The sequence below is a fragment of the Colossoma macropomum genome, unplaced genomic scaffold, assembly GCF_904425465.1.
Source record: "Colossoma macropomum unplaced genomic scaffold, Colossoma_macropomum, whole genome shotgun sequence".
In the NCBI taxonomy this organism is placed as follows: Eukaryota; Metazoa; Chordata; class Actinopteri; order Characiformes; family Serrasalmidae; genus Colossoma; species Colossoma macropomum.
In genome coordinates this window covers 18384948-18500600 of record NW_023494799.1, presented here as the reverse complement: position 1 = coordinate 18500600, position 115653 = coordinate 18384948, and the positions used below count along the sequence as shown (strand labels likewise).

The following is a 115653-nucleotide window of genomic DNA, read 5'->3' as shown; positions in this document are numbered from 1 at the left end:
CAATAAAACGCAAATCAATGGCGCAGAGAAGACTCACAGTGTCGTACTTTCAAAAGTTTATATCAGTAGTATTTATTTCCACTATAATAATATTATAACGTGTGATAAGGTCTTGTCACAAAGACTAATTCTAGTTTAGGATCCTGCATGCATAAAAAGCACTTTTGTGCAGTTTTGAATTTGACAGCCTGCGTTGTCTTTATTATTTTCGAATTAAGATTCAGTTGGTTCAGTGGTCATTACGCATGGCTAAATTCGTTTATTTTAAAATTTAGTTATTTTCTACAGGCGCCTTAACATCTTGGAGTGGAGTGTCTGCGAGTCAAGTAGCGCTGGACTGACCTGCCATGTGCAGCGCTCTGCCGTGGACATGTCCGGGACTGAGGGGACTGTTGGCTCCGTGCTCCCCTCTGCAAAGCAGCGCGTCCTCGCGCACAGAAAATTCATCTCCCGGCAGAAGCTGGCGGCCGCATGCAGAGCAGCTGAAACACTCGATGTGATAAACGCTGTCCCGAGCACGCATAACCAGATCACTGCTGCTGAAACCCAACTCGCATTTAGCGCACTTTATTCCGAACAGTCTATAAGAGAGAGGGGATATACAGTGTGCTAAATCTGTGCCGTCAGCAGGTAAGTACCGCTGTTTACGTTTCTTACGTAAACTGTTAAGAACACTGCTGAGAAAAAACCTTTCTAATAATTTTAAATGTTTATGTCGATATTACGAATACTGATCTTGACATAATTTGTGCAATGTGTGATATTAATATTAACCTTTGCAAGTGCCCAACCTTTTATGCTACGCTCATAAGGACATTTAAGCAATTAAAAAGCATAAAAATTATAAAGATAATAAAATGTTATGTTAATTATGTATCACACATTTCCATTCACTCAAATAGAGCAAAGTGAACACTTACGGAATTTGGTAACTCAACATCAAAAGAATTGCAATTAATGTCAAAATATTTTGAGTCTGTATGTCAGACATACAGGTTTTACTTGGTTAATTATTTCGATTGTTTCGTCAGCTCTAATATAGGTGACTTTCAGGATTTTTCAGCAGCCTACCTTACGTAATCTCTCTTGCAGTATGTTTTCCCCTCGCGCACAAAGCAGGTGCAGGTCTCGTCCAGGTACTGGCTGCACTCGGCACATTTCAGGCAGGCTGCGTGCCACTCCAGGTCTGGGGAGACCCGCAGGATGTACTGATCATGGATCTGACTTCCGCAGCCGACGCACATGGCCAACCCAGACTTCTCTGCGCACGAGAACACACACATACACACACATACACACACACACACACACACACACACATATATACACACACAAAGACGCGCACGATCAGTGAGCGTCACCCATACACTGAGTTCTGGTTTTGCTGGTTAACTTAATGTTGCAAACCACAGAGTTGATTCAGAAACATAAACAACATGTGCAGGGCTAATCCGCGGCAGATTTAAACGGTTCAAGTCCACCAGCGAATGAAGTCGACAAAGCATTCCTTAAAACAAAATCCCGCAGATTTGCTCATGCGCGCACTTTACTTACTTTTGGAATGATCTCCCATATCATCCAGAAAAGAAGAGCTGAATATTATATCCACCATACAAAACTACTGAAATGAGCTCGAGAGGAAACGAAGAAACTGAAAGGGCTTCGGTCCTGGCTGCCTGACAACTAGAGTTAGAAGTGGAGAGAGATGGAGAGAAAGAGAAGGAGAGAGTCCCCGCAGTCTTCTTTTTTTAACACCCGTATTCCGACGAGTTACGCCCCCTGCCATAGGATTGGCTAGTAGCTTTTACTCGCAAACAGTCCGCCTGGCTAGAATTGTGTCCGGTCCTACTACTAGCCAATCCATGCCCAGGTGGTGGGATTTGTCGAAATACGGGTAGAGGAAAAAGCTATACTGTCCAGCACAAAATTTGACGTCACGCTTTCAAACAGATTCAGCAAAACGGGGCAACAGGCATCCAGGGACAGTCTGAAGTCAAGATTGATGACGCACGTCGAGCACGCTGAGGCAAAAACATATCGTGTTGCTGTGAAACGTTTTCTACGTTAGTACATCAAACTCATTGAACGCAAGCGTACGCTGGGTGGGGAAAATGGGCTGGAACTTTGTAAGAAAGAGCAGCATTTATTCGATTTGAATTCCAGCGATGTTATTAAGCCTACACACGGACTTTGAGTATTAATGTTTGTGTGTAGTGTGAATCATAAACATCTGCCAATTAGTTACAAATTCAATTTTTTCTACGTCTGCAATTTTGACTAAAGCCTGCTCTCCTTAAACACACACAGGATGACATCTATTGGAGAAATAGACAACTGCATGTGAAATGGGGAAAATGGCAAATAAACCATTTTTTCACAAATTGTGTGGGCGAAATAAGACGTCAAAATAACTACCAAAAATACGACACATGCACAATACAGTATGTAATAAGTAATGTTAACATATGAAATGAGAAATAGAATAGAAATCATGGTTTCTCATAATGTTTCTGCACAAAATTGCTTTTGTAACAATAATTTAATAGTGGTTTAAACGTATTCCAGTGGGCTTTTTTTTAGCTATCATGAGGTGCAATCTGTCCTCATCCCAACTTGTTTCTATTTTATACTGTTGTTGTTGCCGTTCAACTAGTACTTCATATACATTTCGGAATACAAGGTTATCTTAAGTGTAAATAAATTTGTTAATCAGCAGGGGTGGGTAGAATAGCCTGAACCAATACTTACATAAACATTGTTACTTCGGTGAAAAGACTTTTTTTAAAAGTTAAAAAAAACATTACATAAACCAACTTTAGTAAAAGTATAAAAATAGCAGATAAAAAACCTGCTTACACACTGGGTCACTTATAGAACTGAGGTCGAACGTCTCATCTACCAGCACAGAAACTATGGTTTCTTAGGCGTTGTTATTCTATGTTTGATGCACTTTTGGTCTAAAATAAATCGATCGATCTCAGAAATCCAGGTGCAAAATAGTACAGATTCTGTCACCAGCAGTGAAATTGAGCACAGAATAGCAATTAGTAGTAAAATTAGAGTAAAAAGTAGACTTCCTAACACACATGCTTGAGTATATGGAAAAGTTCAATTAAAAGTTTTGACCTGAGAACATTTAACTCGTATGTAAGCAATTACTACTCACCTTTCTAGTGAATATGTTAGCTGCAGCTTCTACATATCAGTTTATTCATTAGAATCTAGTTTAGGCTACTCTTCATCTATCATAGTCTGTATGTCCTATGTGCACATAGTTGCTACATAAACCGTTGTAATGGCATGCTGCACATGAACCTCAGTGGCCTAACATCTGTAACGTGAACTGCTTTATTTTAGACACATTTTAAAGATATTCTTGACCGAAACACCGCAGACTAAATAACAAACGCAGAGAAATGCAGATTGAGGAGCTGGTTGGGCTGGACCAGTATAAAACATTGAATAAAACTATATTTTATCCAAAGATAATGTGCAAAACGAGATATTTAGGTCTAAGCTGCTACTGCTGCTGCTGTTGATGATGATGATGATGACGATGATGATGATGATGATTATTATTATTATTATTATTCCTTGGTCTATTATCGCAATGTTGTTCTACTGTTACAGTAGGCTACTGATGTCATCGTGGTCGGTTAAATTACAAACAAGTGATACATTTGTAATTTGTGGTTAGATTAGTGGTTCCCAATCGTAGTCCTGGAAACCCCATGCTTCAGGTTTTCCTTGCTTTACACACCTGATCCAGATCCAGTCCGGAATGATAAAGGGGAAGTCCACCGGATTTTGCAATTCAATCGCTTACTTGTAAATAAAATCATTTAGAGGGTTTATGTCAGATGATGCCCGCCATAAATGGATTTAAAAATACACCGTAAGCCAAAATCTTCCAAAATGTGAAAACTATCGGAAAGCAATGTCTTAGGCATCAGGCAGCGTATTCATAACCATTTTATGTAATAATTTGAGGGAGCTTTTAGAGTCATTAAACTCTACGGACGTCTGGTTCCCATCACCACCACTGTAAAGAATTCTGACTTTAAGTTTTTCATTCAACATTTTTCACATCAAACCACCCTGTATGACTTTTTTACGTCTAAACAATTGCATTAATAAGAAAATCGGTGGAAGTGCCCTTTCATTAGTTAGTGAATTGAATCAGGTGTGCTAGATGAGGCAAAGCACAAAGATGTGAATAGTCTGGCTCTCCTGGATTTGGATTGGGAACCTTGAGTTAAATTGTTCAAGAAATAATGTAGCTCAAACTCCAGGGGATGGGTGCCTCATTCATCACGCGGCTAGCTGTCAAACGGCCAATCTCGCGATATCAACGCGAGACTCCCGCTCCCCTCGAGACATTTGTCAATTTGCACTGTGTGCAGTATATAAAGCGATTAGTAAACACAGTCTGAGGCAGTTGGCAAGTGTGGTTCGTGTTTCTATTAACACCACCTCCGTTTGTCTACATTGCCGTCATGTTTTGAAGGCCTTTCAGCAGATTTTACGTCATTCTGAATGTAGTAGCCTTTGACCGACTGGAGTTTAGACAGCTGGGATTAAGTTAGAGTTCGTTTAAGGACACCCTCGTTCCGATGTCGTATCCACTGTAGCAGCCTGCAGGGATTTGATGATCAATATGCCATAGCTAATCGCATGTGTGTATTTAATGCTTCAGTCTCATTTAGAAGTTCCTTGTCATGAAAATTTTGTAAGTCGCGCAAAAGCTGAAAACTGCGGATATACTTCAGCCTGGTCTTTAAATGTAACAGATGTCCGACTGCTGCATTTTACATTATCAATTGAAAATAATTAATACAAATATAGTATGCAATCATTAACATGCTGCTATCCTTTGAGGCTTTAGATAAGTTCAGTGTTGGCTAGCCGACCAGTGGCTTGGCTAAAACTTAATAAGACTTTATTTGACTTTGTAGAGCACCCACAAATTTGTCTCACTTGAATAAATCACTAACAAAGGTGTTATACATGATAACAAGCACCTGATGTGAGATTTACCAGGAGTTTAAGGAGCAACATTTTTGTCTGCCTCTCAATTTTTGCAGGCAAGTCTTCTGCGCCATAGTCAAAGCACATTGGTGGTGACAGAACACAATGATGACAAGCTGACACCCATAACCCTCAGCCACTCAATGCCTTGTTATGAAGTATTTTTTTTTTTACTTCAAAGTTTGCAGCCCAGGTCAGTAAAGTAATAGGGGTGAACAAGATTCTGGTGGCAAATAACCATGCTTATGAGGGTCTGCTACCAGGTCTGCTTATATTGTGCTGTGTTAAGAATTTGCCTTTCATTTTTCTATGCTAGTGTTTCTCTCAGTGTAATTTTGACCTTGTAATCAGGTTCCATTCATATTCCAGAGGAGCTCACACCACCAATTTTGAAGCAGTTTTGCTTCACACACATCTGTGCTGGAGCCTCTGCTTTTGGGAAGATGGGAATACAATCCGATCATTAGTTAAATGGTTTTCCAAAAAGCATATCTTGGTTGTCCTCATTTGTCATTATGAGGACAAATTTTGACAATTTCAGTGTTGTTCTGTTTTATGATATTGCTTCATTCACTACAACTGTCTGCATAATCGTCTTTTTGTTGCCACCATTTCTGATGTCATTGAGATAAAATCTCCTGACACATTTGTCTCAACTATTTACATGGGTGTTCTACAAGTATTTTTGAAATACACCATAAAGGATGGAGTCAAAATTCTTGTCATTGGAGTCCAAAAAGATCACTCAAATCTGTGTTTTGCTGTTGTTGCAGTGTTGTATGCATGTGTCCATATTTAAAAGATAAAGACCAGTCAAGTGTAGATGTTTACTTTTTCAGGGAATGCTCTGAGCACAGTTAAGTACAGTGAGAAAATAAATCAGTGGTCCTTTGCTCTGACAGTACATTTTCAGTTTTTTTGTCTGTAAATGTTTGCTTAAGTCTTCAAACCCCATGTGTTTTGGAAGCCCGATAATTGCCCAGACAAAAGCATTCCTAACAAGGACTCAAGCGTCTCATAATTGGACAAAAATTGTTTTTATCTATGAACAAGGGGTGTAGCAATGAGAAGGCCTGGACCTGCCTAGATTTATCACAGACTTACCCAATCAAATGGGCAAAGAATATTTATAAGCTGAGTAGTATTATGGCTATAGTATTATGGCCAATCAAATTATTGCACTCTTCGCCAAGCTTCACCTTCTTTTCTCAGCCTTCCGGTCACTGCTTAGCAACTGTTGTTATCCGTCATTGCTTCATGCTTCAGTTCTTGATCAGCACAAAAGTGTTTGAATTTGAAGCTCCAATTGCTGTTAAAAGATGTAACTAGAGAGTGTTTAAAAGTTAGATTCTGTTTCACATAGAGTATCTTGTTTTCTACCATTTGAAAGCCAAAATCAAATTTTAAAATCCTTTTTTTATTGGAATTTTATTACTAACAATACTCTTTTACCAGAAAAGCTGACAGGAGTTTTGCGAAAAAGCCAAAGGCAACAGCTAATGCTATTTCAATGCAACATTACTGAGAAGTAAGACATAAATGGACCATTGGAATATTTTTCATTCTCAATGTGGCAGTATGCGTTTGCCTATGATTAGGTTTAGGTTTTTTATTCCTTTTAATTCTTTTTTTAATTCTTATTTTTAAATTCTTTTTTAAGTCTTTGCACATCTCAGCTATCTGATTTTAACTTAGTCATATTGTGTTGTCTTTACTGGGCAAACATGCCTGTGGTAAGTGGACCCATGCTTTATAAATGTATATGCCATTGTTTTCTATCACCTTAGGGTGGAAGTGTTGGAATAGGCACTGCAGATGCCTGATAAAATGATATTGCCTGACGTTCGTGTGTTTGGAAATTGTATCTACTAAGTTGGCCTACTATGAACCATTAAAGTAACTGCCACATTTTCTAGATAAACAATGTTATCATCTTTAAAGATCACTGTTCAGGCTATGAATCTGAAGAAATGAAAACTGAAAAATATACTACAGTAGTTGAATAGATAAAATCATAAAAATGTATAAATCAGGAAAACCTGATGCATACTTACCCCAAAGCACCCAATATTAATTAAACTATGCATTCAAACAGCATATTTCATATTCGTCATAAAATATCTGCATAACATATTGGTTTTGAAAAGTTAGAGCAAATGAGCTTCAAATAAAAAAAATGACTGAAAAAAAATGTGTCAGAATCATTTGCAATCCAGAAAATATTATTTTCATAAGCTGTAAAAACTGTAGATTTTTTCAGAAAGAGCAAGGACTGCAGTTCAAACTTTTTTATTTATTTGTTTGATTGTTTGACTGAACTATATACGTGTGTTTTATGACAATAGATAACTTCGTCTTAATTAATTGTTGAGGATTGAAAAATGGCGACAACTTCAAGCTTATCCATGACCTGGCAGGCAATATGAACGCTGCAGGTGAAGATCATAGAGTTCTGTATGTACTTTATTTAAGACCTTGCTCTAGTGACAAAATGTCCTCACAATAATGGAGAAACATGAAAAATGTAGTGTTAGGAGGTGAGTGGAGATAATTTGCTTGACCCTATGTGGACAAATGCTGAACATATCATTGTGTGGTTACTATTCGAAAAACTAATAGAGGCAAAATATTTGTATTCTATTTAGGTTTAATGAGTTTGACTTGGATGTTTGGTTATATATATTACAGTATTTGGCAATAATATTATACAAACCCCTGTAACTATTTCATGGGAACAGATAATACTACAATAATGTGTTTTTGTGGTATAGGAGCAAGCGCTGTCAGTGTGGAATCTAATATCTGGCCAGTAGCATAACAATAATAGCTTTCTTTCTCTATATATTCTGACTGCAGTGGGCGCTTTCAAAGCTGCTGTTGATGCAGGCTTTGTCCCTAATGATTTGCAGGCTGGACAAACTAGCAAGACTGTGGCTCCTGTCAGTATATAGGAAATGTATATGTAGGAAATGTAGGAAAAGCAAAATAATTATGAATTTTTCAGTAAAGAAGACTGCAGTAGAACTGTTTAAATTTGTTGAATTAAAGTGTTTATTTTATTTGTGTTTGTCTATGTACTGTAAGTCTACACTTGTGTATGTGCATTTGTGTGTAGCCTTCACATGTGCACTGGGAATACCAAAGCATGACTAAACATACGTATATTTACCACAAACAACACAGATCACAGACAGGTGCTGCTCTGTGTCCTACTGTAAAAAATGACTTTCTAATTTCATTACTTCGAACTGAATAAGCTGAGAAATGTGTGATCCATGGCACTATCCGGTGGGGATGGGCCAGCTGTCAGGGGCACACATTAGCAGAGTTTAAGCGTGGCTAATGGCAGCTTTAAGTCCTAAATGATTTACTACACTCATTATAGATCAGATTTAAAGTGCACTGTGTTCAGCCAGTCCCCAGGACAGAGAACAGTGCCAAGACAATCTGAGTTCTACATCCTCAGAGTGTCTTTTCACACCTATAACGTTTAACTTTATAATCCAGTACAATTTACAAAGAAACCACTACAATTATGAACATTACCTAAATGATTATCATACATACATACATTTGTTTAAAAAGCTTAATTACCTAAATAGGTTAAAAGTTTTCTTTGTTTGATATTTGGAAGTACATTATGCTTTGGCAGCCACTCAAAATGACTGAAGAGAAAAAAAATCAGGTCCTTATGCACGCTGCTCTAAAAGTAGAACCATGCTGAGAATGTATAATTCATCATGGGTTCAACTTAATGCAGCATTCACATAATAATTAATATTAATTTTTGATCACTGCCTGTGGGCATTTCTACATTGTTAGCAGAAGAAACAAAGCCATTAGTACTCTATCTGTGTAGCTGTCTGTCTACACTTTTATTTTACAAAAGGTCTGAGCTTGTCTCACTGCTCTTTCCAACAACATAGCTTTATTAAGAGATTTAACAAATATGTGTGTCACTTTAATGAAGATAACAGCACCTCAGCCTGCTGCTATGAGACAGCCTGTAGTCTCATTACTTCATTTAATTGTGCACAGATCAACTGGTTTTTATTTACAATTTAGTGGGCAATTATACAGTCAGTAAAAAATAACCTACTTTGTATAAAGTCTACTGATTTTTCTACTGCGATACGGAGGACAATGTGAACCAAAATATGACTTATATCGCTTTACAAAAAAAACAAACAAAAAAAAACACTTGTTTTCTCTTGATGGTCCATGATTCAAAACTCTGAAATTAATTTGAGCTCATATAAATTTTATTTAACATCCCTTTGATTTTTTTTTTAATCTTTCAGTAGCGCTTATTTAGGCACATTTTTAAATAAAGGAATTAAATGTTCTAGCTATTTGAGGTTCTGGGTGCAGTCTTTCAGTCTTTGTTAAAATATTTATGTCTCATGAATAGCTTCATAATGTTTTTTGCAGTCTCAAAATTCATGTCAAATTGCAAAGTAACAGTAGTTATTGTAATATTTAATGGAGCTGCACTATAAGCAATAGCGGTGAGGCAGTCATAAATAGCCTCAACAAGGTTGCGCGTTCCAGTCTTAGTACTTAAAAAGACAAAAAAATTAAAGTTCAGAGACATGCAAGACATGCAATGTTGCTTTTTTCGCCTTGTTTTTGGTCAGTGCACTTTTTGATAGTGGCTTATCTCTAAGTTGTGACAAAATGAATGTTTATTGATGTGCCTAGATGTAACATATTCACTGTCTATTTACTGAAAATGGAATGTGTTCTACCTAGCACATGAATGGGCTCCTCTATTGGGAGAAACTGAAGAAGCATGTATGATTCTACACAGTGGGTTTTTTCCCCCATATTTCGTGCGGAATGTTCATGTTTTTACTCCTGAACAAGTGGTTTGTGTTAATGTTAAGTGATCCTCATTAGTCATCAATTAACTGTTTACTTTTGCCAAATAATTTGTCAGTTGAAAGACTATTTTGTTCACACCCTCTCTGTGTTTGCCTTTGGAGATGCTGAAAACTGTTGGCTACTGTCAGCACAGCTGTTTTGGCAGCACAATGGGGCCACTGATGAACAGGCTATGCAGTTCCTCCTACTGGCTCTTCAATGTCCAGCACACAGCATGGCAATGAGCACTCTGGGAAAACTGACCAAGTGGGGGCAAATCGCCAACCTGCTTGTCTGTCCGTTCACTCAGATACCCATATATTTTTAACCTGGGAAGGGGCAAGTGGAGTTTACACAGAAAGTTGTCAGTGCTGTTAGTGAGCAGCTGGGGAGCAAGGCTGTGTGAGGCAGAGTGGAGTGGAAAGAGCAGCTCTCACTCTGGATTATACGGCCCAGCTTTTAACGCCATGTTCACAAATTGATGCTGGGCTCCTCAGGGGCTGCAGCAGGAGCAGTAAATGGCTCTGAAATATTCATATCTGAGTGCATTTAGCTGAGAGCAACTGATGGGCTGCTCCCGTGAGAGGTTATGGGGAAGTGCTGCTGGGCTGCAATCCGGGATAGACCCACACATACATCAGTACTTTCCTTATGTGCTTGTGGGAACTTCAGAGGCCTGGTCAGAGTGCATGGTCAGAGTGCATGGTCCAGTACAAAATGTAGTGTGTGTGTGTGTGTGTATGCCATGGTGTGATATTGAGTGGGTTGACAAAAGAAATGTAAAAATACATCAATGCATCATGATGCACTGATGTGAGGGCAGTGATTCAAAGTCATTCATTATAATTGAATATAGGGTTATTCGCTAAAGTATGTGCTCAAATATAAAATTAAAATAAAGGTGTGGTGTATTGTAATCTTGTTGAAATTTGAAATATCATGACACGTTGCATACATTTGCTAAAAATCTAATTAAAATTAAATTAAACATTGTGAGATTGGAGATTTGTGCTTCTAGTCAAAATATGCTGTGTTATACATTAATATATTTCCAAAATTTAAATTTCTAAAGTTGCTGCAAAATTAAGTAATTGTGTCATTTGGTTAGTGTGGTTACAAGACTTATGTCACCAGGAAAAATATATTTTGCTCTTATGTTGCTCTTATGTGGCTCAAGAGACTTGATGGTAAAAAAAATACCTTTGGAGAAATAGCTTTAGACAAAAAGGAGACATAAAATACTTATGACCCATATACTCAAAGCATCAAAACTGCAAAGGCTCTTAGTCTTAGATAAGAAATTGAGGTCATGTCTTTAGATGCAGATAAAAATGAGTGTTATTATTTAAACAAATATGAGCACCATGTGTGACTTTATTAAGATCTCGACTAAAATTCAAGAGGCAGAGATTTCTTGGGCCTTTTCAAAGGAAAAGAACAGATATATTAATGAAATCCCCTTTTTGGGTTGTCTTTCCTATGGGTTACTTACCGTCTTTGTTTTGATTTGCAGGAACTATACTTTGCAGTGGGCGTATCAGAAGCCATTCAACACCTTGCTGGGATAAAGGACAGTAAGGTAATATTAGCATTACTTTGATTTTGACTCATACAACTTTCTTAAACCATTTGTTTAATTTTTAAGACAGAGATCTGTGAAATGACAAAGTACAAATTTTCAGTTCAAACGAATGAAGGTTTGTTTTGGCCAATGCGTTTTATGGCAAAGATTTTATCACAAGTGCTGGCAGTTCTGGTTCTGCGCACATGCATTGCCTGTGCATGTTTGGTATGGCTCCAGCGTTATGAACAATGTTCACCTATATATTTATTTTATATTAATATTGTTTGTATTTTTACTGGATTGAATTACAAAACAATAAATGTCCACTGAAACTTCACGCTTAGAGAACAATAATTTTGGAAGAACTTGTCAGAAAAATTCCTGGTGTAGTTAACTTCACAGCCACTTAGTCATTAAATACACTGAATGATGATAATGGTGAAAAAGGCAGAGCTCTGATTTCATATAAATTCAGGGCAAATCCTGCTTGATAGTCTTGGATTCTTCATCTGTACACCTAACCCACTTCACCAACAGGAAGCTGGTGGGGAGGGAGTGCCTGTCCGCTCAAAAAAAGGGTTTTATGTAAATGCAAAATGTAAAAACTCTTTGTTGTCATGGCAACAGTCTCTTGAGTGGCTTTTCTCTTCGAGCAATTTCACTTCAACGTGTTGCAGTGCACTTAAGAAGAATGTTCTAAAAGGCAACCTAAGAAGCTTTTTAAGTATATCTATAATTTATTTGCATTTTTTTCCTCTGGGCTCAGATCCATCTGAAAGACTGTTTGGGGTCAAATGAATTACATATTTCACTCATCTAATACAGTGCTATAGTGTGCAAAAATGTATGGTCCTTACATGTTTTGAACATGTAATATCTTTTATTGACTCTGCCTTCAAAATCATCTACAACTACCTGTAGGATTCAGAATAGTCACAGTAGCTATGTGAGCAATTCTTATTTTTATTATCTGGTCCTCTGCAAATGAGAGAGATATGTTGCACTGAAAAATGTTCATGTGCATATGCAATGAAATTCATGCTAGTTTTCTGGTGGTATGCAGTCGCAGTCTCATAGTGTGTTTTTAGGTAGACCAGTGAAAACTGCATTGCCATAGTATATACAAGAAAACACTAAATATGTGAAGCTTTAACCAAATAAAGTCTAACTCTGGCAAAGAATTTGGTCTTAGTAACATTATCCATATGTGTTGTGTTTAGGAACACATGGTGTAGTAGTAGCAATAAGTAAATTATCCTTTTAATGTTAATCAATGTAATTAATGTAATTAAATTAATTTATGAGACAACGTACAAGTTGACTTACAGTACTGACACCACCATGCGCTACAGATATAAATTATTTGCATAGCTATGGAAGTTACAAAGGCAGCATGTGAATATAAAAAACAGTAATGGAACTAAGGATTGACTGTAGGGAACATCATAGAGTACTGTGCTGCTTTTTAAGTGAGGGTATATTGTTTCCATACAAGTATGTACAAGTATGTGATGCATCGCTTAAACACAGTGCCAGAAAGACCAGTCAACTTCTCAAGTGAACTTTTCATGAACAATGCATGGAAGAATAACACCACTCATTAAGAAGTACAAAATTGAAGGCTGACTCCATTAAAACTAGTTTCTTCTCTTTTTCAGGCTAGGGAAATATTGTGAAAAAATCTATAAAAGTTTTTTTTTTTACTTACAAATAAAATAGCTAATCTAATGCAAGACTCTTGTTCTTATTTACTTGTATTCTTTTGTTTAATTTTATTATTATTATTTAGATTTTAGATTTCATCCCATGTGAAGAACCTTTAACCTTGAGTGTTTGGTTTAGAGACATTTAAGTTTTCAGTTCCTGTAGTACATATTCGGTATGTATAATTCTGTTGTGACACACTATTGTTGCAATTAATAAGGATCCTGAAGCCCCATCTTCCAGGTCACTGACTGTGGCTGTGTGGCTTTTCCAGGTGAGACATTTTTATTAAAATTAAAATATTATAGATATTCTGTCAGCATCTTTGTTAATGTAATCTATCAGTCCACACACTCAGTCACACTAGACAAAATTGAGACCCTTTGTAGTGTCTCCCTTTGGATTAATGCTGGTCCACATAATATAGTCACATGAAATGTGCATCTTTACAGCACCGAGGCAAACATCAAATTAATACTGTAAAAGTAAAAGTTACAGTTTATGCATTTTTTATTGGATGCAAGTGTTTTAATGAGTTCATGCAGTTGTAATACATTTAAAATCGTAGCCTCTGTTTGCTGTTATTGAAGGGACAAAATTACTGGGTGTCTAATACTCAGACCAGAAGTATTCAGCTGCTCTGTTGACAATGGAACACATTTTCTGAATGCCACTGTTACACCAGCTCACTGTCAAAAGCACATTGAAAATCATCTTAGGTCATTCCTTTAGGCAAGTGCTCTGGATAATATATCAAATAAGGAGAGCTTCTGATATTACAAAGATGGAAACCACAGATGAAGAATTAATGTAATGTCATCATAAACAGGTTTCTGGATACATGTCTGACATTTCACAAGATGAATAATAACATATTTTGGTTTCAATAGTTCAAAAACTAAAATGCAAAATAAAAAAGAACACTCTTGCTCTTTGCTTTAATGATATCTTTCTCTGTGGTAGTGTTAAAGCCATCTTGGTTGCAGTGTGAAAGTGTAGTGGTTAATTCCACTTTGTAGAATAGGCCCCGGCACTCCAAATGTAGGTTTGGTCAATGACCACAGACACATCAACGACCCAGAGACAGACTTAGTCAGACGAAACATGTAAACCGTCTCCCTTATGAATTCTCAAACGTCCATTATTCCACCCAATGGTAATGTAGCTCTGCTGAATTATTGAGGTCCTGGAATGGGAGGCTTGGGCTCAGTTTTGTTTGTGTGTGTGTGTGTGTGTGTGTGTGTGTGTGTGTGTGTGTGTGTGTGTGTGTCACAATGGTAACATTTCAAACAACTGGCTACAATTTGATGTTAGCTTTCAGGCTGAGTTTTTTCCTAGGCTGTCCCTGAAATGACAGAAGCACTGAAGAAGCTCACTCTAATTTCATATTTCTGAAATGCCCTGAAATATATATTTTTCAATCTAGTCAGTAAATATACATAATCATACATGCCTCATATACTATTGCTGTATAAAGGGTTTAATTCTAAAACACATCATATATTGACTATTTTCAAGAATTTTCTCTTTTTCGTGATATACTTTGTATGTACTGGGCTTTACATATACAACACATATCAATGCTATATATTAATAATGTGTTTTCCATTAAAAAAAATATTTTCCATTATACATCAGTTGTTATTCTTTTCAAAAACTCATTGTATCAAAAAATGTTGCAGATGGATTTACAGCATTTTGGAATTAAACTCTTCATAAATACTGTTACTACGTATACATCATGTAATATTATTATAGCTGTTTAAAAATTAAAACATACTTCCCAAGTGTTAATTATCATACAGATTTATCTGATTGATTGAATTAGCATTTCAACTGCTTGTATCATTAGCTTTCAAGCTTCTCCTTAAGTCCCCTCAGACAAATTTTTCTCAAGGCATCTCTCAACACATAGAGATAGAGCAAAAATATGAATCGTCTGGGGTGCCCTGAGGATCAGTTTAAGAACTTCTGGCTTATGTGTATTTTGTAAATAAACTTAATCATGATTAGGCCATTACAAAATATGTCTTCTAAGTGCATTGGTCAGCCAGTGTTACATGCAGTTTTATCAGAACCAGCTGCTTTTGAGCGAGATGCTTTCCTTTAATTATAACTGCTCCACTGAGCAATCACAGTTAATGGCACAAAGTAGCACTAGAGTGCTTTAAACATGGTGTATTTGCTCTAGAATGTCTGAGTTGCTTTTAATTAACAATTACACATGCAAATAGTTGAATGCATTTAATTAGAAACAAAACGGTTTTAAATTAATGATGGCTAATTAGTGTAATGCTTATTAAAGAACATCCAGAGAAGCAGTGGTATGTTTCTGTTTTGACAGCTCCTTAATGATAATAGACCTAAATAATTCAAATGTTTTAGATAGATATGCAAATAGGCTGACAGATCACGAAATCCTATTGTCTTGATGTCCTCATGGAGACTGAAATGCTTTTCTCATGCTATGGCTAACCTCTGCATAATTAAGCATCTAAAAGGGCTCTTGAAATAGCAGAGAACATAACATCTACACAAAAATGCATCTTAAATAACTGGTATGATGCCCATCATTAGTAATAATTATCACTAACATTTTCCTTTTAGAAAAAAGATTTTTTTTAGATTTCCATTCCAAAAATAGTCAATTAGATAAGTCAAAATTTGTAATTGACCATTTTTTTGCTCTCTCTGTGATTACAAATGTTGGGAAGTTTGGAAGTGTTATAATCAAACACCTAGCAAAGGTAGAAAGGAGAAATGTGAAGATGTACACAGATAAGAGGCAAAAATAGACGGATATGCATAGACTTTATCAAATCCTGTTTAATGTGACCATCTATTGTCTAAAATGCCCCAGTAGAGTATTTTCTCCCCAAGAGCAGTCCAACTCAGCCAGGGAAGTTAATTTATTTCCCTGCCTGAAATATTTAGCATCAGCCCATCCCAGCAGAGCAGTAAGAAGACCACCTAAAACACCAATACACCAATCACAGTCACTGTCATAATGAATAAAACATAAGGAGTAGCAATACACAGACTCTAATACTATCAAACCAGGGTATCCCCATAGAATCAATGGTCATGTTGCATCTTAAGTCAATAATACTTTAAATATATTTTCAAGTTCTGTATGTTACTTCATAAAATGTTCAACAAAATTATTTTTGTTCCAGAGAAAAACACTTCTAGCACAACATCTATGGTAGACTCTGTATGGAGAAAACTTGGAGAAGAATTTCAACCAGACTGCACTAAGAGTACAGTAAAGCACAGGAGGCAAATATCAAAGTCTGGGGCTTTCTGTCTCACAGTAGTGTCAGTGAGCTTCTTTAATGGGATCATGAACTTAGTAGTGTGTACAAAAGCATTTTGGATGCACATCTGCAGAGGTCTGCAAAGAAAATGCTCAATCTGAAAAATACCAGCTGCCGTTTGAAAGAATACTTTGCCAAAAACAAAGTGTTGGAATGGCCTGTTTAAAATGAATGTATATACTGTATTTATGTGGAAAAGATGTACAGATTTCTGTCAATGAGATTCACTGCAATACCTTTTCCTTGTAAGATCTATCAGTAGTTTTACTTACAGAACAATAATAATATTGAAAGTCAGAATTGTGCACATGCATATTTTTTCAGATGGTGTACTTAGTGGAAAAGCTATAAAATATCCATATCCATACATAAAAGCACTCTAGGAACTGTTACAAGTGAAATCCATTTTGTTCATGAATGCACCGGAATCCTCTTCACATTGAATAGATAAAACGAATACATACTTCCAAAACTTTTTTTTTAGTTAATTTGTTCCCGAAAGCCTTCTTTTTAGCCTCCAACGAAATGTCCTTTGGACAAAGTGACCTGTCCCATGTGTTTGACCCACAAAATCATTCCTCTTTAAGAGACAATTGTTCCAGAGCACGGGTCAGTCCATCTTGTTCTTGAAATTGCTCTCAACATGGAAAAAGCCTTACAGGGTGAGGTTTAGCATGTTCTGTGGTGGCCTGAGGGCAATAGAGTGCAGGTTGAACTCAAGTGCCCAAACAGAATGTCATTTTAAAGTGCTCACCAAGACTCCATGTTCTGCCAAAACGCCACATTTGTTCCTAAAGGCCAGATTTAGCAAGGTCCTTTGGGAATGTGCATGTATGGCACGACTGTGGCTTATGCGTGTTTGTGTTGCATGTGGCTGGAGTGGTTGGCAGGTGACAGGGACAGATGTTTTTCACCATATTCTCTCTGTGGAATGGAGCCTAAAGCTCCTGTGTATCTGTTAGAGTTTATGTTCTAGCTGAGGGAATGCTCAGAATGAGGACAGCTATAGCAACGGGGCACTGGCACAATCCTAAAAGCATTTCTGCCTGAATCGATCCTGGGGCAAGCCGCAGTCTGACAGCTGCCCTGCTGCAAGAAAGCCCTGAAATGGCTCCAGGGCTACCTCAGGGCTACCTGACCACAGTTACAGGAAAAGGCGTGCATGTTCACATGGATCTGATGCTGTGTGCACTGGTCATCCTTTTCAAATACAGCCATTGTTATTTTTTGTGCTGAGGGCTTTCTGACCTCAGTTTTGGTTTCAGCAAGTGAAATGCAGGATTTGTTGTTAATGATATAACCACACCTTTTTAAAGGCAGTTAAAAATGATTAAAAAGTACAACCATGTAAAAAATCACCATGTATTTGTGAAATATTTGTGATTACTTATCAATGCAATTGGACAACTGCAACTTTTGACATTAATAAAAAAGGAATGCATTTAGCTTACTCAATTCAAATCTTTACACCACATCCACACAGAGATGTGATTAGGTTTGACTTCTTATGAGTTCTTCATTTTTCAGCATCAGGAAATGTTACAAAAAGCCCTGCCAATTAAATATAACATTTTCAGTATTTAGTGTGCCCTTTGTTACCCTTTGCCTTAATCATAGCTTCCTTTCTTTTTGGGATAATTGCTTTCAGTTTATTTATTATTATTATTTCTGAAATGCATTTGCATGCTTCCTTTAAACACCTCCAAAGATCAGTCTTAGAAGTTGGTAGCTTTTTTCTGCGTCTCATGATTCGAGTAATTCCAAATACATTCAGTAATGCTGTGGTCTGGTCTCTGGTGTGGCCATTACATTGTTCTAAAAACAACAGCGGCTTCTTTGTTTGACAGATATGTCTTGATCTTCTCAGCAGATTGCTTGCAGTGGTTATCTTGCTGTAGAATGATTTTCCTCCCAATTGAACATTTTTGAAAGGGTATTGCATCTTGTATTAAAATTTGTTTGTACTTATCAGCATTTGTGATGTCTTCAATCAAAAGAAAATCTCCAATTCCAGATTGGAAGCTCCAGAAACGTAGACTGATTTTCCACCATGCTTAACTAATGGCTGTATACTAGACATGTTTCAAAGAGCCTTTCATTGCTTCAGTAGACATACTGTTATTCTTCTGTTACTTCCATCTCAAGTTTAAACTCACCAGTCCATAAAACCTTACTCCACAAATGCCAAGTTTCGCAAATATTCTTCTTTTTTTTATCCTATCTTTTCTCAGTAACAGCTACTCATCCTTTCAGACCTTCACTGTTAAGTTTTCTCACTGTGGAAGGGTGGATTGAAACACCTGTGCTGTGGATTTTTTTTCAGATCTGAAGCAAGAGTGGAGCTTTATTTTCTCCTATCTCAAAGATGAAGGCTCCAAGTACTGTTTATCTGATGGTAATAGTTTGGGTGGCCTGCCTTGGGTGGATCTCATATGTTTAATTGCTGCCTGTTTGTTTCCTCTGTCTTACCTACTCTAGTCCATGACTCATATTCTGCCATCTTTAAGAATGTATCAATTCTTTAAATGCACGTGGCTGAATCGAGGAGAGAACAGGCTTCCAGAGCCAGGGAACACACGTGCATCCTATGCAGAAGTGGCATTTTTAAAAATGATGGTTACTCTGAGAACAATATTATTAAGTAATAATAGTATTGACATACTTTAGATTTTGCAGTTACAATGAGTCCTTCAGTAAAGACTAAAAGTTAAAACCTGTCTTGCACTCGAATGGGCAACAAAGTCGTATTTACAACTGGTGAACTCGGGATTCTAGAGGACTGAATGAAGGCTGTTGAGGGCTGAATTTCAATAATGGTCACGTAAAAAGTCAGCTGATTACAGGACAGGAGTTTTTTATCATCAGATCCGTTATGGCCAGCAACATGATGAAAGTGACTATTACCTGAAGAATATCTCATTTGGAAAACGCCTGTATCTCTTTAATTGTGCACACTTGTTTTCCTTTCCTCTCATCTCTTTCTTGTATCTAGCTCCTACTTCTGAGAACAAAAGGCTCTTCTTAAACTCTATAATACAATTCAGAAACTGAATTGTTTCCTTCTCTTTCATAGACAGCTCTATACTAGGTTTAATGTACAATAAAGTCAATTGGTCACAAACAACTGTAAAGTGTAATATATTCTTGCTTCTCTGCATTTAAAGGAAGCCACATAAACAACAAAAATGCACTGGATTTACAGTATGTTTAATGTAACTGTTTTCTCACAAGAAAAAAATCAAGACTGTATTTCCATTTTTTTTGTTCTTTGAGAGATTATTCAAAGCAATTCTTTAGAGGAGAATGGATTAAGAATGAATCTGAAAAGGTTTATATCTAACATCTCTGCATGTCATTTTAGGGATTTTTCTCTACAAAAAGTATAAAAATACAGTAAAACAAAACTACAGTCCTTATGTGTCTCTCGTTTAGTATCCTATTTCAGAAAATTCAACTATACAGAGGTGTATTTTTTTTAAACAGAACCTGTCAGAAAATGAAAAAACAGAACCTGAGGCTTTAGTATCTTGTCTTAACACTGCCATCTGTTGTTGGTGCTTCCAAGTGGCCTAAAGACACTGACTCATTTTACTGCGTAGACAAGACAACAATGCAGACGTAATTGAAGCCAACCATTCTTTGTTTGGAAGGAGAATGTACAGTATAGCTATATAAGAGTAACAAAAATAGCAAAGTACATAAGAGTTTGCAAGTTTAACATTCTGATTATTAGTGAATAATCAAACACTTGTATTAGAAGAATCAACTCAACCCTGAACTAAGAAAAAATGGTTCTGCTTTCATAATTAAAGCTGTTTAGTTGAGTATATAACAGTGGAATGCTTACAGTCATTATTTAAGTGCACTACTGTATTTTAAGAAGAAAAACAAGTTTTCCTATAGAAGAAAAATAAGTCTCCACTAGCCGATTTTGTTCCCAATTTAACTGGGAAAATATTTTTTTCTTGCTGAGCAGAAGCATGTTTTTCTAACATATGGGGGTTCCAGAGTAAATTCATTTTAGGCTAATTCTTCAGAACAACTTTCAAAACAGGCTGACTTTAAAAGCAGGTAATTGGATAAACTCTGATGAACACCTAACCATTAAAAGTTAGAAGGAACTCATAGTGACTGGAAAAATAGCCATGCCCTATGCACGACATAAAAGATCAGTCCAATTTCAAGGCCAGGGTTAGCACCATGCAAATCAAACCGTCTTTCTGTATATCAAAACTGATCTTATAGACAAGAATTTACATGTTTAGTAAATTAAAGTAGCACAATTAGTAGCAAATCAAAAACTACTGACAGAATAATTGAATCTGCTCTTTTGCTTAAATAAACATCTCAGCCAAACCATGTCCTGAGACAGTGAAATGTTCTTTCAGACAGGGTCAGCATCATCCTAGTTTGTGCATGCACGCACATCACCCAAGGTGCACCAGGCTCATAACAGTGGTGTAACCATGCTGCAGTCCATTGGCATCCGTTTCACTCAGCGTGTAGTTTTCTTTCACGATGCGGTCACAGCCAATCTCTCCATTTCCAAAGAAGCCAAAGAGTGGCACGCTGGGGAAAATCTTGTGAAAGGTGTCAGCCTCAACATTGTGCTCATTATTGTAGTGGTTATGTCCACGGGCCACGCAAGCAAACATAAAGCCAATGGTGTTTCTCTCTGGGATGCTAGCCGCTTTAAGCCGACGGATGGTGACTTCAGCTGCTTTGGGGCTGCTAACGTCCTGGTCCAGCAGCACAGAGGCACCCTGAATCCTGGAGCCACTCAAGGTGAGACCCACCACACCAAATGAACCTGGAGAACAGCTGTGCACACATGTCCACCCTCTTCACATACTGAACACTTATCATATTTAAATTTATGCAGAATGTTATCATCTTTAACCTACCAGTCTCTTTGCTGGGTGCAGGCCTTCTCCACATGACCACCAGCGATGAGCACATTACTGTGGGCCAGAGGCTCCAGCAGTTTGTTAAGAAACAGAGCAGCTCCAGATTTGTAGGCATGATAGCCAAACAACAGCACCACCTTCAGGTCAGGGTTTCCTATCAACCCTACAAACGAGAAAATACCAACTTTCAAAAATACTAGACATTGCTTCAAATATATAGATATTTATAAACATTTTGTGTGGAGCTTTCTTTTGTGTGCTAATTCTGGAGTATTTCATTTTTTCAGTTTTACCCCAAGAATGATTCAGAATCAGTATTTCTTTTTACCTTATATAAGATCAATATCTACAAAATATCCAGAATAACTGTAAATTAGCATTTGTACTTTAAGAGCTTTATGAACACATATCAGTGTTCAGTCTGTATATCTTTTTTGCTACATAAGATCACCTGCTTCCTCCAAAGAATCCTGGTTAAGGCTCTTTTTGCAGAAGTGAAATGGCCGGATCTGAACCCCCTCCATAGCAGGAAAGAGAAGGCTAAAGCCAGCTTCGCCCTCCATGAACTCCTTAGGGGAAGTACAGGGCAAGCCAGTGGGAGTCACTGCAAAAGAAAGAAATGATGAACTACCACCCTGAATATCTTTCACACAAGTAGTGACAAGACACAGCAAATAGGCATGGCTTTTATATGCATGCCTGGCTCTCAAGTTTATAAAACAACACTAGAAATCTGGCCTAGGTGTAAAAAATTCATTGTTAGATGTTTTAGCATGTTGCCTAAATAACTTTATATCATACTATAAAGAGCATAAGGAGGAAACCTGACACCAAAATCTTTTACTATTCCATTCCATTAAAACCATAATTTATAAAATTATATAAAATTATTTTTATTTTTTTACTTTTTTGTGAAAGTACAATATGAAAGACAAAATAATAGTCTTTAATTAAATACTGTTTACCTATTTTTCTATTCAAAGCTCAAACTTTCCAATCAAAGCAAATATTGCATTGAGAATTATTTTGGCAAAAACAATTCAGCAAAATGGTCAAACCACAAAGCAAGGGACTGGAGTGAGTAACTTACAAACAATTCCTGGGGTGACGATGCATAAAATGTCACAAGACTTGGGCAGCAAGCGCCTCAGTCTGTCCATAGCATCCAACTCATCCTCATCCTGACACTTCCTTGCTAAATTAACAGAATATAGGAGATATAATCAATAATCTTAAGCTTTATTATTACACACATATATACACACAAACACACTGATCAGCTATAACATTAAAACCACCTCCTTGTTTCATTGTCCATTTTATCAGCTTCATTTGCCGTTTATGTGCACGTGGTATACACAAACACACAGACAACATCTCACCTTTTTTGTGTCTGTAAGAACCATTATGTCCATTGAAATTTTCACTGTCTACCATTAACAGCGCTGTCTGGGGCAGCAGGTACACGGTCTGCAGATATAGGGAGACAATTAAAAATCAGGAATAATTAAACAAAGTTTAAGCATAGACTATGTGATACTATCACTTGATTTTCAGTAAAGCTGAAAAAAAAACATGTATAGAAGTGCTTCAAACACAAAGAGCAACAGTCAATCTGAACAAATGTACTCCGGTGCAGTAATGGTTCTATTTATGCTGTTAATGTTTGACTGACAATATAACATGAAAAGTAACAAGGGTGTTTAAGAAATTTAGCTGGAAGGGAACTGGCGCACATCATAAGGCAAACATACAAAATGATTTTAAAAATGTGTTTTCTTGTTATTGTTAAACTAAAGATGGCAGGTTTAACACAAGTGATGGTCCAAGGATTTTTTAAGTAAATGTCACTATTATGACTAGCAAGACCACAGACATACAAGAGCCATCTGACCTCCAAGCCTTCTTCCATAATTCCCAGAAGAATATGTTCCTCATATCGGGACGTGCCAAAAGCAGACAGCCAGCTCATTTTCTGCTGGGTTTTCAGGACTCTGCGTGCACAATTCCTCCATAACCTACTAACCCTGAAAATAATGAAATATTGATCGCATCACAAGCTGTTAACTTGTATTAAAATACTACTGGCATGCACTGGCTACTGTGAGTATACAAGAATGAATACTACTCCTTTTGTCACCAACTGGGTAATATGAATACATTTTACTGTAAATCCATGGCAAGGTATGTTTGTTAGCTTTGATGCGTAATATCACAGAAAATGCGTTATTCACGCACTGAAATAAACACGTTATTACTTTTACTTTCGATACCAGCTAGCCAAGCAGGTTAAACCCGCGTTAGACAGAGATAAATACTTCAGACTATCCAATGTTCAACCATAGTATTTTTTGGGTTAATTCAATTAAGAACCACGTACACCTCTTTTAACATTTTATGCACTACAGTGCGGTGGTTATGTCCTTTTAACACCTGCTATATAAGTTAAATACCCTAACAGCACACACGCGCGCGTTATTTATACTGTGACCGAGCAAATTAACGTTAACGTTAGTTACCAACACACACCAGATACACAAACAAAATGCATGCATGACGAATAAAATACCATGAACAACTTAACTGTGGGCAACATTTCCTACTATTATGTTAAGTGTGATTTTTCTGAGCGGTAGTCGGTTAGCTAGGTTAGCTAGCTAAGTAGCACTGATATCAACCCAATTGACCAGCTAATGCTAACGTAACGCTGTTTTAAAGATTTACCTCGCTATCCGGAGGAGAGCTTTAGTGGGTACGAAGGTCAGTATTCTCTCCACGACTTCAGCAACATTACTGAGAACGTATCCAGCTTTACTTTCAGCTAGAATGCTTGATGAAGCGCAGTCTTCCTCCATTTTTGGAGTACAACTGTTTAAGATGTGACGCCTTTGACAAAGGCGGAAACGGAAAGAGTGCCTGTCTATGTGTGTGGTTACGTAGCTCTTTGTGGTGACCGCAGTATGACAGAAAACATACAGTTCTGAACATTTAACACGGTATACCACGACTAGCTTTTATTTGAAAAAAAAAAAGCAAACTTTCATTTTGGTTCCTAAGGTGTAGGTGATGGCTCGGGAGTGGGCAGAGCATGTTTTACACAACAATATAAATCGAATGGAAATACATCTAGAGTGCATGGGGATCTACAAGGAGTTTTTGAAATAGACTGCTGGGTTTGACTGACCGAAATTCCACAGTTGATTTCAGTATGAGATAAACACAAATCTTATTTTCTTCTATATCCATCCATTATTCCTTATGTGAGATTTGACTATCTTGCCGTTATCATTATAATATATGGATGGGTAATATGACTATATGTTATTGTATTGTGAGAAATTACATCTCAATACACTTTTCTAATCATAGATAATATCATTATTAATAGAACACTGACCAACTGCATGTTTCAATAGCCTACTAAGATAGCACATGGTTTTGTTTAATTGGATTTACTGTAGCAATGTATGTAGAACAAAAAGCATTGCACTCTTTTTTTAAATGTGGCATTACTGTTCCAACTTATCAAAAAAAAAAAAAAATTCATGTTGTGTATTGTAAAAATGCCTTCAAGAGGGGAACCGTCACAGCCCTCTACGCCCTCATAGAGGGCATAAGATATTCTAAAAATAATATTTTAAAATTCAGCAGTTCTAGTTTTATCTGGGGCGGTGGGTAGCGCTGTCGCCTCACAGCAAGAAGGGCCTGGGTTCAATTCCCGGCCAGGTGACCAGGGTCGTTTCTGTGTGGAGTTTGCATGTTCTCCCCGTGTCTGCGTGGGTTTCCTCCAGGTACTCCGGTTTCCTCCCACAGTCCAAAAACATGCAGTCAGGCCAATTGGATGTGCTAAATTGCCCCTAGGTGTGAGTGTATGTGTGTGAATGTGTATGTCTGTCTGTCTGCCCTGCGATGGACTGGCGACCTGTCCAGGGTGTGTCCTGCCTTCCGCCCAATGACAGCTGGGATGGGCTCCAGCGCCCCACCGCGACCCAGAAGGATAAGCGGTTTAGATGATGGATAGTTTTATCTGACCATAATTTGACAATCAACATCTAAACAAATACGAAACAAATACATCCTTCAAACCTGCCTTTTCATTTTGTATTGGAATGGGAAGGGTTAAATTAAAGAAGCCCCTTTGTCTCCCCCTATCAGAATTGTCTGCTGTTGCTGGAAAGAACGTTGGTGATTGGTGGTCCAGCTATAAATTTACAGAGAGCCAAGCAATAGTAAATCAGTGAGAGACCAATTTCAAATAACAGCAAAATTGACCAATCATATCTTCCCTCTTTGGGCTTTGTTATCTTTAATTTTATGAAGTTCCACCTGCTGTGGGGACACAAAGCTAGTGAAAAAAGCTAGCCAGCTTGTTGGTTCATGATGGAAGTCGAGAGTAGTGTTACCAGGTGAGGAGGATATTGTTGCAAATTTATTATCCACACTGTTTTCAAGATTAACTTTAAATTAAAAAGTTGGAGTTATTCAGCAAAGGACGACCTACACCAGAGTTTAATGTGGTGCAAAAAAAAGGCTTTTGAGAGTCATTTTGACAGCAATCACACCACGATCGATACTCCTGGATGACAAGATCGACCAAGGAGCAAAATCTCTACAGCTGGGTCTGCTTCCTGTTTGGCACAGAGAGTGGGTTTTGGGCCAAAGATGGATTTTGTGATTTAGGAAGTTTATCCAAGTCAGCCCATTGCCGTCAGAATGCCTGAGTCAGAGGGCCGAGGTTTAAGAGTCACGGTTTACTACTGATGCCTTCAAATATCACTTTCAAATTTTTCCATATGGCCGACCCCTATTATCATGTATAAGATTACTCTGATGTCTAAGAGACTCAATATGCCTTAGTATACATCCATTTCATCACAGTTTAGGTATAGTAGTGAGTAGTACTCTTCCAACCACCTGAAGAAACACTTTATTTTATGTGAGCATGAAAAAGAAAATCTGTTTCATAATATCTAATTGAAAATCAAATTAAAAGTTATCCACATTCTGTTGAAAATGCCAGTTAAAACCCATGACCTACAATTTTTGTTTTTAAAAACAATCAGTAAAGCAGAACATATACATGCTGCAAGCAGATAAAACAAAAAACACATCAAATGTACTGATATTTATGTCTTACTTTATTTATAGTCACCTTAAAAGTCTCAGGCCAGTACAATCAGATGCAATCAATTGTAAACATAAATTTTGTAAACCTGAGGAAAGCTTGTCTGCATGGCCTACACAGTCTTCCTGAAGCTTCACATTAAGATTTCTGCATCTTAATGTCAACTTGTCCATTAGCAATATAATATAGGAATATAGGATAATTAGCAATATCCTTTTGAGCGCCTGATTATACTTAATTAGACATGCAATTATGTATTTAAGTGCTATTTTATTGTGTTCTGAAGTTGCAGATCACCTCATTTTGCTGACAAGCAGTCTTTATGGAAACACAGTAACACAACACTGAACATGACCCTGATGTTCAGTGAATTGGACCTGTGTTTGTGATGTTTTTCTTGTAGGCCAGGCTATTCCAAAGCAGCACTGGGCCACATAGAGCTGAAGATGAGGCCTAAGCTCCTCTGAGAGTGAAGGTTACCATGGATCATGGTACTCTGGGAAATGTTGTTAAAGTAGGACTGATATGATATTTAATTCATTGGGATAATATGTATGGCTGTCGATAAGATAAAGGCAATGCAGAAGCAAAGTAATTTTGGCAAAGTAATTTTGTTACTGTTATTACAGTAACAGTACACCACAGTGTATTCAACTGAAAAACATCCCATTTAAACTGTTTATGCAAGTGTGATCATTTTTACATCTCTCCAATTCACAAGCCATACATTGTAGTGATCTTGAACCCTTAGAAGACTAGATTTATTACTATCATTTTGCTGTACTTTTGAAATGTAATTACATAATGTACATTAGGTGTGGGCAATACGACAATATTTTATTGTTATCGTGATAAATTATGTCACAATATGCTTTTCTTAGCATATCGTGGATACCGTCAGTACTTAACACTGACTAAGTACATGTTTTATTACAAAGTGAGTATAATTATGCCTGTTTAATTGGATGTAATGCAGCACATTTTCTAGAACCATTAATAAAAATCATTGTAGTTGTAGATTTATTATTATTATAGTGTATTTTATGTGCAATATTACAGGTTCTTTATTGTCTCTTCAAACTTTTTAAATCTCAAAAAAACTAAATACTGTGATGCATATTGTGTATTATGAAAATGTCTTCAAGCATCATTTTTTTGCCATGTCACCCACCCTTAATGTATTAAATTATACAGTTATGTAATGAATTACATTTACATTCAAATTACATTCTGAATTGGCAGCTTCTAATCTGCACTTCTGAATTTTCTGTTTGTTTTGATGTCAAGATATGGCAAAAACATAAACGTAAACAAAATGTTCTCTTTGTAAAACAAGACTGTACGCACAACAATAACTTTTCATCTAATTCAAATCATATCTCCTCTTCTATTTACAAACACAAATGTGGTGTCAACTGAAATATTAGCAGCATTCACAATTATCTGCTTGTTTCAATGAGCTACAACTAAGAAATAATTGATATAAAATTATGCCATGCTTTTGTTATCGCCAGCGATAACAACAACATCTAAGGGTTAAAAATTGCACTACAACAACAGCACAATCTTTAACAGTGAAACTGAAATAACATCTTTGCTTGCCTTGAATGTCATTACACACATTCTTTTAGTGTTTGTGTCTACAGTGTGTCTGTAATCCTCCTTGATCTTGCACAGTGTTGGACACCATAATCACGCAGCGCAAAAAACTCCAGCATAAGGAACACAGTAGTAAATCTCAGTATATAGTCTACTCTAAATTTCAGTCTTCATTCAGCACTAAACTGAGTTCGTGTGAGAGTACTCGGTTTTTCTGAAGCTGTTGATAGAAGCGGTCTGCCCGATCAGAAAAGAGAAAAGAGAGAAACATAAGAATGGAGGAAGGGAAACAAATGAAGTGTGAGTGAGAGAGAGAGAGAGAGAGAGAGAGAGAGAGAGAAAGAAAGGTGTTAATAAATGCATTGACATGACCTGATATCTGAACACATCAGAAACTTCAAAGTAGGGCTTTCGCTATCGACAGCTCTACTTAATCATGGACAACTGAAGATAGCAGCAGACATTCAAGTGAAATATTCTTTAGTCTGTGTGTTGCAGTTCTGCAGTTGAAATAATAATGCCTAACTCTGAAAATGTGTTGCCTGCTGAGCTGGCAAATAGGCTAACTTGCTCCTCCAGTAATATTCAGAGTTAGGCTTCATTACAATTTACAATAATTTTTAAAATTCATATTCACTTTTTACTTTATGGACATGCAATTTTTTAATTTACATAACTAAATTAATTTTGTGAGAAGTTGCTGGTAATGGTTCCCTCTTTTTCAATGATGCACACAAAAATTAGTGCTACTATTTCAAACCGTTGATAAAGTAAGTGCAATTTTAATAAATTAATCAGTTTTAATCATGTAATTGTGACAGCCCTACTTCAGAAGTTATTTTATCTATGGTCCTTTCTTTCCTACAGCACTTGCAGCAAACATCAATTAAGTTTACAGTATAAACTCTATGATATTAAGATAGGTGGACACAAACTGTCAGAGCAGAAAATGGAATATAAGGTGGTGAGAAGAGCTTTTCTGGATTTTATTCAAGCTTCTCAGCAATAAATTAAGGACATAAGAAAGAACTAAGACAAGCTAAAAGAGATTGAGCAAGTGGGGAGCTTACACAGATGGAAGCAAGTTTTTTTTATTATTTTACAGAAAGCAAAATAACTCAAAGTTCTGTACAACAGATGGGACATCAGAGCTGGTGCTCCATCCCCACTGAGGAAGGTGTGATGGAGGAAAGCAGCGCCAGAAAGTAGGAAAGGGACAGAAATGGTGAAGAGCAGGTGCCACTCAGCCAGCGCCAGGGGCCACAGATGAGATGAAAACAATTTATCTATGTGGATGACAGTGGGAGAAAGAGAATGTGATGGAGGACAAAAAAACAAGCAAGCAAGGAAGAAAGTACGTAGCATGCACGTGTGTGACAGTAAAACGTTATTTGCACCTTCAAACAGCTAATGCAAATATAGATATATATAAATTATATATTACATTTCCTAGAAAGTAACTACATTAATTAGACCTACATTCATACTGCAGTGCAGAAGTCAATGGCATGACACTTTCACATTCAAACTTTATGCAACTTTGATTAAGAAATGAACTAAAACAGAACGTTATACTGTGTTAGTGGGAGATGGACAGAATCCGATCAATGGAGCGCAATAAGACAAGAAGAGTAAGTACACACATATACACACACACACACACACACTCATAAGGTGGTGATATTTACATGGAGGTCATGTCGTTGAGGGCATGGTCCAGCTCCTCACTGATGGCTTTGTACTTGAGTTTCTGAGCATACAACTCATCTACAATAGCCAATCAAGAGAGAGCAGCATGTGGGGGAGTGATGGAAATCATGATATGGTAGTGCAGGAGAGAGACATGGATGAAATGAGGGGACACACAAAGAAAGGAAAACAAAGAGATGAATTGAAACAGAAAAAACTTGAAGCAGAAATGAAAAGGAAAAAATAAACAGCCTTATAGAAATGTTTAAAAGCCATGGCTGTGTCATTGTCTTTACAATGGCATATCAAATTAAGTACAGAAGTGAACTACAATGCTGCTGTATACCATTCCATTTCATTTAAAACCCTCTGCAATGTCTACTAAGCTAATGAAATGCTAAATTAAGAACAGACCATGATTATGGGAGTATGAAGAATATGAATAAGGCAATGACAACATGTGTTCAATGCTGCATTATACTGGAATATTCTGGATGTTTATCCATTTTGAAGTGAGTAATGAAATGTGTGGTTTTCTGAAATAAAATAATAACTTAGCCTGTGTCAAAAGCATTACAAGCGAGAGATATGTGGAAAAAGACGTACCCTCAAGATCATCAATAGTCTTCTCAAGCTTGGCAACTGTTCTCTCAGCGAACTCAGCACGAGTCTCAGCCTGTGGCACAGAAAGGTATATGAATTTACAACTATGTATTACTAATGTCAGATCACATCAGAATAGGCCTTCAAAGTGTGCAAAGAGGATGACCATAATGAAGACTGCAATCTCTAATGACTGCAATGAAAAAGGGAACTACACAGAAGACTTTCCGAGTGAACTTCATGTAAAGAGCAAATCAACAATGTTATTGGCTTTGTTGCCTGTTGCATATAAAAAGATCTGGTGCACCTCCTTTGATGTTTATGATGACACAATCACATGTCAGAGACTATGAGTAAACACACCTCCTTCAGCTTATCTGTCAGGACCTTGATCTCCTCCTCATATTTGTCCTCCTTTAGGGAGTACTGTGGACAGAAACAACCAGATGGAGGGAGTAAGAGGATTGTCTACTGTCGACTCACAATAACACACAAACATGCATTCTAAAACACACACATACACACACACACGCACACATACACACACACACACACACACACACACACACATCAACTACAAACACTCAGTCCTTCTACCGCACACATAGCCTTACCTTCTCAGCCTGGGCCTCCAGAGACTTCAGGAGGTTGGTAACTGTCTTCAACTCTTCCTCCAGCTCAGAGCACTTACTGGTGTACACAGAAGGGTGGAAATAAGAGAGAAAAGGAAAGAATAAAAACACACACATTGAGCTGCATCATTCTGAATGCTACCCTATCAGTTACAAATAAAAGTCCTGACCGCAGCTTCTACCTTTATTAGTGTCGCTGTTATATTAAAATCTTAAAACTCCATTTTTCTTCTATTTTTACACATCTGTTAGTGTTTGACAACACAAGCTTCCCTTTACATTGTGACGTCTTATAACGAATAGACCAACAACAATGGTCAAAAATAACTTCTTTGTTGAACAAAATCTTGTTACTTTATTGTACAGTATGTTAAGAAACATTATTCTTTCTCCTATAAAGTTTCCATTTCAGATAGATGAGAAGTTAAGCAATACGTTTACACTGTAATGCTTAAAACACATGCCCTGCTGGTGGCAGTTCTTATTACATGTTACTTGTGGTTTATTAGACTACAGAAATCTTGTGGTACGTTTATGAACATCTTACCCCTCATTAAGCTCAGCACGCTCCTCTGTGCGCTCCAACTCACCCTCAACAATCACCAGCTTACGTGCTACCTGCACACATATGCACAATCACAAGGGCAAAGGAATAAATTACATAGTCAGCCAAAAAAGTAGTCAAAAACCAGAAGTTAAAAAATGTGTGGGGTGGGTTGGGTGAATTAGCTCACCTCCTCATATTTGCGGTCAGCCTCCTCAGCAATGTGCTTGGCCTCCTTCAGCTGGATCTCCTGCAGCTCCATCTTCTCCTCATCCTTGAGGGCCCTGTTCTCAATGACCTTCATGCCTCTGAGAGACAGAGAAACATACAACAATGCCATCGCTTTGTTCCACGGTATGAGAAACAGAACTCATTTGACACATACAGTACAAATCTTTATACAATACACACCTCTCACTCTCATCAGCAGCCTTCTCAGCCTCCTCCAGCTTCTGCAGAGCAGTGGCCAGACGCTCCTGGGCACGATCCAACTCCTCCTCAACCAGCTGGATACGTCTATTCAGGGAAGCCACGTCACCCTCAGCCTGAACACAGAACATCAGATTTGAATCAGTTCAAACATTATCTCTCTCTCTCTCTCTCTTTCTCATACACTTACACATAACTAGACAAGTCACTAAAGGTTAGGCCTATGCTAAACAATGGGATGATTTTTTATAAATGGGCGAGACACCTGTGGGCGTGCTTTTTTTTTATTTATCTGAAGATTCAGTTTATTGGGCCACGTATTACCAACAAACTATGAAAGGTAACGAGCAGCTATGTGTCGTTTTGACCATTTGTGTCAGCCCATAATAAATACGAGAGAATAACAATTTTTGCCATTAAACCCCACCACGGCCACTAAAAGGTATTCTGAATTCAAGGTGGCCTATAATATGCTACAATTTCCATTGGAATGAAACAGAATACTAAAACGAACTTAAACAGGTATAGGGAGCTGGCTACCGCGATTCGCCGCCACACTGCATTCTATGAAACGTGGAATATATGTTAGGCTACATATAGCAAGAACTATATCAACTGCCAGTCTACAATGTGGCCACTGTGAATTTAAGGATAAAATTTGTGTCATTATCTGTACTGTATTCTCGGTGAGATTCGCTGCTAACACGCTTGACAGCTAGTCCACTAATGGACTTAACGACATGAGCTCAGGCTTAACCGATTCTCTCGCCGCCCGCTCAACGATGAGCTCCTCTTGCAGTCTGGCGGTCCGGTTTTCGGCGTCGTCCGTCAGTTCTTGCAAAGATTTGATTTTCTTTTTGACCGCTTCAAGATACGTCGCCCCTGCCATCCCAGAAAGCGGGTCGATTCGGACGGATATTCGGCGGATGGCTCGTCCAATCGTGTACCAACGCCTCACTGGAAGATGCTGCCTCTAATGAGGTGCACCAGATACCGGAAGTTATTTTTTCCCCCACTCGTATTCCGGCCAGCTGTCAGTAAGCAGAAACTGCAGGAGTTTGTCGGAATACAGGCGTGAAAATATAATGCGCCTGTACTATTGTTCGTTTGCCCAGATAATGATTGTACGTATATGGACTGTTTTAGACAGAATTGCTTTTTAAAAGTTTGGCATTAATATTAAGAGGGATCAATTAAACAAATATTTTAACACTATATAAATACGCTTGCTAGGTTATATAAAAATCACAGTTCACTTTTAGGACAGCAGAATGAGGTTTGACACGACTAAGCTATATATTACATTATGTAATGCAAAGTTATTCAATACTCTCTAATTTGAAATGTACAGAAATGTTTTATAATGGTTTGCTCCATGCGTCCATACGGCAATAACCAATTTATGAGGTCGCAGCGCCATCTAGTGGTTCAGTGGACATGTTGCTTTAATGTAGTCAAGCTTAGGTTCATACATGATCATGAACATTGCAATATTGCCGCACATAAAATATTAAAACAATCATATTTGTACGACGAATAGTTGTTTGTGTTTTTAAATTGGAATTCAAGCTGAAGATAGATGAATTACTGATACTGTGACTAGTTATTTAAGTTATTTGGGGCCTACTGGGTTATGTCACTCTGTGCTGAACAATGCGCTGAAGCAGTCTAAAGCAACTGTATCCGGAGAATCAGAGATGAAATTCTACACGTACACACATTTAAAGCTCATGGCTTATAGTAGGGGCCACAGTCGACCCCACGAAGACCCGATACCTTATAAAGCGCTGTGCTAAATTTAACACCTAACAGAACTGCACATATAGCAGTATAGTTTTTCCTGTTGCATCTTGCTATCCATATACAAATGTGGGCCTATCGACTATCATTTGGGATATTACATTATTCAAAGAAAAAAACAGGCTAATTTACATAGGTGTGTGGTGGGACTGTCTGAACTGTTGTTTTTTGTGGGTAAAATAAAGTCATGTAACCGATAATTCGTCAGAAGTGTGTGTTGGTAGGGCATGTGGTGAAACTTTCCCTTATGGCGTTCATAACTTCAGACACATCAAAGTGCCTGTAAACAAATGCCTTAACTTACATCGGTGGCTTTCTTCTCAGCCAATTCCAGTTTCTCCTGAGCATCCTTCAGAGCCTCAGAGTATTTGTCCAACTCGTCCTCAGTTGCCTTCAGTTTCTTCTGCAGTGCGACCAGGTCGTCCTCCAGCTGAGGGGTGCGTTCACAAAGGGCGCACAAACAGAAAGAGAAAAACACATGGCGCTCAGAAAAGCTTGCAGCCGCTCTAAGGACAGTGTAAAGTTCATTTTAACATGGTGACCATCGACACACATAATTACACCTTCCCTTAATTTCTATATCCAAGTCGATGCGTGACATCATACATTCTCTGTATGACGCGTGCCGGTGTTCAGTTACTTTTGCCGCGTTCTGTCTGCTAATATTAGCCTACATTAGACATTACAGTCCAACTCTCTCTAAAATAACTGCCAGCTATGAAATTCAGCAAGAACTAGCGAGTGCGTCAGTTACAACATAAACTGCACTTCACAAAAAATGAAGAAATGCCATATGCAAGCAGAATAGTTCTTCCAGAAACATGCACATCCAAAAGTTTGACACATTTTCTCATAGGCTAGTTGCAGTTTTGCACAGTTTTGTTTCTTTAACGCAAGCTTCAATCGCTCATCTCTATGTGAGTTGTTCGATGCTATGTGCACCGCTATCTGTAAGAATGCCCTGGTGATGCCGACCTGCTTGCTTCTGTCCTCTGATGCCTTCTTATCTCCCTCGGCCTGCTCTGCTCTGTCCAAGGCATTCTCCTTGTCGAGCTTGAGCATCTGCATCTTCTTCTTAATGGCATCCATGGCTGGTTATTGTTCAGGCGGCTGCTCTGAATGACACAGGGGGGGTAAACTGGTTGGAGAGAGGCAAAGAGGATGTGTGTGTGCCGAGCTGAACGCTGAGCTGGAGTGCGAGCCCACTCTCGCCCGGGAGCTGTCAAATATGTGCCTTCGCACAGGGCTACCAAGTTCCCGACGGACACCCAATACTTTTTTGGGCACGGCTCCTGTAGGTTTCTGATTTTTTTTAAGGAGCAGTTTAGCGATTCGCTGCGCAGAGACATTTGACCGTTCATATGGCTATATATGGGATATGCGGGCCAAGACGCACCCCTTACCCCAAGACGCCCTGCTCCTATTTCTACCTCCCCTACACCCCCACCCTCCAGCCCACAAAACCTCGGAAGGAGAACGTATAGGCCAAACGTGGAGAAGTGCGTTAAATTCACATGGGCACGACTTATAATTGCTCATCATTACTCAGTTATTGTGATAGCTTTACAATTACATCGACACACGTCATTAACCTTTTCAAGTAGGCTAAGCTTTTAACTCGTACCTCAAATCTTAAACTAAAAAGTACATGAAAAATGTGGAATTGGATATAACATCTTTAATCTGTAAGATATATTTGAAATTATCTCTGGAATGATCTCTTACGTGTCTTATAAAAAAAACTCTACAGGCTATGTGATATGTTTTAATTACCGTTGATCTATGTGAGTGTATATGGTTTAATTGTTAGAGGTTTATTTACATCTGTGTTATAATTTGATAGGAGTTCCCTTCAGTTTACTGAACCAGTGTGATTCCCCGGTTGGCAGAGGTTTTCAGATGTTTCATTCAGACTGACCGCCGGCTTGTAAGCGATTATAATGCGCTTGTTAACATAATTGTTCTCCGGAGTGGTGTTACAGGCTAATCATCACCGCATGAAGAGGCGATACAGAGCAGCCATGTCAGAAAGGGATGTAAGTAAGCCCCTTGGGCATTGTTCACAATCTGAAACGCATTAGACATGGCTGCTCCTTCGCAGCTCTGTGTCACCACTCTCGTCGGGTTTGCACCAGGCCTTCATTAACGGCTTAACTTCAGCAGCCCGCAGTTGGGGAAGCCGGCCACGGAATGTGGTTCAGCTGGCCGCCAGATCACACACAGCGCTGCCCCGCTTGGTCAGGCTTATTACACCACTGCCACCATTCCAGTCAGGCTGGACTCAACAAGCTACAAAACCTGTTAATTAGACACAAGCTGGAGATTTAATGTGCACACGACTGCATGACGAAGTCCTAAATGGCTCGGCCAGTTGGGTACGCAGCTAAAAATTAGGATGGCTCGTGTATTGCCACTGAAAACGTATCAGAGCGGGAACTCGAGGGAGCTTTTCAGTTTCTCTCTCCATGTTGTCGGAGATCAACCAAAACAACAGCTGTAAAGGGTGAAAAGCCGAGAGAAAGTGACTTTAAATATATTTCGTCGATCCTTCTGCTCGCTTGTGTTCAATCAGGTTCTTACGTTACTTTACGGAGTTATTTTTGGTCGCGCTTCCTTGGAGCAACACCTGCCTCCCTCTCTCTTCGTAGCAAGACCATCAGCACTTACAAGCACTGGATCATGCGCTTGTTTCAAAATGCAGTTTGACCCACAGAAATTACCAGTTGTAGCAATAACGTAATAACGTATTTAGTTGAAGTTATATAGCGTTTTGCATTGTCTAGAAGTGTTCAAAATGACAGCATTTTACACATTTGAGTGAACTTATCCATTTATAACATTAATATTCATTTATTAACATTAACTTATAACATGCACTCTGTAGGAGTGAAAGGTCTTGGCACAGTGGTATTAATGTTTGTTTCTGTTGCTCTAGTGCTGAAAGATTTCAGTCTTTTGTCATGACTGGACTAGACTGCCCCAAATCACCCACAAACAGTGCAAGTGGGCACACAGCTTGCAAAATCCTAACATGAAATCTTGCCAACACTGGAGAAACCCCTCTGCTTGTATCTGGCACTTCGACCTGATAAATGCCATTGGACTAAGCTCAGCTTTCCCTGAATGTTACAGAGCTTTAACTGCCATTGTTGGCATACCCCAGGGTCATGTTGACAGTCTAGCGATTTAACAACACTAGCACTACCAGGGCACTGGTCACAACGGAGTCAGAATATGGAGAACAGCTAGATGACAGCCTTCGATTAAGTTGTATTGTGTCAGGGTACCAAAGAGAATTTATTGTGTGCATCACAGAATTTGCATTTACGTGTGTAGCTGAAATGTCCTGACACTCAAACAGAATGATTTTATATCATACTGACTACATTCAGAACATGTAGGTACACACTGAATGTTACAAGAATTAAAGGCAATCAGCAGACGTATGTATGTGTTGTTCAAGCCGTACAGAACTTGTGAGGAGATATTAAGATGTGTGCTGTTGTCACCGCTTAGTAAGTTCTCTTCATGTTAATAACCAGTATGATAAAGAGGCATAATAAATGCATACTCATTATACCATTACACCACCTCCACCAGCCTGGACTCCTGGACTGTTGATGCAAGTCAGGTGGGTCCATGGATTCATGCTGCTGGCATCAAATTCTGACCCCATCTTCTTTGTGCCTCAGCAGAAGTCAAGATTCATTAGACCAGGCTGCATTTTTTTAGTCTTCAGCTGTCTAAGTTTAGTGAGCCTGTGCCCACTGAACCTCAGCTTTCTGTTCTTCGCTGATAGAGGCAAAGCCAATGTGGTTTTCTGCTGTTGTAGCCCATCCAACTCAAGGTTTGATGTGTTCTGGGATGCTTTTCTGCATACTATAGTTTTACAGAGTGGTTATCTGAGTTACTGTAGCCTTTCTGTCAGCTTGACTTAGTCTGGCCATTCTCTGTCGACCTTGCTCATCAGCAAGGTGTTTCAGTCCAAAAGAACTGCTGCTCATTGGATGTTTTTCCATTTTTCCCTAATTCTGATGGTTGATGTGAACAGTACCTAAGGTGCTAGCCTGTATCTGCATGATTTAAGGCATTCCAAAGGCAATGCCATATGATTGGCTGATTAGATAACTTCATGGATGCGTAGGTGTTTATATAGGTGCTACTCTTATCGTTTTCGGCATTTGTTTGGTCAAAACACTAAAGCTCAAAAATGAAAGGTGTGAGCAACGGAAAAGCAGTCCAGGAACAGAAACAAGATAATAGAATGGAATTATTCCATAAAAATGAGAAATACTAACTAACTGTGAATGGTTGAAGGGGAGCTGCATAAAAATAGATCACTTTCACAAATATATAAAAGTAGTAGTAAAAGTATACTCTGAGCAGCACAAACCCTTCAAAATTACAAAATTCAAAATTCTGAGTACATGCAACTGACGCACTGACAGTGTAACTAGAGTTTTACCGAGTCAACTCAAAACCTTTTGTACTCTCCACCAACATGTCAGTTTCATCTACTTTTATTCTCCCTCTGCTTGTCTGATGGTGCTCAGAGACCATAAAGTAAAACTGATGACTCATTAAGTCAAGGCAAGGTCTGAGAACATTCTCTCAATAAATTAAACACTGTGCTGTGGGAGACACTAATAGCAGAGATCTCTGCTACATTTTTAAAAGATGTCATCCTCAGGAGGCCCAAATTAGCACCCCCCACCCCCAACTCCCTGTTCTGCCTGATATAGCTGGACAGCTTTCTGCTGACTCAGGCATACCAGCCTTGCCTCTGCCAAAAAGAGAATCTTAAAGGGACACAGTCCCCGATCACTTAGGCTCCTGTAGACGCTGCCTTTTTCAGATGATCTCATTTCTTTTTTACAACACAACTGGTAAGCTAGTGCCTTTTAAGCCTTGAATTTCTGGAATTAATTTAGTCTACATATAGATCACTTGGACAACTCAGAAGCATACCTCACTGTATACTACAGCCCAATAATTATGAAAATTTGGTAACCAATAACAATACAGATTTTAAGCAGGAAAAAATTGCAGTAACATCGGCTGAAATAATTTAATAAAGTTGCAGGCTTTATAGTGCGTGTTATAATTTTCATTTGTCAGCTGTGAATTGCCAAATATAATTAGCAGTTCTCAAATGTCACATTTTTTAAACTCAAACAGCAGAAAGCCTTTATTAACATAAATATAGCACTGTGAGGAATGAAGCTTTGCATAATTCTTAACTGTTTTGTCAGTTGCTGTTTAATAGCTCTTACTTTTTAATCTTTTTTTGTGTCACCTGTTATTCTCATGATGGATGCATTTTACATGTTTCTGCTAAAGTATTCTCAGAAATGAGTGTCTTTCCTCACATCAGAGATATTTATTCATAAAATTTTAAAACAAACCACTTAATGTCTAAACTTAATTGTGGGGTTTTCAGTGACATCGAAAAACCAGCAGGATGTTATCAGCCAACCAACATACTGGTCTGACCCTGTATACCCCCATTTCACCTGTAGTCTCAGAAAACCTCACAAGAGACAATTTTCATGTGAATAGTTTCATATTGCCACTTGGCACCAATACCTCTGTAGTTAAGTGTCCAACAAAGAAACTAGATCATTAATATTTTCACATAATTTACTTAATAGTTTTTGCACAATATAAAAATCAGCATTTATTCTATACTAAAATGAGACAAAATAAAAAATCTATAGGGCAATGCTAATGTCTGTCAGTGCCCCACTGGGGTTACTAATAGTATTTACTAAGCACTAAGCTAACACTAATGCACAAATTCTTTTTTGGCTGTTCTAGATTAAACACATACATTTGAAGCTTGTAAAAGACTTGGAATGTATTTTATTTAGACTGTTACAGACATTAACAAATGTTTCCCTTGTAAGCTGCAGTTTCACAGTGGGTTTCAGTAAGGCATAGAGCTGCCACCTCTGTTTTCCATTTCTAAATGACTTCCCCTCCCCCTTACAAAATTAATCCCACATTGTAAAACCAATTATGATTGGTTGATTTCACTGTCCCTTCCTAGTAATATCAGCAGTTAATGTAATGGGTAAGGCACACTTGCTGCTACTAGATCTGCATACCCTGCCTGATTTTTGTCAGGCATTCATGAAATAAATTACATTTACTGCCCATAACATGGTTATCTGGTGAAACACATCTCTCTGAGCTAATATGATGCAATGTCATGAAACAGACAGTTATGCAGGGTACAGGGCTGTGCCAAAAATTGTAATGTGTAGGCATATATGCAGCTCTTGAAGGCCTAACAAAGGGAAAGCTAGCATGACTGCATCTACCTAACTACCAAAAAGATTAAAAGTGATTGAACAAATTTCAGTATCAAGATTTAAACAATGAAACAAAAAAATAATAGTATCACTACAATACTTGCAGAAGTTAAATACAACAAGCATGATGATTCTATTGAATAAAAATGAACATAATTGTAGACATGCACAGATAAATGCAAGAGAAATCATTAGGCCTTCTCTGAAGGCCAAGAAGGCCCTGAGGCTCCCCCATGTATACATCTTTGTATACTGTTTCTTCTTCACAAGTAGACCTAGCTTGAAACAATGACACTTTTTTTTTGGATGGCTTCAGAAAGGAAAAATGTCTGGTGTTATATTCCACTACAACTGGTTGTGGCATTAAAGTGATTTGCAGTTCTTTTCATAATTGAAAAACAAAACAGACAAAGCAGTCAAGAGAGAAGCGCTGAACTAAGAACAAGTGACTGCCAGTGTAACAGAGGAAGGTCTGCTTGCAGGAGGTCTAGCAAGACACCAAGACACAAAAGCAACATATTTTGAAATTCTTTATTTTCAGTAAATACCTTTTCCTGCAGTCAGATAAATATTTTACGTACATCATTTCAATTCTGTAATTTCATTGTAGTACTCTTGTAACAATCCCACTCTGACCAAAAAATGAAAGACACAAAACGTGCTCATTTTTTCTTATTCAGTAAAATGTGTTAATGCATCTGGATTAACACTCGCTTGGCTTACTTGTTGATTTCTTCTTTGTCCTTTAAAATATTTTTCCTGGTAGTGTTCACCCCTAGAACTGTTATTTTGAGTGCTATTCTAGGACAAGCTGTGATATTACAAGTGAATGCTGAATTGGTTTCAGTTTAGTATGAAAGAATGACTGCCACCAACCAATCTTCCAAGACATGGTAGTGTTGTACAATATGGACTGCCCATTGGACAGACTGTTACTCTTAGACTCACATTAGACCTAAAGGCAAAGGACTCTAGACCTCCAATCTGAGAAGAGTCATGGAGCATGCTTAAGGAATGCAGTACAAAACTGTGCTGATTTAATGCATATATATAATATACATACCCATTTACATGTGCATATGCAATATACCTTCATCGTGTGATTTTTTTCCATATACTGAAAGAATCTAGGAAGTAGAAAACACAGAACTGTTGAGCTTCATCAAAAAAAACAAAAAACAAAAAAAACAGGTGCTACCAAGCTTAAAAGACAAGTTAGAAATACACAGGCTCTTGCAAACATATTTTAGTTGACTAAGAATGTTTTATTTTGCAGTTTTCCCTCTGTTGCTATAATTTGGAAAATGAAAGCTAAGGCACTAAAAGCTAAGCAAACAATAAAAAGCAGAGAAAGATGACAGAGAAACTTAAGCAATGCAGCATTGAGCTACATCACAACTATCCAGGCCTGTAAGTAGACAGAGACAGTAAAACAAAAGATAACATATACCTAGGTCTCAATATGAGGAAGAGGCACTATCACTACCAGTCTCTAGTGAGCATAAAAGTATGGCAAACTAAGTCTGGTTTAAAACTAAAATGAACCATCAACATGTTCAGTTGCACTTTGACCTAAACAATTTTTTTTTTAAGTTGAGAGATTACAGACAGCCACATGCATTCTGTTTTAGCATTTTCAGTGTATAAGTTACATGTGGATGTTCTGCTAGTGGTATGAATTCATTATAAAAACTTCTAAACATTCAAATAAAGTGGCTGTAGAGGGCACAGTACCAGAGAGTGAGCCACCTTTCTGCATCATAGTTTTGTAGCATGTCTGTATATTTTTTTCCTCTTTAAAAAAAAACAAAAAAAAAACATTAAGGATAAGAAAAGGTACTTCAGCTTCACATGTTTACAAAGCTTTAACATTCACAGATGTCAAGATAGAGGCTACAATCTGACAACAACATACTAGAGGACTTCTTTCATCAGATTCTTTCATCAATGCACAAGATGATGTTGAAGGTGTGATCCTTTTAGCACTAAAACAAAACAGACAAGGCCCTAGGCTGATCTCCACCGTCTCATACAATCAGTCTGATTAGCCTCAAAAGATAAACCAACACATTTCTCATGCCATCTTTAAACGTTCTATTAGTTAAAAGTATAGAAAGCCATATTTTACTTGCAAGTTGCACATTAGTGGCTAGCTAACGTTTTTATGGCTAGCCATGTGGCCTAGGTTGGCTCTTTTGTCACTGTAACTGTAGCAGACAAAAGCCATTTTTATGGTTTTAGAGTAATATGTACATGTATTCATATTTAGTGAAGTTTTTTTAAATGAAAATTCTACTGTACTTATGCATCAAAACACCAGTTGTCGGCCTCACATTTGAGGATCACATTTTGTACTTGACCTGTTTGTAGTCAAAAACGACATCAAGTGTTCCAATGAGAACAATCCTTCAGTGCTGTTGTAGGACACATTATTTATACTGTATTCATATAGCCCTTGTAAGTTTGGTGCTGTTGGATGTATTTTAAAAAAGAACAAAGATTTTTCAAACATTCATTGCTGCACCATATACAGAAATCAATGGTGTCCATCTTCAGAAGTTCATGTATAAATATCATCACCACACACACATAGGGACTCACACACACAAAAACTAGTTGGTGGCCATTCAGTCCTCATCCCCTCTAAGCTCGCTGGGCAGAAATTTGTACTGTTGTTGTCTAATCTGAGCAAGCTTCTTCCTGGCCTCTTCCAACTCTCTCTCCTTCCTCAACATCTCTTCCTGTGCAGCAATAATCTGAGGGGGTTACAGGGAACACACATCACAAATCTAATAGCACTTGAAAATTACTGTTCATGGTTATTAGCAGCAGATAGAGATAAGTACACCTGGCAATTAACGGATGAGTTGAATAAAAAAAAAAATTGTGCGGGAACCTGCCCCCTCCAGGACCAGAGTTCCCCACCTTTGCTTTAAAGTAAAATATGTACGATAGTGAGTTTCACCTGAGCAATTCCTCCGACAAACTTGGTCTTGACCACCACATTTTCGTCATCTGCCTTGTCAAAGGCTGCTTTCTGAGCAGCTTTTACCAGATTATCTGATGCTCGCTTCACTGCGTTGCCTGCAGCCTGTGTACAAGACAGCATAGGAATGTGGACCATGGAATTTGAAATTTGATTTAATTGGTCATCAGGTCATCAGCATAGTTATTATTAACCTTTATTTTTACTTTCACACATGTTCATAATGTAAACAGGGCCCCTGCCCTCTTGCCCTCTGTTTTGGTGAAGTAACACCAGAGGGTGCCTCCGTGCGGTGCTAACAATGAAAAAAAAAATGTTAATTAAGTAAAACTCATTCGCTAGAATGGTACCACAATGCAGTGGGAACACTTTCCCCCACACACCGGAGATCAGAGTGTTATTCCCTGCCTTAAAATGGATGGTGTTACCATATTACTGGAATTTTCGGTTTAGCAATGAGCCCTTTAATGATTCCCTTTTTTCCTCTTGAGCCCTCGCCCCAAAAAATCCTGCGTCCTACAATGCCATCCAAATATCTTGACTTTGTGGAAGTTTAATGGCAGTAGTTAGAAGTTGAAGTTTTAACACATATAAACTAAATTCTAAAAATAAATCAAAGACACAGATATTTAATGAAACAAAAGACTTTCTTTTGAATCAGAAACATTTACAACACTTACAGATTTTCTCTTTTAGCGTGTGCATGCGTGCAAAATCTGTGGGACTATTAAGTCCACAAGCTGGTCATGGGCGGGAGCCAGGAGGTGTGCATGTGTGTGTGTCTGTACCTGTAATCTCCTCATCGCCTCAGAGTCCTGGTCAGCTTTCACTTTGCAGGCCACCAGCAGTTGGGCGGTGGATGCAGCTACCTGCTTGGCTGAAGAAATGAGCTTCTCCTCAGTGGCATGGCCTTGCACTGACGCATTTGCGGCTTCACACAGGTTACTGGTTGCTGCTGCAACCATACGTGCCTGAAACAGCGTAGAAGCGGAGCTTCAACAAATGTGCATACATGCTTTTACTTGAGCACATTATTTTTAATTGGGATTAGGAATGATTCAAGTCTGTCTGAATGTAATACTATTATTTAAGCTTTTCAATATTAAAAAATGTCTCATGATGCTATTTGAACTCACAGCTGAGATGAGTCCTTGTGACCACTGGCCATCGTCCTCAGCATTAGCAGGGATAGAGCCCACCTACGGAGGACATTAAAAGACAAATTCCACACAAATTTTGCACACTGCACATGCATATCTTAAACACTGATAATGCAATCAGTGAAAAGGTAACAGCAGCTATTCATTGGTCTCTCTCCCTCTTCAGATTAATTAGCTATGTTGTGTGTTTTCAGAGTGTGCATGTGTTGTTACCTTGCCCTGTGCCACAAGCTCTCTTTGGGCAGCTGAAGCTGATTTTACCAAGGCACTAGTTGCTGCAGCAATAGATTTGGCTGCTTCTAAAATCTGCTCCTCAAAGTCCAGACTCTCATCAGCTTGCTGCAAAGAAATTGATCTTAATTTAATGCAAATAAAAATAAGGAATTCCAAAACCACAATGTATTCAAAAAGTGAACTATAGTGTTGATTTGGTATCAACCAAAATTTGGTATCAAATTCTTTGTTAATTATTTCATAATTCAATTAACAATTTGAATATATAAACAATATACTTCCAATTAGCCAGTCAATGAACAGCAGTTTGGTTTGAATTCACTGAAGGGAAGTTGACATTCATGTTCATTCATTCTAACCAACAGTTCAAAATACCTACATATGCATCTTATTGGCAAACAGCTGTGGACAACTCGGGGATATCTTTTCTGAGGGACCATACAATTGGTTATTTAAAAAAGAAAACGCAGAATAAGGATCTTATTTTATGTATAAATAATAATGAAATATACAGTTATACTGCAGAGTCTGTGATAAAAGACATCTGTAAACGTAGACAGCAGACAGGATGGGACAAGATTGTCAAGATATGCATGTTAATATTATTTTTTCGATACAGGGGTTGCTGCGAAATGATACATGTTGTGAACTGAATACAATTAGATTTCATGCTATAATCATCAAAACATCAAAGGGGAAAAAAACTCTCAGAACTGTAAAAATGGTTTGGTTAGCCAACCTTTGGACAAAGCTGAAGTTCTTATTCACCAGCTTTTTATTCAAATTTACTGTTCCCCTTCTTAAATGTGCAGCAATTACATTCTGGCATCTCAGGAAAATTAAACAAAGAAGCTGACAAATACATAGCTAACTTCAGCTTTGTCTACCCTGAATGGTTGATTAGTCAAGCTGTTTAAAATGCTGATTGGAGAGAGCAAAGTTAAGCTGGAAGTGTAATAATTAAAGATAATTATGTTAGCATTTCTTTTATAATTCTGTATGGAAAATGTATAATAATGCAAAAACAGCAATTAGTATGGCATCTTGAAATTTGCATAGCGTTACACCCCTATGAGAGACTGTATTAATGTTTGATAAGTATAGCTGGACTGAATAACAACCTAATATACCAAACATATCAGACAGAGCCCTACACAGCGCCCCATCACTGGCATAAAGCATCTGTGTGTGTACCTTTGGTTTAGCTCTAGGTTTCAGCTGCTCCAGTTTTTTGGCAGCTGCTTCAATCGAGGCCGCAGCTCCCAGTAGCTCTGTTTCAGCAATCACTGTAGGATCCTCTGGGTCTACCCACTCAGTGCCTGAAAAACACACACACACACACACACACACACACACACACACACACACACACACACTCTGAGTCTATATACTTCAAGCAGCCATCTAACAAATCTGGATAATTACTCTGAATGCCAATCATTACTTTCACATGCAACAAAAAAAAGCATGGGATAAGAGATGACTCCATCACAAAAACTTGAGATGAGAAACAACATATGATAGGAAACAGAAAAACAATTAATGTGATGTCATTCAGATGACAAATCTGCTGTTCTTTTCCAATCAGTACTCTGTTTCGCTCACATATGAGGTTAAAGGCACTGCAACAATGTCTTTGAACTTCTCTGCAAAAGAATTTAGGCAACAAGAAGTGCAAACCAGAAAGTCCATATCCTTAGCACAATCTATACCGACTTTACAAAGGTTTAACTTAGTTCTAAAAATGCTTTATCTGTTGACCTTATACATGAACCAAGGATTCATGTCAAACACATAGTCTAACTCTTTCTGCCTATCTATGAGAATAGAAACATCATTCTAAAGAAATGATAAAAGCTATTTTCTTAATGGAGTGATAAATAGTAAGAGAGATGATGGTACAATAATGAGATGAAAACGCAGACTTGTGCTGGTCTGAACGTTACTTACCCTCATCTGGTGCAAAAAAAGGAGACACAGCAGTCTTACTCACAACAAACATTTTGGTTCCTAACTCTATAAGAGAGTACAGGGGGTCTGGACTAGGGCCCAACCGATATGAACATTATGTCATTAGATGATACAATTTTATATGGCTCCATTAGTGTTACTTAAACTGTAAACTGACATGACTGTCAGTTGTCAACTGTGAAATGTCAAATTTCACTGTCAGTTCCTCATAGTCAAATTCCTTTTTGTTCACTATGATGGTATTTTGTGCACAGGTGTATTAGTGCAATCTGTATAGCTGTAAGCTGAGAAATTGCTTACTGTCAGCTTAGTAGTCTATGCAAAGATGGCACAAGAAAACATAAAATCATTAAAATGAGACAAATGAGACATTCAGAAGTGTGTTCATTACAATAGAAAATCAGCCCCTTACAAACGTTTTAGTCCAACCGCCAATATCTGCCGATACCCACAATTCCATCTAACATTAATATCAGTCAAGCCCTAGTCTGGACCCACATTTCTGTAAAGCTGCTTTCTGACCATGTCAGTTGTGAAAAGAACTTTAAAAATATTTTTTTTTTCAAATGAATTATGTTTGTTCCTGCCTTTCATAGCTTCTGCTGTCTGAATGAGTTCAGTAACAGCTCCTGCTACTCGTTTGGAGAACACTGCCAAGTGCTGCTTCTGCTCGGCTGTGGGCCTCTGAAGGACCTACACACACAAACAAAGAAACTTCATAAAGGATCAACAATATGTATGTTTTTTGTGGTGTTCTTATGTATGCATATTTGTATGGACCTGCAGAACTTGCTCTAGTAGTTCTACATATCCATTGGTGCATTCGGTTCCATACAGAAGAGCTCTGCTCCTGACCTCCTCACTGACCCCATCATGATACGCTGCTTGCTGTGGTGGACACACAAACAAAATATTTTGTAACACACCCATGCTGCAAAATGTAACTGAAATGTAGGTACACTTAGTGGCTACTTTACGTCTGCTTGGTTGGTACACCTTGTAGACTACAGATCAGAATTTTTTCAATAACTATTTGTTTCTTATGATCTTGTAGCCCTTCAGTAGTTGCCAGTTTCTGAACAGTGTTAGGACAGGCTGGACATTTTTCGTTGGTGAATGGTTCTCAACCCAGCAGTGACACTGAGGTGTTTAAAACCCCAGCAATGGTGCTGTGTCTGATGAACATGTACCACCACAACACACTAACATTTCACTACCATGCCAATGTCACTGCTGAGCTGAAAAGTGTACTCTAACAAATAATATCTGGTTGTCTTTGGTGGTCTCTTTCCAATCCAACCAGCAATATTTGGATCAAATTGTCCTCAGCAACAGATGGGCTACTACATTTATAACTACAAAGTGCAAATGATGCGTGACAAATGATAGGAAAACCCTAAAAAAATAAAGAGAGACATGTTTCAAAATTAGTGAGATATGTTTAAAAACAAACAAACAAACAAACAAACAAACAAAAAAGAAGAGCTCTGACTGAAAGTCAATGCAGGATGTGATCACACTGTGGCAGCACAAACAGTCCATCCACAAATTCACAGAGGGGGATATTATAGTAGAACTGCAGTGCATAAACTCGATAAGGATATAAATATATAAACTTAAAAGACAATGCGCCTATTTGAGAGTTCATTGGTACAAACATTATATGCATTAGTATTTTAGAGTATATTAGTCACAATACTTTGCTGACTATAATAACTATGTAAATCATCCAATTAAACAATTATGGGAGATAGATGGACAGATGTGTTCATCATCATCATCATCATCATCATCATCAAAAAAAAAAACATTTGAGGGAATATCTTTCAGAAGCATGGAGTTTCATCCCTCCAGTACAGTACAAAGCACTTTGCAGCTGTTCTGGTGACTCAGTGTGGCCCAACACCTAATACACTTCATTTTGTTTTTCCCCTTAATTTGTCACATGCTTAGTTGGTGTACCTAACAAAAAGGTCAACATATGGAATAAAATATGCACAACTCTAACAACACACACCTTGCATGCTGTCAGCATGTCTGCGATAACTTTGCGGCTAAGGTTAGCTGTCGAAATTACATCTTCCTGTCTGGCGGAGTTTCCAGCAGCCACAGCTTTAGCAGTTGCTGTGGTGATGCCCTTGGTCATCCTAATGAACTCCTCAGGAGTGGTGAATTTCCCTGGAGTGTCTTTAGACTGAAAAACCTAAACAGGGCAAAACCAAGTCACATTTCTCACTCTGCACAAAACAACTGTTAACGGTCAAATGTATAAGGACCACAATATATGCAAAAGTTAGGCAGAATCAGCAGACTGCAATATATAGGCTATTCAACACTTAAAAATGAATGTCACCAAAAACGCAATCTGATTTCAGGCTTGATAAGAAAGAAAACCTGGACCTAGCTATGTAAAACACATTAACAGCAGACTTAAAAAGAAGAATAAATGGTGGTACAAAGAGCTGTTTAAACAGTTGTTAGCATTAGCTGGCTAGTTATCACAGCTTCACAGGAAAGGTATCTTTGAGAAACTTGGCCGAGTTTCAAAGGAGCTTCAGCAGGACCCTTCACATTATTCAACTCAAGGAAAATTTAGTTTCATGTAGTGTTATTAGCCCTACAACCTTTTATAATTGAAGCAGTGGCTGCATTTTGTGTGTGTATGATGCTCGTACAGTGAGTTCTTGTCTAATACACTCAATGGTGGCCTCCAGTGCTCTGGTGCCTCTAGTAGCCTCGTCTTCCACTGCTTTCACGGTCTTCAGCAAAGATGTCACATTAGTTACCATCACCTGTTACAGCGTACAGGAGGGAGAGGTGCATTAGAGCAAAATAGTCACTGCTAATATATCTTTACACCTCAGTCTATTTACAGTTTAAAATTATGCAGATTATTTAAAAATGCACAAACAGCACACCACCAAAAGGACAATGGTCATGATTAAACATAGAAACCCACATAGATTACAATGGATCTAATTCTAAAGTCATGCAGGACCATTTTAATTAACAGTTAGTCATCACTGCCAGCTTTTCTCTACATCAGCTAGAGCCTGTGGACAGGCAAAGAGAAATATGATTAATAACTATAATGCCAGGCAACTAATTAACAGCTAAGTGGCATGCACACACCCTGGAGTGGCCTCTCACTAGCACATATTTATTCATAGCTGAGTTAAAGAGTAATTCCACTCCTGCTGAGTTTTAAGAGACAAGTGGGCAAATCACAGTATTCAAGGACAAAAGCTGCACTCCTTCAGTAAGAAGTGGAAATCATAATGTATTTTCCTTCCACAAGAGGACATATTTCTGAGTGAAACACTGTGGTAGTGAGTATTTCTGCTCATCAATAAATGGGTATTGTGAGTGGGGGGTGGTGGTGAAACATCATATTATTGATCAATATTATTTTTCCCTGCTCACGGGTGCAAGGTGACGCAGGCAACAGTCAGAGAACATTTTTGAGGTGGACAAAAAAATCAGGAAAACAGAAATTTTGTCATTTAAAATGGTATGATGTGATGAATCATGCTCAGTATGACCAAGGACGTGAACTACAAGTAAAAAGGTCAGTTTTGATTTCAGGTTGACATCAAATAAAATGTAGGCCATTAGAAAATGAGCTGTCAGACTAATCACTAATATATGGACTCTATCGGCATGTGTATGCATTAAGTACCTTAGCTGCACTTTTGAGCTGGAACATAGATGAGTCATCAGCTGCTTTGCCTGCTGCACACTTGGTGGCACCAATGAGTTCAGCTAAAGCTTTGGCAACATCTTTCACTGCATTGAGCAACACCACCTGTAAAAAGGAGACAGTGTTGCCTCTCACAAACATTTCTTTCTCCCTCCTGTCTTGCAACATGTCTCTGAATTCATGAGTTCAATTTCAATTATCTTAAAATAAAATGTAAATCAAATCCGATTTAATCTCTCTTTTGTCCACCTGAGTCTCGGGGTCATCAGGGCCGATGCTTGCCGCTCCCAGTTTCACCACATCAGTGAGCTGTGTGATGGTCTTGGCTGATGACTGGGCTGCCCGGGCCAGCTTCTCCTGACCAGATGCAGCACCAGACACCAGGTTCTTGGTGTCCTCCACCAGAGCTTTAGCCGTCTTCAGAATATTCTCTCTGAAAAACACACACAGACAATACTTCCATCTTTAAGAAAATAACTGGAAAATTAGATTCCTGATTTTATGGTGTTTTAAAAATCTGTATTTCAATGAATGGGAGTGACTGTGTGTTACCTATGCTCAGCAAAGGAATCTGTGTCAGTTTCAGCATTGAGTGTGCTAGCTGAGGCAAACATGATGGTGGTGTCAAGGTCAGCGATGATGCCGGACACAGCACTAGCTGCAGTAATGCATGCCTGAGTGCCCTTATTACCAGCCTGTAGCACTGACAACACCATAGAGACCTCACACACACACACACACACACACACACACAGAATATTAGACACAAGAGTATAAATTTCATAAAAGCAATTTTTTCGACTGACAGCAGTTTACAGTCATTTTATCACCAATCCTAATTAAAAATTCCATGTAACTGAGAAAGGACAGTTTGAGTTAAAGAGTGCTTACTGACTAACATGATTGTTAGTTGTCAGTTAAGAGTTCAAGTCAAACAGTCAAATATGATTGTCAGTCAAAGTTAAATTAAGTATTAAAATATTGTATATATTGTGATGTAAGGGTTTCGTTGGATTCTGTTAGTAAGATTTGTTTTTCCCAATAAGATGTCTCCACATAAAGGTTTGTTACCATGTTATTGATGCACCATGTTATCCTCATGCTAAACGTTAGGTTTGGATGCATGTCACATGTTTTTTGCTATTTTAGCCATGGCTGTGTTTTGTGTTTAAGTTTACCAGTTCAGCCTGCAAAGGAGAGCTTGGCAGTTAGTGTAAAGATTCGTATCAGAGATTGAATTAATGAATCCTCACAAATTCTCCTCATGTTAGAGCAGTGAGCAGTAAGATCAGTCAAATAAAAATATTCACATCTCAAAACTGATACATTTGGGCAATGTTATAATCAACCAATAGGGCCTTTCAAGGGAGTTGGGACTTGCATGTGAGTAAAGGGTTTGTGTGTATAAATGCGATTTGTGAGCATGTAAATGCCTGTGCTACCTTTTCAGTGACGACTCGTGCATACTCAATGAGTTCTCTCTTAGTTATGGAGTCAGACGGGCAGATCTGTAAAGCTCCAGCTTTCTGCACTAACACAAGGCAGCCATGGCCCAGCTCCTGCACCCGCATCTTTATTTGCACTCCAATCTGCATAAGCAAAGTGAAATCTGTGACTACACACTGCTGTTCTCCAAAACAGCATATACATGTTTAGTTTGACACCGCCCTTTACAATCAAATTTAAAACAAACAAAAACAAAAACCAGGGGTTCATTATTGTCCTTACAGCCATTAGCATGTAATAACAACAACAACAACAATAATAACAATAATAACAACAAAAACAACAGCACCAACAACAGCAACAATAATAAAAATAATAATAAATAAGAGACCTCTTCAGGCTCTGCTGTAGCCGCAGCAAGACATCCTTGTAGTGCAAGTTGACTGTAGTCTCCTGTGACCTGAGATGCTAAACTACCCAACTCCTCTGGAGCACTCACTGACTTTGTCATCTAAGATGAACACAGGGAGAAGAATGAAAAAAGAGCAGGAGACATTAACAAAAGTCATAGTCTGTACATAGTCTGAATTGGTGACTGAGAGCTGCTTACCATCTCCTGCGCAGTTACAGCAATGGCTTTGGAATACTTCACCATGGTGGTCTGGTAGTCCACAAAGGAACCCTCTGGCTCTGGTGGCGTCCCCTCCCCCAACTACATAAACAAATACACAAACAGTTCAGCAACATGATAAAAAAAAAATACACATTTGCACTTACGGCTATATTGCTACATATTGTGACTGCAGAACACATTGTAAAATATTACGCATTAGTTAAAGAAGCCTGAATTATTCAAACTAAATAATATACTTTATTGAATTACATTAATGATTAATTAAACACTCCTCTGCAACAGTTATTGGTCAAGATGTCGACAGTGAAAATGATTGGTTGGGGGTTCATTTGCATACTTCAGCCAATATCGTGATGACAAAAACAATATGATGTGTAGCCCTAACAATCAGCATTTAAATTAACAAAATCCATCATAAAACTTCTAAAGAATCACTGGGGCCATTTAAAGAAGGGCTATTTATAATTGCTAATGGTACATGTGATTATTTGTTTTTACCTTGCCCATGGAATCAGCAATGGAATCCACCATGCCACCCACTATGCCCACCTCACTGGCAGCCTCATTCAGGGTCACCATTAAGTCATCGACAGCCTCCCTCATCAGTTGGGTTGCCTCTGCTATGGCATCATGGGTAAGAGTCGCCTGCTATTACACACATCAGGGAATACATCATGCTTTCATGTGCACACACAGGTGTTAATCATAGTTTGAAAACTGAATCATGAAACCTTGGCGTCATCTTAAATTATGAGCTCTGTTTTAACCCTAATATCAACGCAAGCACACAAGTAGCTTTTTATCATTTGAGAAATATTGCTAAAGTTTGGCCTTTTTTATCTCTGAGCCATGCAGAGAAATTTGTTAATGCATTTGTTACAAGCAGACATGACTACTGTAATGCTCTTCTTACTGTGCTTTCCTAAGAAAACAATATATTCTCTACAACTCGTACAAAATTCAGCAGCATGGATCCTGTCAAAAAGAGAGATTATATCACTCCCATTTTGAAAGAACTGCATTAGCTACCTGTATTTTTCAGGATAGATTTCTGCTCCTAGTTTTTAAGGCTGTAATTGACCTAGCACCTGTGTACCTCACAGAATGTCTGTCTATGTTCCAACATATAATCTTTGATCTGCAGATACTGTCCTTCTGCAAACACCTTCCGTAAAATACAGAAAACGTGGAGAGACTTCTTTCAGTTATTATGCTTCTAAACCTTCTATTAGACAGCTCAGCTCACATAAAATGTATCTTTTTAACTCAGCATTAAGCAGCGTTAAGCACTTTTATTAAACAAGTTAACTGTAGTTTTTAGGTTTTGTGAAGTTGAAATTTAGTCAGAAGCCCTGGCTTAGCTGAATGTGCTGAGATACAGGCTCATGGAGTGCATGTTTGTCAGTAGGTGCTACCAGGAGAAAATGGTCAACAACCTTCCCCCTAAGATTCTATTTTAGTTCCAAATTGCATCTAACATGCCCCACCCCTTACCTAACGCTACGCATCTGATTCAGCCAATCAAGGACTTCTAAAGCAGTTGAAGAAGTTAATTAGCTGGACCAGGTGTGGCAGATTGTGGTTGGAACTGGACTCTGCAAAAAGGCAGATCCTCAGGACCATCTCTTACCACTGTTCCACATGGTAGACATGTCATGCTGAGTATTTTTTCTTTTGTTTTAACCATAAAATCTGCCTCACATTTGAAGGTATGACACCAACCTGAGGAATATCAATATGTGGGTTAATGCACATTCAATGTGTTTCAATTGATTCAGTGCATATTCTACATTTCAAACCTTTGGGTTCCCACCGCCTTCCTTGGCAGCATAGAGCATCTGCAGGGCAGACTCCGCTAGGGTCTTGGTCTGATCTAGAAGGTTCATCTGCTGCTGGTGGTGCATGATTTTAGAGGCCATGCCCACTGCTGCACTGTGCAGAGGCTCAAAGTAACTAGCAAGCTGAGATACCTGTGGACAGACACAGACACAGACAGACACAGACAGACACACACACACACACACACACACACATTATATATACATATACATTACACCTACACCAAACAATTTATTACACTGTACACAACTATCAGCTCCTTCAAAAATGAGAATACATGTATCTGTCATCCTAGATAAAGCACTGAACCAAAGTACACTTCACACTGTAGCAGTCATTCCGGAGGAATGATAATTCATACTTATAAAGGAGAAGGGTCTATAAGCACCTTATGTCCCAGCTGTGCTGCCTCTCCTTTGGCTGCTGTGGAGATGGGCTCAATCAAGTGACCCACTTCCTGCACTGATGACATTAGTTGCTCCTGCAAAGCCTGATGGGGTACAAGTCTTTTGAGTATCCACTGAGAAAACGCATTCTTATGTTACAGGATTATACGTTTTGTATTATAGGTCTGTATTTTTATGATATTACTCTAAGGCTGATGATTATTACCTCCAATGAGATGTCCTCTCGGGTGGGTAGATTTTGACTAATAGCAGCAAGGGAGGCACGCTCAATATCTCTGATACATTTATTAATGCTGTCTATTGCAGAGTCACACTCCCTCTGACCAGGAGCCTTGTCCCTATGAAACGCACATACAAGTAATACTTGTATATAGGATATATATATATATTTTTTTTTAAATGAAAGGTGCTGAAGTGTATGTTTCTGTTTGCTACCTGATAGCAGTGATGAGGCTTTTGATGGAGTCCGACACAGTACGTGAATGGCTAGCAAGTAAGGACCATGTGGGAGGGTCTTTAGGGTTCATAACCAAGGAGCGTGCAGTCTTTAGGAGCTGGGTGGAGCTATCCAGCATGGACCGTGCTGATTGGAGGATTGGCTCCTGTGCAGCAGACCCCTAAAGTTTAAGGGCAAATGGGGTGTTATGGTTATGACCTTGTAGTGTTTTAACAAATTGATAAATATGCTATTCATTACGATGACACGCTATAAATGTTCCACAACATGAGAAGAGATGGCAGGGCTGATCGGTTATGTATTGGTATCGGGCAATTTTCAAATATGCAACCGGCCAATATTTCTCTACCTCAGCTGATCCTGAAAGCTGATCATTAACGATGAGCCATATTTTCCTGATATGTAACTGCAGCACCTTTTAAGCTGGAACAGAAAAATTCGAACAAGAAGCTGGCAAATAGAAAGCCAACTAAAAAATTTTCCCTTAAGTATATTATATATTTGGCTCTCATGTGACTGTAAACTCAGTATTTGAACATAATAACTAACGTGATTTGTTGTTAAAGCTTTAAAGATTAATTTCTGTTAACAAGTTAGCATCCAATCTTCAGGAGGACTGCTTTGTCCTGTTAGCTGTGCTGGTTGCATAGGCCACAATTATTTCAATGATTGCGCTAGTCTGAGGCGCTAGAATGTAACTGCTGCACGATTCAAGAAAATTCGGACAAGAAGCTGGCAAAAAGGAAGCTGACTTCAGCTTTATCGAGAGTTGAAAGGGATAAGAATGTTTCTCTGCTTGACAAGCGGGTAACATTAACTTAATTTTGCTGTTGCACAGAATCAGTAGGTCAGGGTTGTTTGGTCCTGTTTGCTAATGTTTGTGGTTAGCTTTGCAGTAGCAATTGTAGCGACAGTTTGCTAACCCACAACCTAGCTAAAGTTGGTTACATTACTTGCTATATCACTCTATATTGCTCTAATATTATATCATGTGTACATGCATTTGTCCGCGCAACATTTGTGAAGGGTTTTATGGCCACGAAGATCTAAAGTTTCGGTTGCCTTGGAAATGCATGTTCATGAATTTTTGGGGCAGAGCTACTGTATTTGATATGCTGTTGATAATTCCTTCTGTGCCTTTAAATGCGGCATCCAGCTCCATCCTCTATTGGTATCGGCTTATGGCGGATGCAGATGCTGAAAGGCAATTGGCATCAGCTCCAAAAACACAGATCAGTCCAACTCTAATGAGAGCCACAATAAAACCAAACACACCTCCCTGCTTATTAGTGCAGGAACACTGGCAAACTCTGGGTTAGAAGCAAAAGTAGTCAGATTGTCCACAGCTTCAATGAGGGGAGCTGTTGCAACACGGCAATTTTCACGGTTCTCATCAGAGAAATCCCCATCAAGAGCCTGGGCAGAGAGAAGAGATAAGTCGGAAATTAAAAAATCATTTGAAGATTTATAGATTGTCAGTAGTTTTAAAGTAAACAGTGTAAAACAGTGGTCACCAACCCTCCAGCCAAAGACTGTGGCTAGAACTAGACTCTGCTGGAAGGTAAATTTCCAAAACCAGGGTTGGTGACCACTGCTGTAAAAAGTATTTCCTGGCAAAGGTGGTACCTTAATAGTTTTGACCAGGCTGGCTGTGCTATTTGCCACCTCTTTGGCTGACTGGACAAAGTGACGCTTGGCAACAGGGTTTGCCGTCTTAGAAGAGGCCAGACGACAGGCGTTACACAAGGCTGAAGTGTGTTTTGCCACAATAGTAGCAGCAGAGAGCACCTACAACGCGCACACACACACACACAGACACACACACACAAAATAAACTGTTTCAGACCAAGAGATTTTGCTACAAGACTATATACAAAGACTAAGAGGATCTGCTCTTCTGCTTTTTGTGTTGTTTCATGTATTCATAACCCATTATCCATGTGCTACTGTAAGTAAGTCCCCTTAAAGATTAATAGTTATATCCTCTCTCTTTACACAAATGCACATAAGCAGATGGAAACTCACTAACTGAAGCTCTCAGGGTTTTCCAGTCACTTTAGTAGCAGAATGATCATGCAATCAGCCACTCAAGTGTCATGGAGCCTACTGAGCTACACTGCTCTTTCACATGGCCAGTGCATGGACAAGGAATGACATTCCCTTAACAGGACCTCACAGTCTGCTCTCTTGTACAACATCTGCTCTAATCCTTACCTGAGAGGGACTACTGCCTGGGTCCACGAGGTTCTGACAGGCCATCTGGATTGCCTGATTGGCTCGAGCAAACTGAACGGGATCCACTAAGCCCTGATGACCTGTTTGGCTGTTAGGATCAGACACGCCTACTAGGTATGAAGCCTATGAATAGGAGAATAAATTAATACATACAAACATAACATAATATCAATAAATTATCACAGTATGTAGACTATAGTATGTGACAGTGAATCCAACATCCTTGAGAACAGTTGGTGAATTATTTTGTACTATGATTTGCAATTTTTTTTTTATCATTTTAAAAAGGGAGGCTACAGAGGGTGTAAGCATGCTAGCAGGGACTTTCCTTTTGTTGTTTTGCTGTATTCTGGATATTGTGTGAGATGTTTTCAAGGAGTATCAAATCTGTAGTGCAGAAGTGCTTGGGTGCTTTTAATCCCTACTTGATATTCAACATTAACAGGAATAAACAGTGTTTTTAAATTAAAACTGGGTAAAGTCTTAGACTTTGACATTTCGTTGTACGCCTTTTCTTCGTCAAAATTCTTGGCTGTTTTTCTCTTTTAATTGTTATTAATGGCCATTTTTGGCCCAACATTTTTGCTGACCGAAATTTTAGTCCTGACTGAAGAATACCTTTATCAGCACTACAGAAGCAGAGAAACACCAATGATTTGCAGTAGTACACTAAACAGAGAAGCATCAATAATTTGCTGAGTGAAAGATGGCAAGATGTGACGTTCCTTACCTGTCCAGCCGCCTCAGTCAGCCCACATAAAGCTTTAGAGGCCACAGCTACACAATCTCCAAAAGCTGGAACATCTCCTGTCTTACAGTTGTGGGAGATACCAGCCATAGACTCACCAAGGACCTATATGTCCAAGCGTGCACGCATACGCACCCACACACACCCACCCACCCCCACCCACACCAACACCAACACCCACACCCACACCCACACCCATACAAAATGCATAGAAAGTTAGTTTAGCATCCTATTAACCTAAAATATGTATATGCCAACACATGAATTAGCGTACCTTAGAGCTCTCCATGACACTCTCAATGCAGTCAAAATACGAGAGATCATTGACTGGCTCATTAGGATTGTCCAGCAACCCCCTCACAGCCTAGAAAACATGCACAAGAAGTTTGTTTTTCTCTTTTATGTGGTTTACTCATGGCGTCAAGGACCTGAAAGTTAACTGCAATCTAAGTCAATTCTAGGTTCTTTAGATTGTTTTGAAAGAACAGTTTAAAATCCATTAAATTTAAACAGTAGTAAGTTTCCTTTCTGAAAAAGCTTTCTGTCTGATTAACATTTACTGTGTTCTGTTACCTTTGGTGTTATTTAAAGAGAAGCAGAACAGAAAAAAATAGTTTAATTAAAAGCTATTTTAGTTTTGTAAGACATTCTTTTAGCATAGAGTTCCAGTACTCAGGAAGCATGAGTTCATTAACTGTATTCATTGATTAATAACAATTTTGTCAATGTCATCCAGCACTAAAACAGAGACAGCAAGAGAGGGGCATAAGGTAAAGTACCTCCAGCTCTCTGAGCGCACTGTCACACTCCTTCTGCCCCGGGACTTGCTGTGTACACAGATTAATCAACTGGTTAACGCTGTCAGTTACAGACCTGGTGCAAAAAAACAAAGCAAGCAAAGATAGTGGCCTGAATTAGCACATATGTTCAATTAGAGGTCAAAGGAGGAGATTGGGGTGGCATCTCAGGTAACCAAGAAAAAGAAAAACGTTAAAAGTGTACAGCTTCACTGAAGTTGCCCATCAGCTCATATCCAATGGCTATACCATTTTAATGTAATCTTTTCTCCAGGTCTTTTATTAGGGGCTCACACTGCTGGCTGCACGTTTCCATTAACAAACCAAACAAAGTTAGCTGGCAGGTCAGAAGTCAGTCTTCCAGATCTCTGCACACTTCAAATAGGCATTATTATAAATCTGCTTTTGTGTGGAGTGTTCAGCTGAGACTTCAGTATGGTTTAACTTAAGTATGGTTTTAACCACTTTATTTATACAGTAACTTTATTAAACAGAGTACAGTAAATAAGCAAACCCACCTAAAGTCTAGAATTTAAAAATGTTTTCTTTAATTTTGCCATGAGCTGTTTGTCAAGGTGATTTAGTCTTTTGTTTAGTCCCAGAAAAGATTCAGAGCAAAAAGGTATGAGCTATTTGGCTTTATAATAGCCAAATATATTTTAAATATTTATACACATCATCTCGTTCATACACTACCATAGGAATTTTTAGCAGAGCGATTAAAAACAAATCTTTAACACAAATTGGAAAGTTATGTTTAGGCAGTGCAAAGGCAAAGAGCTCCCAGAGGTTATAGGGAACTATGAACACTCTCATACACACACACCCCTTCCTACCTACCTGGCGGCAGCAGCAAGCAGGCTCTTGGCATTAGCTGCTCCAGGGTCCACAGACAAAGACTTGGCAGCCAGCAGGAGCTTACTGGAGGCCATGGAGATGTTCTTCAGATTTCCAATCACCTGGAACTGGTCTTCCTTACTCTATAAAACAAAGCAGTGCTTCTGAACTAAAGTTATTCTTAATTCCACAGGAAACACACACACAGCTCTTATAATGACACCACAATATTTTAGTGACTTCAGCAGTAGGTCTAACGAGTGTTTTAAATACTTTCCTCATGAATGTTGGATTTTGTAAGCATTAGCAGTTAAATGAACTGCTGATATAACTGACTGGCACCAGTGTCATGTCTACCAATGAATTCAAAATCAAAGCCTGCAAACTGGATTTAAGGTGACCGAAACATAAGAAGGATACAGTAAGAAATCCATGTCACATCACTGAACAGCTTGTCTAATCAGGCATTCAGTTTCCAACTCTCAGCACTACCTCTCAGCATCTGAAGATAAACCAACTTGCCTGTGTGTGGCCAGCCATCTCAATGCCAGCATCCAGAAACTCATCAAAGTCTTCGCTGAACTTTCCAGAAGCATCGGCAAGCTGACTGCTGGTTCCTTTGGAGGCATGGACCACATCACCTGCAGACTGGTTTAGATCAGCTGCTGTTTGATTTAAATCACTCTGAGCTTCCTGGAAGGATTTACTGCAAGGAGGAATCTGAAAAAAAAGACAGCATGTCAAATAGCTGAGTGAAGTGTAGTGCATCTAAATCCTTAGGTATAACACTGCAGTAGGACTGCTTTAAATATCATCTACACTGTTTATTCATAACTCACTGTTTCCATCAGCAGTTTTTTGCTGGCTTCACCAATGTTCTTCAGAGCCATGTCAACATCCTTCTGCCCTGGAAGGCAGTTCACACACGCACTGAGGGAGTGAGACACAGACCTCGCCACCTAACACACAAATGGAGAAAGGGAGCTTGTTCTATTGGCCACAGGTAAAACAGAGAATAACTGACCTTTTCTTTGTCCACTAAAAAACAAATGTGTCACAAAAATATAGAGAATAGATGGTATTGGTCATATTTAATAAAACAGACACATGAAAAAAAAAAAGATTGCTTTGTCTATAGGCTTAATTGGGCTTCTCTGAAAATCAGCACTTTATAATCTGGCCACACGGTGGCACTGAATAGTTTTGCTGCAGCGCCCACTGACAGTTAAAGGAGATAACTAAATCTGACATATTTTGATCACTGTGCAAAAATGTAACCAATGAATCTCATTTTGTAGGCTCACATTTGTAAACCTACATAGTGCTTTTCAGACACTCTGATGCTTATTTTACATGCACCTCTCAACTCAAGCTTAATAACACTGGTCAAGACAATTGACATTGCAATAATGTCATCAAATTGCTGATGTCTTCAGAAGTCTACCAGTCACCTAACACAGCAATAATAACTAAAGCAAAGAATAATTGTGTTTTTAACTAATATAAATATATAATAGTGATATGGTAATGTGCACCTGTGCTAGTCTCTGTTGGCTCTCAGTATCACCGGGGGCGACCAATGCCTGTTTGGCCTCCGAAATTAACACTGTCGAGCCATCCATGACCTCACGGGCAGAATCCAACATAGCTGAAGCTGTTGCTGGGTCAGACGTCGCTGCAGCCACACCCCTCGCTGCCTGTGCAAGAGTCTTTAGAGCCTGAGCAGTCTCTCTAGCAGCAACCCCTGTGGTTATTTTGCACATAAAAATACACATGGTTAAGAAGAGTTACATTCATATGTAAAATACAGGTTCTCAGCTGAGTGTGTGTTTATTACCTGTGTAATGTTCATTGCCCTGGGCAGCACAGGTAAGCAACTGAGCCATTGACGATCCAACAGCTTTAGAGGTACTGCCAAGGTCCTGGGCACATTTCTCTAACTACAACAAAAAACATGCATCCAAGCAGAGAAGCAGAGATTTAATTAAATGCCTTTTCATTCAAGATGCAAGCATAACCAATAAGGCTCCACTGACTGATTCTCCAGGCAGAGGCTTGAGCTGTTGCTTGATGGCAGCCATCTTGGCATCCTGGAGCTCGTTCCTCAGAGTCTGTACAGCAGTGAGGGCAGAGTCTATCTCCATTGAACCACAAGCTTCATAAGCCTGGACAAAAGAGGCAAAAAAACAAACCCTTAAGCAACACATTAACGCAGATAAATTTCATATTCGAACAGGCTAAAAGGGGTAGTCTGGATAATAAACCCAATTCACCCAAGGTCTAACTATGAAACCTGTTTGACTTTATTTCTGAACTGTTTTTGAAACTACAAAGAAGGGGAAAGAATTTACTTAGATTTAACCTAAGCCAGGACATTCTGGACTATGAGTGAACATTGTGGACAAGCATGGACTACTTCCCAAAAAAATGTCTTGTTTCAAAACAACGTGTCTTCAGCCTTGTAGCTGGAACTTGAGCTGACTGCACATGCATATATTAGGAAAGAAGGCCTAAAAGAGCACAGGTACCTTTTGGGCAGCGGTGCGGAGTTCTGCCAGGCTAGTGGCCAGGTTCTTAGCACACTGGCCCAACTGCATGGCTGCCGCCTGATCCCCCACTGTTGGGACAGAAGACTTGGCTGAGGCCACCATCTTACTGCCAGGCTAAACAGGAGAAAAACAAAAGGATTTATTACAATAAAATCATTTATCTGAATGAGATGAGGTGTTGTACACACAATAGTAAATGAAGCATAGGTTAAAGACAGAATGTGTGATGCTAGCTAGATCAGTGCTAGGGCCCTAGATAGAGAACTGGGTACCTGGAGGAAATTTTGGCTGGCAATAATGAGGGCAAGTTGGGCACTGCCATCTTCAGGTTGGCCCTGACTGTTCCGCACACCCTGCACCAGCTGAGGAATATGGTCAGCTACAGCCTAAACACAGGTATGCACACTTTAATGAACAGTAGCTTTAGTATTGTAGCAGTACTAGTACAGAAGTAGTATTGGTATCAGAGAAAATCCTGTCAAAAACACATCAATATGAACTGTACAGCCAAACACATCCTAATTATTGAGTTCAGGCGTTTCAGCCACAGCCACTTCTAACAGGTGTATAAAATCAAACACATAGCCATGCAATCTTCATAGACAAACACTGGCAGCAGAATAGGTCACACGGAAGAGATCAGTGACTTAAAACATGGCATTGTCATAGGATGCCACTTTTACCACTAGGCAGTTCATTAAATATCTGCCCTGCAAGACAGGCACAGTCAACTGTACGCCCTATTATTGTGAAAAAAAAGCATCTAGGAGCAACAACAGCTGACCACGAAGCAGCAGACTGCGCAAACTCACAGAGCAGGACCAGAGTGCTGAAGCCTATCGTCTATCCTCTGTTGCATCACTCACTACAGAGTTCCAAACTTCTGGAAGCAACATCAGCACAAGAACTGCATGTCAGGAGCATCATGAAATGAGATTCCAAGGCCAAGCAGCTGCACACAAGCCTTGCTGTGTGCAATAATAAACGTCAGCTGGAATGGTGTAAAGCATGCTGCCACTGGACATTGGAGAAGTGGAAACAAGTTATGTTCTCAGGTAATATGAATTACGCTTCACTATCTGGCAGTCTGATGGACAAATAAGGGTTTGGCAGATGCCAGGAGAACGCTACCTATTGGAGTGCACAGTGTCAACTAGGGGTGGGAATCTCTAGGCACCTCATGATTCGATTACGATTCAGAGGGCTGCGATGCGATTATAAAACAATTATCGATGAATCTCGATGCATCTTTTTTTTCTGTATAGCATTTATATTTTCTCACTGTGTGAGCTCAAGTTTCGAGTTCAAGTTTCAAGTTTATTTGTCATTTGCACAACATGTAGGACATTTATGCATTGAAATGCTTGCGGTGAGACACAGGTAATCACTCTACAGAAAGTAAATAAGTAAAAATAAAATACAAGAAAAACCAACTGAAATATATTAAATATACACAAAATATACACAGAATATAGAGACAATATACATTTTAAAGTGACTAAGTGACTCTGTGTTATTGTTATTTAAAGTGACTTGGTACTTTTAAAGCAAAGTATTTGTCATGATCCATAATGAATTTACTTCCAATATCTTTTTTAATAAAACAAATGAAAGTGATGTGGCAAGTGAACTAGAAGGTTCTCATTCAGTGCTCTTGTTTGGAGCACGAGAAGCTGCTGCTACTCATCTGCGATAAAATGCGCAGTTACAGTGAAATAAGATCCTGGGGTGATGGATGTCCACGCAGCACATGTTACAGCTATTCTACCCGTTTTCTTTAGTGATTTTATAACTTCGGTTTTGGTCTCATTGTAGAGACGGGGGGGATCGCTGTATCAGTAAAATATCTTTGAGACGTAACGTGTGCAACATAGCGCGAAAGCCCTGTTTCGCAACGATGGAGAACTGGCGTGCAGACTGCAGGTCACATAGCAGCGATACGTTATTCGCATTTATAAGCAGAGCAGTTGGTTTCCTGGTACGTTAAATCTGCAACGAGAGACTGTCAAACAGTAAAAAGTGGCGGAGCTGAAGTCAGCTTCTCTTTTGAATTTCCCCGTTCCACCTTAAATGGTGCCGCATGTACAAATCGGCACCTCAGTTAGAATTTAAGGTGGAATGGGTAAATTCGAACAAGAAGCTAGAGAATAAGAAGCGACTTCAGCCTCGTAAAACAGTCGAACATCGAGAGACATTTAACTGATCTACTTCTGAGGAAAAGTTTTCTGGCGGAAATGGGAGGAAAGCGGCTATAGCTAAAGCTTAAAGCAGAGCGAAGTAAATCTGCGTTTTTGTTTATATTTTTAACCTATTCTAGGACATTATCACGTACTGAGACATACTGGACACTAAATGCTGCGGCTCCCAAGGTGGTTTGATTTTTGTTGAAAGGACAAAATGTTAATATTTGGGTTGTGATTCCTGACCTAACCTGGCTTTTAATGTAGAGGGTGCCGGTCGGATTTCTCACTCATCCAGTGCTGTTTTTGTTATGTGCCGCCACAGACTGACCAGGCGCTGCACTTACCCACTTACAAGTTCCGCCTTTTGCGTTCCGTCAACATTACGTTATAAATTAAATATTTAGAAAATCGTTGTTTGACATTTGTGATTCAGAATCGTTCAGGTCCGCATCGCGATGCATCTAAGAATCGATTTTTTCCCGCACCCCTAGTGTCAACATTCAAGTTTTGTGGAAGAGGGATAATGGCCTGAAGCTGTTTTGCTTTTGGAAGCAGTTTTGCAGAGTTTGGGCTAGGCCCCTTAGTTCCAGTGAAGGGTAATGTTTATGCTATAAGATTTCATTATTCTTTATATGCTATAAGATTTCAAGTTTGACCCCAATTGACCATGAGATGACACTACGCAACAAAACGTCCTATTAATTGTAGCTGGGATGGGAATAAATGACTCCAAATCATACCTTACACTGAGACTGACAGTTTATCAAATACATGTTTTTTAATTTCTTTAAAGTCTAAAAAAAAGTCTTAAAAAAAGTTACAGTTGTACCATCAACTGATAAAATTTGGAAAATGGATGTTTTCTATGGAAGCATATCAGTGTCAAAATTAAAATGAAAATCTAATAAGCAAAATGGCAAAGGTCATGCTAAGTTTGAATTTAAATTTTTCATTTATACATGCAAGTTTGGGCTCAAAATGAAAATTCAAATTCATTAATTCCATTTATATTTGTCATCTGGTACACTAGTATTGACATTTCGTTTACACAGAGATTTACATGATTTTTGAGGAGCTTTATTTAAAGTTAAATGTATTTCCAGAACCTCCATGCCTTATTTGATTATGCAAAAATGGTGTCAAAATGATAATTAAAACGTAATTTAACTTATATGCATTTGCAGTCTCTAATTGTTTTTGAAACTGCAGTATCAAAGAGAACACCAAGCTAGAAAGATGTCAAAATTTAAATATAAATGCGAAACAATGTCTCCTATTTGCAATATATATTCTCACCTACTGCACTCCTTCTGCATCAAAGCATCTTTGAAAATTGCATTGCAGACTGCATTTTCATCTTTAGGGTCTTCCCAACCTGTCAATCATCCCATCAGGTTGGGGCCAAGAGCACGTGCAGTGGAAAAGGTTTTATCTGCACCATGGTGGCCGATCTTACATTAGAAGATGAAGTGAAACAGAGTTAGATATCCAGTTTGTGATGGTTACTATGTTTTTATACACGATCCACCAAGAACCTTTAATCGAATGTGTTAAAAGTTTTTTTCTGATTTAATAAGTGGCTATGGGTTAAAATTACTGTCCGTGTTAGCCGACCACAGGCTACAGATAGAGATTAATCCAGTATCGAAGTCTATCATCCAATATACACAGTGAGATTTGGATATATTGCTGTTTTCCACTTTACCTGTTATCAAAAATGTTACTCATGAAATGATTTAGTTTTAATTGTACTGGTACACATAAACAGGTGTAAATTACACAACTACCTTGTCATAGTGGCTGAGTTGGCAACAGCCACTGCACTGGGTTGGTACTGTGTCACTTTTTCAGTTAGGGAGTCTCTGAAGTCTTGCTTTTTTAATTTATTTTTTTAACTTAATATTACAAAAATCACTGGTATGTGTGTTTGACACTGGGCAGCTAGCAAGAAGGAAGTCAAGTTCAGCCTCGTTTTTATCAAACAGACTGATAAACCAGAAAACAGGGCCACACGTTCGATTAGCCACATTCTCAGGAGGTCATGTATAAAGCTGTTAAACATCACAAGTGTCTATATTTCTCTTCTTCACCTCATATGCTAACGTAAGAGTAGCTATAAACTCTTCGATGTCGCGTTTTTAGATGAACACAGAATGAACGCAGTAGTCGAGAATATGTAACTGCCAAGAGGAGAGGCCCTGTTTCCTAACTCTATTTGAATACTGACATCTTTCTAGCTCCCGAAAACTTTTGATGTTAATGAATACTAATAGTGGCTGGGCCCCATGCTTGCTGCTTGTGACTATATTTTTTATTTGATTTCAGTTAGGAAAGCATGAGTTAGTAAAGTATTATTTAACTAAAACTACTAAAACTAATGAGTCAATTTAAGTGTTGACCATAATAAAATTAAACAAGGTGAGATTTTTGTTTAACATCAGTTATAGAGTGCACAACCTACCTTGCAACTCTGAACCAGTTGTTGGTGGACAGCAGTATTCTTGTTGGAAGCTGCTGCATTCTGGGATGCAGCAATGGTCTGAGTGGCAGCTGCAGCAGCTTGTTTTGCCGCATTCTAAAAAGAGATAATGCATCTTTCTAAACCAATATTACCAGGCTTTAGTTTTATATAACACTTCTGCTTACCTAGAGGAATAGTGAAATGCTGCTATCTAGGCAATAACAGAAATGATAACAAAACTGCTGCCATATTAATCATAGCCAAAACAAGAGCTCAGTTGTTTTAACACCAACACAAATCAGAAACCACATACATGGACAAGACCACTGCCGGTCACATGCTATTTATAAAGCCAGTGCTAGTTCAGGAATTTAGTTTCTCAGCCCAATACTGACCTCTAGCTTGGTAATGAGTTTCTTTCTGATGGCATTCTGGGCAGCTGCATTGGTGGCTACGCGCAGCCCCTCTGCTGCCTCACGCAGTTTCTGCTGCTGGTCCTCATTCTCAGGATAAGCTGCTGCTCCCTGAATTATACACAATAAGGTTTCAGTTAATCATTCAACATAAGGTCTGTGGTTAAGTGTTCAGGGTTTGCGAATTGTCCTACTAAACCATCTTTTCTTTTTATCTACATGTATTAATGTGAGTGTGTTTGAGCACATCAGTCACTCTTTTATAACCTACACTGATCTATAAAATAGGCAGGTATGAGCATTGTTTTGTCCACTCAGTAATTATTTACTAAAACAGATGCTTCTGGCAAATGAGCATGTACAGTCATATGCAAAGGTTTGAACCCCCACCCTCCCCCACCGAAATAACAAGTGAAAACAAGTTAACAACATCTACAGGAAACCAACTTAAACATGCAATTTTTTTTGCCATGAACAACTTCTATTTACTTCTAAATTTCTATTTATTTGCCGAGTTTAAAATATTGAAAAAAAAAAATCTTCAAAAATCATTTTGATGGTACACTGATTTCTCTGTCATTGCCACTGCGGGCCCACAGCTCCTGCTAAATAACTTTAGAGGAGCGGGCACGAAACCTCTCGCAAGAATTGCGTGATGCTTTACAGAATCACAATCACACCAACCAACAACTGCAGGTTCAGCTAGCTATAAGAAGATAACTCGGTATTCCCAGCATGGATATCACGGCAGAGGCTGCAAAGAGACTGAAGAAGACATTGTCGGAGGAAGGGAGCAAGAGAAAAAGAGAGAGTGACTGAGCAAGAGCCTGGACAAGAGTACATCTCGAAATGGGTTTTACTTGTTAACGAGAAACAACAAAATATATAAAATATATATAAACCCCTGCCATTCTTATCTATTAAGAAATGCGACAGGCTGTAACTTTATCTGTGTGATCGCCATCTCATGGAGTTTTGAAGTATTTCCAGATGCCAAAAGTCATCTATCTTCAGGGCCGTTTCAGGCTAGCATGCAAAGAAATAAATTCATCTCATGCCAAAAGGTTTGGTCAGTTTTTGTCAGTCTCATACCATCCTATAAAATCCTGTTACATTACTCTACCTCGTAAGTTGACAGGGTCCTTTCTCTTGACTTGCCAGATGTTGTGCTGAACTCCATCTCACCAGCAGAACCCGACTACCGCGTACACGCACCTCACACAGGCTTATCGACGCTACAGATTACACTCGCAATTTCTATTATTTACACACAGAAACACTCAAAATCACGAGAGCAATCTGTAGTGTCCATATGCATGCATGACGCGTGTGCATGTGAAGGGGAGTTGGATTCTGTGTCCTTCAAATCGTAAACAAATGCATGTGTACTGCTCTTGATGAAGGGGCGCACAAAGTGCGATTTGTCTTTACAACAGTGGCATAAAAGTGAAATAAACTTTGCTGTAGAGGGATCCCAAGAGCAAAAAATCCCAATTCTTGCATAATGCAGCTTTAAAGTATAATCTCTTTATTAACAATAACTTTTCATCTCAATCCTTCTCATCAGGCCGGTACGTTTTCCAAGTTGCTAGCATTAAATATTACATATCTACTAAATAAAGTTACTGTGTTTGTCTTATATACCTTTGCAGCTTCCACCATGCGAGCAGTGGCATCGGCAAGCAGCTTGGCAGCAGCAAGGAGCTTCTTCGAGTTGTTCACATCGATCTCTGCCTCTGCATCTGACCTCATTGCATTGACCAGATCAGACGTGGCCTGAGCCAGCAACCGTGCCTGCTTCACCATCTCACCTGAGTGGACAGTGTGCCAGAGAGCACCTTTATAATTGTTTCATTTTCAATCAAATGCCCATTAAGTCCAAGTTAATCCCTTTTCAGTGACAGAACAAAAGCTGAATGTTAACAAATTTAACAGGAAAAATACATAGAAACCTCGACAACTTAATAGGATAGCAAATATTCTAGTATTTAGTGTGTCCACATTTTGGCTTCCATTTTTTTCAAAGATATCTGCAGGAATATTTTTCCATACTTCTAGACTAGAAATCCAAAGTTCAGTGTTATGAGTCAGTTGTTTTTTATTTTTCTCATCCTTTGACTCTACCCTTCTTATTCAAGTGGATTATACCAAATCTTTTCAGAAATATCTCCTTTTGCCATTTACATGCATATAAAAACAAATTTGCAAGGCAGCTGATGTGTTTTAGGGTAGTTGCATGTGTGAATGCTTGAGTCCTTTTTGAAGGGCAACACTGTCAGTGATACTTTTACAAAGACCTTTTGTTGTGAGAGAGCTGTAACTCCTTGGATTTAAGATTGAAAAGATGGGGGAATTAAGCAGCAGGGTGGACAAACTAAATACTGGTAGATTTGGAATTACACTTAAAGTTAGAGGCTAGCGTATACGTTTCTGAAAAAAATACTCATTTTGACTGGATATTGAATATCTAAAAGGGTGGTCTATGACTTTATGCACAGTATCGTATATCCAGGTTTAATGTAACAACAAATACACAGCTTGATGTTGAACAGAAGTATATGTGTGTGGCTCCCTCACCAGCATCTCCCATTGAACTGAAGATGCTTTCGGTAACAGTCATGATGGCATCTGTGGCCTGGTCGTATCGGCCAATTGGCTCACCACGCGAAGCATAATTTCGCACGTGTGTGAGGAGGTCTGCCAGAGTCTGAGTGACCACACTAGCGGCAGCACTGACCGCCTTCAGCAGCACTCCATCATCAGTGGCAGAGAGGCAGGCCTTCACACAGCCTTCCACTGAGCGGTCCACCAGTTTGCCTGCCTCAATCAGCTGCTCCTGACACACAGGGGAGCTGATAGTGGGGCTCACCACCTGCCACACAAAAATAGGACAAGAAGTATTACAATGCAATCCAAAAACAGCAGCAGTTCATTTCAATCACATGATTTGATCCAGAAAAATTAATGTTTGCTTTAAGGTTTGAAAAAGATAAAGCTATGGTTCTGCTGTCATAACCCCAAAGGTCAATCAGCCCAGACAAGTTTTGCACTGAATCTATGGGGCAAACTAGCATTGAAAGTTTGTAGCCACGAGACTCATGTAAACTGCACACCTTAATCATCATACTTACCTCAAGTTGTTTAAGGGAAATTCTGCAGATTTGTAAAAATTTCAGCATAACTGAATGTTTAAGATGTAAAGTAATTCAGAGTGTTTTGATATTAAAAAAAATGCTCCGTTCTGGAGAAACTCACCAAAACAGAATTTGTTCACAATCATAGTGATAGAAACCAGACTTCTGAAGAGTTTAATGGTTCTAAAAGCTACGACACAGAAAGCTATTACATGAAACAAGATATTGTTTTACAATAGTTTTGCAATAAGCATTTTGACTCAAGGTTATTAAAAATTCATTCATAGTATAGATACATGCAGGGCGTGTAAAGGCTAAATAGTCCTCAGAGAAAACCTTTTATCAGATTTGCTGCTATTTTACCATTGTTAACTTTCTACATATAAAAACTCAGGTTACTGTACTGTAGATTCACCAGTGGTTTTGGATAGTAAACAAAATGGCTATATATGCACTGACATCATGACCCCGTTTCCTATCATCATTACCACTGTAAAGAAATCTGAGTCAGTGAGTCAGTCTCTACAATTAATCATTTCACATCAAAGCACTCTGAATGTTTATGATTGAAGAAGAAGAGCTATATTTGGGAGTAAACAGACTGTACCTTAGCACAGGCCACTAGCTGTGAGGTGGAGAGGGCACACTGGGTTGCCGCTGCAATGACCCTGTTCTGCAGGACTGTATCCTCAGACACCTGGGCTACATTCTTAGCCTTTAGGACCATCATGGCTGCTGCATTAGCTACAGCCTTAGCCAGATTCATCAGAACATCCTGGAACAAGCACACACCGGGTGACAATTATGTACACACACACACACACACACACCACACACACACACACACACAAAAAGATTACAAGAACAAAAATGAGTACCTGAAACCTCTCATCAGTTTCATTCTCTCCAATCTGCCGGAGAAGGTCCCCACTTGCTTGACCAATACTGCCAGCAGCAGTCAACACTGTCTGCCTAGGCTGTAGAACAGAGCACACAATAATACACATAAACATATACTCCAAGTCATCATTTGCCTCTGCATTTAAATTACTTCTTTATTAGTGCCTAAAAGAATCCACCTGGATTAACAAGGGTAAAAAAGATTAAAAAGAAAATAAAGAAAAGGGGGAAAAAAACAAAAAAAAAAACAGCAAACAAAGGCCTTACACTTTTTCACCAACAAACGTCTCACTCACCTCTCCTGAGGCAGGCTCCACAGCTTTAAGCAGATCGGACACAGCCCCAGTTAATGTCCTGGCAGCCCTCATCAGGTCCTGACCACTGCCCACCTCATCCTCCATCAGAGCTGCCAGCAGCTTCACACCCTTCGACATCTCGGTTAGATTGGACGATATAGTCGTGATAGCACAGCCTACTGCAGTGTAGTCTGTGTCTGTTGGGTCACCTAGGAGTTGTAGCAGAACCACAGGTCATAATTCTTAATTCCTACGAATACACTTACTGGCCACTTCATTAAAACCCAATTGTAAGTTTTACATTAATTAAATGTGTCAATCATTACCCACTTAGGACATCCTTATGAACAATATTATATCTTTAAAAAGACCAAACCAGCTTCTAGAGTTAGTATGTCATTAGTTTGTTTATTTGTTTCTTTAGAAATTTTCTTACCCGCTGTGAGATTGACCACAGAGGCAGTACCAGCAGTGATGGCGCCCACCTGTGAGTGAATCTCATGTTTGGACTCATCCACTTTGTTCTGGATCCATACTTTGGAGGCCTGAGAACACGGCAAGAAGAAGGTGAAGACAACAGGAGGACACACACACACACACACACACACACACACACACATATATATATATACATACAAACACACACATATACATACATATATATATATATATATATATATATATATATATACATACATACATATATGTGTATATATATATATATATATATATATATATACACACATATATATATACACATATATACATACATATATATATATATATATATATATATACACACACACACATACGTGTGTGTGTGTGTGTGTTTGTCTGCGCATGTATGTATGTTCGTGCATTCATGTGCATGTTTTCTTACCATATCGTTTCCCAATGGAGGCAACTCCTCTACTTCCTCTAGGTCTGCCTGAGCTTGCTGCACTGCCTGCATGCTGGTGTTAATGGTCCCCACCAGAGCTTGCTGGGCTGCACTCTGACAAGAGATACAGACAGACGAAAAACAAAAAAATGCATTTTGCTTTCATCAAATTTTGATTGGTTTTTAAAGGGGAATTTTGCAGGTTTGTATAAATCCTCTTTGTAATCCAATCACTGAGATGTACAAAAAGCCAATCAGAGAGGTCTGATGTGAAATTGTTTTTTTTTTACGGTGGTGGTGATAGGAACCAGGTGTCATGATGTCTACAGTGTAAATTTAGCTACATAATGACAAGTGAACCTATACATGCATTCTGAGTTGATAATTGTAAAACAGTGGTGAAAAAGAACATTTTTCAATGCAACTCTTGTACCTTGCTGTTTCTTATGGATTTTAAGAAATTGCGTTATGCCAAGACCTTCTCAAAACCACCATGAAACAATGTCTCAGGCATCAGGCAACATATTAGTAACCACTGTATGTAATAACTTTTTGTGAGGTAGCTTTCAAAGACTTTAAATGCTTTGGACGTGTGGTTCTGGATGTCTGGATGTCCACAAAGCAGACCTTGGTGTGTTGATTGAAATATTCCTGGGATACAGTCAACATTCATGTGTTAAAAAACTAATTATTAACTAATAATAACTTGATCAAATTCAACCCCGTGAGACATTCTGAATATTATCCATTGTACCTAGAAACAGGAACAGTTCTTATTTTGGTTATTTTTTGTATACATTTTGTGTGTATGTTGTGCTCTTACCAGTGGTGGCATGTGCCCGAGGTGCATCTGTCCAGTTGTGATCTGTTGTTGTGGTGATGGCATGGTGCCCACATTTAGAGTCTCTGGGCCAACTGAGCTGGTCCTCAAGACACCGGGTAATGCCACTGACCCATGCTCTGCACGGCCAACTCGATTAAACTGCTGCTGTAGAATAGTGGACCTTAAGGGGGAGAGAGAGAGAGAGAGAGAGAGAGAGAGAGAGAGAGAGAGAGAGAGAGAGAGAGAGAGACATCTGAACTGATCAGATCAAGACACAGGGTACATTTATTATTAATTTAGAACACAATTGGTATTCATGTGAAGTTCAATATTAGTTATTTTCACTTGAGATAGAGAGAGACAAACAGAGAGACAGATACAGAGAGAGAGCACAAAAGACAAAGATATAGCAAGAGAGAGGAAGAGGGAAGGACCGAATCACAAATCAAGACAGGCTATATTTATTATTAATTTAGAACAAAATTGATATGAATGTGAAATTCAATACAAATCTTACATTTTTTCAATATTCAATATTTGATATTATCAAGTAAGTGAGAAAAGTAATCATATATATATACACACCAAAATATACTAATAGATTAATTTACTGCAGTGTTACTGATGCAAGTTTAAAACTCCATGGTTTCATGCTTCACACAAGTTTAGAACAGTGCCATAGAAAAAGTGACCAGATGGAAAAAGTACCTCTAAACAGGTAACCGGAGCTCCACTGAGATTACATTCATTATTTTTTCAGGGAGAGATAGGGCAAGTGAAAGAGAATCAAAGGGAAAGGGTCCAAGAGCGAAAGAAAAAGAGGAGGGGAAAGATAAGGTTGTTGTTTTCTGCTGTTATTGTTTTTTTCTGCAGCGGCATTGGCAATATCTGATTATGGATGTGCTTTCAGAGTTAATTTGTTGCAAGTATGAAAGGAAATACTGCTGTTATCAGCACTGACTGAAGAGAATTCTGTTTTGTGTGTGTGTGTGTGTGTGTGTGTGTGTGTGTGTGTGTGTGTGTGTGTGTGTGTGTTGCATACTTCTTTGGAGAGACTGATTCCTCTAGCATGGTGGCTTCTTCATCACCTTCCAAGCCAAAGCGATCTTTACTCTGTTTCTGGAGAGTAAGGTATGATATGGCCAAACATGTAATCACATTTGTATTGATGCATTTGTACAAATACTCCACATTCTCAAAACACTCTTACTTTGAGTACTTTGATTACACTATATCCAGCATTACTCCAGAAACACATCTTGGGGCTGAGATCAACGTAAATAGTAGCGTTTCATCTAGGATTTCATCCTAGATTACAGCCTAGATTACAGCCTAGATTACATTTTTAGCTTGGAATATTTTGGGTTTGGAAACTTTCTTTTTATGATAAAAGGGGGGTTCAGAATATGTTTTTTAGAATTTGGAAAAATAATTTTCAAAAGGAAAAAAAAATCTCCCAGAGGAAAAGCTCTCTCTGGCTGTCTCTGACTCAGATTGACAGACTGTTTACTTTTCTGTAACTATAGGAGCCATAGGGTATTGCTAGCCAACTACAAACCTGAGTTCTGGCAAAACCCATTTGATATCTGGTTTGTTCTTTAAAAGACATAATGACAGAAAATATACACCAATTTCTAACTCGACACTACCTATAGTTCCCTTCAATATATCCTGAATTCACAAAAAAAAACCCACATTTCAGCATCACACAAGGGTAGCGTGAGTAAAGTACATGCAACTCTAAGCCCAACTACAATTGCTCTAACTGACTTTCACAAAACTGCTTCAAGAGGGTATTTCAGTTCTTTTTTTCCCACCCTTTCTTTTGTAATAAAACAGTTTAAAACCTGACTACACAAACAGCACAGCTGTTTAGAACTATGGATAGCACAAATGCGTGTTTTGATTTCTAAGGAGCTTGTGCTACACTCAAATGCTTCAGAAACAAGTCTTACATGAATTGGCCATCATTCTGTCAAACCAAGAAAACAAAACTGAAAGCAAAAGAATATGACCGATCTAGAGCAGTATCTTTCCAACATTTAAAAGGCTCACATCATGGCAGCTGAATTTTCCTCACTTTTTTGAAAAAGATGTGACATATAAACAGTTACAAAATGCATCAGTCACTCCACCAGTCCATTCAGTCCATATAGCTGTAAAAATCATGTCACAAAAACCATCTAATGCATTAATCTCTGCCTATATGGTAAACAGTAGTTTATCTCAGCCTATACATGCTGACGTTACAAGGAGTTTTACAACCCAGACTGCGTTTTGAATGAGACACAATACAGAGTGGGCAATCATAGAAGAGCTCATTTACATACGACAATCTTAAAAGGAACAGTAACAAAAACAGCCTGTTCACAATTCTTAAATAAAGAATTATGACTGCTTTTGGTACATAAACACACAAGTGTGATAAGTGTACCTCAGGGAAAAAAAAAATAAATAAAAAAAATTAAAAAAAACACAGAAAAGAAGGAGGATATGGGCCCCTTTTAATACCGTGTTGTTGCAATAAAGACATAATTGAAGTTTCTGCTGACCTTTTTGAGGATGATGTCAATGTAGCCAGCGATGAGCTGGGAGATTTGCTCCCCCTCTGTGGTCTGGACTGAATAATAGCTTTCCTGATACTCTCCAAAATCCTACAAAAAGAACAACACCTTAAAACAAACAGTATCGAAACATTTTGAAGGGATGTTTTTTTGGAACTATTGTGACAATTTGAAAATGTTCTGCTCTCACTTCATGGACTTTGAAGTGCATGTGTGTGTGTGTGTGTGTGTGTGTTTGAGATTAGTACCAGAGTAAAGCTCTTAGGAGAAGCAGCCCATCTCTTGACTGTGGTAAGGGGCCACTCCTGCAGCACCTCTTTGGTTTTCTCATCCACTCGCATCACTGATTCTTTGGTTATGCCCAGCAAACGAGGCACCAGCTTATTCTTGCTCTTCATCTTCTCCTGAAAAACAAAGCCAGTGGAATACATTCAGCATAATTTATTTACTACACAGGAACATACACACATCTGTTTTTCATATTTTGTATTTATTTATAACTTATATATAGTATAGTAATAACAGTAATCTTAAGATCAGTAACAAACAAAATGGTTTTGCCCTTTCAGCTTTAGAGAAAGTTCAATTTTGTGTGTGAAAAGCACTTTAAAAAGTTAAGACCACTTTGTAGAATAGCACTATTTTTCTGTGGTCGTCCGACAAAGTCAGGACATTTTAGCTTTTACTGGCAGGGAAAATCAAGTGATATTTGGCTAAAAACCTCCAGCTCCTTTTCAGATCCAATACCCACATTCCACTGTCATCCCCTCTTCCTTCACTTTCCTTCATAAAGTATGACCTTTCAGTAGCTACAGAAGATGGGCTTAGCTGTGCACTTTAAGCTATGAGTGACTTTCTCCCTCTCCAAAAAGCATCAACCTTCCACTACCACCACAGATGTGCCTGGCATAACAAAACAAATCACATCTAAAAACATGGATTTGTTGTAGGGAAGAGAAATTCTCACCATGTTAGTATTTAACAATGTAGATACCTTAAGGACAAATGAAGTGACAACACAGAAGAAAAAAGAACTTACCACAAATTAAATTTCATTTTTTTAATATCTCTTTTTCTCTCTCGTTTTCATAGTGTCATTGTTAAAACTCAGGTGGACTGTTGTTGTCCTGTTAGCCAAAATATTTGGGGCCCAAGCACTTTTTACTAATAGAGGATGCTAGAAATCATTTACAAGAACATTTCACATAACTGCAGTTTGCACAGAAACATATAGCAACTACATTTCATACAAATCAACAAAGATTTGCGTAATTTGTTAGTAATTATACTGACTGCTTCACACGCTCTGTTGTTATATTATTTTCCACCAGTCCGTAAAATTTTAAAACAAGTTATTCTCATTTATTAATGAAAGGTCACCAGTTTTCAAGTGCTATTTCACAGTAACCTGCTGCAGCATGTTTCTTGATGAGTAACATTTGCATATTGGCTGAAGACAATCATGAAACCGTTTCAGATCCTGTTCCAGCATTATGTGACCAACAATTCTTAAAAATTATTCAAAGTATAATTAAATTCATTACATATTTTATTTTAGTCAGGAACACTTGCAACAAGCTAAGAACTCTGCAATTAAAAGTTTGCAAACCATTTGGAATTATGTGCATTTCTGCATGAATGAATTCTGAAATGTGATCTGATCTCCATCTAAGCCCTAACAATATCTAAACACAGTTATTATACACAACAACTTAAGTACCATGTCTTTACTGAGCAAAATGTTTAAACAATCAATAGAGTAAATATTGAATATAGTAAGCTTAAATATAATAACTAGTGGGACCTCCCTTCATTGCCAATGACCTAAACCAACTTTCTGTTCCAACCAACTCAACTGTTTCTGTTCCAACCAACTCAACTGTCCTGCACAGCAGTTAGGATGCATTTTGACTTCTCTATAACAGAACTGTTTCATTGATATTTTTAGGATGTCTTTCTTGAACAGCCTGCTTCAGACCACACCACATTTCACTGTGACTAAGGACAGGCCTCTGACTTGGTCATTCTGAAATACAGAATAAAACTTAGAATTCATTGGTCTATTAATGACTGCAAGCTATCATGGCCCTGAGGTAACAAAGCAGCCCCACAACAACACACTTCAGATCTAGGAAGAGGTTTTAGTGTTGGCATTCGGTGATTTTTTCTCCAAACATAATGCTGTGTGTACTTACAAAAAATGGTTAACTTTTTTGCTGTTAAACATGAAGCTGGTCCTTGATGATTTTCAGATCCATTTTTTTTCTTATTGTCTTTTTCTATTTTGTGAGCAGTGGTTTCCTCCATGGTTACCTCTTGTGAAGCATGAGCACCAATTTCTGTTCAGTGCTTCTTTTGGTAGACTCTTAAACACAGGCTGTTAGACATAGCGTAAGGGGTAGGCCAGGGTTCTCTGTAACTTGTTTCAGGACTCTACTGTCCTCTGACATTTCCACTACTAGAGAGAGCAGCTTCTTCCATTCAAAAAAAAGCTGCAAATTTCTTTCATTCGTCTGACTGTGACCTGACAGGAGTCCCAAATCTTTAGATACCCTTGCAGTCATATTCAGTTTTAATCATTCAAACCATTTCTCAAAGGAAACTACAGCAATGCAAAATGCTGTGTTGTGTGACAAATAAGATCACAGGACTAAAGTAATATTCGGACATACATGAGGTAATGTAATTTTACCACAAGATGTCTGGAATTTAGTGTTTCAGTGTTCAGAGTTAGGTCAACAGGCAGGCAAAGACATATCGGCCACAGAGAAAGTAAACGCTTTTTCGAGTACCTCCATACTTAAGAAAATCTGTGAAAACATCTTTTCCACAAGATATGATAGAATATTTACCAACATTAATAAGATTAATATAAGCTTCAATAATTTCTACAGTTCCATTTTAGAGCAGATAAAAACTGACTAGAATCTTTACTGAACTGGATGTGTGCAGTCCATAATAATTACTGTCATGGTGGATTTGGGCAGGACTAAAATCACTGAGAAACACCAGTAATAATTATGTAACTCCACCTTCCCCTATAAAACGAATCCCATCTGAACACAACTTAAGTCTTTATTCATGACTCAGATGGAGATCAGGTTACATTTTAGGAGCTATTTATACAGAAATCCTCAAACAAAGTGAACTTAGTTCATATATAAATGAATTAGAAAAGCTCCCATAAATGAGAATGTGAGGTGAATTTGTGCAAATACATGAATACCAAATCACACTATGTTGCACAGCAAAACATTTAAGCAGAAGTAGAACACAATGAAATGAACATGCTTTTAATCAAAAACATCACTTTTAGTGATTGGACCCCTCAGAAGGAAAAAGAAAAGGGAAAAGAAACAGTGACAAAGGGACAGAAAGGAATTCTGGAAGGTGAATTCTTCTCAGATGATGAAAGCTTACATAAGAAGGCAGACAGGCCACATGCAGACAAAAGGAAGGAAAAATGGAACTAGATGGAAAAAAAAGCCACACACACCCACCCACTCACCTTCACCAGGAAGAAGGAGACTCCATAAGTTCTGAGTGACCTGGCCAGTTTCACATACTTCACTTTGGCTTCGATCTCTGTCATTTCACCACAAGCCTTGTGTTCCTATTAGATTCACACACAATTTCACCCAGCAAAATATTAATCTACTGCACATTAATTACTGACTGAAAAATATCCCCAAAAACATCTACATAATATCTACATAGTGAACAATAGTCCACTTCTCAAATTATTTCCAATAATGAACTCTTGCTGCAAGATGCTAAAATGAGAATACAATTAATGTGTAGCAGAATTACAGTTCAGCTAAATATTAATCATAATTTTAAATTTGAACACACCTGAAAGATTTTCTTCTCAGCCCCTCTCTGCTTGATGTATTCTTTAGGTAGGAACTCTTTCAAGCTTAAAAAAAGAATGTGGATTTCAGGCACACAATATTGCTTATACATGATCTGTTTATTCTTAGACACCAAAATATATATATTACAATGTTTCAAGTCATGTAAAACTTTTGTTGGCTTCCACTGTTAAACTGTCAAAAATGTTTAAAACACTAAAACTTTCCAAAAAAGCAATAGGAATAGCTAGTTTTGCATATAAATTGCATACAGCTGAAGAAGTGTATGTGAGCATGTGGCTTACTCCAGGAATCCAACTTTGTGCTTATGTTCTATGTGAGGGCCGAACTGGATCTGTGTCTGGATGCCACCAAACTCGCACGCCTTATCAAACGAGACAGGGTGAGAACCATTGAGAATGTCATCACGAGCCTGTGGGGGGCGGCGGGGAAGATAATAAATGATGAGGTTCATCAGAAGTGGTTTGGGCGGACTCTGTTCTCCTGACATTAGAGGTGCCAGAATTATGACTACAAAACACCAGATACAGGGATGGCATATGCTCCTTAAAGAAATGCTCCAGCGTTTTTCTACCTAATATCCATCTACCCTTGAATATAATAGATACTAATTTCAACGCCCTTTCTGTACTTATAAAAGAACAGAAAAAACATCAAAAATCAGTTTTACTGTAAGTCGAAACTCACTTATAAAACAAGCCAAAGAGCAGTTGCGGAATTCGGAAAATAAACATTTAAAATTTTCAGGGCAAGTGCATGCATGCACACAGTACATAAATATTAAAAAACAACCTATAACTAAAAGGTGAGGGGCCAGACCTGTACATAGAGCAGATTAAGCTGGACCGGGTCCCGAGAGTCCACGTTCTGATCAGAGTAGAAAAACTTCCTCCTCAAAAGCAGAGTCTCACTCTCTTCCACTCCCTGCTCTCGAAACGTACGCCCATGATCCAGCCAGTTCACTGGAAAAAAGACAGACGTAGAAAGACAGTCAGAGAGACAAAAAGAAAGAGAGAGAGAGATGCAACAGGAAGATGAAATGCTATGTTATTGAAATTATGTGCATTTCAACACATTAAGAAGCCATTTAGCCATTTGTAAACTGTAATCGTTAACTTTCCCTTAAGGCATTACATATTCTGTCAATACATAGTAACACCAATACTGCATTAGACATGTTGCCTACATTCATCATCTGTGTGCAGTTTGGCTTTGAGTTTCTCCATCTTTCTATCATCCCTCAACAGAGTTCTGTCTTTCCTCAGTGTGCCCATCCCTTCTTCCTTTTTCTCCTCCACTTCCTCCTGAATCAGGGAGTACTCCTCGTAGTTTGTGATTCCTGAGTTTCAAAACACAAAAGGAGAAATGCATTAGACCTCTATGTAGTGGTGGGTAATGTGGCAAATAACTTCACCATCATGATACCTCAAGACATTTTTACTATAAGTTATGTCACAATATTTACACAATAAATCCAGTTAAACAGGACTAAATATGTTCAGTTTATCATTAAACTTGCAGTTGTTCAGCTTTCTTTAAGTACCAATGATATTCACAATATGTTCAGAAATGCATATTGTGACTATCACAATTATGACAAATCTTGTCGTTCACCAATTCCCACCTCTGTGCGCCTGCTTTTGTGTGTTTTATTCTGCGTTGTTCTGTGTTTATCACCTATTCTACTGCAGATTGTGACAAGAAGCTCTCCAACTGTTTTAGAGTCGTCCACCATTATGGTCTTCACGGCACCGTCCAGCATTTTAATCTTCTGTGGTCTTTGCTTTTTCTTATATTCGAGGATGTCCTGACAGAGACAGAGACACAGACACAGAGAGAGAGAGACACACACACACACACACACACACACACACACACACACACACACACACACACACACACACAGAGAGAGAGAGAGAGAGAGAGAGAGAGAGAGAGAGAGAGAGAGAGAGAGAGAGAGAGAGAGAGAGATGTAAAGAAACACAAAACAGGAAAAACAAAAGTGAGTCACTGAAATGTAAAGACAGAGAAAAACAGAAAATAAGAAATACGAGAGCAAGTGAGCAAATGACCGACCGAGAAAGAGAAAAACCAGACAGAGTGAGCGAGAGAGACAAAGAAAATCATACAAAATCATCTCCCAGATCAAATACCACACAACAAACAGAAGACAGAACTTGTGTATGTGAAAATCAAAATCAAATTGTCTTTTAACTATTAAAAAATGAAAAGCTGCTTCTGAAAGCTTCATTCACCACTCATTCAACACACACACACACACACACACACACACACACACACAGCATCCCATACATCTGTCACTCATTTCACAAACACCTCAGAGAAAAAAAAGGAAGCAAATGACAGCGCACACACACGAACACACATACACACAAGTGAGGAGCTGTCAAGGAAGATTGCACTAGAATTTTTTTTTCTAATTTCTATCTGCCACGTTTATATCGTACCACAGACAATTTCAACGTTTGCGTGTACTCAAAAAAAATCACAAACTTGCTGATCCAAAATTTCTATTATAACAGAAGCCTTCAGACAGTTGCTACATTTCATGCATGAACATTTGAAATACTTAAGCTATAACTAAGCAAATGTTCTATTGCTTTTCTAACTCTTTCAGCTGCAGTTGTTTGAACCATCCTGAAGCATGAATGTAAGATTCTTATCAGAATTTACAGTTTCACCTTAAATGGTGCAGCAGTTACATGCTGTACAGGTGCCAGAATGTAACTATTGCTACAATTAAGGTAGAATGGAAAATCTGAACAAAAAAGAAGCCAAGTTCAGCCAAAAGTCTGAGACCACTTGAGAAAATTTTTTCTAATTTAATATAAAGTTTTTCATTACAAATTAAATTAGCACAAAAAAATCTAGTGAAAAAGAAGCAGAAACTCTAAAATATTTACAAAAAATTCAGAATTTCAGTGGAGTGTTTATCCCACTTTTGCTTTAATGACTGGTGCACACAAGGGAATTTTACACTTCAACTTACTCTTTAACTTTCCTTTGTTTTACTTTTTTCAAAAACATAATTTTCTTTTGTTTACTTCCAGGTTTAAATGAAAAAAAAAATCCAGATTTTCAATGTCGTCTCTGACTTTTGGACCTCAACATAAACGTGTAGCCATATTGCCCACTGATAGGAGTTTCACATTTAAAAACAGCAAAGGCAGTTTGTAGTCAAAACTAACTGCGGTATAGTCAGAAATAACTGCTGCATGCCTTGTATACTACATAATTAAACATTTAAAACTTCTATGTTATATGGTAAGCACATAGGTCTTAGGATGAGAAAGACATGAGAAAATGTTAAGTGTTTCTCCACGTCATCAGATGCTGTGAAAACTCATTACACTGGTGATGTATTACCACAAATTCTTATTTCCTAGACAACTGCACCTATTCTGAAAGAATGAATAATACAGATTTACAGCTTAATTTACAAACATTCTTGACTGAAAAATTAATGAACGTGTTCAATGTAATTTATCTCCTTCGCATAAATGTTGATAGCAACTGCTCAATGGCTTCAAATACAAGTCAACAGGTGTTCTGTACAGAGAAACACATTAAAATTATTGACTGTGGTAATCAAGCATTTATTACAGATGCAGCAGCTATCAATTTGTTTGGAAAAAAAAACTAGATAATTCCTTAAATTGGTTGCAAAAACAGAAACAAATCTGTAACAGCACAGCAACACAGGTAAAGGTAAAGGAAACAGAACACCTAGTTGTTCATGTGCACATGCCCACACAAACCTCACGGCTTACCCCATTTCTCAGCATATAGTAGTCCAGCGTGCATCCGCCGTCAAGCCAGATACCTTTCCGCGGGTCCTCGTCTGATAGGAACAGCCCATATTCTGATGCTGTAACACAAACTGACCTTTCAAAATCCTCAACAAAACACTTACCGAACAAAGACAGGCACTTCGCAGCAAACACAAAACACATTACTGTATTAATGTAATGTTTCTGCTCACCCTGTCCAGTCTGAGCTTCCGGAACTCTCTCTCTAATGACCCGGCACGCATCATACACGGCTGTGGCCGGCTCAAACTGCATAGTCTTCACCACATTGCACTGCCTCACGCAGATCTTCAAAGATAACACTACCATCCTGCTGCCTGAGGGACTACACTCACTCTGCGTCAGAGAGTGGGGAAGAGAAAGAGTTCATACACCTTGATCATACACATTGGCCCTGTACACAGCCAATTATGCTCAGAAACTGAATGTACATACATTTTACTGATAGTTTTATAAATTGATTTCTTCTTTGTCCAATCTTTATACAATCAAACTCAGATGGTGTGTAAATTTGAGCTTAATTTATTAAAAATCTTCAATATTCCTTTGTGGTTAGATAATCAATTTATTATTAAAATATCACTAACAACTAAAATAGAAAATAATACTAATAGCTTTTGGAGCATGTATCCAGCAGAAATGCAAACACCACCATCAGGTAATTCAGTTTGAATACTGTCAACGACAATGAGCCTGCTGGATGCTTTCTTCTTAGTGACTCACTGTTGTAATGGTTCAGATAAATTGGGGTGAGTCATAAATAAATTAACTCGATTAATCTGTCCTACTTAGTCATTATGAGTGGAAAAACTAGTCATACATTTTGGGAAATTATGCAAGACAAGCGAGAATGACAGAAGAAATCTGCTTTTGGCACTCAACCAAGCCATATGGGTGTTTTTTCATTCTGGTATTCTCTCAGAGATTTCCTTTCAAAGTGAACAGGCACCCAGTGAAGGTGATTCGGATCAGACATCACAATTCTAGAATCTGCTGTGTGCATGTGTGGACCTTTGGATCTTCTCTTTAAAGCTTGTTCAAAAGCAATAAAGAAGAAGTTTTATCAAAAAAACAAAGATGATGTTGCTTCCACATAAAAGAGTATAATGTGGGGTGGGCAATATGACTATATTTTGGATATAGTCAGTACCAACTGCATCCTGACTGACTGGATGTAGTGCAGATTTAGTGAAACGCTGAATAAAAAGTGCTATCCTGAAGCAACTTTGTTCTCAAGTCCACATTTAAGCTTTATCATTTGGCAGACATTCTTATCCAGAGGAGACCCACCAAAATATGCAATGGCATAATGCTTTATAAAAAAAAAACAAAGAACAAAAGAAATCGATAACGGAACTGTTTGCTATGTTGACAGACATAAATAAGTAGACAGAGACTGAGAGATGTAAAGTGCAACAGCTGTACCAAAGCAGAACCCAAAATAAATTCTGTGGCCACTGAGCAGCCTGAAGAATTACCTACAGCTACTGCCCATCTGTCTGTAATAGGATATGACAGAGTGTGGGGAGCTGAAGGAAGCATGCAGAAGTGAATGAGGCTTGACTTTGCCGTTACGTGTGTGTTTGTGTGCACGGCCAGAACGCCAGAGAGTGATCCAGTCCAGGGCAACTAGAGACACCATTCAATGCTGTAAGATTTTTCCTGAAGAAGAGAAAAACTACTATTTAACATATGACTACATAAATTATTATTATCAATATCCGAACTGTAAGTGACAAATTACATTTACTCTTGTTACTGTGCTTGAGTACAGTTTCCCTGTAACTGTACCTTTTGTACTTTTACTCTTACTAGAGTTCATTTTTAATGAAATACTTGTACTTCGCTACTTTAATTTTTAATAATGTTACAGAGTAAAAATAAACTATGAGCGTATCAGCTCATAAAACATTAAGAACGAAGCGTGTTAAATTTAAAAGATTCACCAAACAAAAAACAGCAGCTCTGGCAGGAAAAACACTAAAGAGATGTCCAGTTTAGTGGAGAAGGACAGAGGAGAACTTAACCAGCACACACGAGGAACAGACCGTGTCCACACAGCCATCTGTATTCATTTTCACAGGAACTAAAGATAACGGGATATTATCAGCAGCCAAACGTGAAACCTGCTGAGATCTCCGCTTTCATAACTCGACTCCAGCCAGAGGCAGAAAAAAAACCCAACCAATTATTCATGGTCCATTTAAAAGCTCTCCATCCAAAATTTTGTTTATATGCTTAAAATGGCACATTTGGGACACTGTCACTTACCATAAGCGAACAAAAGCCACGCATTATGCACGTTTCCACATACTAATCACAGTTTGACAGCCAACAGGCGGCTAATAAGACTTGCCCAGCTTACTTCTCCTGGCTAATATGACCACAAACTCAAGCACACAAAAACTAATCAACACATTTTGGTCTACTACCACTTCAACTGGATCTTGTAGGAAGCTATTCATCAGAGAGCCACCAGCTGAGCACAGTCTGTAGCCACAGGCTTGTCTGTCTCACCCACTGTTACAACTTCCCTGCTGTCAGGCTCCAGAACCACCAATTTAGCTCAATTTTGTCATCTGAAGTTACCATGGTGACAAGGGGCTCAGTGCATTCAGATCTGTCGCTACACACAGTAGACTTTGTTAGTTCAGACTTCAGCCTAGCATCAAACTGGACATAAAATGTGTGTAGATAAATGAAAGGTAAAAAAATGAAAGGAGGCATAAGCTTCCTTTATGGCTGAGGTTTTAACAGCCCTGGACACCAGCAGGTCTTCTCAGCTGTTGAAGGAAAAACAGAACTAGTCAGCATGGCTGATGTGTAAATTATGCAAATTATTATATATATTTTTTAACACATAGATTAATAAATAAATAAAAAAAACACACAAATATTGTGTGGATGTTTGGATAAATGATGGCATCACACAATTCAAATAATAAAACAACATAGGTGATCATTAACCATTTTACATCAACAGTTTAATATAGTGCAATATACTGTAGAATGTCACAAACACAACATCTAGCAAGTCATAACACTGTCTCTGTTGTATGCTTTTTAAACGACCACAATAAAAGCAGGATTAAAAAAAGTACTAACAAGTAGACTTAGTCAACATTAGGGCTGCACGATAAATCACATTTTTATCGTTACTGTGAAGATCTCATGAGATACGACTTTCATGATTTTCACGATCGTTAAGAGCTGCAATGACGGAACAGACAAAAGTACCTCATACAGGCAGTGCCAGAAAGACGTCATTACATTGCCGGTGTTCTAACAAATTGCCCTACCTTGGACTACCTACCTAGATTGTTGATGCTGGCGTCTTAGTGACATCATAAGTGAGTGGTTTGTTTAATTGGCACTATTTAGTGGGCTGGTGGCTCGAAAGCTATGAGCAAGCTGGGGAAGGCTGTGTGCCAAAATAAACTGTGCTTAATCTGAGAGCTTAATAAATATTTTGTGAAGTACACTGTGCTGTCTGAACTTTTGCTTTAACTCCCTTTTTTGGATTCAGCTCATTGTAAGTCATTTGCTATGCAAATAGTACCCTGATTTTTTTTTGTTTTGTTTCTTTTACTTTAAATGTTAGCCATGAATATAAAACAAGAAAAAAAGTCTTATTGGCAGAACAGAGAAGACGACCAGCTGGAAAAAAAGTACACACTGATATGTGTAGTGGTGTGTGCGCGCAACTCTAAAATGCTATGCACTTTTTGCTAATGTATTAATGGAGCAGCAAGGTAATTAGCCTAGTTTAATCTGTTAATGATTGTGCTGGAAATGGAACAAATTGGAGGCTTATGAATCTCTCCAGACAGTTCCTCTCAAATAGTGTAGATCTGTAAATAGAAACTTGTGTTTTACAGTTTCCAGGTTGCCATTATGTTATGAGATTACCTAAAGCCAAAAGACTGTTAGTGTTTTTGAGTTGTGTGCATGTATGTAGGTAATTGCCTCTTCCATGTGGCTTTCTGAGCACTAACACTACTGTGAACATCTGTGGTGCAGCTGCTTCCTGAGCCACTAAAGAGGTCAAAAAGTCAACGTCACTTACTCCACATCAAAAAATTGAAAGCCACACATATAGTTAAATTAGACAAGCCACGTCCATGATCAGTCCAGGCAGCTTGTGTGCATGCACATATTTTAACATCATATCTCTGTCTAGAAACTACATGAATACTGACCATTTTACTGCATGGCCATTCCATGAAGACCCTACTAAAAGCTTGGCATGCTGCGATTCCTTATCTACACAATGTACTCTACAGCAAGCAAGCAATGACAACAGCAATGGAAACTGTGTTCACCATCCATAAGCGACAGAGAATGATGCATCGTGCCTTTTTGTCAGATCAGATGCTGGTTTTATGTTTGACACATCACACTGTTGTTTGACCTTAAGATACCTGGATAAACTCTTTCATGACATGTAGAAAACACTGGAGATGTACATGACTCCTCTTCCCAACCCTGGTCCTGGAGGCACACCAGCATCCACAAATTAGCGTTTTCCCAGCTTTGAAGTTGACATGAAACACCCTAATTCTGACTAATTTTGTACAGAAAGCTGAAGCATGTTGGAATTTATTTCTAGTACAATTTAGTTTGGAAGCTAGTAGCCCTGCTAGTTAGTTAGCAGCCTCGCAATAATGCCAGCTCAGCGGGCAGATAAGACGGTGGGGTCACATACCGTGGATAATAATAATAATAATAATAAAAATAATAATAATAATAATAATAATAAACATCGGTGAAATTTCTAGCTTCAATCACAATCTCTGAAGCTAGATTACAAAGTATAAGACTGGAAAGCTTTAGTTGAAGGTGCCATAATATTACAGACTTTGTTTTGAGAGAAAAGCAGCTTTCTTGTTAATGGTGTATATCTTAATTCCTGTTACATGACAACAAAAGAGAGACAGCATGGCTACTTTTTCAGTCTGTTCAGGTTAACTGCATAGTTTCCCTTTTGGGCCAGAGGACAAACTATGCATGAGGAACAGGATCCCTATGCCAGCTCCTGTGGTGACCTCCATCAGGACCGTTTTCCCATCACCAGAATACCATGATGTTTGGAATTTTTATATATATATATATATATATATATATATATATATATATATATATATATATATATATATATATAATAATTTGCATTTAATAAACTTTAAAGATCTGTGCAGATTGTTTGATTCAAATTCCTTTCATTTTTGTAGTATCTGTTATCTTTTTCAGTGTGTTACCTGGGGCAGTGAAGGTGCCTCTATTTTGAGCTGTTGCAGGGCCTTATGGATGGACACAGACTTGCACCTGCAGATCACACCAGACACAGGACGGACAGTGTCCTTTCTGAAGACATAGTCCTTGTCCAGCTTTCTTGGTGTGATCACAAGATATTGCGAACCTTTAGAGTACTGGTGTTTGTGCTGTTTCTAACAATCTTTTGTTTTTGCTGTCTCTCCATTGACATTACAGTTATGTTCCAGTGCAGCTACACATAGGCAAGCCTCAAAGCTTTCCTTTAGGAACTTCTTCCTTGATGTAGCACATTTAATGTACAGAGAATGAAGACTCTCAAATTGCCCTGTATGAATACCTTCTGTAGTTTTTTTCTAGTTTATCGAGGACTATATTCTGCAGGTGTTCAAAGGCAGCAGATTTGGCTGGAGCCAGGGCCGCATGCCCTGTCTTCTTCAGGGGTATATGGAGAATGCTCATACCTTGTAATTGTCTCAGCACATGTCCAGTTGTGCACAATGGTGATGTGGTGAAGGATTTCCTTAATCCTGGTCACTATGAATCCATAGGTGCTAACACAATACCAGAGATGCTCTGTTATTATCCAGTCACACAGCTCCTCATTGTGGGTCTTTATTAACCTCTTCTTTACAGATTTGACAATGTGTCACAGGTCATATTTATGCTGTAAGTTTGTGTGTTTTTGTCATAGAAATAAAAGGCAGTCACAGATATTGGCACAGCATACTCTGCAAGCTTCGACAGACATTTCTTCATACCTTAAACCTCCAGCAAGTAGCTGTTATTCACTTCTGTGACTTGGACAGTCTCCTGTGCTACCACCAAGTTTGACCTGGTATCCAGAAGAGAGTAAATTCCGAATATCCGCTGTTGCCAGGGCTGTCATATTTGCAATCTCCTCACACAACCAATGACTCATCGTCACCGTGTGTTGTCCACACCTCATTTACCTCAGGGTTGACAAAAGCCTTCTGAATGTTAAACCCTTCTCTCATAATTTTCATACCAATGGTGTCATAGACCTCCAGAAATGGGCTGCACTCTTTGCCAGTGGCAAAACTCTATCATACCTCTCACCAAAGGCTGGGAGTTCCAGGTGTGGTCATGGCCATCAATGCATTCTGTCTGAATCTGTAGTCTAAAACCACTTTTCCTTAGTGTTGGTGGCTATACTAGAGAATTGCCACAACCCTCCCAGCGGCACACATAGAACATCTTTAACAGTTCATGGATAGTACACAAAGCTCTGTCCTGAGAGATGTTTAGTTCCTCATCTGCCACATCACTCACATTCTCATCACTAATGCTTTCAGAGTCACTTATTTCAAATTCTTAATACTCAGCATTTGAGCCCTCCTCCATTGAGTTGCCCCCCTCAGACCCCTCCAATTCTTCAGCATTCAAAACAAGTAATAGGTTGTGGTGATGAAGGTCTGAATTTCTCAGCTGGTTTGCTATGAGTGATCATGGCTAAGGACTTGGGTGAATTGTGTATTATCTGTCATAGTGCCTTTATTGCTGTACTGCTTGGTAGTTGGTGTCGCTTCCTGCTGACACTGATCTGTATGGGTACTTTCACTGACCCTTTCTATAGTTTCCTGCTGCTGCTTAATGATGTCCCTCTCTGTCAAACTACTGATGCTGCTGTCCTACAGAAGCATGCATGTTTGCCTAACCTATGAAAATAGATACTGATACTGAGGTGGTGATGGCATGTTAGCGTGTGTGTTGCGCTGGCACAAGTGCGTGAGACACAGCAGTGCTGCTGGAGTTTTTAAAACCCCTCAGTGTCACTAGTGGACTAAGAATAGTACACAAACCAAAAATATATAGCCAACAGCATCCTATGTGCAGCATCCTGTGACCACTGATAAGAGACTAGAGGATGACCAGCACAAACTATGCAGCAACAGATGAGCCATTGTCTCCGACTCACTGTCCACTCTATTAGACACTTCCATCTTGTTGGACTACATGTCTAATAGAGTGGACAGTAAGTGTCACTGCAGCGCAGAGAGTGATCCAGCACCCAAATAATACATGCTCTGTGGTGGTCTTGTGGGGAGTCCTGGCTATCGAAGAACAGGTTGAAAGGGGCTAACAAAGAATTCAGAGAAACAGATGGACTACAGTCTGTAACTGTACAACTAGAAAGTGCACCTGTATGGTAAGTGGAGTTGATAAATGGACAATGAGTGTGGATACAGAAGATATACTTACTGAAGTGCTCAGTGAGTGAGTGAGTATGAAAAGTGATGTGGTTATTCTTGTGAAAACATTTGCATTTAAGATTCCATGTTCGATTTTTCTTTGTGTAGCATCTCTCTGACAGACTTTAACAGTTGTTAGTTTAGTCCAGATGAATCATGCACAGTGAAATGCCAGAACTTAATCTGCCAGCTTGTGTTATTGATGGCAAAATGTTTACACTAGGTGTGCTGCAGTGCACCATACTTCAGCAAAGGAGTGAAGGCCAAAGCAAAAGGGCCAGAGAACCTGTTAATACCAATAAGGCAGGCGGTGTGCACTGGAAAACTATCCAACAATGAAGAACTGCTTGCTGCTTAAGAGGCAAAGAACGAAAGTGGACAATCTTTCTATGTTTATTTACTCTATAAAATTCATTGCTGCGAGTTTCACTGACAGTGTTAAATCTAAGGATTTTTGGAATGGGAATCCATCTTGTAAATTGTGCTAACTACATGTAGGGTTTCATGCCCACTTTAACACACCCATTTCAGTTCAGTAAAGGCTTGTTAATGTTAAAGGCTGAATAGTTGGATCAGGTGTGTCGGGAGTAGGACTGTACGATATTGACCTAAAACACGATGTTTGATAAAACTATCAGATATCACGATGACGATATGAGATCACAATATAGGGCTGCCTCAATTTGAGGGAGAACTGGATAGGAAGCAATACCAGAAAAGCAGAAAAGGCAAAACCACTGTAAATGTTGTCTTTTTATGTTTATTAAATTATCATTAGTAGGGAGAGCTTTTCAGAATCTGTTGTCCTCGTAGCTGCTAAATACACTCTTTATTAAAGCCATGACGTTGTCTGCATGCCACCTTAGAATTTCCATTGTATAAGCATTTAAGAAAATGTCTAGGCTAAAGTCTGGTTTTATTCTATGTTGACTGAAGGTGCCAATGTATGTGTTCATGGGCTTGATGGAACATGTGCCCCATCAAATTATTTTATTTAAAAATCTAAATAAAAATGTTTTTTTACTCCAGGATTGCCAGTTTGTGCATCATCTATTTGCTCAAATTAGATAATCTAGAGGTAATCTGTTGAAGGAATATATCTCCCCACGGGTTCAAGTTCAATAAACGAAAATACAAATCTGGTAAATTCAGAGTATTTAATAATAAGCATGTAATTTTTCTTCAATCATGTAATTAAAAGTTAATCACTCTTTCCCAGTTAGTGCAGAAATGCTCACAATGGACTTGCTGTTTCACCATCTACAGGCGACATATTGCCACTTCAGCTTTTAAAGGTAGACGGCAAAACTCAAGAAGTCAATTTTTGTTATCTGTAGACATCAAATATGTACTTGTGTATGTGTAACCTTTTTATTAGGGGTGCGGGAAAAATCCAAAAACCTCCATGAAAAACGGACGCAAAACATCGTGTACCCTGCCCGGGAGAGGGTCACCGGGACCTACCCCTGGAGCCAGGCCTGGGGGTAGCGTCCCTCGGCGAGCGCCTGGTGGCCGGGCAGCCCACGTAACCCGGCCGGGCTCAGCCCGAAGAGGCAACGTGGGGGGACCATGTGGGCCCACCACCCGCAAGGTCCAGCATGGGGGAGTGGTGCAGTGCTGTACAGGCAGTGGGAGATTGCAGGGGGGCCCTTGGTGGCCTAGGCCCCTGCGGCAGAAACTGGCTCTTGGTACGTGGAACGTAACCTCACTGGGGGGGAAGGAGCCGGAGCTTGTGCGGGAGGTTGAGAGGTACCAACTAGATATAGTTGGGCTCACCTCCACCCACAGTATCGGCTCTGGAACCAAACTCCTGGATAGGGGTTGGTCCCTCTCCTACTCCGGGGTTGCACAAGGTGAGAGGCGCCGGGCGGGTGTGGGGATACTCACGAGTCCCCGGCTGGCGGCAGTACAGTTGGAGTTTGTCCCGGTGGACGAGAGGGTCGCCTCAATGCGTATTAAAATCGCAGAGAGGAAAACTCTGACTGTTGTGTGTGCTTATGCACCAAACAACAGGTCGGAGTATTCGGCCTTCTTGGAGCAAGTGGGCGGGGTTCTGGAAAGGGTCCCAACTACAGACTCCATAGTCTTACTGGGAGACTTCAATGCTCATGTTGGCAATGACTGGGAGACCTGGAGAGGCGTGATTGGGAAGAACGGCCTGCCCGATCTAAACCCGAATGGTGAATTGTTATTGGACTTCTGTGCCAGGCATGGATTGTCCATAACGAACACCAAGTTCGAACACAAGGATGTTCATAAGTGTACATGGTACCAGAGCTCCTTGGGTCAAAGGTCAATGATCGACTTTGTTGTCGTTTCATCTGACTTGGGACCATATGTTCTGGACACTCGGGTGAAGAGAGGTGCTGAGCTGTCAACTGATCACCATCTGGTGGTGAGTTGGATCAGATGGCAGGGAAGACTGAGGGTTAGACCTGGTAGGCCCAAGCGAATAGTGAGGGTGTGCTGGGAACGACTGTCGGAGGCCCCTGTTCGGAATGATTTTAACTCCCACCTCCGGGAGAGCTTTTCTCATGTCCTGGAGGAGGTAGGGGACATAGAGTCTGAATGGACCCTGTTCAAAACCTCCATTGTGGAAGCTGCCAGGCACAGCTGTGGCCAAAAGCTTGTCGGTGCCTGTCATGGCGGTAACCCAAGAACCCCCTGGTGGACACCGGTGGTGAGGGAGGCCGTCAAGCTGAAGAAAGAGGCCTTTAGGGACTGGATGGCCCGAAGGACTCCCGATTCAGCAGATAGGTACCGACATGCAAAAAAGGTGGCAGCTGCAACGGTGGCAGAAGCAAAATCCAGGGCGTGGGAGGAGTTTGGTGAGGCCATGGAAAAAGACTTTCGGTCGGCCTCGAGGAGGTTCTGGACAACTGTCCGGCGACTCAGGAGTGGTCGGGGTGACTGCGCCCAGGCTGTATTCAGCAGGGGTGGAGAAACTCTGACTTCAAATGAGGATATTGTCGGTCGGTGGAAAGAGCACTTTGAGGAACTCCTTAATCCGGGTGACTTGCCTCCCTCACGGGAGTCAGGGCCAGAGGCCTCTGGCGTGTCAAGCTCCATTTCCCTGGTGGAGGTCACTGAGGTAGTTGGCAAGCTCTTCAGTGGCAAGGCACCGGGGGTGGATGAGATTCGTCCGGAGATGCTTAAGGCTCTGGATATTGTGGGGCTGTCGTGGCTGACACGCCTCTGCAATAGTGCATGGACCTCGGGAACAGTACCCTTGGACTGGCAGACCGGGGTGGTGGTCCCTATTTTCAAGAAAGGGGACCGGAGGGTGTGTGCCAACTATCGGGGTATCACACTGCTCAGCCTCCCTGGGAAAGTCTATGCCAAGGTGCTGGAAAGGAGACTTCGGCCGATAGTTGAACCTCAGATTGAGGAGGAACAATGCGGATTCCGTCCTGGCCGTGGAACAATGGACCAGCTTTTCACCCTCTCACAGATTGTTGAGGGGGCATGGGAGTTTGCCAACCCAGTCTACATGTGTTTTGTGGATTTGGAGAAGGCTTACGACCGTGTTCCCCGAGATATCTTGTGGGAGGTCCTCCGGGAGTATGGGGTGCCGGGGTTACTACTCCGGGCCATTCAATCTCTGTACGCCCGGAGTGAGAGCTGTGTTCGTATACTCGGCATTTAAGTCGGACTCTTTCAGTGTTAGCGTTGGACTCCGCCAGGGTTGTGCCCTGTCTCCACTCCTGTTTGTGATATTCATGGACAGGGTGTCAAGGCGTAGCCGGGGTCAGGAGGGCATTATGTGTGGAGGCCGGAGGGTGGCGTCTCTGCTATTTGCAGATGATGTTGTTCTTTTGGCTGGATCACATGGATGCCTCCAGCGCACACTGGAGCGGTTTGCAGCTGAGTGTGAAGCGGTTGGTATGCGGATCAGCACCTCCAAGTCTGAGTCCATGGTCTTAGCCCGGAAAAGGATGGTATGCCCACTCCAGGTAGGGGGAAAGGACTTGCCCCAGGTGGAGGAGTTTAAGTATCTCGGGGTCTTGTTCACGAGTGATGGGAAGAAGGATCGTGAGATCGACCGCAGGCTGGGACAAGCGGCAGCAGTAATGCGGTCGCTGTACCGGACTGTAGTGGTGAAGAGCCGTAAGGCGAAGCTCTCTGTTTACCGATCGGTCTACATCCCGACCCTCACCTATGGTCATGAGCTGTGGGTAATGACCGAAAGAATGAGATCGCGAATACAAGCGGCAGAAATGAGCTTTCTTCGCAGGGTGGCGGGCTACACTCTATTTGATAGGGTGAGGAGCTCGGCCATCCGGGAGGAGCTCAGAGTAGAGCCGCTACTCCTCCGCATTGAGAGGAGCCAGCTGAGGTGGCTCGGGCATCTGATCTGAATCGATTCACAAATGTCAAACATCGATTTTCTAAATATTTAATTTATAACGTAATGTTGACGGAACGCAAAAGGCGAAACTTGGAAGTGCGGAAGTGCAGCGCCCGGACACTTTGTGACAGCACACAACAAAAACACTACTGGATGAGTGAGAAACCCGACCGGCTCCCTCTGCATTAAAAGCCAGGTTAGATCAGGAGTCACAACCCAAATGATAAGAAGAGCCGTTTTGTCCTTTCAACAAAAATCAAACCAGCTTGAGAGCCGCAACATTTAATGTCCAGTATGTCTCAGTATGTGCTGATGTCCTAGTATAGGCTAAACAATATAAAGGAAAACGCAGATTTACTCTGCTCTGCTTTAGCTCAGCTATAGCCGCTTTCTTCCCATCTCCGCCAGAAAACTTTTCCTCAGAAGTAGATCAGTTAAAAGTCTCTCAGCGTTCGACTGTTTTACGAGGCTGAAGTCGCTTCTTGTTCAAATTTACCCGTTCCACCTTAAATTCTAACTGAGGCGCCGAATGTAAATGCGGCACCATTTAAGGTGGAACGGGAGAATTCGAAAGAGAAGCTGACTTCAGCTTCGCCACTTTTTACTGTTTGACAGTCTCTCGTTGCAGATTTAACGTACCAGGAAACCAACTGCGCTGCTTATAAATGCGAATAACGTATCGCTGCTATGTGACCTGCAGTCTGCACGGCAATTTTTAGTCGTTGCGAAACAGGGCTTTCATGCTATGTTGCACACGACCCGTCTCAAAGATACTTTACTGACACAGCGATCCCCCCGTCTCTACAACGAGACCAAAACCGAAGTTATAAAATCACTAATGAAAACGGGTAGAATAGCTGTAACATGTGCTGCGTGGACATCCACTGCCACTGGATCTTATTTCACTGTAACTGCGCATTTTATTGCAGATGAGTAGCAGCAGCTTCTCGTGCTCCAAACAAGAGCACTGAATGAGAACCTTCTAGTTCACTTGCCACATCACTTCCATTTGTTTTATTAAAAAAGATATTGGAAAATTCATTATGGATCGTTACAAATACTTTGTTTTAAAAGTACCAAGTCACTTTAAATAACAATAACACAGAAGTACTTAGTCACTTTAAAATGTATATTTTCTCTACATTCTGTACATATCTTGTGTATATTTTGTGTATATTTAATATATTTCAGTTGGTTTTTCTTGTATTTTTATTTTTACTTATTTACTTTTTGTAGAGTGATTAGCTGAGCCTCACCACAAGCATTTCAATGCATAAATGTCCTGACATGTTGTGCAAATGACAAATAAACTTGAAACTTGAACTCAAAACTTGAGCTCACACAGTGAGAAAATATAAATGCTATATAGAAATCGAATTGAATCCTGAGGTGCCTAGAGATTCCCACCCCTACTTTTTATAGTCTGCAGACAGCACAGGATAGCTTGCACCTATATACAGAAAAAGATTCTGTAGACTTTAAAAATAATCCTCTTTATCTGTCCACTACAGCATTTTTTTTATGTGTGGACACAACAATTTTCTGTGAAAGGCGATTGCTTTTTAGATGTTTTGCCCCCAAAATGCATGCTATGTTTGAGCTGTACCCTGCTGGACAATGCTAATGCTAGCATAGTTAGCTGGCTACAGGCGCCACCCACCACAGTATGGGCCACGTTTCAGTAACTGATGCTCAAATACCACCCATTTAGAGGATAAAGAATCTGAGAGCATGCCAAGCGGCCGGTGTTAGAGTGAAAGACCGAATCAAATGTGCTTTGTGGTGTGTGTGTGTGTGTGTGTGTGTGTGTGTGTGTGTGTGTGTTTGTGTGTAGGTATTAGGCTGTTAGCAGTTAGCCACTCTTCTCTATTCTTCAGCCATCAGTGACAGAAAGCAAAAACTCAAACACAGCTACTTGCCATGGTAACCAGATCTTTCAAGCTGCAAGCTACTAGTTGTTCAGTCCCTGTGTCTTTAAAGTCACTGCCAAGAGTAAGATGGAAAGAACACAGCAGCTTGGCTCTAATTTAATATAAATAAAAAATTTAATAAAATTATATTTTTCAAGATGAGGTTCCTTGAATGACAAACCGTAAAAGGTTGAGAATTATAATAGCATTTGAAACTGCGGATAGTACAATAATTTTCTTAGTCAAACAGACACACTTGAAGACCTATTTTAAAAATCCGGGGAGGCTGGGGGCACAAAAATATCCAAGGTCATTACCATGCTAAAAATTCCACTTTCTACCTCAGCACCACAATTCAGCATCCAGCATCCTTCTCTCTCTCTCTCTCTCTCTCTTCAGTACTACTGTGAGGACAGCCTTAAACACAACCCCTGATTGTCAGTTAAAATGCTATTTCTGCACCTTGCTTGAAAGATCACAAAAATATTCTTCTTATTTGTTATTGATGTTATTGATGAAGTTAAACTTTTTAAGAACAACCAGTAATTTTTTTTTTTTTATTTCCTAACCCACCGTAGGACCTTTATTTCATAAAGGTTGGACACTGAGGTGTCACATTGTAATAGCAAAAATTTATTCTTGGCCTGAGACTATAAGAAAATTTGAAAAATCAGTTAATTTTGATGAAATTATTTGTAAAGATAGCTATTTTTGTGTAATTTAAAAATAGGGATGCACCGGAATTTCAGACACTGAAACTTTGCCACCTAAAACGGTCAAAAGTGTCAAAAGAGAAAAAAAATGGCTAAAAAATTTGGCCAAAGGGGAGGGTCAAAAAATGTAAATAAAAAAAAAAAATTAAGAATTATCTAGGTTTATTTGGTTAAAATTGAAAGAAGCAGCATTACTGAGGCAGGAAAAAAACACACCAAAACATAGTGTGTGTGCACCGCAGCAAGTCGCCCTGTAAAGCCTGAAATAGTCATTTAAAAGTCAGAGATGTCAGGTCGAATTTTGTGGGAGTTTTTCAGACTGCATCACACGTGTCTTTATGTACTAATGTCACAAGCATAGCATAAGAAGGAAGGTCTGGCTCAATGTTTAGATTTCAAATGCAAAATTAACATTATACTGACGAAGATATGATGACAATAATAGATAATTCACTTACATCCTCAGAAAACATGTTCAAGTTCTAAGTGAATTCTCTGAATACTCTAAAGCACAGCCCATATTACAAAAATGTTCTTCAAACAGTTTGAGCAGCAGCAGATAAACAGTGGAATAAGGTCAGACAAGTAGCCAAAACGGCGAGGGTTTCTATAAGTGACCAGCAATCTGTAATACTTGTTCATCGCAAGCATCAATAATAATAATAATAATAATAATAATAATAATAATAATTTTATTTATATAGCACTTTTCATGTCGGTGGCAGCTCAAAGTGCTTTACAGACAGGTGATCAAACATAGTTATTATAATTAGTACTTAATTAGAATCAGAAGGAAATGAAGATTAAATTACAAGATAAACACCACGAGACATTCAGTTCAAGAAAGAAAGAGAAGAGAAAGAGTACAACATTCAAGAACTTCTCCATGTACCCTAAGAATACAGCATCCTGCTTAATGCACAGAATACAGCAAAACAACAGAAACACAACGTTATCTGTAGCCACAGGTATTAGACTGAAGAAAAAAAAAACACAAATGACAGTGCAAAAGTGCAAACCCTTCTAGCTCCACCACAGTCAGTTTCAAACCTCAGAATCCAATCCACTGAGCCACTGTAGTTTGAAGCATTTTGCTTTAGTCATAGTTCCTGAAAATCTAACCAGGAACTTAAAGTTACAGACTGTTATGGGTTAGCTCAAATTAATAATGAACAGATTACATATTTCTTTAGACAGCATGCAATGGAGATCTAGAACACCTCATATATCAGATATCAGTTGGGCAGACAACCCTTATTTCTATTCTGGCTTGAGTGTGCTAATTTCTTGAGTGTGCTAATTTCTTAAGTGTGCTTCCACTTTCAGGGCTGCAACTCTAGGTTCAGCCTCAAAACACTGCCAGTAAGAACATGCAACCCAATCAAACAAAATCTTTTATCCCTGCTGCACACAAAAATCCAGAAACTGACATGACCAAAGTAGACAGACACGGTGCTGAAACAGAACCTTAGGTCAAATCTTCACCTAAAACAGACGTCTGACAAAGCTGTACTTGTTTTTGTGAACCCAGAACACAGGTTAGTATCATTGAAAACACTAAACCGCATGAATGCCTTTTAAATCCTACTACAATGAATGACTGGTTATGTGAAGCATCGACATCAAAATGTGAATCTTTGCACTATTTTATAAACAATAAAATCACCGATATTTGATCAAGCCTGAGGAATTGAAGACCTGGAGTTATGATATTTTTTGAAAAAGGATGCTTTCAAGGTTGCTGTGGTGAGGCCTCTACTAAAGAAACACAATCTAGACTTATCTGTTTTAAGTAATTTTAAACCAATTTCAAATGTACCATTGTTTAAGTAAAAAATAAGCTTTGCAAAAATAAATTGGTTCCTAAATGAAAATGATGTTTTTGAAAAATTCCAGTCAGGCTTCAGATCAGGTCATAGTGCTGAAATAGCACTGGCAAAGATTACAATCTTTGAGTCAATGCTGATAGAGTTTCTGTCCTTGTTCTTTTAGATTTAAGAGCAGCGTTTGATACGGTAGCCCATGATATTCTTTTGAACCGCCTGGAAAACTGGGTAGGCCTTTCAGGAACTGTTTTTAAGTGGTTTCATATATACACTATATGGACAAAAGTATTGGGACACCTACACATTACACCTTACAGGAGATTTTATGACATCCCATTCTAAATCCATTGGCATTAATATGGAGTTGGTCCCTCCTTTGCAGCTATAACAGGTTCCACTCTTCTGGGAAGCTTTCTACAAGATTTTGGGGTGTGTCTGTCGGAATTTGGCCCATTAATCCAGAAAATCATTTGTGAGGTCAGACACTGATGTTAAACGAGAGGGCCTGGCTCGCAATCTCTGTTCTAGTTCTAGGTCGGGCTCTGTGCAGGTCAGTCAAGTTCTTCCACACCAAACTCACCCAACTATGCCTTTCATAATTCTCATAATTAGTAATGAAGCAGAGAGAATAAAGGTTTTAAATCAGTTAGGAAGTTTGGCTCCACAGTCAAAACATGAAATTAGAAATCTTGGCATAATTTTAGGACCCACCTTAAATTGTCAATCTCACATTGATAATGTTTTTCCATTTAAGAAATATAACAAGAGTTAGACCTTTTCTCAAACTGCAAGATGGTGAGAGGGTGATCCATGTTTTTGTTTTTTATGACTAGACTACTGTAATGGATCATGTTCTGGGTTACTTAAAACCACAATTCACAGATTTAAACTTACTAACTCATACAAAAAGAGAACATAACACTTGCTTTAGCTTAATTACATTGGCTACCTGTCTCATTTAGAATTGATTTAAAATTCTTTTACTGGTTAGCACCTACATACATCTCTGAATTCCAGACAGAATATGTTCCAAATCTTGCTTTAAGCTCAAGTGCTGCTTTATTGAATGTTCCCAGGATGAAGCAGCATTCTGTTTTTTTGCACCAAAAATGTGGAACTCTTTACCAATTAACATTCATCAGGCATCATCTGTAAAAAGCTTTAAAAGCAGTTGAAAGCATTTTAATTTAGCTTAGCGTTCTTGATTCTATTTTAAATCTTATTTTATTCATTGTATTGTCTTTACTTGTCATTCATTCTGTTATCTGAAATATTTTTTTTTTCAGAAATTCTCACCAATTTTCTCTAAATTTGAAATGTTTAATTGTTCATATTTCTATTTATTTGTTGATTTGTTATTTTTATTAAACAAACATTCCTTTCAATTGTTTTGAAAATTTTGGCTTTTCTTGTTTCACATACATTATTTGATGTTTTAATTTAATTGTGATGCACTTTGAGCTGCATTTTTATGTATGAAAGGAGCTATATAATCAAAGTTTATTATTATTAGATCCAAGATTATTTCTTGTGATTGTTCTGTTTTGTTCTGTAAACTACATTGGATAATGTTGTTCAACTACCATGTAATGCGGCTCTTAAAATTGTTTGTAGCATTATTGTTCAGTTAAATAACATCACTAGCTCTAGTCATTATTTCCACATTCAGCTTGATCCTCAAAGGTAACAGTTAAGCCCAAAGTTTGCATAAGGAGAACATTTCCTAAACGTCTTCAACGTCTTATTGGTGCTCTGGTCCAAAATGATTCATTGAGATGATACAGCTTTCACAGCTCGTAGCTAGACATTACATCTATAGACTTGTACAGGAGAACAGATGTGTTTTGCCAATGACAACTACTAACAGAAAGTAAACCACAGCTATGGTTTCAAAACCACATTAACTTGGTGTAGAGGCACCCAAACACAGAGATAAGCTTTAGGTCAAACCACACCCCTTACAAAACAGAACTATAAGGAGTTAGAGACCAGGCTAATCTAAGACCATGGTATCCATTTAGTCCCATTAGTGAACTCTGAGAGCATGCCACACAAATAAAGAGGATATTTTCAGCCATTTGATTAACGCTAAGCTGTCCACATGTAATAGAATCCAGCTGGGGCTCTCATGACGTTGCTTTAAAAAAAAACTACAGAGAGAGAAAGCAAAAAAGTGAGAGAAACAGACAGACAGGCAAGCAGTCTATATTCGCCTCCAGGCTAGGCCTGCCTTTCTAGTTCCCCCACCACTGGACCATAGCCAGGATCCCAAATCAAGCTGTCCTCTGCCATAAACACAAGACACATGACCTAATATAGAATTATTCAAAGGCAAAAATCAGACTCTAAACCCTTACTATATCCACAGATGTGGGGCTAAAGACACTGAGGCAGTCGGACTATAGGGAATTGAAGTGCCTTCAAGAACTGGCACTATTCATAGGTGCTAGCTGCATGGTGGTAGTGTCAAGTTTTTCCATACATGAAGAAGGGAAAGAGGGTGTAGCAATATGACTGAGTACGCACAATACAGCACTTAAATGTCAGCATTGTTAATAAGACCCCTGGAAGCACTCCATGAAATTAATGTTAACTTTGTCCTGTACTGCGACATGGTCTCCTATCCTATTTCACTCTGCATCCCAGTTAATATGAAGTACTAGAAGTAGGTTACTCATGGCAACGGATTGCAGACTAATCAAGAAGCACAGACTGTAATAACATGCATGTGGACCATAAATTAGACGCCCAAACACATTTTGGAACAAGCATGCTTATTGGCTCATGGATGCTGATAAGACTAGTTATTTAAAAAAATGATGACAAAATTCAGCTGTTGATAAAACTGAACTGTTTTATTCCAAAGAGAACCTTATATGGTACTTAAAATGTTAACCAGATAGAAATTTCCAAAAGGGATACTTACTACTTTATTTTTTTGTTTTCATACCTATATGAATCTTTGTTGTTCTTTCATACCTATATGAATCTTTGTTGTTCTTTCATACCTATTTGAATCACTTCATATTGGTATACTTCATATATCAACATGGCTACAACTTCAATATCTGTATGGTGACATCAATAGCAGTATACCAGCTCAGACAATACATCACCCAGCATTACAGTCAAAATGTAAAATTAATAAAAAGCAAATAGTACCAACCCTTTCAGACTGGATTCCAGGACTGTAGAACCATTGTAAAAAAGATAAGACAGAAAGCAGAGTAAGGAAAAAGGAAAGAGAGAAGTAAACAAAAAGTGGGTTTACTCATCAGAAAGTAATATATTGAGGTGGCTTGCATTGAAGAAAGATGCAAATAAGAATGGACTACAGCTTTTCTGCTTATTTAAAACTTAAATGAAGCAGCTGGGAATAATCCCGTTGCCAAACCTACAGCGAAGTTCTTTGACTGCTGGGCCCCACCATAATTTATCAAGCTTTTTGTGACATGACAAAGTACCAGCTTGGTTCATTCCAAGGTTCATTCTAATGGCTGAGTTCTCAAACATCTTCAGTCCAAAACATCTGTGGTCACAGAATTATTCTTCAAAAGAGTATTACTGCACATTTAAAAGCAGAGTAAACCAGGCATGTTAGATATATCATACCCTATCCGTGGAATTCTCTGCCTCATAAAGCTTAAAACAAACACAAACACACATCAGACAATGTTTACTCTTAAATAGGTATTTGGTTATATTAAGTAACGTGTCCCAATGTATCCCTGACAACTGTCTAATTAACTGCATCATCACTGCAGAGATAAAAGAAACTGCATTGTGTAGCTCTTTCTTCATCTATTATCCCATTTGCTTATAATTTGCATTAATAATATCGGCTGATATTGATGCAAGCTTTAAAATGAAAAATATTACATATATATGCTGTATACCTTATGGTTTAATTTACTTTACCTTACATTTTGTGGCACAATAAGCAATTCTGTGACATTTCTAGATAGATTTGCTAAGAATTTTCCACCAATATCAATCCAGGATTTGATTGATTTCAGCCAGATATTGATATCTAGTATTGGAACTGGAGTATATGAAACTGTGAATGCTGTAAACAATTATGATAACTAAGCAATATTTTTTACTGCGCTTATTGTGCACTTACTATGTTTTTAAAAGAAATTAATCAAGCCCCAAACGAGCAAACAATAAGACTTACAAACACACATATTTCCAGGCAGTAAAATATCTTTTGGCTTGGGGCATACATATGTACTGGCAATAACATGGAAATAAAATCCAGTGTCACTGACTTATCTAGCATCAGATATGATTCTTTTCATGGTTAAGAGTAATGTGATCCTGGGTCTGCCTTTGGGGGAAGCTCTTCCCTAAAGCATGCAGTTAAACTCTAACAAGCCACCAGAGACAGCTCTAACGGGAAAACCCAGAATAGCCTGTCCTGAGCGCTAGTCTCCTATTCCACAGTCTAGATCTACACAAGTTTCCCCACAACTAGCTTACAAAGCCCCCTTACAAGTGGCAGCAATGAACATGTACCTTACAGTATCTTAAAACTTTGGTCCTCCTGTAAGCTTCAAGTTCAACTTGTCCACTCCTTCATCAACAGACTTCACATAAACCTCCTCTGTCCAATGATTGTTAATCCAGAATGTTGAGCATGAGTGTGGCTTGGTTACACCCTTGTAGCGTCCTGGTGCCGAGCGGAAGGCTGAGAGACTGTTTCTGGACGCTGACTCACAGCTACGACAGGACAGTGCTACAGGTCAGGCAGCTGCTCTGTCAAACCAAACGCCTGCTCCTGCAAAAGACACACTGACCTGGATCCTCTTACCAGGGATCAGGGGGCAGGCAATGTCTCTAGCCCAAGTCAAACCACTGGGCACCGGAGAGGTGTCCAATATCAGTCTGGATCCAACTCAAACAGCTATTCCTCCACCTCACAGCCAAATATTTTAAGCCATCCTGCTACTTCCTTTTCAACATTTTGCTGGGTATCAGATGTAGGGCTGTTCTGATTAATCAATTAAACTTGGTTACACAGTGTGCTTTCTTGAATCAGTAATGAACCATTTGCAGTTTTCATGATTACATACTTTAAAAATTCTCCAAGTCTCTCTAACTAGCCACAAATATTTACCTGAATTTTGTGCTACACAGTGTCTTAAACTGTTAAAATATTTTTTTAACTGCTTCCAAGTTCATCTTTTGCCACTAAATTACCCTTTTTCAATGAAGTCTTTTTACTGTTTGGCCTTTTTTAAAAAGATTACTTGATTACTCATATAAATCAACTGATCTAAACATTGCCCATCACCAAAACAAAGGAAAATGTCACAGCCAATTTGAAATTAAATTGGACTTTTTTCTTGTTAGTTTGTGCCAGTTAATATTAAGCATTATTAATCATATTTAAAAACGTAACTGCTTTCCCATAATCTTCCATCACAATGTAATGACTTTTATCCACCTCTAACACTTCTTCTGATTTTGGTTACATTACCATGCACCAGTGGGCAGGGAAAATATTAACCGATAGTATCATGTTTCACCTCTCTCACTCTCGTTATCTCCACTGATCATCAAGCTAAAATACTCTGCTTGCTCAGACACCTTCCTTAATACTGTGTTTCGAAAATTCTTGATGCTACTGGTGTTATGATTTTCTCTTTCACATGTTAACTTCAAAAAGGCACCAGCACACAGACATACATTACAGATTACAATTATTAGGGTTTTTTGTCTTTTTTTTTTTTTTAAAGCACTGTTCTGTAGTGATATCTCTATCAATAGCAGCTGAATGATGCCTGGGTCATCATCAAGAGTGCCCACAGGACTGAGTCAGAGATCAAATGGAGCAGAATGCTGACTTTTTCCTGAGGTTATTGTTCAATTAAAACATTGTTTTTTATTATCTGCAGACTCTTTGGTGGCTTAAACCCTGAAGTTATCTGCCCTTAAGTACAGATCCATCCACAGTGTCATATCAGGCTTGTCATGCAAAAACAGCAGAAGGACACACTTGGCAACATGCCACGCATCCATGTAAGCCTGCTGAGGTAGCACCCTGGCTATGTGGAGCTCAGAGAACAAACCAGTGAGCAAGTAAGTGAGAGAATGAATGAGCAAATGAAAATTACTGGCTAGCCTGCTGTATTTGCCCCACTCTCTGATGCAGGGGTGTAGTATTTTATCAGTTGCTGTTGGCAGGCATGAACGGTACCCTTTCCAGCTAAGGCTCTGACACTGGTATACCTCTGCTAATTATAGCCAACGCTGGAACTGGGAGTACAAATGAAGTGTTAAACATGGATATTAAAAGAAACACACCTGTCCCTGGGACCGACATACACATGTGTACAAGTGTACTGTGCAAAACTTAATGTGTTTCATTTATTTAATGTCCAGTCAAAATGGCCATTGACTGGAAATTAAATGTGTGTGAAGGGAGCTGTCTGCACAGTACTGCAGATTTAAGGTAATGACGGAAGATAACGAGAAAAACATATACATTTGAAATGCTTGTAGTAAAAGCCTCTTTAAAAAAAAAGAAACCATAAAGTTAGCTTAATTACTAATATTTCTGCCACACAGACCATACAAGACCACCTTTCACATACTAAAAAACATCCATTTTAAACTCGACCACCAATTAATGACATTCAGAAAACTGAGACAGTGCCACCAGAGCATTTACAGAGTGTGAATGAGCACAGTGCCATAGTAAAATATATCAGCATGTAGAGTCAGAGCTTTTATATGTGCCACATGTTTCCTATCAATATACAAAAGACTCTCAAGGCTTCTTTTATTGTTGGATGCCCTGTGATTTTTCTTCCATATTTTTTTCCGCATTCAGAGCACAATTCAGATGGGTAAGCACTTGTTTTGTAAATCAGAGTAACAATAACATGTAACAACTATTTACACATCTGTTTCAGATTTATTAAGTTCATTACATACAAAATAAATGCAACAAGACTTCATAATCATATTATTAAAAGGAGAAAAGTAGATTAAACTGCCGAAACAGACTTTTGTATCCTTAGCAGGTCTATGCATCATTATTGATGCATCAATTAATCTAAACGATACATTTTCATATCAAAAACCACTTGGATTACTTATACTGTACTACTTACTTATAACTTATCAATTTTCAGTAACATTGTCTGCTGAACACAAAGCTCTACTATAGACTTTCCAACAAAGAATACCTTCCAACACAAAACGTGAATGCAGGCTTAAACGACGTTAAAGCTATACAAAATAAAGTCACACTATTTTAACAATAAGTGATTTATAGGCTGTTAAAGTGTGATTTATTAAACCACAGCAAAAATACGTTACAATATGCAAACTGGCGCATTTACAGTTGACATTCTGAATAACACAATCGCAGCAGCCAGTATAGTCATATACATCAGGCTGCTTCATGAAAATGAACTGCCTCAAATATCAAAGAGCTTTTATTTACATTACTCTTACATTTACTACATTGAAATTTGTAGTTACATGAGGCTTTAGGCACAAAAACAGTCATTGAGTGCATTTTTAAATCTGTAGTTGTGGATAGTTTCTTAAGCTATGTATTGGCACAGTTCAGCAACATGTTAAGTATATTCTAATATCTGAATATTTATGAGCAAAATACATGAAGGAACTGGAAAGAAAAAAAATATATTAAAAAAGTCAGTCAGTAAATTCATGAGATGTGTGAGTGGTCCACAACTATTTTGCAAAAAAACTGTTTTAGTATATAATCAGTGTTTTATTACTAGTATTAATTTACATGCTAAATAAATGAGAAAAACAAAGAGACTATAGTCCAAAAATGTGAGAAATTAATCTGGTTAGAGCCATCATCCTCCATAAGTCATCCCAAATGTCACACTGCAATCTACACACAAATCCACCAAACAAAAGTGCATTATTCCTTTCGTACTTTAATCCAGCATAATTCAACAATTCTGAAGAAAGAAAAAAAATGACTATGTGGCTACATATATATATATATCAGGACCAAAACTATCCACCAATGTTGGTGTTCTTTCCAATTTACGACAAGAGTGTTCTGCTCAGGTTCTGCAGGGATTTAGCTCAGCACAGTTTGGTGATTTCCCTGCTTTAATACACCTGATTCAGATTCATTATGTTCTACAGAATTGTTATGCACCAAACTGTCCTGGACAGCGGTCAAAAGGATTTGGACACTTCTGCCTTATGGTCTTAACAGCGCACACTGTTTCAGTGCAGAATCAAAATGATCAAGCACTATTCAGATGGGATTAGGTTTACTTTGGAATGTGGGGTAGTGTCATTTTTAACCAGTGTTTCTCTATGATTTTTAGTACTGTCCAAATTGGCACCTTTTATTAGATGTAAAACATGCCTGTGCAAAAGAAGCTGCAGGCACCCAAATAAGCATAATTACATTTCCATGTGATTTCTGCATTTGTGTGTGTTTAAGCACATTATTTAACAGATCCTAAAGGAATGGTTCGCTGAAAAATCTATTTTATACAATTTTGCCTTTATCCCATCAGCTCTGGGAGGAAAATCCAGCCAAAAAAGAAATTAAAATTAAAACAAAATGTAAATGCAAACCTCTTTTTGCCATTTCTTTTTCCAAACATCTGCACAAATATCTTGCCAAAATTGAAAATGAAATGAAATACCTACATTTGCAATTTCATTTTTCAATTTAAAACAGCTATTTGTCATTTCATTTTAGTCATTATTCTGGTATTTCATGGCCATATCTAAAATGAAAAAGCTAACAGAGAAAAGAAAATCCAAGCTTCACTTTGGCTTTGGCTTTTCTTCATTAAATGCGGAATACATGTCAAAACTAAAATCAAAATGCAATCTTTAAGTTGTTTTTTTTCATAGCAACAGGCTGCATATCTGACAAAATTAAAATGAAAATGCGAAATGGATAAATCAACAGCCAAGTGACAGTTTGTGATTCAGTTTTGGCGTGGACGTTCTTTAAGTGTCAGAATGAAAAGGCAAATGCGAACGAACATCGGCGCCACCTGCTGGAGACTTACTTTTCATTTGCCACTTTGGAGTTTGGTTTTCAAACTGACCAACATGCAAATATATGTTAATTAGCACTAGGCGGAGCTACAGGGGTACATTTTAGGACATCCTCAGACCCCAGAGTCAGAACGGCATCATTCCTCGTACTAAACGACTTTGAGTCTCAAGAAAAACCACCAATGTCTCAGATGTGGTGAAACCGAAAAAAAAGACAACACAAACACAGTCAGACCAAACGGCCTCAGAAAAAAAGTTTAAGTTATACGAACCAGTATATGCTCGACTAGGCTTGCAATTGGTCTGACACCTTTTCTCTGAGGCCATTTGGTCTGATGTTCAGTTTTATCTGTGACATCCAGAGTTTTCTTTAGTTTTCTGCACCGATGCTATGAGTAGTGTTCTCAAGCCCAGTCTTGCTTTCAAGACAGTCAGTCTTGGTCTGTCTCTACATCATTTGGACTCTGTCTTGTCTAAGTCTCTGGGTTAGACGAACTCAGAGATTGTTCTCGAGACCAGCTGAGTGCAATGCATCTCTCTGTGATTATTGGAAACTTTTTGTATCTTTTCTGAATATCAATCTTCATGTGAATAAATACTTTCAAACAGAACAAAACAGTCCTTTCTCTACATGTTGACATAAAATCTGTGTACTGCCAGTTGGGTATCTAATAGATCCTTTCCATGAGAGCTTAACTGGGCATTATTTGTTTGTTGATGTTCATTGGTTCCAAAACCCCCAACATTCCCTGTGGGGCAGATGAGTATGTTTTTATTCTTATTTATGTTCTCATTTAATAATATATATGGGGTTTGGTTCATATTGAGTTCACTTTAAGTGGTGATTCTGTTTTAGAGAAGAAGAGACAGAGGATGACCTCACCATCATTTACTTCCAAACGTTACAAGGCAAAGTTGACTTAATCTTGTAATATAAGATAAGAAAATATTACGAATATTTTGATAATATGAATATTAATATTATATTTAAGGCAAAGTATTATTTAATGTCATGTTTTACCAAATATATTCCAATAAATAATATTATTTATTAATATATATCAGGCATAATGAATAATACAAATGAAATTCTCTTTTTTTTTTTTAAACCTTTCTTCTTTTCATTTTTATATTTGGAAAAAATCTTGGTCTTGTCTAGTATGAATCGAGACAGAGACTACTATAAAGTCTTGATCTTAACTCTGACACAACGTGTCAAGGTCTTGATCCAGACTTGGATAACAGACTTCCATTACTTGTTAGCTGCATTAGCCTTGTAACTCCAGTACAAAACTGAAGAAGTAAACTTGGGACACTACATGTTTTGCTCACCAACTCAACCCTTTGCCAAGGTAAGGGGAAAATTGTGTAAATATGATTTTTGATTAGCCGTTTCTTTGAGACCTGACTGATTTACCCAAAATGAATTGAACAATTTTTCAGTTACAAAAACAAAAAAGTCTAATCCATAGAACATTTTCCCGGAAAACACTTACAAGGTCAAAAGGAACCTTTACCAAGTTAGCTGTGTACATATGAGCATTATCTTATACACAAGAAAAACAGTAAATTCTTGCTTTCAGCATGCCCTCACATTTTATACTGAACTCAAATAATCTTCATCAATCAGCTATGACTCATTAGCAAGCTACAAACAAAAGCAACATTTTTTATATATATAACTGTTGTCTTACTCCATTTCATCAAGAGAACAGTTACACAAAGCCATTCAAAAATAATCACCATTGCACGTGGCACATTCAATTACTCCCATGATTAGCAAGATCAGTAGTATTTTCATGTATTGCGTCATTCTGGCTATATAAAATAGCATCATGCTATTGACATTTGCATCTTTGCAGCATTTTTGCATCTTTGTCTCCTCTACTGTAATAAACTGTCATCCTTTGGGTCCCAGTGGAAACCTCTCTATAGCCACATATACAATTAGGGGGTGGCGAGAGAAGAAAATTAATAACCTAGCTACTTAGACTGTGATAACAGTAAGCTAACAAAGAAGAATAAACACTGGCAATAAGCAGCTGTTTAAACAGCTGTCATGTTAACATCAGCAGACTTTAGCTGGTTACCAAGAATCAAGCAGTGTCCAAGACACCATGGCTATATTTGAAATAGCATACAATCTACTGTACATTATATACTGTACTAGTAAATACCACAAACTGCAAGCTACTCCTTACAGTTGTACACAGCAGTGTTTCCCAGCCTGGTCCTCAGGGCCAGCCAGTCAGCCCACATTTTTCCTTTATCCTTGTGTGCTGCAAGTTAAGTTGGAGCAAAAATGTGGAACATCTGAGAGGCCTGAGGAGTGGGCTGGGAAACAATGGTACATAGTATAGTATCCAGTATGTGACAATTACCATCATGTACCCTGTACCGTACTACATGGCCACATGACCAGCAGGTGGTTACATCTATGCTTACATGCTCCTAAAATGACCATTATGCACTATGGGATGCAGTTTACCACAAATACAGGTCTGACTGCATGCTGGAATATTCGGCCAAAGTATACTGTAAATACGGTTTATCAGTTCAACTTTAAATACTTAATAAACATTTTAAATGAAACAATGCTGAGCAAAATAAACAGGTTCATTAAACAAAAGCAATGTTGTACATCAATTCTGCAGTAGCCAAGAGATGTAATGAGTTAACAGTGCTTCAGTGGATTCAAGAATTCACTCCTTACCTTTAAATTTTCATGAAAATCAATCATCAAAAGGGAAAAAACAACCATGACCACCCATGCCTTTCAGCGTCCTTACCACAACTAACCCTGCTTAACAGGCTGTCTCTGAAATCTCATCTCTAGGGAACTGAATAAACAAATGCATGCAACTCAGAGACCATGCGTCTTTGTGAGGCATTCCAAATCATGAGCAGGAGAGAGTTATGGAAATGATTTACTTTTACTCATAAAAGAGCCAAAAAAAAACATCAGAGCTACTGCTCCAGCAACGCCAAGCATATAGTCATTGCACTCATTCCAAGACAGCTTGAAACTTTCATAGCAGAGAGCTCGTACAAGGCACCACAAGAGCCATAACCATCAGATCTCCTAACCTTGAAAACCACAATGCAGCAGCTTAGTCAAAAAATGACCTAACACACAGGCCAAACAATCAAAATTAATAAGAAAGAAAAGCTAATTGTAGTAGGAGAAGTAAATGCAAAAAATTATCTGCCATTAGTTGCATACATCAAATTAATAAGTCAAAGAGACTCCCAGATGTAGCCTACACATCACTAGTATTAAGACTACGGAAGTAATTTTGTGCGAGACCAGATTAAATGTCTGTTGGTGGATTAAAGTCTGTTGGTGGATAAAAGTCACTCCAAGTTGCAGTTGACCATACATTTAAGGTATATCATCTTTTAAGACCCTGTATCTCAGAAGCAAGGGAAGGATTCTAGAAGAAATTAAATCAGCAAAAATTTAATAAATAAATAAACCAGAAATAAAGAGAGATTAAATTTTAGAAAAAAAGAAAGAACTGGTTTATTTAAAGAACTAGAAAACATGCAGTATTCTTAAAAATTAAGTTTTATTTAACCTTCATTTTTGAATTTACACCATGTGTTTTCACATTCTGAATAAATATTGCTTGAGGACCTTCTAATTTTTGTTTCATACAAAACTAACTCCATCCACTCCTTTCACTGTTCAGAAGGGGTGTGGCGATCAGCCTGTGCTGCGAGGCTGCGAGTGTGCGAGTGAAGCTCGGCGTGCAGAAGACACTGATCATACTATTACCGCAACTACTGGCGGATGGTGCATATTAAACAATGTTTAATATTGTGCAGTAGTGACTACAGTCATGGTTTAAACATTACATTACATTTCTAGTGAATCCGGAGCTAATGCATTGCCTACGGGTGTGCTCAGCCAACCGATTCAAACAGATCTCATAAAGGAGAGCAGGCCAGCCTATAATGAATGATGGTTGCAATTTATTCACTCAAGTCAAATGGATCAACTTTATTATAAGAAATGAACTAAACTTTCTTCCATCGATTTGAATAAAAAAAATGCCGCAGCATTTTGCCTCAACGCAGGATTTAAGTCAGACTCACTCTTTAAATTAACTCTTTGATTTCATTTTTCCTTAGGCTAAATAATTGACGCTAACTAATTTTCTCAGCCACTGATGGTTCCTCTACCTGGCCTACATGATGGCGTGCCACTCAAGTCACACTCAACAGATGCAAATAAACCAGCAGCTGCTGACAATAGGCTGAAAAGCTGAATGAAATGTACTCGGTATTTCATAGGTGGATAACCAAATGTGAAATAACACTGTTCACTAGTCGGGTGGAGAAACCAACAATAAGGGGTCACCATCACAGTCAAACTACAGACCACCCGGCTGCAACACGCTGCACGTTTCCTTGTACAAAACCCTAACCCTTTAATCCATTGAATCCACTGCTCTCTGCACGTGATCAATCTTGTATCATACAGCAATGAGTCCCAAAATAAAAAAGAACGATTTGAAAACTACTGAGCGTAACTACATACTACATGCTCAGGGAGTAAATTCTTACCTGTAGCCCGTTTACCAGTAATTCATTGCAAGCATGCAGCTCCACGATGTACGACAAACTACTACGGATCTACCCTGCCGCTCGAGAGTAAATCCCTCTTCGTCATACGGAATCTACCGAGCCGAGTCGAAGAGGTGCAAAAATATCACAAGTTCTCAGCTGGGATAACCGGAAACGCGTCACAACCTTGGAGTTGTCGGGGGATGTAGTCCTTAACTGTTACACGCTGCCTGCGCCCCACTTGTACTAGGATTAAAGGCTAACGTTCTCGATTATTATTTGGTTAGTCAAGCTTCTAAGATGGATTTTTTCATAGAGGACATCTGTCATTTCAACAGACCAATAAATAAACCCAGCAGTGTTCGTTTTGTTAAAAAAAAGAAAAAAAAAAGACATGTTTACTCTTTATAGACAAACTTGTATTTTGAAAGGGCTGTGATACTGTGGTGGAAAAGCTCTCATATGCCAGCCACGTTTAGTTAGCTGCAGCCAGCTGTGGGTGTAAGTGCCTGTTTTGGTTTTGCAGTGTTCTTGGTAAATTGTAAAATAAAACTAAGCATGGACCAGACCTTCAGCCTGTCTCAGTGCTTTGGAAGAATGGCCCTCACTACGATGGTGTCTAGAAGTGGCCGAGAATCTCAGACAGAGGGTTGGTCCGAGCCGCAGCACACAGTTCCAGGGAAAACGTGGAACACAGCAGTAGTTGAAGCCACTCATATGGCTCAGACACATCTGTCTGAGGTGTGGCGTTACGATGGCAGGGGGCAGCTTACCTGCAGCAGCTGGTTGTATGAGAAGTGGTGTGGAGTGAGCAGACAAAGGCAGCGCAGTTAGCCTCAGCACTTGAAGGCTCAGCCCTGCAGGCCTTATTAGACCTCCCTGACAATGTTACAGTGACTTGGCACAGCCTCTTAGCCAGCCTGCGGAGGCGGTTTGGTGAGCATGGCGTGGCCTGCACACCCTCAGTGGGCCCTGGCTACTTACGGGGTTAAAGAGAGATTCCATCGAAGAGAGTGCCAGCGTGAGGATAAGCTGAGTCCGCTCGCCTTTGGGAACTTCCTGGCCAACGTCCATGCTAGCTTAGCGATGGATGCATTTATATGGGCAGAAAGGCCAGTACAGCTCCAGCACCAGCTGTGGCTCACAGAGGAGGTGGGCAGAAGAGATGGAGGCAATTTTCAGAGAATTTGCAGGTTTATCATACAGTGGGGGCAGACTGCGGTCATAGTGAGCGTGAGAAAGAGATGACGTGCCACGTAACCCCTGTGCGAGTGGCAGCAGAATGGCTGGTGTGCTGGCAACGCGGGAAAGGAGGCAGCGAGCCTAAGCCAGCATGGAAATGAAAGCCACCGTGGACTTTGGCCAAATACAGCATAAATGGCAAATGTCTCACCATGCTTGTCAACACAGGTTCATCATTTTCACTGCTGTGACCAGGTGTGCTCCCATACACCGGGAGGGGTATGTCAGACAGCGGGGGGGCAACCAACATCCAGCTCAGGCCAGTCACTGGCAGCCAGGTCCAGGGATGTGTGCATACTCAGCTTAGATTTCCTGGCGGCAGTTGGGGCCATGCTCAATTGTGTTTACTCCACAACGCCAGAAAAGCCCAGAGACTGCACAAGGAACCCCACCCAGCTCCCCAGCAGCACTGGATTGCAGTTGAACCCCCCTAGCTCCCCTGCCGAGCACTGTCGAAGCCACTCCAGCACGTTCAGGATCCCCTCAATGTTCCTCAGAAGCCGAGGAGAAGCGCAACACCCAACGGCCACCAAGGACAGCCCCGAGACCTTTGACCTGTCCGACCAACAGGTCAGACCAACAAGGGAAACCCTGCCAGGCTCCCCAGCAGGGCTGGAGCACCACCAAAGCCCCTCAGCAGCTTTGAACTCCCCTCAACATCTCCTGGGGACCTAGGAGGATCGCATCACCCTGATGGCTGCAGGGAATGGGCCAAAGGCCAAGCACAGAAAGACGCTTGGTACCCCCTGGATCCGAGTGCCCTATAGGAGGTGACACGCCCCTAAGCATTTTAGAGACTTCTGGTTGGACTCAGATTAGTGGGCAGTGAAGTCACTGCCTTGGACAATTGAGGCAGCAATGCGGTGTAGTAATGTCGTGTTTGACAAAAAAAAAGATATTACATGTTTATTCTTAGGTTCCTTATAAACAATTTCTTATTTTGAAAGGGCTGTGGTGTTGTGGTAGGAAAGCTCTCGAATGCCTGTCGCGTTTAGTTTAGTGAGTGCCCGTTTTGTTTTTGTGGTGTTCTTGATGAATTGTTAAATAAGCTAAGCATGGACCATAT

At 38.9% G+C, this 115653-nt stretch overlaps 5 protein-coding genes across 11 annotated transcripts in view; 1 reads left to right on the top strand and 4 right to left on the bottom strand.

The window, feature by feature from the left end:
* isl2b (ISL LIM homeobox 2b) overlaps positions 1–1695 on the bottom strand; it is a 3815-nt gene extending 2120 nt beyond the window's left edge. The window contains exons 1-3 of the mRNA XM_036586754.1: positions 1555–1695; positions 1072–1261; positions 343–581 (exon numbers count right to left, since the gene is read on the bottom strand). Coding sequence (XP_036442647.1) covers positions 343–581; positions 1072–1261; positions 1555–1612 — 487 coding nt within the window. The 5' untranslated portion in view covers positions 1613–1695. The remainder of the gene's footprint in view (positions 1–342; positions 582–1071; positions 1262–1554) is intronic.
* A 4911-nt stretch (positions 1696–6606) lies between these two features.
* LOC118819314 (electron transfer flavoprotein subunit alpha, mitochondrial-like) lies at positions 6607–14128 on the top strand. Its single transcript, XM_036587045.1, has 6 exons — positions 6607–6610; positions 7401–7463; positions 7885–7967; positions 11405–11470; positions 13359–13433; positions 14123–14128. Exons 1-6 carry the CDS (start codon positions 6607–6609, stop codon positions 14126–14128), a joined length of 297 nt encoding a protein of 98 aa, XP_036442938.1.
* Positions 14129–19662: 5534 nt separating this feature from the next.
* Positions 19663–24267, bottom strand: fbxo22 (F-box protein 22). 2 transcript variants are annotated; one of them, XM_036587004.1, is made up of 7 exons: positions 24108–24267; positions 23278–23410; positions 22766–22853; positions 22474–22578; positions 21835–21987; positions 21381–21546; positions 19663–21297 (listed from the first exon to the last, which is right to left on the bottom strand). In XM_036587004.1, exons 1-7 carry the CDS (start codon positions 24236–24238, stop codon positions 20904–20906), a joined length of 1170 nt encoding a protein of 389 aa, XP_036442897.1. In that variant the 5' UTR covers positions 24239–24267; the 3' UTR covers positions 19663–20903. The 2 variants fall into 2 exon arrangements, with proteins under 2 accessions (XP_036442897.1, XP_036442898.1); XM_036587005.1 differs by lacking the exon at positions 24108–24267 and adding an exon at positions 23968–24068.
* A 4811-nt stretch (positions 24268–29078) lies between these two features.
* Positions 29079–35076, bottom strand: tpma (alpha-tropomyosin). Its single transcript, XM_036586321.1, has 10 exons — positions 34780–35076; positions 34109–34234; positions 31987–32120; positions 31766–31883; positions 31579–31649; positions 31014–31089; positions 30763–30825; positions 30403–30472; positions 29796–29874; positions 29079–29393 (listed from the first exon to the last, which is right to left on the bottom strand). Exons 1-10 carry the CDS (start codon positions 34891–34893, stop codon positions 29390–29392), a joined length of 855 nt encoding a protein of 284 aa, XP_036442214.1. The 5' UTR covers positions 34894–35076; the 3' UTR covers positions 29079–29389.
* A 7544-nt stretch (positions 35077–42620) lies between these two features.
* Positions 42621–113447, bottom strand: tln2a (talin 2a). 6 transcript variants are annotated; one of them, XM_036586296.1, is made up of 58 exons: positions 104274–104579; positions 102922–102943; positions 83648–83810; positions 83436–83533; positions 81322–81451; positions 80831–80983; positions 80464–80606; positions 79929–80056; positions 79625–79688; positions 79281–79385; positions 76021–76176; positions 75761–75862; positions 74251–74327; positions 73209–73389; positions 72386–72499; positions 71942–72050; positions 71506–71714; positions 71188–71286; positions 70917–71084; positions 69753–70047; positions 68820–68986; positions 67158–67286; positions 66763–66876; positions 62391–62504; positions 62098–62232; positions 61606–61734; positions 61407–61509; positions 61105–61313; positions 60409–60528; positions 60092–60289; positions 59573–59712; positions 58715–58808; positions 58210–58299; positions 57918–58040; positions 57167–57310; positions 56579–56740; positions 56228–56368; positions 54931–55112; positions 54701–54833; positions 54477–54578; positions 54049–54219; positions 52748–52897; positions 52226–52327; positions 52007–52126; positions 51612–51758; positions 50722–50891; positions 50419–50602; positions 50149–50274; positions 49145–49261; positions 48487–48672; positions 47250–47357; positions 47057–47162; positions 45693–45817; positions 44478–44603; positions 44241–44303; positions 43893–44075; positions 43084–43209; positions 42621–42874 (listed from the first exon to the last, which is right to left on the bottom strand). In XM_036586296.1, the coding sequence occupies exons 3-58, from the start codon at positions 83781–83783 to the stop codon at positions 42746–42748; spliced, it is 7635 nt and encodes a 2544-aa protein (XP_036442189.1). In that variant the 5' UTR covers positions 83784–83810; positions 102922–102943; positions 104274–104579; the 3' UTR covers positions 42621–42745. The 6 variants fall into 6 exon arrangements, with proteins under 6 accessions (XP_036442189.1, XP_036442188.1, XP_036442186.1 ...); XM_036586295.1 differs by lacking the exons at positions 102922–102943; positions 104274–104579 and adding an exon at positions 113346–113447; XM_036586293.1 differs by lacking the exons at positions 102922–102943; positions 104274–104579 and adding an exon at positions 111490–111565 and having other exon boundaries at positions 52748–52894.
* Between the last annotated feature and the right edge of the window lie 2206 nt (positions 113448–115653).

What these genes read in the sequence shown, in the direction of transcription:
- tln2a (XM_036586292.1), bottom strand. Translation starts at nt 111,537, where the DNA reads ATGGTTGTTTTTTCCCTTTTGATGATTGATTTTCATGAAAATTTAAAG. An exon ending in ACTGCACACAGATGATGAAT is followed by an intron (nt 80,607 to 80,830) that starts GTAGGCAACATG and finishes TCTTTTTTCCAG; the next exon opens with TGAACTGGCTGGATCATGGG. An exon ending in GAATCAGTCTCTCCAAAGAA is followed by an intron (nt 73,390 to 74,250) that starts GTATGCAACACA and finishes CTCCCCCTTAAG; the next exon opens with GTCCACTATTCTACAGCAGC.
- fbxo22 (XM_036587004.1), bottom strand. Translation starts at nt 24,238, where the DNA reads ATGGAGGAAGACTGCGCTTCATCAAGCATTCTAGCTGAAAGTAAAGCT. An exon ending in GCTCTCCTCCGGATAGCGAG is followed by an intron (nt 23,411 to 24,107) that starts GTAAATCTTTAA and finishes CATTATTTTCAG; the next exon opens with GGTTAGTAGGTTATGGAGGA. An exon ending in TTCTTACAGACACAAAAAAG is followed by an intron (nt 22,579 to 22,765) that starts GTGAGATGTTGT and finishes CTGTTAATTTAG; the next exon opens with CAAGGAAGTGTCAGGATGAG.
- LOC118819314 (XM_036587045.1), top strand. An exon ending in AGGCAATATGAACGCTGCAG is followed by an intron (nt 7,464 to 7,884) that starts GTGAAGATCATA and finishes TTCTGACTGCAG; the next exon opens with TGGGCGCTTTCAAAGCTGCT. An exon ending in CTGGGATAAAGGACAGTAAG is followed by an intron (nt 11,471 to 13,358) that starts GTAATATTAGCA and finishes CTGTTGTGACAC; the next exon opens with ACTATTGTTGCAATTAATAA.
- tpma (XM_036586321.1), bottom strand. Translation starts at nt 34,893, where the DNA reads ATGGATGCCATTAAGAAGAAGATGCAGATGCTCAAGCTCGACAAGGAG. An exon ending in GCTGCTGATGAGAGTGAGAG is followed by an intron (nt 31,884 to 31,986) that starts GTGTGTATTGTA and finishes TCTGTCTCTCAG; the next exon opens with AGGCATGAAGGTCATTGAGA. An exon ending in TGGAGGCCCAGGCTGAGAAG is followed by an intron (nt 30,826 to 31,013) that starts GTAAGGCTATGT and finishes TTCTGTCCACAG; the next exon opens with TACTCCCTAAAGGAGGACAA.